Source organism: Barbus barbus, assembly GCF_936440315.1.
Source record: "Barbus barbus genome assembly, chromosome: 18".
NCBI classification, from domain to species: domain Eukaryota; kingdom Metazoa; phylum Chordata; class Actinopteri; order Cypriniformes; family Cyprinidae; genus Barbus; species Barbus barbus.
The window spans coordinates 12254967-12358092 of record NC_136746.1 but is presented as its reverse complement, the minus strand read 5'-3'; the positions used below and the strand labels follow the sequence as shown (position 1 = coordinate 12358092).

General features: G+C 37.1%; 7 protein-coding genes across 11 annotated transcripts; 3 read left to right on the top strand and 4 right to left on the bottom strand.

Annotated features, from left to right (window-relative positions):
* Window positions 1-10120: 10120 nt before the first annotated feature.
* LOC306884149 (ADP-ribosylation factor-like protein 3) lies at window positions 10121-14379 on the bottom strand. The gene is made up of 6 exons (XM_079439845.1): window positions 14203-14379; window positions 13530-13673; window positions 13252-13368; window positions 12674-12724; window positions 12208-12393; window positions 10121-12114 (listed from the first exon to the last, which is right to left on the bottom strand). Exons 1-6 carry the CDS (start codon window positions 14203-14205, stop codon window positions 12064-12066), a joined length of 552 nt encoding a protein of 183 aa, XP_079295971.1. The 5' UTR covers window positions 14206-14379; the 3' UTR covers window positions 10121-12063.
* LOC306884150 (nucleoplasmin-like protein NO29) lies at window positions 14325-17913 on the bottom strand. Its single transcript, XM_079439846.1, has 5 exons — window positions 17712-17913; window positions 17403-17488; window positions 16262-16381; window positions 16055-16148; window positions 14325-15938 (listed from the first exon to the last, which is right to left on the bottom strand). Exons 1-5 carry the CDS (start codon window positions 17782-17784, stop codon window positions 15829-15831), a joined length of 483 nt encoding a protein of 160 aa, XP_079295972.1. The 5' UTR covers window positions 17785-17913; the 3' UTR covers window positions 14325-15828.
* A 679-nt stretch (window positions 17914-18592) lies between these two features.
* On the bottom strand, window positions 18593-32003 carry LOC306884547 (protein O-GlcNAcase-like). Its single transcript, XM_079440500.1, has 16 exons — window positions 31305-32003; window positions 31047-31098; window positions 30819-30916; window positions 30594-30724; window positions 30339-30510; window positions 30128-30226; window positions 29769-30053; window positions 29034-29192; window positions 28305-28927; window positions 27423-27597; window positions 23931-24016; window positions 22857-22961; window positions 21671-21762; window positions 21376-21568; window positions 21049-21208; window positions 18593-20762 (listed from the first exon to the last, which is right to left on the bottom strand). Exons 1-16 carry the CDS (start codon window positions 31462-31464, stop codon window positions 20626-20628), a joined length of 2727 nt encoding a protein of 908 aa, XP_079296626.1. The 5' UTR covers window positions 31465-32003; the 3' UTR covers window positions 18593-20625.
* A 2027-nt stretch (window positions 32004-34030) lies between these two features.
* On the bottom strand, window positions 34031-45302 carry LOC306884546 (uncharacterized protein). Of its 2 annotated transcripts, none has more exons than XM_079440498.1 (14): window positions 45186-45302; window positions 43160-43297; window positions 42859-43011; window positions 42677-42742; window positions 40453-42202; window positions 40328-40381; window positions 39174-39234; window positions 38836-38900; window positions 37110-37767; window positions 36811-37005; window positions 36469-36544; window positions 36256-36377; window positions 36024-36175; window positions 34031-34517 (listed from the first exon to the last, which is right to left on the bottom strand). In XM_079440498.1, exons 1-14 carry the CDS (start codon window positions 45264-45266, stop codon window positions 34417-34419), a joined length of 3672 nt encoding a protein of 1223 aa, XP_079296624.1. In that variant the 5' UTR covers window positions 45267-45302; the 3' UTR covers window positions 34031-34416. The 2 variants fall into 2 exon arrangements, with proteins under 2 accessions (XP_079296624.1, XP_079296625.1); XM_079440499.1 differs by having other exon boundaries at window positions 42876-43011.
* A 5092-nt stretch (window positions 45303-50394) lies between these two features.
* LOC306884151 (guanine nucleotide-binding protein G(I)/G(S)/G(O) subunit gamma-2-like) lies at window positions 50395-63509 on the top strand. Of its 4 annotated transcripts, none has more exons than XM_079439848.1 (4): window positions 50395-50787; window positions 57563-57644; window positions 62347-62459; window positions 62556-63508. In XM_079439848.1, exons 3-4 carry the CDS (start codon window positions 62373-62375, stop codon window positions 62682-62684), a joined length of 216 nt encoding a protein of 71 aa, XP_079295974.1. In that variant the 5' UTR covers window positions 50395-50787; window positions 57563-57644; window positions 62347-62372; the 3' UTR covers window positions 62685-63508. The 4 variants fall into 4 exon arrangements, with proteins under 4 accessions (XP_079295974.1, XP_079295976.1, XP_079295973.1 ...); XM_079439847.1 differs by lacking the exon at window positions 50395-50787 and adding an exon at window positions 50883-51044 and having other exon boundaries at window positions 62556-63509; XM_079439849.1 differs by lacking the exon at window positions 50395-50787 and adding an exon at window positions 57180-57446.
* Window positions 63510-68797: 5288 nt separating this feature from the next.
* Window positions 68798-82138, top strand: LOC306884575 (gamma-aminobutyric acid receptor subunit alpha-2-like; the record flags this gene model as incomplete). Its single annotated transcript, XM_079440542.1, has 9 exons — window positions 68798-68868; window positions 70133-70248; window positions 71204-71271; window positions 77520-77740; window positions 78326-78408; window positions 78504-78647; window positions 78741-78893; window positions 80821-81023; window positions 81842-82138. The coding sequence occupies 9 exons, from the start codon at window positions 68798-68800 to the stop codon at window positions 82136-82138; spliced, it is 1356 nt and encodes a 451-aa protein (XP_079296668.1).
* A 7071-nt stretch (window positions 82139-89209) lies between these two features.
* Window positions 89210-98462, top strand: LOC306883869 (gamma-aminobutyric acid receptor subunit gamma-1-like; the record flags this gene model as incomplete). Its single annotated transcript, XM_079439359.1, has 9 exons — window positions 89210-89280; window positions 91578-91738; window positions 93174-93241; window positions 93428-93648; window positions 93928-94010; window positions 94466-94603; window positions 95050-95202; window positions 95355-95554; window positions 96330-98462. 9 exons carry the CDS (start codon window positions 89210-89212, stop codon window positions 96603-96605), a joined length of 1371 nt encoding a protein of 456 aa, XP_079295485.1. The 3' UTR covers window positions 96606-98462.
* Between the last annotated feature and the right edge of the window lie 4664 nt (window positions 98463-103126).

The window sequence follows — 103126 nt, the reverse complement described above, 5'->3', positions numbered from 1 at the left end:
TGTGGGTGCAGGGCTGGCTGGGGTAGAAAGAGGATGGGGGAAGTAATCAGGCTTGAAGAACAGCTCATCATTTATTTATAAAGTGTAACGTTCCAGCCCCTCTCCTCCCACAAACCCCACACATTCACCTTTACTGCGCTCTCAGGCCAGCACAGTCAACATTTTGTGACCAATTAGAAATCTGACTGGATTCTACCCTCTTTCCCCCCAGCTTGCTGTGGGTGGACACGCCATATGCTCGGAGAGGTCCACAATGGGTTTGTTTTTCTGAGCTCTGCCGTCCCATGATGCTAATCATGCTGGCTGCTCATGCTGGCTCATTGCAGCCCGTGGGAGGACTGTAGCCTGCCGGAAGGATCGATTGCAAAACACAACAGAGGCTGCTCGGCTCCACTCCTCTATACATGTGATCACATAGGGATGTATTTGAGGCCTGAAGTGAAAAGGAATGTAAAAATCACCCAAAACATGGGGAGTTGTCATCTTTGAGTGTGAGAATTTGAGGGTGTGGATGTGTTTGGACAAAGGCTTTGGGGTCTTCTGTGCTGCTGTTCCCTTTGAGGCCATAACAAACCGACCAGCTGTAGTCTAAAGACTCTCGTTTTTTGCAACAGCCATATTTGCTTACTCTTCCTTTGCCATCAGTTATTAAATCCTGCCCAGTTATTCAGGGAATGTCCTACGATTATGGATTTGCTGGTGTTTACCGCATTTGCGCTTCTGATTTATATTGCGCTGTTTAACATAGTTTGAGAACTTGCTTTAATTTTTTACAAAGAGGTGAAACCATAAACCATGAACCGATTCGGAAGGGACCAGAGGTGCGTTTTCTAGATGTGGATTCTGTGGTTACAGAAGGTCATGTGACATGGTTGCATGCATCACAAATGATACATATGTCTTTTGATAAAATTATTTTATAATAATTTATTGATTTATTATTATAAAGAAGTATGAATTTATAGAAGTGGCTGCTTACAACAAAACCAGTAAGTGAGCTGAGAAATCGAGACGTATTTTACCTGGCACCAGTGTTGGGGAAAGTTACTTTTAAAAGTAATGCATTACAATATTGCGTTACTCCCTAAAAAAGTAACTAATTACGTTACTTAGCTACTTTTTATGGAAAGTAATGCGTTACGTTACTTTTGCGTTACTTTTTAAATATGAGCAGGGCTTGATTGTTTTAATACAAGAAGTTCTATTTATAGCAAATGTAAAAGCCCTCACCAAAAAGTGTAATGAATAAACCTCAGGCTGAAGGAAAAATAAATTCACGTCTGTACAGTAGATCGCAGGAGAAGAAGATTCAACACTCTTCAGCAATAAAAAAAACAATGAAGCACAATTGTTAGTTTATCTAAAGCCATTTTTGCTTATTAGTATGGTTGAACTGGATCATCAAAACGTCAGCAGCAAAGACATTGGTTAATAAAATGGGATCAGATATATTTGTGTTATTTAACATTTAATTATTGCAGGTTTGCGTCATATTCTGAGTTTGCATTTCACTGTTTTAATTCATTTTTATGAATACTAAATCTGTTTTTTTGCGAGAGGGATGAATTAATGCACATTCACATTTAGTCTAGAACTACAGTAACATGTTCACACAGCGCACTGTCAGTCAATAAATGGGAAAAAAGTAACTGGCGTTACCTTTTTGAAAAAGTAACTCAGATATTTTCTTGTAAATTAAAAAGTAATACATTACTTTACTAGTTACTTGAAAAAAGTAATATTATTATGTAACTCGCGTTACTTGTAATGCGTTACCCCCAACACTGCCTGGCACTGATGTACACAGACATGATTCGGACAGGATTAGATTTTACTGAAAAACATTAAGTAATTTGCTCTGGAATTTGTACAGAGGATTTGTGAGAAAAACAGACTTGGCATATTCAGATATAAGACTAAAATTACGAAGTACATCAAAGTACAAATTTTTCTAACATTCTCTGGGAAAAGTAGCCCCGTCCGTTTGAATGTAAAATGTTAATTGCACCACATTTACACACCAAACATTCATCTTGGTGTGAACAGGCCTTGAGAGTACTGAGAGAAGATAAATATAAATGATGTATAGCAGTTTCTCAAAAAACCAAACAAACAAACAAAAAAATCCCCAGAAACCTTAAATGAATAGTTAACCTAAAAATGAAAATTTGATGCTTATCTGCTTACCCCAAGGGCTTTGGTGACATTGTTTCTTCAGTAGAACACAAATGAAGATTTTTAACTCAAACCGTTGCAGTCTGTCAGTCATATAATGGCAGTCAATGGGATCCACGGCTTTGAGAGTAAAAAAAAAACATACAGAGACAAAACCAAATTAAACCCTGCGGCTCATGGCGATACATTGAGGTCTAAAGACACGAAACAATCGGTCTGTGCAAGAAGCTGAACAGTATTTCTATAATTTTTTACCTCTGATCCACCAGACTGTCCAACTGTCCAGAGCGTGTTCACAACAGCTGCTGATGCATCTTCTTCTTCTTGCTTTACGGTGGATTGCAGACTTATAAGTGCATTACCGCCACCTATCTCTCAAATGGACCATTGACACACTATCTACAATCTCAATTAGGAGTGTCAATGGTCCATTTTAGAGATAGGCGGCGGTAATGCACTTAAAAGTCTGCGGTAAAAAGAAGTAAAAAACTATATAAATACTGTTCAGTTTCTTGCACAGACCGATCGTTTCGTGTCTTTAGACCTCAATGTATCGTCACGAGCCACAGGGTTTAATTTGGTTTTGTCTGTGTTTTTTTTTTTTTCTCAGAGCCGCGAATCGCATTGGCTGCCATTATATGACTGACAGATTGCAACGGTTTGAGTTAAAAATCTTCATTTGTGTTCTACTGAAGAAACAAAATGACCTACATCTTGGATGCCCTGGGGGTAATCAGATAAACATCAAATTTTTGGGTGAACTACCCCTTTAAGGGGGATCTGCCTGAGGAGAGTAGGCAGAAGCTGCTAACCTGCAAGTGCCACCAAACTGATTGTGCTTTTTTGATCATATGGTTTTTCCATAAAAAAGGTGAGTAGACCGTTCTTTGCTGCCGTACTGGGTGCATCAGAGTTTATGCTAAAAATTCAATGCGATCTCATGCATACCTTCAAATGCAGTTTGAGTGCTCGGATCACAAGATGTTGTAGATTCCATTTACACCTTATTTAGTGCTGACCACTTCAGCTATAAATCTGAGAGATGTTAATACCAGATGTATGCAGAGCGTTTGTCTTTTCCTGCTTCATTCTCACATTGCTTTTTACACCAATACAGTTCTAGAGTGAGAAGGAAAGATACAGAGGGGGAAGGGATAAAGTTTTCAAGAGATTTACAGAAAAAGGAAACACTGAAAGGTGAGATGAAAGAGGGATGAGGGAAGGCAGCATCTAAATTGGAATGTCTGTTGGTGCCTTACATGCTCAATAATCTATTTACCATGCAGAATTAAGATTTCTGCTATCCAGCACATTGCAGCTCCAATCCCTAAAGCTAGGACGGATAATCCAAAATCCCTTTTAGGTCCTGTGAGGCCAGCCCTGGAGCAACAGAGTCAGGAGAGCTGCAGAGGCCTCTGGGTGCTTCAGAGATCTTCTGCACTTCCATTTCAGTGTATTTGGAGGCATTTAAAATGTGTGAACTTTGTTTTAGTAATCTGAATTCTGAAGCCTGGAACTGAATCACATTCACACATTTTTATTGTTCACACATGCTGAAAAAGATAAATGGATACCAGTCACTGTGAAAAACAGAGCAGGACAGGGGTTGGGGGAAATGAACAAGAGATGTTTTCAGTTTGTTGTGCTTGGATTGGAAGAGCATGAAAAGGCAAGGAGTTGAAATGAGTAAACCAGTGTCACCAGTGTGTCAAAATAAAATTAATTTTTCAATGAACTTAAAAGGGATACATGAAAATGCTTGCATCGTTTACTCATCCTCATGCCATTCCAAACCACATGCTGCTATCGTTCCCGTGGAAACATTTTGAATGATCAATCTTCAGACTGCTTTTTTCCATACACTTCATAGTGACCAGAGGCTGTCAAACTCCACAAAGGATCCAAAAATGCCTAAAAAAGAACCATAAAAGTAATTCAGACTTTATTCCAAGTGTTCTGTAGCATGATACGGTAACTTTGTGTGAGGACGGATCGAAATTTAAGTCATTATTCTCTGATAATCTTTCCCTTTGTAGCAGCTCTCAAATCTCATACATACACTACTGTTCAAAAATATTTTTACAATTTAAGATAACTGCTTTCTATTTTAAAATATTTTATTTAAAATGTAATTTATTCCTGTGATAGCAAAGCTGAATTTTCAACTGACATGTCACATTTGGCTTCAACACATGCAAACCATTTTCCACCAATGAAATCAAATCTACTATAACCATGTCAATTTGCCCTTTTTTTCTAAATGTGAATTAGATTTCTGAGCAAACAACTTAAATTTCATTCTGTTCCACATACAAAGCTATCATACAGCTTCAGAAGACATGGATACAGCATGAGTCTGGTTTTATGGTGATTTTTTTATTGTCCTTTTTGGAGCTTGACTATGACGGCCCAGTGGTGCACAACACAACAAAATCTCCACAACACAACTCTAAATGAGTAATTTGCTAATGTGTTGTGGCTTGTTTGTGTTACGTTGTGCTAATTTTGTTGTGTTGTGGTTTGTTTCCATTGGGTTGCAACTTGTTTCCATTGCATTGTGCTAGTTTTGAAGTGAAGTGTGGCCAAGTATGGTGACCCATACTCTCTGCATTTAACCCATCCAAGTGCACACACACACACACACACACACACACCGTGAACACACACCCAGAGCAGTGGGCAGCCAATGCTGAGGTGCCCGGGGAGCAGTTGGGGGTTCGGTGCAATGCAATGCTCAAGGGTCTCACCTCAGTCGTGGTATTGAAGGAGGAGAGAGCGCTGATTATTCACTCCCCTCACCAACAATTCCTGCCAGACCTGAGACTCGAACCTGCGACCTTCGGGTTATAAGTCCGACTCTCTATCCATTAGGCCACGACTGCTTTTTGTTGTATTTATCTTGTTTCTTTTGTGTTGTGGCTCGTTTCCATTGTGTTGTGCTAATTTCATTGTGTTGCAACTTGTTTCCATTGCGTTGTGCTAATTTTGTTGTGTTGCGACTTGTTTCTGCTGTGTTGTGCTGCTGACTTTGTTGTGTTGTGGTTTGTTTTCATTGTGGTGCAACCTGTTTCCATTATGTTGTGCTAATTTTGTTGTGTTGTGGTTTGTTTCCGTTGTGTTGTGCACTACTGGGCCACTGTACTGACAGCTCCTGGTCACAATGCTGTCTTTGAATGGACAGGAGCAAACTAAAATGGTCCTTTTATGCTCCACAAAAGAAACACCATACAGGTTTGGAACGACACGAAGGGGGAATAAATGATAGAATCTTCATTTCATTACATTTAAGGCTCACACTGTTCCTTTAAGTAACTGACATTCCTATCTGTGTGTTTTGTTAATACCAAGAATTTAAAAATCCTGGTTAAATATAACACAAAACTAGGCGTATAGCAGTGTGGCTTACAGGAAACACTGTGCGTCTGTTTGGAGGCTGAATTCCCAGGCTCCAGTGTTAATAATTTGGAGATACTCAGGTAACAAAAAGAGGGCAGCCAGAGCAGCAGATTTCCCCCTCGTCTCCAGTTACTCATTACAGGAATATGAAGCCAGAGGATCTCTGTAGCATTTGCTGGCCTGACGAGCCCTGCACTGTGTGTGGATGTCTTTGATTAGGCTTTGGAATTAGAAGTGTGATGTGTCATAGAGAGGAGATGGATAAATGCGCAGGGCGTTGGGCCTGCTAATGCAAGCGGCAGCTGCACAACAGACAGGCTCCCGGTGGAGCAACAGCAGTAAAACACACCTTCAGTGAGGCCCCTACACTGAGGCATGTACACGCATATGCACACACACACACACACACACAAACGGTTGCCATGGCAACACACAGCTGTCAAGTGCATCAGACCACACCCCAGTGAACAGGCAAATTCACACCAACGAGGTGATCTACTGATGAGTTGACACTCACAACACACACTATATCTGAGTTTCTCGGTCTCTCTTACACAAACAGACATGGGCAAACTCGCCCTCGAGCTCCATATGGAAAAATGATGACACAGGGGAAGTATTAAGCTATTCAAACAGAAACAGTTAATATGATCATGTTGTGTAAATGAAAGATGTCATCATCTCATTTGATGTGGTTAGGCTAAGGATCGTGGCACAGCTCTCTCTTCCCGCTTTCCTTACTGTTACGGCTGTGTTGCAATGTTCATTTTGAAATAGCAACTTTTACTGTAAACCTCATAGATTTCTACACATACATTGGTTATGAATCATCAAGCCAGGAGGATTACTAGAAAAGACATCACCAGATAAAATGGAAATGTAATCAAAAGCAGAAGTTAGTAATTGCAAATAAAACAACTTTTAACGTCACTGGATGCTTTCTCTAGGATTCATGGTTCCTGAATAAAGCAGCACGGAACACAAAATGGTGATACTTCCCACCTGATTACTGGACATTTTTCAGAGACAAGTCAGCATGAAATGACAATGTTTCCTTCCCATTTGTAATGTATAACCACATAAAATGGCTTCCTAAAAGAAAGAGAATAGGATGAGACTTAATTTTGAAGTGAACATTATTTATAATAAACACTGGAATATTCCATAAGAATGGTCAATTTAGATTTCAAGGTGACTTTAAAAAAATGATTTCTCATGAATTTCTGTTCATTCATGTCATTCTATACCTGTAAACCTTTCTTTCTTCTGTGGAACACAAAATACATATATTTTTAAATCTAACATTTATTTATATAGCAATTAATACAACTCAAAGTTTTACAAGGCTTCTTCACATTAATAAACAGGAAAATAACAGTATTTATGTAAAATGATCAATTATGAAACAAATTCAATTTAGCAGCTCTTCAGAATGCAATAATGTCATTATTCAGCTCAGTTCAATTAAATGTTGATTCAGTTCCATTCAATAACTGTCAATGTTTATCAGTTTTAATTTCATTAGAAATTAGTTCAGTTCAGCTATGAGCAGCTCTACATAAGGCAATAATATCATGATTCGGCTCAATGCACTTCAGTTCAATAACACTGTTCCAAAGTTAGTGTCATTATCCAGTTCAATTCAGTTCAGAGTTTTTTCTCATGCAGTAGTGTCAGTGCAGTTACAGATAATATTATGTATTTATTGTTTGAAAGTCAAAAGGGTCCCGTGTTGTTTTGGACCATTGAAATTAACTATATGGATAAAAACAGTTGAATCCACCTTCTTTAAAATAATAAAATCATATAGATTTGATGATGACAGACTTTTTATCTCTTAATTTAACAAAATATTGAGATTTAAACAGGTTTGTGGCTCGAAAATATTAACTTAAATGTTTTGTGGACTCAGAAGTCTGGGTCGGCTTCACCTGCAGCGGACGCACTTCATCACCATGTCCTTCACAGCCCAGGTGGCCTCTGTGGAGAATTCCAGTTCAGTGTCGTTCAGGGGACAAACTCAAAAACAGCCCATGTCTGTTGCTCATTGATTTGTGAAGGAAGGAGCTGACAGTCCCGGTGCATTGAAGCCCATCCTGCGTCTCTTTGTTTTAAGAGTGCAGTGTTTGCTGAGTGCTTGGACTGAAGACTGGGCCAAGCAAGGAGTTGAGGATACTCTGAGGAATGAGTTCATTTGTGAAACCACACCATCTCTGAGTGCTTTGTCTGTCAATCAGGCATTGGATTTCCAAGTAAGCTTATGCATTTCAGTTACCAAGAATAAGGGATCAATATCTATGAGTTATTCCAGAGAAAAGCGGGTAGTGCCTTTATGCATTTATGAAACAGCAGGTCTCTTCACATGTAACAGTTCTGACATGACCATAAAGCAGCTGGAGCAGTTGCCATGCCAACGCAGGGTTTGATGGAGGTGTGGCATTAGCCCTGCCCTCTGAGGGGGAGGAGAACCTCAGTGAACACAAGGTCAGGGTCATACCAATTGTAAATCGCTTTGGATGAAAGCGTCTGCCAAATGACTAAATGTAAATGTAAATACCACCTGTCCACATCTGCCTCTCTCAACACAGAATGATCAATATAACAATAGATAGGAAAAGAACTACATAGACAGACAGACAGACAGACAGACAGATAGATAGATAGATAGATAGATAGATAGATAGATAGATAGATAGATAGATAGATAGATAGATAGATAGATAGATAGATAGCATTATCAATATAACAATAGATTGATAGACAGACAGACCGAAGATAGATAGAAAGATGTCAGCTTAGTTTGGAGAACAGAATTCACAAAAAAGAGTAACGTTAGTATTTCCTGTGTGAAAACTAGCCCTGTCTCCTTGTGGTTTTAAGTTTTAAGTTTAAATGCAGGTCTTTTTACATTGAGATTTTAAGATCTTTTAATCTGGACTAAATTTACATTGAATTAAGGCAGATTGATTTAAAGGTGCAATAGGTGCAGTTATCTTCAGAATTTTTTTTGTTATGCTGGTTGAAAGTCTCTTCACATCCCGATAGCAATCATACAATGTAATTTTATATTCTGTGGAAGGCATAGGACCAAAAAATGTTCTTCCAATCAAAATGTTTGTTCCGAGCATTTTCATTGACTTTCCTACCTGCCTGTCAACATGATAGGTCATCAGCACGTTCACATATGCTATGCAGGCGGAGCGAGAACGGCAGGCAAACATCAACCTGATCTTCCTTCCTGCTATACTTTTACTAACTGCACTATAAAGTTTTCTCATCGGTGAATGACACATGATGGAGTGTAGTAATGTTGTCTCTGGTCGTCTGTCTGATCTGTTTGCGTTTATGCGTTAAGGGGGCGTGGCTTTTGGCAGCGATTTGCAGGGAGGGTGGGACGTTAGCTTTTAGTGCTATCAGGCTAAAGTTAACATTTTCCAAGATCTCCTTCTGCACCTTTAAAGGGCCTATTGCAGGTTAGAGACTCCAGTGAGTCGATGTATAGAAAATACTGTAGGAACTAGATTTTCTTTAAAATACACTTTAAAATACGCTATTAAGGCTTCTGGAGTCGTTTTTGTGAGAGAATTTTACTTCCGCATCTGAAACGCGCCAAAACCGGAAGTGACTCATCAAAATGGAGAGCGGTCCATTTAAACCACAGGAAAACGGATCGCAATGACAGTTCGGACGCTGAGGGAATTTTAAATGTGTATTTATACTCGTATGACGGACCACAGATAAAATGATGAGCCTGCTATGCAGCCAAGAGAGCAGGACAGGACAGGATTAGACAGAACAACGGTCAGAGAAGACAAAATGAGTTGATGTGAGGAGAACAGCGCAGGTGTTTGGTGAGAGATCAGTGTTAGCTTACAGATATACACACGTTAGCTAATGTAATTAGGCAATAGCAATGCTAGTATTGATACTACCAGTAATAGAAACTAATAAGCGTTGATCAGGCGTGTCACACTCGTTAATATCCGACACTAACGTTACGTGATAGTGGCTTCTTATCACCGCAGGAGAGAGAGATAAACACGGTTTTGATTCATAGGTGCTTGTGTGGGAAATGCGAGGCCATCGTCACAGCTGAGGAAAGTCAGTGCTGCAGGGAGTTAGATACGTTACATACTGGGTCTTAGTGGAGAATGTGACCCCCACACTTGATATGCAGTGTCTGACTCTACACCCAGGCTTTGAGGCTTGCTGTCTGAACCCATGTGTGCTACAGATAGCCTCTATGTACTTCAGACAGGAGCATAGACCGCTCCAGGCCAGCAGACACATGTTTTAGGGCAGAAATCATTTATTACTCTATTTAGGTCATGACTACCTATAAGTAACACTTTTTGATGCCATCGGTATAACACAATCAATAATGATAGCATACAGACAAGTTGTCCGCTGGGCCTGTGGTGCATGTGTTGTGTCAGCCATTAGAAGATAGTTTACAGAGGAAGGAGGACTTTATAAAGGTTTTGAATGGCCCCATTTTGTAGACAATCAGTAAAAAATAAATAAATCACAATCAAGTGGATCTGCATTTATGGTTAATTCAATTCAGTTTTATTTATACAGCACTAAATCATAAATATTATTTCATAGCACTGTTAATACCCAACTCAAAATCCAACATTTCAACTGTTACGTAATATATGTAGATGTACCAAACATATACTACCAAAAGAAATACCATCTGACCCATTTAAAAATATTTAACAATCTTTCAGTCTGGGTATCACACTAATGCGTTGTTAAAGTGTGTTAAATCATGAAGGCTGTGCTAGAGATACACCAACAGCCTCATCATGTTGATCCTCTGACTGGAGGGATCTGGAGAGAGGAGCAGGTGTAGTGGACATGACTGGAGGGATCTGGAAACAGGAGCAGGTGTAGTGGACATGACCGGAGGGCTCTGGAAAGAGGAGCAGGTGTAGTGGACATGACTGGAGGGATCTGGAGAGAGGAGCAGGTGTAGTGGACATGACTGGAAGGATCTGGAGAGAGGAGCAGGTGTAGTGGACATGACTGGAGGGATCTGGAAAGAGGAGCAGGTGTAGTGGACATGACCGGAGGTATCTGGAGAGAGGAGCAGGTGTAGTGGACATGACTGGAGGGATCTGGAGAGAGGAGCAGGTGTAGTGGACATGACTGGAGGGATCTGGAGAGAGGAGCAGGTGTAGTGGACATGACTGGAGGGATCTGGAGAGAGGAGCAGGTGTAGTGGACATGACTGGAGGGATCTGGAAACAGGAGCAGGTGTAGTGGACATGACTGGAGGGATCTGGAAAGAGGAGCAGGTGTAGTGGACATGACCGGAGGTATCTGGAGAGAGGAGCAGGTGTAGTGGACATGACTGGAGGGATCTGGAGAGAGGAGCAGGTGTAGTGGACATGACTGGAGGGATCTGGAAAGAGGAGCAGGTGTAGTGGACATGACTGGAGGGATCTGGAGAGAGGAGCAGGTGTAGTGGACTTGACTGGAGGGATCTGGAGAGAGGAGCAGGTGTAGTGGACTTGACTGGAGGGATCTGGAGAGAGGAGCAGGTGTAGTGGACATGACTGGAGGGATCTGGAGAGAGGAGCAGGTGTAGTGGACTTGACTGGAGGGATCTGGAGAGAGGAGCAGGTGTAGTGGACTTGACTGGAGGGATCTGGAGAGAGGAGCAGGTGTAGTGGACATGACTGGAGGGATCTGGAGAGAGGAGCAGGTGTAGTGGACATGACAGAGCTGTGTTCTCCTGGAGCCTGTGGTGACCTGCAGTATTCCTCTCTCAGACGGCATATGCTGGGAGAAGCAAACACAAGTTTAGATCATATTCACTGCTGACCATGCTTTTCCACTTGGCCTCCATCACATCTGTTAAGTTACACACCACCGCGGTGTTTGAAGCAGATGCATTAGTGAAGTCCAGTCTCTTCAGCTGCACTAACGCATTGGCCCGGAAGATACCATCCTATTTCTTGTTAGGAAACCTGTGGACTCGATGTCCTGACAGGCTGGAGTTTGTGCAACCTCCACAAACACAATAATTTACCATGACAATGATAAATTGAAATAAAAATAACTACCGAAAACACACTGCCTCGCGCAATAACAGGCTATGCAAGAAATGTTGTTAAAAAATCTAGCATAGTATAAAACATCTAATAGAAATAAATCATAGAAATCCAAGATAGTGAAATAGATTCCAAGATCAAACAGACTAAATAATAATAATAATAATGCAAAAACACTTATTACACTCACTTCAGTGGTTGATTGTACATTATAAATCATGCTATTGCACAGTGTTTATGGACTGATTGTGAGTCAGACCAATGACTGAGGAATTGAGGCAGTGGCTGAGGTGGTTCAGAGGAGGAAAAAAGAAAAGCCTCTCTGAACGTCCTCATATCCCTTTAAGCTGCACGAGCTGGTAGGGAATTCACACGGTCCACAAAGTTTGCTTTTTACATTCCCTGAACGGCTGTAGAATATACACTAGGTTCACTGCTTCTTCTTTGCAGTAACGTTCTTGCAGACCCAGTTCATGCCATCCTGAAAGAAGGAAGCACTTTATGTGAAAACCAATCTCTGACGGGAAGGTCCAAAACAAACGCACAGGTAAATAAAAGAAGGCTGATGACTCACCTGAACTCCCTCTCCTGTAAGTGCAGAGCAGGACTGAATTTGCCACATGCGGTCCCGAATAGTGTGCAGCTTCAGTCCCTCTGCAATCTCAGAGGCTGGAGCAGCAGTCAACAGGTCTTGCTTATTGGCAAAGATCAAAACAGGTACGCCACTAAGTTTCTCCTCATCCAGCAGCTCAGCCAACTCCTGCACATCACATGGACCATTCAAAATAGCTCACTCAAATACCTTCAGCATGCATTTGCCTGAACAAATGCATATCAAGATCAAGTATATGCTTAAGCATTTCTTTGGAGCAATCTAATGTTTCACTTCAAATCAGTGTGAAATATCAATGCTGCATAATAAGCTGCAAAATATAACAAAACCTAAGAAAGTGTGAAGCTACTAAGAAATATCCTGCAGAGGCTTTGGATGCACACACACAAACAAGACGAGCAATAATAAACAGATGTGCTATATATACCTGCCCCGTTTCCTCAAATCGCTTCCTGTCTGCACTATCTATGACATAAATCTGAAAACCAAAAACAATGTCCAAAAAATTATAACATTAAGCAAACAAATATGGGAAATATCTCTTACACAAGAAATTTAAACACACTACTGTTCAAATGCTTGGGGTCAGTAGCATTTTTAATGAATACTTGCATTTAACTGATCAAAATGCTGTTCTGAAATCAGTACAGAAAAAAAAAAGAAATCTGTTTTCAACATTGTTAATAATAAAATTTTCTTGAGCATCAACATATCAGAATGATTTCTGAAGGATCATGTGACACTGAAGACTGAAGCATCCAACAATAAATTGCATTTTAAATACCTTAAAACAGAAAACAATTATTTAAAATTGTAATATTGCATAATAGTTTTTTCAACTATTTTTGATCTAATAAATGCACCATAGGTGAGCATAAAGACACTTCTTGCTTAAAAATCCAACCTCAAACTTTTGACCAGTAATGTATATGAGAATAAATGAACTATAAACTGACACTTTGTTCAGTGGTCTACTCATAAACAAATCTCTCAAGAAACACTCACCAGCACATGAGTATTTTCAAAGTAGTTTCTCCAGTACGGCCTTATCTTCCTCTGGCCTCCAATGTCCCAGACATTCAGTTTGAAGCCCTGAGACTGCACGCTCTTAATGTTAAAGCCCTGGCAAGGACAGAAGAATTAAGAGCAACTGGGCAAGGAAAGCAGAAGCATTTAAGAGATTACTCTGAAACAATGATAATAAACTTCCCAACTTTTTACAAGGAAATTTGTAATTTCTGCAAAAGAGAGATAATTTCTAGTAGCTCCTTTTCGTGTGTTACCTGTGTTGGGGTGATGTGACTAATATCCTCAGAGGCGAGCTGTTTGAGAAGTGTCGTCTTTCCACCATTGTCTAATCCGAGGAGCAGAATGCGTACCTCCTGCTCTGGGGCACTCTTTAGTTTTCTAAGAATTGACAACAAACCCTGGAATAAACATAATAGAACCAGAAAATTATGTCTCAATAACCAGATTTTAAAGAGACAGCAAGGGTGGGGGGCATATTACTAAAAAGACAATGTTATTCAGTTGATTATGTTAAATACAAAATAGAGCACAAAAGATGTTAGCCAGGATGACAGCCTAAGTCACCATTCACTGTCATTGTATGTAAAAAAAATAGAAAAGAGACTGAATGATGACATTTGGTCGCTTTTTTTACTGGTGTCTACAATATCATAATTGTTCATCAATACTATTGCAATATTAAATAAGTAGTTTACGTATATATATCAGTAGAAGAAGAGGCAGAAGCTCTTGTACTTATTTTATTGTAATCAACATAATGTCTAAACTGAGCCATCAGGCTTCATTCCAACAGAAAACCCGCTACCGCTGCTAATAATCCACACTAGACGCTCCAAGTTCCGATAAAAACATATTTAAGTTTAAAAAAAAAATCCAAACTCATTATCAAACACACAAAAACATGACTACAGGGAGACAACTTCTCACCATCTTTCTCCGGGTGTCTTCCGAGACGCCGACCAGGGTTACTAGGGGGAGTTAAGTGACGTCACCGGTCGTTAGCGTCATCTTAAAGGAACAGCGTTTTTAATTGTTTTTTTTTTTTTTTTAACATATGTCTGGTCATGTTTCAAAGTCACTATCTGTATCCACCTATTCTTCAACGCGGAAGTAAGCCTATGGGCGAGACTTTCGCTTCATTAGCCTCTATATAGAAATAATGAGAAGAATTACACCAAGCAGTAAACACTAAAGCTGTTTGCACTACAAACCAGTGTGTTCATAATTAATAAAATAATATGGTAAGACACACCAATTTGCAATATCTAGCAGCAAAACTACTGGTTTTGTACAGCTAAAAATAGCTGGAAGCTAATGAGACAGGAAGCTAGACCCATAGAAATTATGGCCACGTCCATTTCTAAGGGAAGAATAAGGTGGATATGTTAGTCAGGTATGACTACATTACAGCTACTGAACTTTTGCAGCATTATTGCCCAAGAAAAACACTACGCAACTCATTTTGTCACTCTATGTGGGGTAAGTTGTCACAATAGAACCTATGAAACTAGAAATTATGAAACAAAAACGATCAGAAAAGTTAACAGCAAAAATGTAAACAGTAAAGTACAAAAATAATGAATGGATGAGTTTAATTTGATAACATCTAGTTTGATTATATAGAACACTCTTTATCTGAATGTATATCTTTGTGGTTTTATTGCGATTTATCAGATTGCCCTTCTGATTATCAAATGTTCTATATAATTATACTCAAATTATTGAGAATGTTAATACTGTAGAATACCATGATAAATTTAGCTCTATGTTTTTTTCAGACGTTTGATAAAATTGTATCAAACACAGCAATTGTCATTACAGCTTTCATCATCAGTGCTACAAAACCAAATTTGCCAAAACAGTTATAAAGGGAACTTTTTAAAAAGAGCAACAAGTGCACCGATTCTACTTAAACAACATTTTATTTACAGAATCCGTAAATAAATCTGTAAAAATACAAAAACGGCAACCATGGCAAGTCCTTCTAGACTGATCTCGACATAAAATGCACCATGCAAAACTTCACTCTATCAGTCCTTCAAAAAGGGACTAAGATTTAAAAACCCTGATTGCCAAAAAAAAAGTACAACAAAATTTCAAACAACAAAACTGTAGAGTATCTAGAGGAATATCTGTAGAGAAGAATGCTGGTGTCTTCCCTAAATGCAGAAGAGTGACAGGCTGTCACTGACAATACCATGTTACAGTATGTTACAGGGATGGTACATCTGGTGCCTCACTTCAGGGCTCAGTGGGAACAGGACTGAATTCTCAGTCCCTGAACTGAGAGTGAATCTGAAGATTGGTGTTGGCAGTTACTTACGTACACAAGTAACAGTATTAACTATTAAAACATTTTCAACATGAAGTAAATGTTCATGGAGCTGGTTGTATGGAGGCTTTAACCTGTCTATTTAACATTTGCAACCAAATCTGAAAGTACAAAATTCCATTAAATTCTACTCCACTCTCCGTCACGTCTCATAGTAGAACTCATAGTAAAAGTCTAATACTGTATAAAACGTATAAAGGTCTGGGTGTAGACGTGTCTAACTAAGCTTTCTGCTTTTTCTTGGCTGGTTTGACTGAGGGCATTTCCTCCTCACTGGCATCATCGTCATCATCATCATCATCTGATAGTTCAGACTCTTCATTCTCTGTGGCTGAAGAAGAATTTATTAGCATTATTCATGTTCAAGAAAAAAGATAAAATAGCTTTAAATGCAATTTTGGGACAAAGTGCTACTGTGTGCTCGTGACAGAGTGTTTTATTCCTCACCAACTAAATGTAACCCACTGACGGTCACTGGTCCAGTTCCAGATTTCAGGCGTAGTGTGACAGGAGCCATCAATTCAAACTCCCCGAGGCTTACCTGAGGAAAAACAGATGTGAAAAACTGATTTAAAAACTTCCAATATGGAACACAATGTACAACAGCATAAAAAAATAAAATAAAATAAAAAACACAGAAATGCATAGCATTACCATAGGCAGGCAGGAAATGTTGAGATTAGCTACAGGCACTGATATTTTCTTTCCTTGGTGATTCATAGCTGTCACTTCCACCACGTTATTCTCCACTTTGGCACCATCACCCAGACAAATCTAATGGTTTGAGAGTAAGGGAAATAGTTGCATTTAAAAGCACTTCAAGCTCTCAAATTTTAAAATCATAAATGGAAGAAGCGACAGATCTTTTCTTCTATAGTGTGACATACGTCGGAAAATAAATAATGTAGGACAGGGACTTTCATCAGTTGTTCACTAGATTTTGAGATGTGGGCACCGCACTCAAATTGGTTCAGCAAATTTTCGCAAGCAAAATCCAATCATTTCAATAGTGATCCATTTAATCTGGAATTTCACATAAGAGCAAAAGATTTCCCCATGCAAATTTTGCAACAAATTCAAGTTGGTCACATGGATTCACCGCTTTCACCGGACAATGGACAATAGACAAGTAATGGACTTTCTATGGACAATGGACAATTAATATTTGCCTGCAAAATTTTTATAATCTGCCCACATCTTAAATGATTGGAGAAGTCCTGCATATGTTATCTCTGGCCACTTACACACTGCAAGTTTCAGTAGTGAGACAACCAAATGCGGAGTGAGTCCCGTAAATTATTGTTCTATGTGATGTGTGTACTGAGCAGCAGTCACTCCCGCATTTGTAACCATAGCCACATTTTGGACTCTTGTGGAAATGTATAAGAATTTAGCCCATTTTTTTGGCTAAAGACTCATTTTGTCCGTCGATTTTAACTAAACTACTGCTGATAGACGTGCTGTGTTTTGTTTATGCTCAGGAGGCTGCTTTTTAGAGAGCGCTGTCTTGCAGTGTTGCCATGTCCTCATATTTACAGGCGCTTTTAGGCATGTTTGCTCTTAGCTCATAAAGCTAGGAACTTTATGTTAGTGTCAAAAGTACTGACCGCGATACCATTCGGTACTGAAATTTGAAAAACGTCCATTTCCTGCTAAGATTTGAGCGCTGTTGAGCATTGTATTTAACCATCAGGTATTGCTTATAATGTGACCATGCAGCTTAACTATTTTTCAGTGACCCATACAGGTTTGGAAGAACATAGGCGGGCTGTTCTTGTAATAAAAGTCTACGAACCGTTCTGAGCTCCAGAAAATGTTCCACGTCGTCATCTTCATCTGCTTGAAATGTGTAAAATGGAACTTCAGAAGACAACTCACAACCTAAAGGAATCCAAAAATCACAATATTAAATAGGTGTTATATTTAATTTAAATTCACAAATGAATGGAACTACTGAAAACGACCACGTTTGAATTATATCTTGATGTACAGTGATCCAGGGTTCTTTTGATCAACGTTAAACACCATTGGCTACGATTATTGATAGAAAATGCAGACTACTGTAGTCCCACGTGTGTTAGCAGATGTACACAGTTGATCTTACTGAACACATAGCTCTCCAATCGCGAGCGCGAGTCCACTCCACTGTCTGATACTTCGTCCTCCACAAACGACATAATTGTTCACACTTTACAAATATCACTTAAATAGAGGATATAATTTTCACAGTGCAGGTCGCGTTTTCAAAACACATGTGAGGAGTGCGCCAAAACCGTCGCAGGAATTAAGACGTCATCAACATGGACACGGAAGCGGGCTAGGTTTTTTTTTATTTTTTTATATATATATATATATATTCTGAAGTCCGTGTCAGATATTACGAATAAAAAAGATGGGGTTTTGTTTTCCTTAATAGCTATACATTATTACAATACTTAGTTAATACCACAGTGATATTTGTTTTAGTCCTCGTTGATATGGCTGTTTTTTTGTTTTGAAGGTTAATATTTATTCGTTTTAGCCTAACATTTATTTATTTAGCCTTTAGTGGTTTAATTTTGAAAAATGTTGATTGAAACTTAAATGGCATAATTCTTAATTTTTTATACAGCGGTGGCCAAAATGATTAAAAAACTATTATTTTCAGCAGCTAAAAATGGGTTTAAGTCAGTTATTTCTATCTTTTGCTACAGTGTGTCAGTAGGAAATATATGTTTACATTTCCAAACATTCATTTTGCCATTAATTGTAATAATCCAGTGAGATTTTTGTTTGCACAAGGAGTCTGACAAAAACCAGTGCTCCAGAGATCTGATCATCCAGTCTGTCGGGAATGACATGAAGAAACAGAACAAACTGAGACAGACTCAATCCTGAAGTCTCCAAGATGCTTCAAGAAACCTAGCTGCAAAACTATGAGCAAGTGCACATAGGGCAAAAGCTGCTTTAAACACAAAGGATGGTCATTTGATTTAGTTAATTGATAAAGAAAATGTATTTATGACATTATTTTTGACAGCAGCATCATTTTACAGCATTTTTACACACGTAAAAACACAACTTTTCACAGCACTGTAGATTTGCGGGTAGGTTTCTTGAAGCATCTGTCTGTCTCTCCCCCAGGACTGTTAATATTCTAGCATGCAATAAAATTAGAATTTTTTTACAATTTAAACCACGTGCAAAATGTTAATAAAACATGAAAGAAATAAGAGTGTTTAGAAGGGGTAGCAACTGTGGCTCTAGAGTATTTTTCATTTAACTCACTAACCACAGATATTTTTTTCCTATTTAACATTTTAATAGCCATCTTAATTACATACAACCCTTACAGAAATTACAACTATATTACATATACATAATCATAATTACGTCAAAGTACAGAAAGGTCTTCAAAAAAAAAAATGCATTGGATATGACCTTAAAAAAAGGAAAAAGACAAAAGCCCTTTACATTGGATGATCAACCAAAATAAAATGAAGCAACAAGCTATATAGAGATAAACAATAGCCTTTTTTTTTTGCATACAAATTTCCCTTAAATGGGGTGGAAAAACTGTCAAAACTGTTGGCCCATCACATGCACAAAACTATTAACATTTTTCTTTAACTCAGGCATTTTAAACATGGGAATCTGCAGGAGCCTTTTGTGCTCATTTAGTTTTTCAGAATATAGCACAATACAGAAAAAGAATAATATGAAAAAAATCTGTAATTTGTTTAAAAAGGGTTGTAAATACAGAATAAACAGTTTCTTTTGTACCTACATTCAGGCAACCAATCCTGGCACTGACATTGCAAAGTGGACTTCAGAGAAACCCAACTTCAAACTGTAGGGATTTTTTAAATGTATTGACAGAGGCAGACTGCCATTAAAGAACAAGCAAAGTTATTCTCTTCAGGCAACAGAAAAACACAACAAACAAACATTTGAAAGATAATTCACTAATGTACCTTTATTTATTTTCAGTTTTCACTCTAATTTGGGACAGGGCATTGGTCTTGAGGTTTACGTTACAAATTGTACTTTTTTTGTTATTTTGTAAACACAGCAGCATCTCAGAATTATAATGTAACCCTGTTGTGCCTCAGAATCGTATAATTTACCACTTTAAACAAAGGAAGAAGTGTAGGAAATTACTTTTCATTACCATTAAATGCATTCCAAAGGAGGGCAAGGGCCGAAAGGCATTTTTGTACATAATGAAAAATTGTATCGTTAAAAGATACACATGCTAAAGGCTTACACAAAAGTATATCATGCAGTCTTAAAGACAACAGACTTTATGGTTTAACTGCATTTACTTCTGCCTGCTCAAAGTTCAATTTCATTTTTTTCTTTTCTAAATAATACCAGAGCAGCATCCCAAACCTTGAAGGATAGCTTTAGCCTGCTGTGTTCTCCATACGAAAGCTCACAGACACGGTCTGAACCTGGAATATGTCAGAATTAATTACAATGTCCTGGAAAGCAATAACACAAATCCAGACTATTATGATGTCCTTCTAGATTATTGCTTTGAACACTGACACTGTAAAGCACTGGAATTAACTATTAAAAACAGCAAAGTGAAGATGTCTCTTATCAAGTAATGGCAAGTTTTTAGTCTGGAGAATCTAGACGTCAACTTAAACATGCACATATGCTGAACACAAACTGCACCTCGGCCATGTGGGTTCAATGGCACTTGGCCAACTCAAGCGATCAGTCCACCAGAAAAAACTCAAATAACTTGTGCGTCCCGAATTACCCTTGCAGACTCACTTCAATTCTTTTTCCTTTTCTGAACACATCAATGTGTGCATATGTGCACACTCACTTTCGAACTTCCACCACACACTGGCAAAATGAATGAACAGCACCTAAAATTCTAGAAGTGCATTCGGCATATGATGTGAATGACATTACATTACAAAACTTGTGGTAGTTACATGAACAGGTAGCGTGTTGGGGCCAAAGCTTTGTGCAGTTTCTGGGAGGCTCCTTCTGTATGCTTTTTTCTTCTCGGCGGCTCAGATTCACAAACTCCTCCCCATCATAATAACGTCTTTTGGGAATCCCTCCATTTTGGCCACTTCAAAGCAGCCCAGTTTGCTATAAAAGTCCAACATCCTTTTGTCTATCTGCCGGACCTCACAGAATGCACCATGTGAGCCTGACAACCGAGGAGGAAAAGATGCGTTTATGAAACAAAGAATTCAAACAAATCACTGCAGCTTTTCATGTCCTCTAACATGTCGACATCTGACATTTATGAACTACAAACACTGCTTACTAAAGTCAAGTATGATGGTGGGGGATCACACGGAATTTAAAAGCAGCTTTAAATGTACAATATATTAATTAATTACTAATTACTGTGTAATAATGTTATTACTATAGCAATTAATAATGTATCATGTTAAATAAATGCACATGCCACACAACCTAACTTTACCTACCATTGGCTTTCAATGATGAGAGGAGACATCCCATCATGCTTTTGGCAACACTGGGGTCAGTAACTTTTGCGTGAATGTCCACTTTAATGAGTGACGGGAAGTTACTGAGGAACGATTCTGGTAAGCCTTCCTCCTCCTCATGGAAACTTAGCATTATTTTCTATAGGGGAAAAAAAATTATTAAACACAACATTTGATATAAGAAAGACCTCTAAATTATCAACTTGATCAAAATTTTAATTTAAATTTTTTTTTGTCTGAAAGTTCAGTAAATTGTTCCATAAAAAATAAAGTTTGATGAGTTTGATGAAGACATGACAAGCTAACCTCAGCATCTGACAGGTCCTTCTCTGTGTCTGGCTTGTTGTATTTCTCCTGCATGAATGGAATCCAACTCATCTTGCATTTCTTCACAAAAGGTTTGACATCCACAGTGCCCAGAGCATAACCACAGATACCTTCCTCATCCTCAAGCACAAAGCCATAGTCTGGGCTGTGCGTCAGGAAACCTCCTACTAACCTGCGATGAGGAAAATGATGGTACAAAGTTCACTAACTAAATATATATATATATACCCCCATAATACATTAATGTGACTAAAAGTGAAAGCTCAAACCACACCTGTCTCCAATAAGGTCCGGTGACTCGTCCGAGAAAGAGATGCCGTCACAGCCCTCAGTGAACATCTCTTTGCAGATCTTGTAGATGGCAGACTGAGGACAGAGAGTGAGAGAGATGCAGTGTGTGAAGGCATCTCACAGCTTTCATTCCACAAAGTGCGAGCCCTCTAAGGACTAACAGGTGGACCAGACTGCTGTTTCAGCAGAATGCTTCAGATGTGCTGCAAATAAACCTAAAAGCACAGCTTAAATTGGGACACCTCAGCTGGGAATTCAAGCAGCCAACAGCAACATTTTATTTAGACAGAGCATCTACAGAGTTTTCATACTAGACAGCTTGCCGTAGACAAGTCACGTCCTCAACAAAGCACAAAATTAACATCTTGGGGCTGGCTGTACAGCTGTGCGTAGGTTACAATTTAGCCTAGTTGCAATGTAAATGGGCATTAAGATACAAATTATGCACTACTAAATGAGTTTGTGTTGCACAATTAAACTTATTTGAAATAAAACATCAAATTGATTCAATTGCATCAATAATGCATTGTTCATATTTTAAGTTACTTCAATCCTTTAGAAATACATGATGATATACATTTACACTTTACATTTTAAAGAGAACATTCTGTAAATGACTCAGCTGCTCTTCAACACAAACCCAATTCTTTGTATTTAGTATGTACTGCTGCTTATTAATTTAAAGTTCAAATGTACAGTTTCTGAATTTTATTTACATTCATTACTTGCATATGTTATTTACAAAATACCTACTGTGGTATTTCATGCTTAAGCATCAGTGGAAACTTACTTATAATTATTTACGTGAAGCAAAAGGATAAACTTTAACAGCATAAATTGAAAATCAATGCATTTCAATACAACTTCTGCTTATGAATTAGAAAGTTTTTTTTTTGGATCATTGGAGGTAAATGGAAAGCTTATGTACTACTAGGTACATTCTGCCTTAACAAATAGTGCAAGCAAATTAAGTAGGCTACAGTAGGTAGTTACAAACTAGCTAGTTACTTGACCCTAGTCTGGCCTTTACATTTCAAGGAAGAACTTACAAATGGCTGATGCAAACCTTCCCTGGTGACTAGTGTTTCATAAAGTTGCATACACAGAAATTTTGCAAAAAATTAAATAAAATGGCTGATATCAGTGGCCAATGCCCAGCCAAAACCTACCTCATCTTTGGGAAAGTAAGGCCTTATGGTATAGATTTTGGAAGTTGGCATTGGTGGTGGTGGCTGGTAGAAAAGATCATTTGCCCCATCAATTGGCAACAGTCTCTGTGGAGACCAAAGCAAAAGCATTGCACAGTTTAGTATCTCTTTAGATTTGCCCATTTGACTGCACTGCTACTGAAACTTTAGCTGCCGTTTACCTGCTCCAGCTGAACCGACCTCACACAATGGAGCTGAACAAGAATGTGCCTAATATCAGCATGGGAATTAATTGCTTCACAAGTAAACTGGCTTCTCTTGTAGGTCAGTGTACAGCAAGAGCACGTAAACATCATACATAAGATACGCACCATTGAAAATCATTTCCACCTTTTTTTCTGAGAGAAACAAAAATGAAACAAAATTGCGCAGGCTTGGTCTGAGAAAGGCTTAACTGGCTAAAGGAGATGCTCCTTTCCCGCTCTTTTTCGCTGCGCAAGATCTTCCTGTAGAGAAAAGGATGAAGCTGGCGCGCAAAGCAAAACTCCATGACCAAATATTTCCAGCTTAAGACACATTTTCCTTGACAGACCATTTAAAATAGCTGAATCATTCTGAGATGTTAAGTATGCCGAGGTTATGGATTAGTAATAATTTGTTCATGGAGCTTTGAGCAGGCTCGTTGTCGCACACGCAAGCGCAGTGTTGTGGACGCATGCGCAGACAAAATATGGCAAATATTTTTGCGCTGTTTCCTGCAAAGAAACAAGATTTCATAAAATAAAACCTAACCATGCCGCGCTGTCGCAAGCGCAGGGGGAAAAGCAGCATCTCATTTGGGCAGTTGCTGAAAGAAATCCAAATTTATGCTAGGTTAGAAAACACCATCACCCCAAACACTGAATCTGACCCATTTCAGTTTACACTTCAGAAAAAAGTCCAAGTGGCTCTCAACACCCTTTCGTTTTTCTATGCAGCTGCTGACAGCTCACCTTAAACAGACCAACCCGTACCGTTTCGCAACCATACAAACATCTAAAACAAATGAAAATATATCTTCGTGTAACATTTTGCTGGTAATTCAATATTGGATACCTGGAACTCTCCTGCTAGACCGCCCCTAAAGGCCCAGGGCTCTTGGTCGCCACTTAAGAACTGTGCTGACGACTGACTACGACACCCTGTTGAGATCAGATCCAAGCGGAGAACATTATGTGAGGGGCTTTCTGGCATAATGAGGGGGAAGGGGTATAGGGTAGAGGTGTCTTTTTTCCAAATAATAAAAAAAAAAAAAAAAACGTAGATACTACAAAAATGGAACACACCTCAAGATTAACAACAGTGAAAACTGCAGATATCTTCTGCCTAGGGCTCAAGCAGCTTAAGCTTACAATGACAGAGGGCTTACACTGACTACAATGCCAGATTTGGGCACATTACTGAAATGATTCATTTTTCACATGATTCTTAGGCCTTTAGAATTAAGTGAGGTGTGTGATGGAATCTAGGATAAGGTATCAAGCACTAGCCCTTCAACTAAATAATATTACTAGTCTGTTTTGAAGAGATGAGGCATTTAAGAATTACTGGCTGGATCGGTTTTCCTACATTTTAGACAAACTGTTGTTGATGATACGTCATCAGTTCACTCGCTGGTACTAAATAAGCTTCAGCTGTTTAAGCCCTCTGAATTCTAACCTTCATCTGAAGTCACATTTAGACCTATCTGCCTTGTCACATGACTATCAAGCATTCTTCATCGGCCACCACCGTGGACAATTTCTTTGATCGATTAAAAAAAATCATATCATATAATCTTACATGATCGATGGAGCAGATCTGGACCCTTCATGGGTAAGCCACAAAATAAATACCTAATTCAAAAGTCTGCAACAACTGAATCTTTGCAGTCACTACGCCTGCTTGCTCCTGTAGCAGATAACCATGATAAAATTGGGTGATTTTCATTGCTGTTGAGCAGACACAAGCTCTATAGTGCAACTGGAAATCCAGTTGTTTCTAAACAACAGTACCAATGTGAGGGGATGAGGACTCGGCGTCATGTAACAAGACAAATGCAGCGCAGATCCAGGAGACAAAGTTCTCCTGTTTTCAATCAATTTGATCATACTTAAAACACATCCTGTGATGAAATGGCAGGACACACAACACACAGCATCTGAGGGGAATTTTACCACTTTGCTTTTTGTTTTGTTTTGTTTATCCTGAAAATTGTTCTCCTTTTAACTTAATAGTCTTACTATGGAGGTGTGTTTAGATGACTGCGGCAAGGGTATCAATTTTCCCCTAAGTTGGTGTGGTAAACCTGGTCAGAGCCATTTCAATTGGGCCTACTGATAGAAACAAAATTAATGTTAGAGCTGCCAAAGAAAATAATTGGTGGGTTAACACCTAACACTTGAGCTATCGCAGCGCAAATGTGACTTCATCCAAAACCTTTCCTTTCCTGAGACATTGAAAAAAATTATTTGGACACGTAATGAAAGAAAATATATCGATAAAACCCCGAAAAATAAAAATGATAATCGCAGCACTGTGCATAGACTGGGCACTGTCCATCCAACAGCAGTAGAAACTTGTGCTGAGGATTCTTCCATCTGTACATAACGAAGGAAAAAGACAATAAAATAGCTCATTAGTAACTGATCTCAGCACAACAGCAGTGAGCCTCTGACTGAATGCCATCTGCACTGCTTTGGACAGTGTAGAAATGCTGGCTGAAAATGCGCTGGGATTTGGACTGTCCGAGCAAACAGAGGCCAAAAAGCATATTGAGAGGGGACAGTCTGAATAAATAAATCTACAACAGTTAAATCAACATCACATTTTAACGTCTCAAATAAAGAGAAGCCTTTATGGGTGTTCTAAAAAAACTAATTTGATTCAGATTGTATAGAACACCCTCATTAGTGCAAAAGATTATATACTTTATTTTCTCTTCCATCAGTTAACGACAACTTAGATGTGGCATGCCAGTTTTGGTTGCTGCCTGCTGTGTTGCTTTGTTATAAAGCTTGACAGAAACCTGTGAATGAAATGTGGTTACCAAGGTAACCCAGGCCATGCTGGTGCTATAATTACTCAACCAACTTCCAACAAAAACCTCATTTAGAGCAGAATCCATTACTCTAACTGTACCGTAGTGATGCCCAGAAGCTATATGGATAACAAACACGGCATTCTCAGTGACAGGTCTCTCAATAAAATAATCATAAATAAAAGGGCTGGCTAATGACCCAAGCGCTTCTCAGATAAGAGACCCTTCAATTTGCTGACTGCACAACTGTATAATAGGACCGTGAGAACTGTGTACAGTTCGCTGGAATGTAGTGTGCGGACCGGCCAGACAAGACCAGACCAGCTCAGTTAGAGTAAAGCATACGCTGAGGTTGTTTGTGGAGTTTCTTCCTATAATGCTCATGATCATCATGTGTGACCCTGGACCACAAAACCAGTTTTAAGTCGCTGGGGTATATTTGCAGCAAAAGCCAAAAATACACTGTATGGGTCAAAATGATTGATTTTTCTTTTATGCCAAAAATCATTAGGATAAAGAAAAAGATCACGTTCCATGAAGATATTTTGTAAATTTCCTACCATAAATATATTAAAGCTTATTTTTTGTTTAGTAATATGCATTGCTAAGGACTTCATTTGGACAACTTTAAAAGCAATTTTGTCAATATTTAGATTTTTTTGCACCCTCAGATTCCAGATTTTCAAATAGTTGTATCCTAACAAACCATACATCAATGGAAAGCTTATGTATTCAGCTTTGATAAATCTCAATTTTGAGAAATTGACCCTTATGACTGGTTTTGTGGTCCAGGGTCACCTATATGGTAAAAGAAAATCCATCATATACAAAGTATTCATTCATGATGCACCAGAATAGCCTTACACAGCCGCCTTGCTTTCCAAGATCGCATGCGCGGCGCACTAGGGGCTTATTTTCCTCCACGATCACACCCTTGTTTGAAAGAGATTGCAACAGATGTTGCCAAGTTAATGCACAATGATACTGAATGCACAGCAAGCAGCAGGATCCACCCTGGCAACTGTGACCACAGCCGTCCATTCTATATTCATTCTATCTGATCAAGAGTGGCCTGAAGGAGAGGCACTGGCTAGCAATGAGGACAGCATCCAGTCAGTAAAAGAAAAAGAGTCTTTACACATTACGTGAAAATAAGTAAGAGAAAGCAAGTGTACACTAGACTGAATTTCCATAAATGGCAGACTTTGCCCAAGAAATATCAGTAGCGCAAGTGGAATATGTTCATACAGTGAGTTGAGAACTAAGGTCTTATAATTAAATTTACACTCAACTCTAAAAATATGCTCTGCATCTGTTAAGAATTGCATTTTGAGCACTTGAAATCTTAACAGCGTCACTATAAAATGGTGCAGTACATGAAGTGTAGATGTGTATGTTTTATTAACTGGCGACTATTGAAATGAGTGCTCATTCTTTTTTAATTCTACCGAATAACGTAACAAGTATTTCATGGGCTCAGCATGGTTAAAAAGCCTAGAGGAGCAGCAAAGAGATGTCGCCATACCTACCTAACCACTGAACAAATGATTTCACCATTGAGATGATACTCTTTATATCCCAGATATAGGGATACAGGTCATAAAGAATGGTCCTGTTGGCTGAGTTGGAGAGTCTGGTGAACATCTGGATGACGGAGCAGCACATCTCCTCAAATTTTTCCGCTCTGGATTGCCATTCAGCTACCTATGTGAAACATGAATACCACCTTTAGCATATCCACACTATCAAATGTCTCCTGCTTCAACACAGCTCAGCAACAACTGCAAAAAATGTGCAATTACCTATAAGGCGAATCATAAAGGCACCACCATGTGGTGAAAGTAATTACTGCATTTCCACCATTTTGTTACTAAAGTATACTGAGCAAACATTTTTGTTCATATTTAATTTAATATGGACAAAAACGAGGCCATAACAGATGAAAAGAGTTCATACATTTTGACCAACAACTTTCTATGACTTTTACATGTTCTCACCATTAAATCAGTCAAACCTACTCAAAATGGCAAATGAATCATTCAGATTAATTTGTGAACCAGTTAATTTGCGGACTAGACTCAAATCAACCAACTCTAAAGAATGATTATCTCACAAATCAGACAAGGATGTTTTACCCTACACAAGAGCAATGTTTAGCCTATTAAATATTTAAGTCTGAAGCAGCAATTAAAAGTACATTAAATATAGGAATTTACAGGAATTGATGAATCTTAAAATTATATTAATCTCCATGACTGTCCAGGCACAATAAACAATTTTTTTATCCATGACCATGGAAGTAGAGAATTTTTGTTCAGTTTGATGTGAAAAGATTGACACCTAGCTGTACAAAACTACTACTTATTGATCAGATTCATCAAAACCTTGTTTTTAAACATGACAATTCTCACCTTCTCTGGATCCTTTTCTTTGGAGTTTACACTAACGTAATTGCTATTGGCTCTCAACCAGTTAAATTCTTTCAACATCTGTACTGCTTTAGGACCGTGTTCGTACGGCAGGTAGAAGAGTTCAGCTAGCAGGGTCAGATCCTCCAGAGTAAGAGGCTCAGCAGTAAACAGTGGCTTCTCATTGGGTCCTGGAAGGAACACTTCCTTATTGAGCTGGTCATCAGTCTGCATCGGTGCAATGTCACTGCCTGAATCCTCTTGAATGGACATCTCTGCGGACTTGGACTCTGTCAGGCTCTCTTTGTCTGTGTCCATGGGTTTGAGATCTTCTGTCATTTTAGCCTTGACAATCTCTGTGAGGATCTGGTTGACATTTTTCGTGTCCACCTCGTCGTGTTTCTCCACGACCATCTCCATGGGTTCTTCATCGGACTCCTTCTTCTCCACTTCCACCTCCTCTTCTTTGCCAAGCACATGCGGTTCATCGCTAAGGGGCACGGTTGGACTCGTGATGGACTGTTGGAAGACTGTAGTCACTGTAGTGGAAATGCCCAGACTGGGCACAGTGAGTGCAGAAACATCTATAGAAGTGCTTTTAGCTCCACTGTGAGGAACCTGCCGACCTGCAACAAAAGACAGAAAGATTAAGAAAGAAAGGTTAAGATAGATGATACCAAATCCAGGACAACTAAGATCACGTTACATATCACACAAAGAAGAAATAGTTACTGTTGTACTGATGAGGCACTCCAAACTCGCTAAGCCATTCAGTGAGAGCCATCTTGAGCGCGATCTGCGGGCTGTAGAGGATGTCCGTTTCTAGCTCCTCATCACTGCCCTCGTTTTCCAACTTTATCTGGATGGACACAGTGCTATCTTCACTGTCCGCTAAACACAGAAATAAGAAGCTACAATCAAACAAGATTAAACACACAAATGTGATATAATGTTGATGAATTAAGTCAATTCTGATCAATAATAGGAGCAAAATGTTTCTCTTAGTAAAAAACAGCACTCTGCCATAACTTATTTGTTGAACATCAAGATTTAAGTAGAATTCATAAGGAAAAATCCATCCCGGAATATTAGCTGTTCTAGGGACATAAATCCATGTTAAAATATTAACTGCTTTGAGTCAGCATAAAGCAAAAATTGCAATTGTCTTTTCTATTGTGATGACAGCTTCTCAAATGAGAAAAAAAGTCCATTTGGATTCAATTGGATCATTGTCATTTTTATAATATTTTTGCACATATTTTGCCCTTACAATGAAAGCATATTGGAATATTATATTATGTCCAGCAAAAAAAAAAAAAAGACAGTCGTACAGGTTAGGAATGATGTGGGTGAGTAAATGATGAGCATTTTAATTTTTCCATGAACTTACCTTTTAAGCGAAAAACTTTGCTCATTTTTTTACATAAACATATTATAAAAACAATCTTTTCATAAAGACATACTTACTCATAACAACATCTTTTCTCACTCCATTCATGTTAGACTTATACCACGTGGCTAATGTGTGAATAGCCACAAAATTAGACTCAAATTCACAGTTAGGGTTGGTGAGGACTCCCTTCAACCGAGGGATGAGTTCTGTGGACCTGCCTTTATAAGGCCCCAAGAAAAGTCTCTTCTGATCGTAGTCATTAGCATGAATATTGTCCCAGATGACAGGAGCTCTCCTCAGTATCTTTGTGACTTCTTCGATAGATTCAACAGTTATGTCTTTAGAAACTACCTTGGGACCTGTCAAACACGGAAAGGCATTTTTAAAATCCACAAGAGAGCAAAATAGTCCCCTCAATGAAAACACAACTCACCTGTCCACAGCACCTCAATACCAGGAAGCAGCTTTTCACCTATTGTGCGCAGGTAAGGCGATTGTGACACATTTGGGTAACAAAATGTTCCACAATACTCTAAGGACACAGAAACATGAAATAATTATGATAAGTTATAAAATAGAAACAATACATTAGATAGCATTACACAAAGCACCATGGTTAATAATAATAATAATAATCATCTTACCTGTGGGGCAAAATAAAAATATTTCAGGCTCTCCCAAATATTGGAAGAGCTCATTGGTGATAGATACTTGAGCATGTGCAAAGGAGCTGAATACCTCCTTGTCAGCTGGACACATGTTATGATCAATGTCATCAAACAGTAAGGCAAAGGACTTGCACCCAAAATGAGAGACCTGCACAAAAGGTAGACAGAGATGTAGGTCATAAAAACACTGACACCAGTGCAGTATAAGCTTCTGAATAGGTTCATTCTCACCTGGTCTAACTTCCTTTTAAGTGTTGACACTTCCTTCTGATTTGAGAATGTAATATCCAGGCCAGGGGAAATGGCATAAATGAACTCAATCCCATGTTCTTTAGCAGCACTTATTAAAGTTGTGAGTTGGTCTTTAAAAGCAAAAGACATTAGATTAAACTTAAGCCAAATAAAGCATAACGACCGGTACCTTTTAAAAAAGCATGAAAAAAATATATATTTCACCTGCTTCCTCAACAGAATACATTTCTCTCCAAAACATTCTGTGTTTGTAGTCATCTTTTGGGGCATACAGATAGGTGTTCAAACCCCATTTCTGCTGCCTGAAACACATCAAATATAAAATACAAAAAACAGTATTAGCGATTACAATAGCATGCATAAACTTGTCTAAAAGAAAGTGAGATTTAGTGGCAAGTCGAATCAGAAAGGGGCAGGATGTTTGCACAATACCTCCTGAAAAGCTCTTTCCTTTGTTCCATAGTCCATGGCCGTCCATAGAAGCCTGTGGTGAACAAAATAAGAAAAAAACCCCAAATGTTTTTGTTTTTTTGACAAACGCAACATTCCACAAACAGATGCTACAGTCAATCAACAGCTAAGCACTATATATACAAATGTTTTCAAGCAATGCAGGCAACTAATTGGACTCACGGTTGCATATGCTTTACGTTTGACAACATTAAGTTGGATTTGTTAAAATGTGCTCACCCTCCACAACACCAGTGATGAACTTCCTGCGGCCTGTTCGCTCAACCCCGATACTGGGCTCGTCCAATGGACACTGCGTATCCGCAACAGCTTCGGTGGGAACTGGATTTGCTTCATTTTCTGACTGGGTGGACTCAATTATTTTGTCTTCCTGAACCATTTTGAATTGTACTTAATAATGTCTGCTGGAAGTATCGGTGTAGTCGTCAGCCGCAGAAACACTAACTCGATTCACCGTTACTGGGTTAGTAGGTCACGGAGTCACCGGCAGGGAGCTCAATTCTATCGGATGCAGATTATCTGCATATTTCTTCGTTAAAAAACACGACAGTCATTCACGTACAGTGCTGAAAGCTTTCTGGACTAAGTTATATCTGGACTGTCTGCTCGCGGTCGAGCAAGCGAACTGGACCCGTGTTTCAATGATGTCAGAAGCGCCAATTAGCATTACCCGATGTTTTCTCTAATAACTTTTATTGGGTCAACTTTACATCATGTGCCAATCATAAATTAATAACATTTAAGCTTACTGTACACCTGCATCGCGACTTCAAACAGATCCTATCAATGTAACGCAACGTTAGTCGACACTGTTTAATTTTGCACTCTTCTTCCTGTTTACACTTACTGCGCAGACTCAGAAAACCGGTTTGAACCAGTAAAGGACGGTTTGCGCGAGTCTGAAACCAAATCTCTAGCAAAGCTCTTAAAGGGGCAGCGGGAATATTAGCTCTAGTCCAGCCTGAATGAGAAAGGTAAAGTCGTGACGTATTGTGGATGGCAACTGTTCATTTAATTAATCTTATAATAAGGTTGGATACCTTTTCTATAAATATACGTGTAAATGTATTAGTACAAAGGAACTTTGTGTTTCTGAACAAAATCAGAGACACTGACATTATCGGAGACTCTTTGCATTAAAAAGATTATAAGTTATTTTCAAGTTGCATACAATTTTCTTTTGTATATTTAACCCAATGTCCTTTTTCTTGTTTATTAATTATTTTATTGTGTAAGGTTAGTGTTCTCTGAATAAAAAAGAGAGTAAAAAACGACCTATATTAATAAACTTTGATTATTTCTGTGAAACCGGAAGAGATTTGAGATGAACATCTCTTTCGTCCACAGTCTCTGTGCAGACGTGCGCATACTTAATGTGTGGTTATGAATAATGTTTATTAATAGTACAATAGCAAAGACATTACAATATAGAAATTACAATTATATATTTTGGGGTAAAATATTTCAGCTAGGGTATGTTTAACTATCACATTCAGCGGCCATTGAAATATCACCCCGCTATGTATCATGAATGGTTCGCTCCATTGCTTAAGCGCTACTTTCAACGCACATGTCATGAATAATCTGAGAAAGTCTCCTGACTAAATGTCATACATTTATTTATAAGAGACGCATGTCATTTGATTAAATTTAGACTAGTTAAACAGAGACAAAGCAGAAAATGTTTTCTTATTTTCTTGCATCACAGCAGTAAAAAGAGAGGGAGAAAAAAAAACTTTGATTTTCTGCTTTGTCTCGGTTTAACTACGTTAGTGCTAAATCGATCGAAACACAAAGTGAATTTACAGCTCACGTTCTGGAAAAATGTATTTCAATAGGTGTATTATTATTATTAGAGAATTATGTTTAACTCGAGCTGTAAATATTTACAGAGCTTTAAAGTAGCACGTATGTGGCCCTGGGGGGGGCTCATTTCTGATTTCTAATATAAACACAGCCCACTGTGAACACCCTTGTAATTCACTTAAACATTTTCTAACTTTCTGAATGATTATTTTAGGTTCAAGTGTGTGTAAGGATTTGCAAACAAGCAGAGAATGGCTGTTTCTAAAGCATGCATGCTGTTCAAAACTAAGCTCAGACTCGATGCATTGTCCCAGCCCTAATAGGAAATATAAGAGTTATCGCATAAGCACGTTATAAACTTCTGAAACATTGGTGTTTCATATTTTAGAGCAATCGCTGCAATTTATGAAAGAAATCAATTAAATCTGTAAGTGGGAGTGTGTGTGAAAAAATAAGATAATCTAACATTTTTATAACTAATTTAATTACACATTTTTCTTAGCAACTAATTACAATTACTTTTTTGTAATTAAATTACGTAATTCCATGTAACTAGTAGTTATGAGACAGTTGTATTAAGGTGTGTTAAAGTGCAGCATGAATCTTGTCTGAAAAATCATTAATCACTATACTAATCTATTCTTTATTTCTGTGCAGGGCACACTCTCCATCTCCAGGCCAAGAGGAAGTGGAAGAGGAGTCACAAGCCAGCGATCAAGTCAAAAGGTACTGATCAAGACTACTCCAATGCTCTGCTGACCGGCCTTCAATCCAGCGCAACTAGAAAAACAGAGATGATCCAGAACACCGCTGTGCATCCGTTTTTCAATCAACCAAAAAGCTTCTTTACCTGCTTTAGATTCATGGCTTTATTGGCCTAATAACCAGGACACAGAATCATAGAGACACCATATTCTCACGTAGCCTAACAGCAGCTCGAAAGCACTGCAAGTTCACACTCATTTAAAATTGACCTACGACATGCAATTCATCTAAATTTTCTGTAAAATGAGAACCCCATTTATTTGTACACTAATCAATATGTTGCTTATTCAGACGATATTGACACAGATGTTATGTGAATGTTGCAAAGGTCTGTTCAAGAGAGAATGACATTAATCTCAGAAGAAACAAGAAATAATTTTTATCTCAGGTTTATTTAGGTTGAAATAAAATTCAGCATTATAAACCCGTTTTCCCCAACCTAATGTTTCCATTCAGTTCATTTTAAAATGTATCCAACATTCAGAAATTCAGATTAAACAAATAAATTTAATCCTTTTAAAAAAATTCTATTTCATTCCACAGTTTCATTATATTTCATGATCATTTTTTTTAGCACTTTAGATTTTTCTTACAAATCTTCACTTCAATAGAAGGTGTAAACTTGCAGAACAAACAAAAACACAGAAAAACAAACCAAACAAAAACAACCAAAAACAGTAATTGAGAGGCAACACTGGAAGTGTGGGGCAGCATTTTGCTCCGAGGTAATCCATCTTCTCTCCTGTGGCTTGACTAATCGTTACCTTTTCAGGTTCTTCTGAGCCTGTTTGAGTAAAGTGTCGAAGTCTAGTGCATCAAATTTGCCTTTTGTAGGCTGTGGATCGTACTCCCGGTTTGAATCTGAAAGAGATCAAAAAGAGACGGTAGCATCTGGAGTCTTTGTCAGGAATGTATTCAAAGACTAAATTAGTGATGCACCAAAGTTTCAGCAACTGGAAATATGGCAGAAACTCAGCAGTGTTGACGCACTTAACTTTAACCAAAAATTATTAGGGCTGTCACGACTAGTCGATTAAAAATCGTCGACTTAATTTTGCTCGCATCGACTAACCTGCAAAATACCGGAAGTGGCGCATTTCACGGACGAGAATCCATAAAACACATTATTAGACTATTTTCCAAGGCTGCATGATATATTAAACCCGTAATTAAGCGTAATTGTGAATTTACAAACGCTATGATTTAATTAAATAATGATATGCGATGTAGTTCAGTATATGCGCTTTATTTCCATGCGTGTAGTTAAGACGTGCGTCTCACAGCGGCTCCGTTCACAGTAGCTCCACAGAAACTGATTTACATCCGTGAGCGACTCATACTCCATCTCTGCATGTTGTTGTGAATTTGTGTTTATTATAACGTTCATCTGGGAACGCAACGCACGCCATTTCATCAGATATAAATCATTTATAAATCTACACAAACTCAGGAGAATACATTGCGATTTCAAAATAAAAGCTCAACCCCTCACTCTTTCTTTACACGGTTTGATGTCCACATATTCATGTAATTACAGTGGCTGTAGCATTTCTGTCCTAAAGAAATGGCCCAATATTAAAGATTAAGTGTACATTTGAATTAAATGGTGCTTGGTCAATATTAAACAGTAATGTGTAAAAATATTCATCAGGCCGTCGGCGCCCTTTGCAGGCCTTTGTTGTGATGCGTAATCTACATTAGCTCTATTGTTTATAATACATAGTTTTTTCTTAGGTTTTCTTCAAAACAACCATATGATTTCTTGCTTTTGATACTTTATTTGAACTAATTATTACATCATTGCTATTATATATGTACTTTACGTCATTTTAAAAGCTATTGTTCACTTAAATCCATTTTTATTACCACAAAAAAAAAAAAAAAAATATACATATAGTATTTTTTCAGAAATACTGCACATTTACATTTTTCACCTAAATAAATTCTGGTAAATAATATTTCTGGTAAATACTTCTTTAAAAAGTGATTTTGATTATAATTGTATTATTATTAGACTAGAACACGTGGATATGTTGTCATTCTCACACTATAATACTGAACTGATTTCAGTGATTTGGACTGTGAGATGGACACTTGCTTCTTGCACTTTACTTTTGCTTTAAAAAAGGATTTCATAGAAATTTAGATTTCATTTGGTTCAATAAAATATTTAAAGTAAGTAAAATTGTTGATTTTTTTTGCGGGAAATTAGTCGTTTAGATTAATCGAAAAATTAGTCGTTAGATTAATCGAAATAAAAATAGTTGTTAGTGACAGTCCTAAAAATGATGCTAGAATAGCAATATGTAAAATTCCTTTCTCCCACAAAATGGATTGAAAGAAAAAAAGACATGATGCTAAGCTCACCAAGATCAGCATAACTGGTCTTGCAGAACTGTCTCCTGCCTCCAAAGCACAGGTCAAATGGAAGCTCATTCTGCTCCCTCAGCTTGCTTCCATTTTCAATAGCGTCAAATGCATCTTTCTTGTTGTAGTATGTAACGAATCCATAGTTGTCCCTGAAATAACAAGAGTGTTAGCAACATTCTTTTTTAGTGTAAACAATATACCAAATAATTAGAATTGAAAAAAGCCATACCCATTTTCTCTAAAGTGCACAGTGCACTCCTCAATCTTTCCGAAGAATGAGAAGCGTTCCTTTAGCTCTTTACGAGTCATGCTTCCACGAATTCGTCCAACATAAACAACTCTCCGCTCCTCCTACATAACATTTCAATTACGATGTTAGAAATCACCAAGGTGCTTTTGATAAAAATCTAAAAGATACACCTTTCTTGATTAAAATACTCACAATTGCTTTCTCCTTGTATCTTTTTGAATCTTCATTGGAATTTTGTGAACACCGGTAACCAGATCTCTGATTAGGGCTAGCAATAAAATTAAAACATATTAGGATTGTTATAGTTACCTAAAACATAACCATAAAAAACCTGTTATTTGAAATAAAATATAATATAAAAAAGTAAACTTGATTTCAGCTAGTTGCCAAAGTAAGTGTTCATTTTAATTTTTTAACTTGATGTATTAAGTAACTAAAATAAACATTAATGGAAAATAAAATCAAATTCAAAACATGAATAAAAACTTCAATAGCATCTCAAAGATACTATGTAACACTGAAATATGTGGCCACCTTCTATCACTTTTCCAACGCCTATACCCGATGTCAGAGGAGTGGGATCTGGATCGAGAGCGGCTGCGGCTCCAGGATCCAGAGCGTGAACTTGAATATGAATACCGTCGCTGGTGGGGCGGGGAAAATGACCTTGAGCTGGATCGGGAACGAGATGATGAACTGGATCTGCTGCTTGAGTGACGAGACCTGTATCTGTAAAATGTAAAAATACACGTTTGGCAAAATCCTCTAGAATGATGTGCTTTCAACATTCCTTTCTAATTGTTATAAATGTGTATAACCACATCAAAGCTGACCTTTTCCTAGGTGGTGAACATGATCTGGAGGAGGACTCGGAGCTGGATTCTGAGCTACTAGAGGATCGGGCTCTATATCTTCGCTTTGAGCGGCCTCTGTCCTGCTGGTATTGTCTAGAGGAACGCTCAGAGTAGTTCACAAATTTCTGCTGGTTGCATTTTGCTTCACCCAGTAAAGAGCTTTCAGAGTCAGGTCTGTTTGGAGAGGCGTCCGGAGTCTCCAAGGCGGAGCTATTTAATGTACACCTATCTGCAGAAGGTTGACTAAAGCTGAGATTTCTCTGGGTTCCCTCTGTAACTGAAGGAGTTGTTGAAGCTTTGGAGAGGTTGCTCTGGGGTGGCTTGTTGGGCGGCAGCTCAACGGTCTTGATAACAATGCTAGGCTGTTGTTTGACATTCCACCGATTGCCAACTTCATTTTGACAGGGTTCTTTTGGAGGGAGGCAGTAGTCGTGGTCAAGGGAGAAAGGCTGAGTCTGTCCAGTAGTAGTAGGGGTCTGAGGCTTGCTGCGCAGCTTATTTGAAGGTCTTGCCTCTATCTGAATGGCCTTGTTAGGAGTTGGTTTAAGGACCTCTGACTTCTTGGTTTTCCCCAGTAGAGAAACTGGTGCAATAGGCTTCCACATCTGGTGTGGGGGTGTGGCAGGAGGTGTAAGACCTATGGGAAGTGTCATTTGAATGGAGTTTACTTATATTCAAAGAAATGATAAAGGCTTAAAACTCCAATTTTGATATACAGTAGCTTCAAAATTGATTTGCATTATATAATAAGTCAAAGCATGTGCCATTTATTTTAAATGAACAAGCAATATGTACACTACCGTTAAAACTTTTGGGGAGAGCAAGATTTTTTTTGTTTTTCAAATGAATGCTGTTTTTTGAACTTTCTATTCACCAAATAATCCTCAAAAGTAAAATGTATCATGGTTTCAACAAAAATATTAAGCAGCACGACTATTTTCAACATTTGTTTTTTGACCACCAAATCAGCATATTAGAATGTTTACTGAAGAATCTTGTGACACTGAAGACTGGAGTAATGGCTGCTGAAAACTCAGCTTTGCCATCACAGGAATACTAAATTTGAAAATATATTAAAAGAAAAGTTATAAATTATAATAACATTTCATAATACTTTTTGATTGAATTAATAAAAAAATAATAATTACGAGACTTTACAAAACCATATGGAAAATCTTACAGACACCTAGTCTCAGCCCAAGACCGGACCGTTGGCTAAACGTCTGATGCATATAGCACACTTTTCTGGAAACACTTCAGGAATGTCGAAGTCGTCATCTGACTGGTTGAATTAAACCGGATTTCCGGGAGACGCGAGTGTTGCGTTTATTTTCGGTCCGCCGAAAAACAAAAAACAAAGATGCCGTGGCGCCAAACCCCCTCACGAAAGAAGAAAGCAGTCGTGTTTACAACTGTGATGACGAACGCTTATCAGAGTCAACTAAACGTTTAAAGTTCGCGGCATTGAAACTTTAAAATACATCCGAGAGTTGCACACCGGTCTGTTATCGTGGCGACTTTTCCGCGCCCTGAAACGTGACGCTAAACGAAACGAACTATGATTGGTTGTGTGACATGTCGGTCAAACGACCCCCCCCCCCCCCCCCCCCCCAAAAAAACCCATTTACCTTAAAATTGTATAAATTTTGCACAAAACATTCATTTATTTAAAAACAAACACACACGCACAATAAAAGCACCTTACCTGCTGTGCTTCCCAGGTCATGCTTGCGGGTTTTCTCCACGGCCTTAGTCTCCACCTGCTCATAACTGAATTCAAAACAAAAATACAATCTGCAGTTGCATCAAAGTCAAAAGCACTGAATTACTAATGTTGTTAAAACATTGCTAAGACTAACACAAGCTACGCTCATGTTGGTCTCCATCCACCTTCACATTCTGAAGCCATGATGAGGGACTTCATTTGTTTCGGTAGGTCTTGGTTAAAAGTGGCCTATGGCCACACACACAAACATTGAGTTTGGTGCGAGAGCAGCACAAGGGCTGTAGGGTAACTCCATCACTCCGCCTCATGATACTCACCTGGAGTTTCCTACAGCGGCTGCTCTACCACAGACCTCCGGTACACTCTGCTCTTCTTTGGCTGGAAAGAAAAAGTAAGGTTGTGAATGACCAAATACAAGAGGGTAAGATAGGACAGACCCTTAAAATAACTGAAAAAAAATCAGACTGACCAGCATCTACCAGAAATCAGCCATAAGCAGCAGAATGTATTGTGATACTCAACAAAAATGCACTGCATTTGCCCACTCAACAGCTGAGAAACAGCAGACTAAAGATGCTTAATGGATAAGCCATCAGTTTTCCGACCCTGCATATGTACAGACAAAGACAGCCAACTGGTTTTAAAATGGTTTTGTTAACAGGGCAGAATTCCAGCAGTTCAATGAGCATGAGCACATAGCAGCTGTTTTCATTGAAGCCACACCCTCTCTTAAAGGAACAGACCCCATTCTTCAGGAGTGGTGATACAAGCAGAACTGTCTATTATTTATAGCATAACTGTGTATAAAGCACAGCTCATACAGACATCACTTCATTAATCAATTATCAGTTGGTCCGCATGGCGAATTCACGAGATCAACTTGAAAATTAGCCAATTCTATGGGGAAAATTATTTGCCCTCAAGTGACACTACTGATCTTGATCACACATTTGTATTGGAATGACCAAAATTATATTCAATCTGCATAACTTTAGTAATGATATAGTTCTATATGACTTGGGCAGTTGTTGTAAAATACATATAAAACAATAACCATTCAGGTTATACAGAATATCACTGAGAAAAGGAAACAAACCTTTACCTCATTTGAACCGAACAGTATTGTTACATCAATATAAGATGATGGTTTTGTGATATGTTTAATCTAACCACTAAGTCATGTTTAATTGTGAACTTGCAATCTGTGCTTGATTTGGCAACATGGGACACAAATTTTCATCCAAGGAATGCCAACTTTTTCCAAGCTCAAAAGTTGGCCTAGTTTATTACAAACGAATGGTCTGCATTCTAAAGATGGCAGTATGGGTGTACATGTTCACTAAAAGGGCACTCGTTTCCAAAGAAAGCTCTGCTGTGCTCAGCATTAACATCCTGCACATAGTCAGCTTGACTTGTAGCATGATTTTAACAACCCTCATTGGTAACAAATACTTTCAGAGTAAGAGCTTACATTGAGACTCCTCAAACTGCTCCAGGAGGCTTGTAAGATCAGCAGCTTCAATACCTAAAAGAAGAAGTTTATTATAAACCACTCCACAGAAATTATTACCTAACAACATATGAACAAATACTCACCAATTTCACTTGTGAAAGACTCAATCAGCTCAACTGTGGTGTTCTTCGGTTTAGGAATCTCAGAGGAAGCCATCCTCATCTGCTCTGTCAGTTCAACAACTCTGGCCTGAACTTGAGCCGAGAAAAACGGCTGAGCAGCTATTGGTGCAACATGAGGCTGTGACCGTGAGGTCAGCTTTTTAGAATTAGTTGGCAGGGTGTTTTTGGCTTGATCAGACACAGGGGCCAAAACAACCTGCTCTGTCTCTCTCTTCGCAGGCAGAGCAGCACTAGGATTATGAGGGCTAGAGTTTGAGCTCTGAACTTGTGTAGTGATCATCTGAGGCCTTGAGGGAGCTTTGGATGGAGCAGCATTTGGGCTCCCATGTAAACATTCCTTATGACTCTGTGCACTGAGACCTTGAGGGACTCCAGATGTAGTAGACACTGATAATGAAACTGTCCTTTCAGGGGCCACTTCAGCCACATGCCTGATTGGGGCAGAGGTCTCGGTATGAATAGTGTTTTGTGGCATGCTGATGGGAGCAGGCGGTTTCTGGAGTGAGGGGTGGACTGATTGGGATGAACTTTTAGATGTATCAGAAGGTGGAGGGGTTGGTTTAGAAGTTGCAGGTTTCTTAGAGGAAGCCATCAGTGAAGCAGGTAGGGTGAGCAAGGCTTCAGGTGTTGGGGGAGCAGAGGGGCCTCTCGGGTGCCATGCGGGCATTATTTCAGGTGCAAGGTCTTTTTTAAGAGGAGCGTGCATGGTTTTACGTGGATCTCTGGGGTTGGGGTCTGGAAGGCAGGGTATTGGGGTTAGCTCCTTGGGTGGTTCAGGCAACTTGGGCCATTTAGTGCTGTAATCCTCCGTTTTGTCCACTGGATCTGGTTTCTTCTGCTGGCGGAGAAGACGGTATTGCTGTAAACTGAGAGGTTTGGGCTTAGTTTCATTACGCTGACAAACAGCAGGCTGTTCGCTAACAAGCTCTTTTGTGGGTGGTTCTTCCTCCACAGACTTTTCAAGAGGTTTGCTCTCTGGCTGCGAGTCAGTGATCTTTGCTTCAGCTTGAGGGGTTGTGATATATAGGGTCGTCAACTCTGTAGGATGATCAAGTTTAGAGTTTTTAGACTCTGCTGATGAGAGCACAGGTGAGAAAGTCACCTTTTTCTTCTTTTGTTCTTCCGGGCGTTTCTTCTGTGGCTCTTCTTTAACACTTGAGCTTCTCAAAATTCTCTGTTCAACCAGAGGGGCTTTGAGAAGTTTACTTTTCTTTTTCCCTTTGCGTACCTTGACAACCTCTTTCTTCTCCTCCATGGGAGATACTTCAGAAGAAGGTGCGACTTTTTCAGCACTATCTTCAGGCTTTGGTTCTGGCTTCTCAATGTTATTCTCTGGTACTCTTTGTTCACCTTCTGCGGAGTCTGCGTGAGAAAGAGGGATGCTGAGATCTGGGATTGCCAGGATGGGCTCTCCATGCTCTCCTTGATCAATCACTTCTAGTACAAGGCCTCTCTCAGGCAGAAGATGCTCTTGTCCCTCTTCTCCTTCCACACATAATGTCATGCAGTAAGGGTGCATGTGTTTTACTAAATCACTGAGAGTGACAGGCATACTCTCTCCATCCTGCTCTAAAGACACAGGAAGGCACCAGTCAAATTCATCCAGTGATGACAAATCAATATTGGCTATGGGTGTCGAAAAACTAGCATCTCCATCTTCCTCTTCTCCTTCACTGTTCTGCTGGGACACTCTTTGCATTCGTGGGAGATTCTACAAAACAAAAACATAACATGCATTACATTATACCTTTAATGTTAGGAATTGAAAGAAGTTTTGGTGGCTTATACATGTGGGAACACAACACGTCCGCCATTTTCACAAACTTATAATGAGAAGTGCTTTTAAACTGGCTGTTGTAAACAAAAGCTTTATTTCCCCGTGCATTTTTTCACCAAAATACAAGATGGTTCAACATTTCAGGAATTTCAAGTCAAGTATTTACTTATTTTGCAGTCATCTTCTTATAGTCAATGATTGTATACAATAATAAAAATTAAAACATACTTTAAATATTCTCTTTAAAAAGTATCAAGTATTTATTATTGTTGACTTTAATAATATCTCAAATTATGTAGCCCGAGTTAAATCAGTCATGCTGCCATCTAAAAATAAGTCTAATGATACATTATATATTTTGCAGTTTTTAAAAAAAATTGATGAAGATAGATTTAAGAACTTAAATACCTTTCCAGGAAATTGCTTAGCCTGAATCGTTGACTCTGGAGGAGACCGTGTGAGGAACTTTCTCAGCTAGAGTGGGGAAAAAAAGAAAATTGATATCTGAAAATTTATTGAGATGTTCTACAATATAAAAACAATAGTCTACCCAATGCATTCCTGACATGCTTAGACAGGTGAAGACTCACTGGTAAATGTTCCTGACCTTTCTGCCCTGAGAACAGGTCTGAATCCGGCAGAGTGTCAAAAGGGGACAAGTTTTCATCATCAACATTGTCAAGTATTTCAGTGAGAGCTGTGAGCAGTGTCGCTTCACTTTCCTCATCAATATTACTTTTAACCTGAAACAGAGGATCCATTTTATAAATGCCATTGGTGAGTGAAATCAAAACAAGTGATATTCAAAGGAAACATTACGCTGAAAGCAATTAACAACATAATGCAATGAACAAGTCTTCTGTTGAAGAGTCTATAAAAGGCTTTATTTACTTCTCCAGTGGGGCTGTCCTCAAAAATGGACAAAATAGAAGGATCAAGGCAGCCTTGTAAAGCCTCCAAAGCATCTCCATTGCTAAGGCCAGGATACTCCAGACAGCTGGCATTGAAGCTTTCCTGAAGCACCTCCACCTGCAAAAGAAGGAAAAACAGGTTAAAGTTGGCATGAAAAAGACGCTGTCACTGTCTTTTCTTCTTTATTGTGATGTAAATCTTAGTGAAATTACTTTTCGAATGTGGAGCGGACTTGGTTTTGTGCATTTTAAGTATTGTCCATTTTTATTTAATGTAGACTTCCAATGTTTGGTCTTCCTTGAGCCATCGGCAAACCAGACCAATCAGCAAAAACATGTAAACTTTAAACTGTAGACACCCGTTAGTTTACCGACAGCCTTGCTGATGCTATTTATATTTCAGATTAATACTTTGAAAATTATGCGCGTGTATAAATCACTGCAAGGTGGCGTATACATTAGGCGAGGCTGTAAACAAGTCCATGTTGTTGAATTTAAAAAAAAAGGACATTGCATAACTGCAAACAATGCACTCTGTCTTTGAGGCTTGTGATTGCTGGCCTGTCCTGTAGCAGCTGATGTTATGTTCATCTTTGGTGTTAATACGGTTCACAACATCATTTATTTACAGAACTCCTCAATTCCCTTTGTGAAAACAAAACAACCTAAGGCATAGGCGAGCTTTTTAAAATCGAGAAAATTATCACAGTCCTAAATTTGAAGTTGTGTTAAATAATGAAAAATACTAAATTTAAGCATATCTAGTTAATAAATGCGTTAATTTAAGTTACAACCACGTGTTGCGCACATCCTGCCGCAGTGCATTACTGGGCAAACCCAACACCGGCACCGTTCAAAACACGCCTTGCTACCACAAATCCTGCGTGTTGTTTTCCTAAAAGCGTTCAAGATTAAATCATCAGGCCAGTTTGATTATATTAAACCACTTGCATTTAAAAACCTAAACATGGGCTGAATGAAAGGCTACTGTCAGTAAATACAAACACGGCCCAACACGACTGATCCACTCATACCTGCACCACGTGCTGGACAGCGAATCAACGCTAACCAAAATGGGGCTAACTTTGCTATTCAGTCACGCCAATACAACATACGAAATTAAAAGACAATAAATGCAACCAAACAGAGCATAAATAATAGTTAGAAATGCTAGCATGATAAATAATGTGTGGCAGATCTGCCATCTGCTGAAACACCGATCGTGATGTGTCATTTTAACTTTATCAGGCCTTTAATGTAACTTACTAAAACAATTAATTGCAGTTTCTGAGTGAAGCGTTTAAGTTAAAATCTACGAGCATGCATGAATACAATTGCTGGTAGTTTCATTCTTAATATGAGTGAACCACGTGGGAGTGAGTCACTGGAATATGTAACAAACAACAATAAGAAAGCCATATCTGACCAATAAAATAATATCTGTATTAGGGAGTCACTAATAAATAATGTCAAAATACATATGCATTAAATAAAAGCCTTCTTCCTTAGATCTGAAACATTTAGACAGCCAACCATTCCTGCTTACAGATTACTCATCATCATATTAAAACCCAAAACAATGCATTTGTCTTACAAAATGCAGTACTGTAACTGTACTCTTTATTTATTTATTTTTAAAAGAGAGAGAAACGACTATGTAGTTGAATCACTGGTCTCGAGTGATAAGAGTAAGTTCATAAGAATGCAGAAGCATAGCAACATCAGCTAACAGGAGCAAACTTGTGCATTCATACCTTGACATGCGACTTCTGTATGGATACGCTAGAAATCTAACACTTGGACAGTGATAAATGGATCTTTTCCTGCTACCATTTCTTAAATAAACTCACAGGTAGCAAGGAGGACTGCAAAAGCTATCTCACCATCACCATCCACGTGTCACAAAGTCCTGCACATCATCGCGTATTTGACACTGTGATAAATGTCAACAATTTCATTCTGGCGCAGCACTAACTTATATAAGTGTCAATATGTGCTGTTCTTACCTCGTCAAGATTCACCGGTGAGAACATTTGAGTATAACAGGCTTTTAACATCTCCTCGCCTGTTCCCCACCGCGCCGCCATCTTACAACTCAACTGTGTGGAAACCCGTGAATCAATGCAGGCGCAGCAGCCGGCTACAAGCCACGTGCTATTTGCGTTCCCGGGAACTGAACGTGCTTAGCCCCGCCCCCGTCACGCGTCATCGGCCCTAGCGTTCTAATTTCTTTGGTTATACGGGGTTAGTACAACTATTTTTCTTTTCCTGTTTGTTTGTTATTTATCATCTTGTATTATATAAACGTTTGTTCAGAATAATGAAAATGCAGAAGTGTGGTTTGAATCAGTGTATTGTGTTATGTTTTATTCTGAACACAATGTTTACTCACTATATTGGGAAAATATAGGGACTCTTTTGAACCTTTTTTTAAAAACGTAAGATACCATTACTTTCAGATTTCTGAAACATAATGAAGAAATTCTTAAAACTAAATATTTATTCATACCGAAGTTACCATGTGAACCACTGACAAATTGCTTTTGCGGGTTAGCCTAGAGAAGGAAGAGACATAAAAGATAAATTAAAATATATGCAACATAGAAGAAAAATTATAGAAGTATACATATACTTATATTTAAACAACAACAAAAAAGCATTGCAGTAGAAAACACACTTCCTTAAAAACAGCTAAACTATAATCTATAAATATTATATAGATATAGGCCTATTAACGATTTTGTAATAAAGTTTGCCTTGTAATGCAATATATGTTACATATTCTGCAAAAAAAATCAGATCAGAGTATTTTTCAGAGTACTTTCCAGTGACAGAGCAGCAGATGTCCTCGGTGTGTGTTATTGTGAGCTCTTCCAAACACTGATTTTGTAAAGCAGTTTGGTCAGTTATGTTAGTATACTACAATGATTTTATCACTGTAACTTGGAAACATGGCCCATGCTTCATATTTACAGTTAACCTACATGTTTCTATTAGGTAAACACTTTAATTATAGATGTAAATATTTAAAGGTTAAGGGGATGAAGAATGAACTGAAATTATAAAACTAATTAATACATGACAAAAATAAAATTATCAAAATTTCTCTCTGTTTATTTTACTAGAATAAGACCCTCACCCTTCTTCTTCTTGTTCTTCTTTTTCTTATTTCTTATTTCTTAGCATTAGTATTAGTATTAGTTTGTTGTTTTTTTGTTGTTATTTCTGTTTTGTATTTTTTGTAATCTTTCACTGTAGATCAATAGAGTTTTGCTCAGTTAAGAAGAATCTGGGTCAGTAATTACTGTTTCTACCATCATATGTTATGGTTAAACTTTTTCTTTCTAGCTAGTAAATTAGCATTTCTTTTCCAGGTAGAAATGCAGTGGGCTCCATTTTTTGCTGTTAGCCACTAGATGGCGCCAGTAAATATTAGTTTGTCTTTGGTGTCCACTATTTAGCTTCCCCTTTAGTAAACTACCAATTTAACAAAATGCATATTTTGTTCTTGTCACTCTTTAAAGCTTCACTGTTTTTTATGTTAACGCTTATGTTATTGAAGCTGCTTCTCAAAGACCCATGTTCAGTTTTTAGACCTAACCTCCGAATTGTGAGATATAAACAGAGTATTCTTGTTTATAATTGTTTATATCTCACAGTTCTGACATTGTTAGCTGTTAGCTTTGTTAGCAATTGCGAGATATAAACTTGCAATTCTGAGAAGATGGTTTTATTGCAAGTTTGAATTGTATGTAACAAACATCCATAGTTCATAGTGCAATAAAATGCATAATATTTGGCTGGTCATGTGATCTCAATATGTCAGGCCCCATGAGGTGACTCGCTTCAGTGTAAAATAAAACAGCTTTTATTAGGCTACTGAGATGAATCAAGATCAAAATTAATATTTATTTGTAGATGTAAACCTGTTTAAATAAAGAAAGAACTAAGTACTGTAAAGTATTACAGTTATAAATTATGACTATTATTAATATGGAAAATATAATAATGCAACTTATAACTTATATATTGTTGGTTTGTCTATTCCAAAAGAGATATGACTATCAATATATGCAGTATGTCATCTTTTTCTTATGCTTTTAGTGTGCTGTGAATTTTGTTCCTCACAGACATTTAAGAGCAGGCACCAACCTAATAATGAATTGTTTCAAGAGAATGTCTGTATGAGCATTCGAAAGGTCACTGCATCATCTTGAGGGTTTTGTTTGCGTAAGCAGTGTTTGTGGGTTGCTTAAGAAAAAACCCAAACTGTTCAGCATCTTTCACCCGCAATTATACACTCTCTTAGTACAGCTGTCTGTCCCGCTGTGGGTGGATGGCAGCAATTACAATGAAGATTTTCAGGCAGAAGAAAATGTTGCTCGGTGCTGTGCTGTCCTTCTTCTATTCCTCCTTTATTCCTCGCAGCTACTCGACTGTACTGAAAATCATTCATCCACTACCACTGTTGCCATGGCAACAAGAGGGGAAATCCATTTCATCAGCCTCTTCGTCACACTCCCTCCTTCCATCCATTCTCTCTCTCTCTCTCTCTCGATCTCATTCCCTCCCTGCCATCATTTTCTTTATCTCTCTGTGCCATCTCTTGTTATTCTTCTTTCTTCCTGTCTTAGTCAGAGGGAGGACAGGCAGCAGAGGATGCAGAGCCTTCCTCAATAAACAGAGCACAGCTATATGGCATCAAGCTGTTATAATAGCTTTTATAATAATTCAAATTCTACTTTATTTTTGGTTGAATCATGCTGTGTCATCTGTATTGACCGCAGTATGATATCTTCGTGACACTTTTGTACTGTGCGTTAGTTATTAATCATGTGACAAATCTATTGCTCTTTGCACATCTGAATATTTCACAATGCAGTTTCTATTTACTTAAGGTATAATTGCAGTTTAATTACAGTGATTATGCTTTTTTGTTCTGTCTTATAACCTTTTTTTCATTATAATAGTTTATATATCTTATAATATTTTATGTGACTAAGTGGACAATCTGCAAAGAGCATATTTCACTACTATATAGATGTACAACTGACAAATAAACTTTACTTTTATTAAAAGAAACACACTCCCGTTTTGGGTCAGTAAGATTTTTTTTCTATTTAAGAAATTAATACATGAATGTAGGAAGGATGCGTTGACCAATAGACATTTATAATGTTGATAATAATAATAAATGTTTCTTGAGCAGCAAATCAGTATAATAGAATGATTGGTTACACTTTACTTGAAGGGGTGTGCTGTGTGCATAAGATTGACATGACACCTTCATAATCATGGCATGACACATGCCATGAATATGAAGGGTTTTTATGCATGTTTATGACAACTGTCAGTAAGTGTCATTCGCTTATGTAATTTTTAATGCAAAGATGATATTGTTTGAGATGTCTTTGCTATGGGCTAGGGTTAGGGGTAGGGGTAGGGTTAGGTCAAATAATGTCATTTTTGCATTAAAAATGATATAACTGAGCGAATTACACTTAATGACAGTTGTCATAAACATGCATAAAACCTCCTTCATATTCATGACATGTGTCTGGTCATGATTATGAAGGTGTCATGTCAGTCTTATGCACACCCCTTCAAGTAAAGTGTTACCGAATGATTTCTGAAGGATCATGTGACACTGAAGACTGGAGTAACGATGCTGAAAACTCAGCTTTGCCAGCACAGGAATAAATTACATTTTAAAATATATTTAAATAGAAAACAGTTATTTAATATTATTTCACGATATTTCTGTTTTTACTGTATTTTCATTCACATAAATGCGCAAAAGAGACTGCTTTCAAATAACTATGGTGGATATATCTATTTGTCCACTAGGAACATTACAAGCATTCATGTCAAATTCAGCCTTTGTTGAATGCACAAACAAAACATCTGTATAAATGATTGATTACAATCTTTGTGCAGGGAGCTTGTGTTGAGATCAGGGTGAGAGTGGCTTCACTGACATCCTCATGGTAATCCCATGGGGCAATGGGGCAGGCTACCAGCTACTGGAGACACCAGATGGCCTCAAATTAGAATTGAAATCATGCACACTCACACACATACACATATTCTCGCTCAGTCTCAAACGCATCTTAAACTCTAAATAATAATTTGTTATTTCACTGAACACAGCCTTTCGTGATGATGTTGATGGATGGGAGTATTTATGTAATTATGTTTTAGTGAGTAATCTGAAGCGTTAACTCCATGAGATGATTCCATTACTGCACATAATGAATCTCTGTAATCAGATCACTGATAAATTAATTCCATTATATTCCTCTAAAGCTGATCTGCTCACAACAGCTGAACAAAAATCACTCCACTTTTAATTGACATTTTGTTTTTATACCCATCCATCTACTGAAAATTAATCTTTCTTAAAGCATGAATCAAAATATACTGCACATCCTCACAAAATTATTAAGCAGCACAACTGTTTTCAACATTGATTATAATAAGAAATGTTTCTTGAGCAGTAAATCAGCATATCAGAATGATTTCTTAAGGATCATGTGACGCTGAAGCCTGGAGTAATGACTGCTGAAGATTCAGCTTGGCCATCAAAGGAAGAAATTACATTTTAAAATGTATTCAGACAGAATACAATAATTTTAAACTGTAATATTTCATAATATTGCCATCTTAAGAGACTTCTTTCAAAAACATTAAAAAAAACTTAATGGCTCCAAAAAAAAAAAAGGTTTAAACTAAGAAATAAATGAGTGAGATAAAAAAAAAAGTGAGATAGAGACAAATCGCAAACCCACAATTATGAAAAATAAAGTTCCAATTCAATAAATGAGATATAAAGTTGTGAGGTATGAATTTTATTTAACAAATCCAGGCGTCCATAGAAAAGAACAGCTCAGACCATGCATTTCCATCCTGGTTTAACCCAGAAAATACTGGTTTGATGCTATTCTAGCTGCAGGGCAAACATGCTCACTGCTGAATAGCTAGTTAGGATCCCTGGTGACCAGCACAGCAGCATCCCAATGCTGAAGACCAGCATCCAAAACACAACATATGATGGTGACCTGCAATGCTCAGCTTGCAATTAAAAGCCTATTGGGATCCCAAAGTGCCAAACTTAAGCTCAGTGATCTCAAGAGACACACCAGACAGAGTAACTGTTTTACTTTCCAAATATAGACTAACAACACCTTATCACCTCAACCTCCACTGCAACATGTGTGCATGTGTGTGTGTGTGTGTGTGTGTGTGTGTTTATGGAAGGGTTGCCAGTTGCAATTCCTTTTTTAATCTTCTGTTGCTCTAATATCGTGAGACTGAAGATTAAGCTTTTAATTACAGGAGCTCGGGCTATGTGTGTGTATGAGTGCACAATGACTCTAAGAGGGAGGGTTTCTCTCTCTCTTTCTTTCTTTTAGACACACATACACATGCTTTGGGGGAGGGGCAGTTGTGGATATTTATCTGTGTTCCTTGTCAGCTCGGTGCAAGAACATCTGTGCTGAACTGCACATGCATGCACAGGAGCCAAAGAGCAGAGAGCAGAAACAACACACTTCTGCACATCAGCACTGAATAAAAGCCATCGAAATGGACTGACTGGGGAGGCAGCAGGTAAATAATCTTGTTTTTCTTTTTAAACAATGGCTTTGTGAGTGTTTGGGAGCAAGAGGAAGTGGCTTTCAGCTGGCTTCCTGAGCGATTCCACTAGTTGATGGGCGGAGCAAGAGGAAGGCTGTCAGCTGGGGTGGTGTAGCAGGCGGCGAGTGTGTGTGTGTGTGTGGGTGCCAGAGTGTCAGAACAAGGAGTGTGTGTGACCTACTGTTACATACAGCTCTTGTGTCATTGAAGATTATAAACACATTGAGAAGGTGAGTGGAAAATCTTTTCATGAGCTCATTTCCATCAGAAAGACAAGGTTTGTGTAGACAGGCATGAAGATGTGTCAGTTGGGCAAGCTGTCTAAATAAAATCATATGTTACTATTTGGAAAAAATGAAAAACTGTTTTATCATATACATGTGAGTTTGCTTGTGTTTTCAGTGTATGCCTGCACTAGATTATTGTGAATTTTTGTTTCTTCTGTTGTGTGGATGGGTGTGTTTGTTCTATTTGAGTAGCCTTGCATGGACACAAGGCTTGTCCACAGCCGTTGCATGTGTGTCAGTCTAAATCAGTGTTAAATTGCTCTGGGGAGGAATATGATTGCTTGTGTTTCACCAGAGGATGTGTTTGTTAGCACGTAGTGGGGACTTGTAATTTATGTGGTGTAATGCAGAGGAGAAATGCCTTTTTTGGTCAGGTGTGCGTATGAGGAGCACTGAGCATCTGTTTGGGGTAAATGCTGCCGGAGATGGGGGGGGTGAAAGTGGAGGAGAGTATGGGGGAGGGGAGGGAGAAGATGCTGGAGAGGAAGAGAGTGATGGAGAAAAGGCAGAGAAGGAGAGAGGAGGTTGAATATTTGAGAGGAATCCCCCAGGAGTCCCCAGAGTATTGTGATGATGACTCTAGAACAGTGCTCGTTCTTGCAGAAGGTTCCGCTCAACAGTACGGCAGACTGAGCTCTGGTTAGCACTCCACATATAACTCACATACATTAAACAGTGTTCACTGCATGGGATGATTCTTATTAGAGCATATAGTCACATACCTTGTTAGATGGCACAGGATAGAGGAGATACATATTAAATGTATGTGTCATACTTGATGCTTCCTGGTTTGGTGGGTCTTTCTTTATTTTAATTTAGTTAAATTTTTAATTAATGCAATCTGGATAAACACATATTATGTAATGTTGAACCTTTATCATGAAGATATCAGTAGTTAATAAGTTAATAGTCAGGCCATTAGATTAGTAGGCTACTTGCTCTGCCCAAACTTTTTACTTGCCACACCAGAAAACATTAGCTACATATCACACACACACACACACACACACACACACACACACACACACACACTCTCTCTCTCTCGCTCTCTCCCATATGTGGCTTATGGGGACTCTCCATAGGCGTAAAGGTTTTTATACTGTATATTCTATCCCCATACCCTTACCCTAAACCTACACTTAGACCTACCACTTACAGAAAAGTATTGGCAATTTTTGAATTTCAAAAAACACTAGTATGTTTTGTAGGCTATTCAATTTAAGGGGATATAAACCATAAACCTCATAAACCATATATACCAGAAAACACATGCATGTATACACACACACACACACACACACACACACATGTTGGTTTTTGTGGTTTATGGGGACTCTCCATAGGCGTAATGGTTTTTATACTGAACAAACTGTGTGTGCTATTGCCCTACACCAACCCTACACCTAAACTTAGCCCTCACAGGAGATTTTGTTCATTTTTAGATTTTCAAAAAAACACAATTTAGTATGTTTTTTAAGCCTTTTGAATTACGGGGACATAGGCAGTGTCCTCATAAACCACCTTCATATTGTAATACCTCTGTCATACCCATGTCATTATACAAATTTGTGTCCTCATAAACCACATAAGCATGCACACACACAAACACACACCTATATATGCGTGTGCATATATGTTGTAAATTGTTAATGGTGCAAAATATGATAATTTTAAGACTAGTAAAATGTCATATTGTACATACTATACTATAATATAATTAAACTATATTAGCCTCCTTGTCTAATATATCAAGCTATATTAGCCGCATTCAAATAATCAAAATTCATGTCACACAAAACCAGTGTTTTAATTAAAACAATAATTGATTTATCCATGTATTTATTAGTATGTTTATGTGTGTGTGTGTCTGTGTGCGTGTGTGTGTGTGTATGCGAACACAAATGCAAGTGTTTTCCCTCGATAAACTGGTCCCACTTTATGTTAGGTGGCCTTAACTACTATGTACTTACATAAAAATAAGCACGATGTACTTATTGTGTTCATATTGCATTGCAAAACAATTTTGCTGCTATTGAGGCAGGAGACATGTAAGGTTAAGGACAGGTTTGGTGGTATGGGTAGGTTTAAGGGTGAGTTAAGGTGTAAGGGATGGGTCAACAGTGTAATTATAGATGCAATTACAGAAATTATTTACAATACAGATGCAGGTATTTTTACAATATAAGTACATTGTAAAAACATGTATGTACACAATAAGTGCACTGTATCCAATTATTTATTTAAATGTAAGTACATAGTGGTTAAGGCCACCTAATATAAAATGGGGGCCAATAAACTCCTAATTGCCACATATTGATAGTAAATAGTTGTTATAGTGGATAGGTATTAGGTAGGGTTAAGGGATCTAGATTATTGCCATTCTGAATTAGGCATTAACATGTGCTTTATAAATAATAATAAACAGCTAATATGCTAGTAATATGCATACTAATAAGCAACTAATTAATAGTGAATAGTGTTCCCTAATCTAAAGTTTTTTTTTTTTGTTTTATATACAACATATTCCATACATCTGTATAAATATCTTCTAAGATCTAATTATATATAACTTTTTTTAAAAGTATAGTCTCTGTACACATGATTATATTTATTCTATATTACATATATATAGAAGACATAAAAACACATGTATATGACCAAAAAAATGCAACTTAGTGACACTGACCCTGAGCCATCTTTATTGCTGAGCCTGTGTTTATGATATGTTCTTCTGAAGTATGTGTGTAATTTTGTGAAGAATAAGAATACTACTACGCGTAAGTGTTTTTGTTCAAAGAGAAAGAATAGGGGTGGAGAGGCCCTTGAATAGATGTGAATAATAAGAGCAACCCCAGCACACATCTTACAGTTCACTGTTGGGTGGATCTGGTGCTGTCTGCCGTGTGTATTGGTGCGGGTGTATGTATAAGTATAAACAGCTGTGAGAGACAAAGGTCTTTGTTAAAAGCCGAACTAAATTTTTTCCATTTATTATTTTTCCACTCTTTCCTAAGAAGCATAGCCAAACTTTCATCCTTTTACTCCATTCTAAAAGAGACAGTGGGTGAATGCGTGGACAGAGAGACAGAGAGATGAAGGAGAAAATGACTTCATGCTCTGTTTGTAGACTCAGCCTCTCTGACTAATACTCACACCAGGCATCTTTTCTCCACCTTATTTCAGACTACAACTGAAAGTTGTTCGCTGTCGTGCTTTTATATGAGTGTGTGTCTGTGTGTGCTACATTGGGGGAAAAAACCTGACAAAATCTCACTATGTGGACCTCCTTACAGGTAAAAAAAAAAAAATCATGCAAATGATTTAATTTGATATATATATTAAACATTAAAAGACAACACAAATATGTACCTTATATTAAAAATCTACACGTTTACTTTATATAAAAACTAAGAAAGTTTGTAATATGAAGTTGAAGTTTTAGTGATTAATGTGGTATGGCAAGGGAAAAGCCTTGTATTTGTTTATAAGGGGACACCAAGAACTCTGTGTGAGCACATTTTTAGTATATACACATGACATTGTTGAAAGTAGAGAATACAGCCCCGGATGTTTGGAATATTGTTAACTCTCCGGGAACTTTGGGTGTTGCTCTTGGCTAAGTGGCAGATTCTTCAGGAAGTCATTTGAACCCACTATACACACAAGCTCCTGTTTCATTAAAAACCACACATCTTGATAATCATGAATGATCTCATCCTTTATCTAAATCAATTTTAATTTAGATTTATAAAGTTTTATGACCTTTTTGAATATTGTATGACGGTTAGCCTATCGCTAAATTCATAGAGAATTGCATGAGAATTGCAAGTCATAGCATGGGAGGGGAGGCTAGTCTTATGTTTAAAAGACTGAATCTTACATGAGAACAGCCTGATAAGGCACTCGGACACCAGAGGAAACCAACTATAGAGCTTTTTTTTAACTGATATTTCTGAGTCACAGACATTTCATATTTAAAGGTGAAGGGTGGTAGCTTGTGGCACATTTACGTGGGAGGTTTTTGAGACTGTCTGCAGGATGTGCTGATCGAATCTCTAGTATGTTGCAGACGTTAGAAACAGAGTGACAGGCATGGTTTGAGTCTTGAGATCTGGTGTCAGGGTCAGTGCCTACTAGGGGACCCCTGAAGTGAAACCAGAAAAGCATTATAAATCTGTCTCTATTCACTCACACTCAGACACACACTCTCTGTACCATCTGGGGCTCAGTGGATAAATTATTAAACTGACTAGTGTCTGCTGAGGCCTGGTGAGAATGTTGCAACATAGGTTCACTGGAAAAATGGGACTCTATCTTCATTGTTGTAAAACTCCAAAAGGCAATTCACTGCAGTTTCCAGTTGAAATTAACACTAGTGGCAGAAAAACACCATGAACCTTTATTCATTTTCAGATAAAGTTTGTTTGCAGATGCAGATTATCAATTATTAAAGGCTTATTTTACTAGAATGTCATCTCAAAGCACTTTGTTAGTGCAATATTTGTAAACTAATAAATTTTGCATCACATAACCAGCTCCATATATGGCTTACCTGATGTAGTAAATGCGATCAGTAGCTCACCTGGTCTAGCTTTTGCCCTTATGATGCAGAGTACTTAAGTACAAGTACCGTAAAACACAAGTCACAATAAAAGAACGTAAAGAGCTTGTACACACGTTTCTGCAGAGAAGCACATATGTGCGATTTATCTAAATTTGGTGCAATGTCAACATGACATAAAAATTGACTTCTTAATGCAGATTCATTGGGCTTTATTGTGCTTTGTGCATTTTCCTGAACAATGTTTGTTTTTATAATCTTTCATCAAAATCACTTGTTATTTAGGCAATGCAGACTATTGGATAATGTTAAACAATACATAATATCTAAGCATTTTAAAAAAAATGCATTTATTGAAGTATCTAAATGTAAGGCCACTTTTTATAATTCAGCCAATTCACCAATTCACAATGAATAAAATCAAGGTCTGCTTTGCATTCCTTCTTGTTGAATATCCTGTTTCACAAGGAAATGTGCCACATTACAGAAGTAAAATTGCTTGTGAACACAATTAGCCTAACATTGAGAGTAATGCTGGTGGTGGGGTTGGCCAAGCAGCAGTTGAAAACATTTGAAATCTTCTTACAAAAGCCTGAGATTGTTTTCGGGTCTTATATAGTTAAGGTGGTTTTGTTGGTTTAAGATTTTCTCTCTGGCCAACAGCCAAATTAAGACAAGCAAACCAGTTTAAGATGATTTCAATTTGGCATGAAATGGAAATTCATCATACCTATTTTCTAAATGTGATTCATGTGATCTTGTAATTTTTTCCCCCCGATTATTTAGTCCACTTAAACTGCAAGCTGGCATTCAGATCTCCCTCCATCCAATCAATAACCAATGAATTTGAACCAAGTTTTTTGCTTTTGATAATTTCATTTGGATACACATCAAAGTACTGAAGAATAATTTATTTCCATTACATCATGACTCAAATATGTTTTTTTTTCAACAGGGTTATGGATAAAAATTATGCATGAGTTGAATAAGTTTAAGTATTAGCACCCAGTCATTTATGTGATATTCACCACCATTAAACATTAGAGACCAAAATCGTTCATATATTATTTTCATATGGTTATTCATTAAGATTATTATTATTTCTTTGTTGTCAAGAGACATTAGACAGCTAAACCATTTAGACAAAAGTATAAGTAGGCTCTATGCCTTTACACAAGCAGTGAGCTGGTGGCTTTGTCCTGTGAGTAGGTGGATATGTGACTGGTGTTTTATATTAAATCGTGAGGCTACTTCTCTTGTTCCTCATTCCTGCATTATCATAGTCCTTTCACCTTCAGTAAAACTATGTGGGAGAGTTTGTTCAGTTCAAAAACAAAGTATTACAGCAATAGGGTGACTCAGTTCCTACCAACTTGCGGTGGACCCTGATTTTGGTGGTGCTGTCCACCAAAGAGACCTGGAGAGATTAAATGTTGCTGGAACGTTCTGTGTGGAAGTGATTCACAATAGTGGAATTCCCTGCTGCTGCAGAGCTGCTCTAGCAAAGTAATTGGCCCATTTATCACATTGACAGAGACAGACAGAGGAAGAGAAACTAGGAAGGTGGGGTGGAAATACAGGAAGACCAAACTGTAAAGTTATTTTTTAACTCTGCTGTATCTTTACACAAAAAATCATAGCGATCAACTGAATGTGTTATCGTCACACTTAAGTCAGTTGTTCAGTTGTTTTTGTTCTGATAGTGCAGCCTGGGCTTTTGTATTGGCACATAAGATAAACTTCGGTCAGGTCTGGAATGTTTCAGTGCAAACAGTCTGGGAAAGGTATGACATTCTAAACCCCTCGACCAGCACATGCACACATGCTCACAAAAGGCCTTGAGCTGCAGCCGGGATATAGAACATATGGACTCTAACTGCATGGCTTCCTTTCTCAACAGAGGCTGAAGACACACCAGAGGAGGCCAACTCACTTTTGAAGGCCAACAAAACAGGCAGAAGGCAAAAAGAGTAAAAAATAAGGTGAGAAAATATGTAAAAAGAGAAAAGGAGAAACAAAACCACTCCTAACACCTACTGTGTGCAGTGCTAAAAATATTACTAGTCTACAAGTGTAACAGAGCATTACTTGCTATCAGACAGCTGCACTAATAAGTTTGTGGGTGGGAATGTGTGATGCATTAGTAGGTTTATCAATGATCATGCCATTTTTCAAATTTCATAGCACTGTGTTTTATTTTTGCGGTAAGGCCGAGGGCGTCCATTTTCACATGTTGCAGTTCTTCTTTAGAATGCTCCATTAAGAGGAAGCTTTTCTGCCCAGGGAGACTCGATATTACACCTTGATTATTCTTGTTGTGTTGCATTATAACAGACTCTTCAAATGGCCCCTGCAGTGGCACTTCCATTTCCCTGCTGGCCTTCCTGCCCCTGTAGAAATGTGGCAGAGTTGGGTAAATGGCACACATATGGCCCTCTCTCTGGGGATGCAGACTAAATGAGCTCCCCCTGTACGTCTTCAAATATATACATGCTGCTTTATAGACCCCTAACAGATTAACAGATCTGTCTTCTGATGGACAAATCAATAGAGATATTGAAAGAGAGTGCTTGACGTTACAAACAGTGAAGACTGGCTATTGCAGCTGGGATTGGCTCACTTAATTTTCAATGTCACGGACCACCAAATATGATGCTCCCCCTACAAGGTACTCTCTTCCTAAAATATAAAGGCAGCCATTTATAATGTGTCAATAACATTTAAACATGGTTTTATAAAGAAAAGTTGACCTATAATTATATAAATGTCTTTTATATTGTACTTGTATTATACCAAATTAACTCTTCTGTTGTTCTGAAGCAAATTATTAATATATAATTTAGAAAACATTTACCTTGTGTTAAATTGACAACAAATCTCAGTAGAGTAATATTAGATGTATAATCCTAAAATAGACATTTTTAGTCTAATTCAATTTATGGCGTTTTATAGAGAATAGAACATTTTATGGAGTTATTTTCCACCCAAAATTGTATATATTTATTTCCTGTTAAAAACTAGAGTTGTTAGTAAAATAAAATACTTGCAAATATTTCCATGATTTCTGACTTCAGACATTTAGTAATATTCAAGAATGTTAAAAGAAATCTCCAAATAATTGGAAGTTAACTTTGTTTCAGGATGCTATTAGAATTATTATTAGTTGTATAATTGAAAAACGTTTTATTTTGATTAATTATTTTCCTGATTTTTATGGACAATAGACAAATGTATTTTATTAATAAAATGCAATGCAGATATATTTATTTAGTTATTTAGATATAAAGTATGACTGTTAGCAGAATTATATAGACTTGATTTAAAGGGATATTTCACAAAAAATGAAAATGTCATTAATTACTCACTCTCATGCCGTGCCAAACCCGTAAGACCTTTGTTCATCTTCGGAACACAAATTAAGATGTTTTTGATGAAATCCGAGAACTTTCTGACCCTGCATAGACAGGAAGGGTCCTACCACGATCAAGGCACAGAAAGGTAGTAAGAGCATCGCAATATAGTCCATGTGCCATCAGTGGTTCAACCGTAATTTTATGAATTCCATTACATGTTTACTCCCTAAGACTGGTTACAGTAAAGGGTTAAATGGCGATAGATGTCTCTAGCTCATCACGTTCCACACGGACTGCATATCAGCAGGCTCCACACTCTTAAAGTTACTGGCACTATTCTCTTTCCTATCGCTGACATTCTCATTCAGTCTCCTGTGTCTTAATCACCCCTCTCTCTGACCCCCTATAAGGTAAAATTCTGAGCTCCCGGAAGACGAATGGAGACTACAATCTTAAATGGCTTTGAAACATAGACTCCTCCCTGGATTTGTGTCGATGTTCCTTGTCTAGCTGTAAATGTCTCTTTAGGCCTGATTTACAGAGGTAGGCAGTGTGCTGAAGCTGTCCCCTCTCTGAACTCTTGAGATGTATGGGGTCCCCCATATAAAGTAGCCTTTGGTGTTCTCCATCCTTGATTTTTGGAGTGGAACATTTCATTGCTGTCAGATCGCTCTGTATCTCAGTTGCCTAGCAACTGAGGTCCATTGCTAAGATGCCTGGGATGGTCACTAGGTTTAATGAAACAGTCTTTGCGACGGATTACCAGGAGCTGAGGATGAAGATGCTGCTCTTTTCAGATAAAAAAAAAACGTTTTTACTGGGTTTCTCATACAAAATGTGTCGTCTTTTAACTAAACATAATTGTATTTATTCCCTTGTTTATCTAATGATGTTATTTTCAGTGGCATACAACATGACGCATTAACTGTTGAATCATAATATAATCATATCGGGAAATAGAATTGTAGATAATATGATCAAAGTGAGGACATTATCCATAAACATTTGGATGTCAAGATACTGACTACATTTGCCAGCTTTATTGGTTTACAAGTGGAAAGTTAATAGGCCGTGATGAAGTTGTTTCCTTCAGGCCAAGTTGGAGTTTCCTCTCATTTTCACTTTCACTAATGACTAAATCTTGAATATTGAATTAGATTCACATCATAAACACTCAATGGAAGGTGTGTCTTGTGTAGTAGTAATAGAGGAGTAAATATGTGGAGTAAATAATGCTGGATGTTGTTTAAGGATAGGAAGTTTCCGGGTTGGGCTCATTACCAAGAGTGGTTAACCTAGAATGAGGGCAGTATGACAGCTGATAGTCTAGCGCCCCCTGCTGTTTGCTCTCAGCAGCAAGCCTTTGTATTTAACCTCGCTGCAGGAAAGCCGGCTGAGATGAAAAACTCTGATACACCACAGACCATTGAGCTCACAGTCATGACAGGTGTGTCACAGTGTGCTATCAATACCCATATGGCAGAGCCACATGAATATGAAAGAAGCACACACACGCATTTGCTTTTTTATGTCGTGGTGGGGACTATCTATTGATGTCTATCGGTTTTATACTAAGCTAATTATTTTCTACTTCCTACTCCTTCATATTCATAGATTACATTTAAATTAAATTACATATCGCTAACTGAACAACTGTGAGGGAAGCAAAAAAACAAACAAGCAAAAGATTTATATGGCTTTTTTTTGCTATTAACCGTGTTGTGGCCTTCTGTGAGAGACTTTAAATTATTATGTAGTTTTTAGAGTCTAAATAGGTCAAAGCAGACAATGTGGTAGGAATATGCTGTTCTCCAGCATGGGATGATAGTTTGACGGTGCCCTTGTCAACCAGATTCAGACTAGTAGCAAACCATGACTTACCAGCCTAAACATTGATCTGTCACTGTACTGCCATAATACTCTAGCAAGGATTTCTGAATCCTTGTTTTTATTCATTTATTTATTTTTGATGGTATTGACCAGCAAATACAATAATCCCCTTCTGAGGGAATCACTGTCTAAGAATATATTAAAATATGCTGTGAAAAAACATAATTTACAGTGCTTGACAACTTTATTAGACCGCCCAACGTAAGGTTTGTGCCACAGCTGCCCCAAACTGTAACAGTAGCTACTGGTGATTACCAAACACATTTTTTATGCTTCATTAATGGTTAATCCACCAATGTGTGTAAACTCTCACAGTAGTGTTTCTAATGCTAAAATATAATTGTTGTTATCCTTGAATTTCTGAATTTACAGTTATACAAGAAAGGCAGAAAAAAGCTTAATAAATGACAATTACATTTTTTGTTTTAAACACGTTTTTGATAGATTCCTGAAATTCACATACGGTGCTTAACAAATTGACTGTATTTATTGACTGTTATTGGGCATCTGAAAAAAAAAATTATATAAAACCTTTCCTGTAAAATTCATGGATAACAACAGTATTTAGATTTTAGCATTACAAATACTATTGTGACTAAAGAGCTTACACATATTGCTAGAAAATCCACTGCAGAAACATAAAACAATATTTTAGTAATCACCAATACTGTTAGTTTAGGGCAGCTGTGGCACAAACCTTTCATTTGGTGGTGGTCTGATAAATTTGTTAAGCACTGAATATGTATGAATATTAAAATTGCATTACCGTTCCAAAGATGGAGGTCAGTTTCTTTTATCAATTTATTAAATCAAAAATACAGTAACAGTAATTTTAGTAATAAAGTAACTGTAATATTGTGAAATATTATTTAAATTTAAAATAACCTTTCTATTCGTGTATATTTTAAAATGTACTTATTTAAGAAATTATTCTAATCCTCTAAAAACATTTAAGTCACAGTTATTTAAAAATTGAAATCTTTTGCAACATAAATGATTTTACAGTCGCTTTTGATAAGTTTAAAGGTTTTCTTAGAAAAAAAAAAAATCTTTCTTACCCCAATCTTTCGAATTGTAGTGTAAGTGTAATTTGTGGATGATCTTATGATTTTGAAATCAGAATGAAAAATTGCCCATTTTAACCTGATTTTATTTCATTTTTATTTATTTGTTTATTTTTTACATACAGACCCCCTAGAACCAATTTACAGAAATGACACCTAAAAAATGTTGTCTAGGCCGCTTGAGGCCCAGTTTGAAAACCCTTGCATTAGAGAGCGTTACAACTGTTTTTCTCAAATCAAATTGTTGAAAGATAATGCACACTGGCACATAACTAGTTCCTAAATTGAAGTATTTTCTTAATTTTTTAATTTCTTAATCTTTTCTCCATATATGTCACGTCAAATTTGCTGAATTTGTTCTTCCATGTGTGTTACAGTGCAGCAGACCTGAATCGGCAGCCTCATGGCCACCAACAACACTGCTAGCATTGCTCAGGCTCGCAAACAGGTGGAGCAGCTAAAGATGGAAGCCAATATTGACAGGATAAAGGTAAGAAGAATATCAACACATCATTTCATTCATTTGAAACATATTAACTTGGTTAGGAGTGAAAATGAGTGAGCATTGTTTGCGTTTCAACATCAGGTCTCCAAAGCTGCAGCAGATCTGACATCATACTGCGAAGCCCACTCTAAAGAGGATCCCCTGCTCTCCCCCGTGCCTGCGTCCGAGAACCCCTTCAGGGAGAAGAAGTTCTTTTGTGCCATCCTGTAACCAATGCTGCCCAGCCATGGACTCGCCTGCTCCCTCTGGGATACACTCATGGACATGAAACATGTTGATCTTTTACATGGGCTGGAGAGATGCAGTGGAGAACCCTTAAATTCTCTCAGCTCTCTATGAGCCCCGATTAAAGCCACTGACTCCACCTAGTGGCCTTGAGATCCAAAGCTGAGCATAGTTACAAGAATCTGTTGAAATTCGGGAGGGAGCGTAGCAAAAAACACAAGTGACTGTCATTGTAGCAGATCAGCCAGAAAGTTTTGTGAAAATATTCAAGTATTCAAAGGTTTCTATGGTTCTGATGAGACATTCAAATATTTTTCTTTATTGATTTTTAGTGGGCTGTGATCTGAACGCTGATCTTAGAACCCATGGATTACTCAAGTTGCTGTGTTATTTCTTTATTTTATTTTTAATGATCTTGTTTTGCTATATGCCTACCATTTAGGTAGCTTTCTGTAGCCATTTGTGGGTACAGCAAAAAATGTTTCTTTTTTAATTTAATGAATGACAGTTTATTAAACTTTTCTAATGAATTCACGCTTAGACAAATATTCCTAAAAATAAATACTTATCTTTTAGATGCTGATAAAATGATTTGTCTGTACAGCAAACTAAATTTCTTTCTTTTTTTGGTCTTAAGTATAGTTCTCTTTTTACTCTTTTTACAAAAATGTTAGCAAGTTGAGCTGTGTTGTGCTATATGTTTTGAATATTTGTGGTGAAATCAATAATAACTGCATGAAGCCTGACAAAGTGCTGTCTTTTTTCTTTCAAACTGTTACCACCAATCAAATTAAATACCCCCCCCCCCCCAAAAAAAAACAAAACAAAACAAAAACAAAAACTTAAAAAAACATATATTTTTCTTTAATTGATCAAATGTTTTCTTGCCCATGGAGGAGCCCTTGTTTCATAACAAATGTTATGATAAGACTGTTCTTTCTAAAAAATAATAAAAACCAAACAAATAAAAAAATTATAAATAATATTTATTTATATTATTTATATTTATATATGAATATTATTTATAATAATATTTAAATAAATAATCATATTTTTAAAATAATCCTAAAAATAAATAATAATAATAACTATATATACAGAGCTGTTAAAAAGTTTGGGATAAGTAAGAGTTTTAATTTTTTAATGGAGTCTTTTATGCTCATCAAGATTGCATTTATTTGATCAAAAAACAGTAATATTGTGAAATATTATTGCAATTTCTAACATTGGTTTCCTATTTTAATATACTTTAAAATATAATTGATTTCTGTGAGACAGCACTGAATTTTCATCAGCCATTTCTCCAGTCTTCAGTGTCACATGATCCTTCAGAAATCATTCTAATATACTGATCTATTATCAATGTTTAAACTACTATACTGCTTAATATTTTTTGATACTTTTTTCTTTGATGAATAAATAGTTATAGTCAACAGTTAAATAGTCAACATATAAACCTTTTATAACAATTATAAGTCACTTTATATGCATTTAACACATCCTTGCTGAATAAAAGTGATTTCTTTAAAAGATAAAAGTCAATAAGTAAACATTATGCAAATATATAATACACATTGAAAAAATACTTAAATAAGGACAGCATGACATAAGCACACTCAATCTGAAAATTCCCTTTATTGCTGTTCTCTGCTTTCTCTCATTAATGCATCACTCGGATGTAGGCTATATTTATCCTTGCATCAGATTAATCAGTCATCAGACACATACAGTGACAGGGTGACTCAGAGCCTGACCCAGACACCTACACAAACACATGCAAGATGCCTCATTTTTAGGGAAATAACAAACTAATGACGTCAGGTTCCTGCGAATGAGTCTCGCTCTTTGTGATGTATCACCATGGAGATGGCGCTGACGACAGTCTGCTAACACATGCAGGCATGAGAGACTCACTTCTGTTCTGCAAAAAATAAGATCAAATGTCCAGGTGCATACATAAATAGGTCTACTTGTTCTCTGTTTATCTGAATCCTCTCTTTCGCTTTTCAATAATCAGTCAAATAAATATGATTATAAAATGTTTTTACTCACATGAAACCCTAATGTAGACATTATTTATTTATTTATCTTCAGTATTAAAATGTTTTCCTTTATTAATTTACCTAATGCATGTCTTGTGACTACTGAAGAAACCCTCTTTAGAGCAGAGGTGGACAAAGTACACAACTCCATTACTTAAGTTAAAGTACAGGTACTGCTGGTCAAATATTACTCCATTACAAGTAAAAGTTGTAAAGGCAGATTTTTAGAGAAGTACTTGCTTTTAAAAGTACTTAAGTACCAATTTTTTTTTTATGTTAATGCTTTATGTAAATAATGTTTTATTATTGTTGTATGTAATACTTGCAATACCTCTGAAGCAACTTACAATACATTACACCTACTGAAAACACTGACTAGCTTGTAGTATCTTTTGAACAAAGAGCTCTTAAAATGTTAAAAACCTATGGGGAAAAAAATAAAAGATTATTTAGCACCCCTACACACTCCCACAAAAGCAGGATGATAGTGATCCCACACAGCTCTGTCCATTGTGTAGCCATTCATCCACATTTGAACAGAGTGGACAGTGAAATCCTGTAAATACAGAGTGATAAGAAAGAAAAAAAAAATCAAACCTGCTTTAAAACCCAGCAACACAACTGTAGCTGTATAACTTTACAACAGCAACACTGCCTTAACAAAAAAAGCAAAACAGAAAGACTTATTTGACATCAAAACAAAAATAAAAAAAAGCTGTCTAATCGCTCTCGCAGTACTTTGATGTCACACACAGAACTATCTTTGCAGTGTTGCTTCAAGTCCAGCACCTATTGTGTTTTATTATGAGACACACAACAGTTTTTCTGTGGCTTTATAGGTAATATTTTCACGTACACAATTTAGCAAAATCAGACAATATTGTGTCTAATATATACCACAATATTAACTTCTTATTACTGAATTGTTGTAAATAAATATCACATTTGCAACTGGTCAGTGTTCAAAAAATGCTGGGAAATCACTTCATGTAACCCTACAAGAGTGATTACTGATAAACTGTCTGAAAAAAAAAAAGTCACGTTTTAGAGAAGAAAAAAATCACGCACTGACTTTCAAAGCTGCTATATAGTATCAACTTTCTACTTCGAGGACCTTTATAGAAATGTAGTGGAGTGAAAAGTACAATATTTTTCTTTCAAATGTAGTGAAGTTAAAGTCATATGTTTCCAGAAAAAATAATAATCAGGTAAAGTACAGATACTCAAAAAGTGTACTTAAGTACAATACTCAAGTAAATGTTGCCTACTTAGTTACTGTCCGCCTCTGCTTTAGAGCTACTTTATGTGTTTAACAAAATAAATTCTGATTCTGGTTTTATTTATATTCCCACAGAAGCACATTCTGTCCTGGGCAGCAGGTGGCAGTATAATCTCACTTAAAGTTTCTTGGGTTAAGCCCGATGGAGGTCATTAACATACTTCACTCATGCAAATAATCTTTTGGTACCTAAAAAGCTGTTGTGCCTTTAAAGGGGGGAAAATAAATAAATGTATCCTATTACAAATACATATTCCCCTGTTTATCTGTGGGTGTGAAATAAACCTACTTTTTCAGTCATTCTGTGTATAAAGTTACAAATGAACACTTTAATTCTCCTCAGAGAATGTCAGTATATTGCAACCAATATTGTTTGGTCTTGAAAGATAGAACAGGCAATTATTTGTAACAATATGTTGTCTATTCTTTGGTTTAGAATATGATCTGACCAACATTGTGCTGAAGGATTTTTTCTGAGTCTTACAGTTCAGTTAGCCTATTAAAAAAAAAAAAGTTTCCCAAGAGTATTGTGAATTTAAAGCAATAGCTCAATCCAAAATTAATTGTGTGTTTTTCTGAAGATTTGCTCACCCTCAGGCCATTCAAGATGTACCCGAGTTTGTTTTGAAATGATTGTTTCTGAAGGATTTGTTTCTTACACTGCTTTTCACTTCACAACACATTAATTGATAGTCTGGAGTTGGGTTGTGGATTATTGTGATGTCTTTATCTGCTGATGGTCTCTCATTCTGATGGCACTGATTCACTGCAGAGGATCCATGGAGAGCAAGTGAAAAAATACTAAATTTCATACACATGGGATGACCTGAGTAAATTTGAAACCCAAGAGCATAGTGCTGAAAGACTACTGGGCTACAGCTCCACAGGTAACCTATTAAACATCCATCCTAAAAAGAGGATAATTTTGAGCAATATAGGAAAATGTTCATATGAGCTGAAATTTTATGAAAAGACTGAGACTAAACAATTTGGCAATAACAAAAAATGCACATTATGCTTCTCTCAGTAATCAGTGAGCTGTGTGTATGTGTTTGTCTGTATGCTGTATATATGCGTCTTATGTGTTTTGGCCCTGACATATTGCTTATGTTCCCTGTCAGTGTTTTAGCTTTCTGTACATTCTGCCCACAGAGCTTGTCTGGATTTTGGGCCATACATTTCAGAATACGGAACAAATGAAAATGTCAGAAAATGTCAACAAATGTCAACAAAATAAGCTTGAAATAGTTCCTTCTTAGAGTATTATCCATGGCAACAGACACAAATAAATGCTAAATAAATCTGTTTATGCGTGTAAACAAACAAGTAAAAAACATAGGCCTAAATTTTTCTATATCAAATTAATACCTTTAATGTATATCTTACAAGTTGGCTGTTTGTTGGTTTTCATAGACAAGAATTTCTTATTTGGTCCTGTACTTGTAAAGTCTACATTGTGAAGTGCTTTGACAGAATGTTTTTACATGATAATTTGATAAAGACTAAATGGATGCAAGAACCTTATCTTCAGAAGTGAAGTAATTGAGGGGATTATGTTGGCTTGAACCGAGACGTGATAGAGATGTCCATGTCTTCCACACTTCAAATGTGGTCTCTATACCGGTACACCTGATACCAGTGAGATTGTGATTGATTACCTGCACATATATAAAGTAAATTGTATTCAGCAAGGACACATACATTTGATCAAATATAATTTTATAATGTTTATGATGTTAAAAAAGATTTCTATTTCAAATAAATGCTTAATTTGCATGGACAAAATAAATACTGAGACATTTTTCCAAAATACTATCTTTTTTTTTAAAGAAACAAAGTAATGCAGGTCTGGAACGACATAAGGGTGAGAAATTATGACAGAATTTATTTATTACTATTATTTATTTAACCCAACAGGTGGAATAAATTAAACTGATGTGTAGTCCATATGATGTCCAAGCGCTCTCCAGTGGGCAAAAGTGTGAGCTGTGCTGGCTCTAGGACCCGGTGTGCCCTCTTGCGTCTTTTGGCTACTTGATGCTCTCCGGGCTCACGCCTAGGCTGTATGGATTTCATACAAGCCGCTTCAGCCCTCACATGAGCAGCTTAGCCGGATTGTGTGTCTTGGTGACCAGGGGACGCCTCTGGATTGTTTTAGCAAAGATTCATAGAAGAAGGCATATCTCACTTGTCAGTAAGCTCACGTGCCAGTCTATATGCCTTTGCGCGCGCCCTGATAGTTTCCGTGAATCCACGGATGAGACGCCTCTGGAAGCGTGAGCTCGAGGGGCACAACTTTTTTATTTATTTATTTATTTGTCTCAAAGGAGCTGCGCTTTGGTGAAACGAAGGTAATTTTTTGTGTATTTTACATTTTTTGTTTAGTTTTGTAAATTATCGATCAGTTTCCTGGGGCTGTGAACATTTTGAACATCTAAACATCCTAGCCGAAGGGACAGCAACAGTTTTATGCATGATTCTTCTTCTGTTTGGACAGTTTTAATTGATCTCCTTTAAAATGTAAAGACACTGTAGGTATGGCTGTTATATTTGCAACAGTTTCAAAGTGTAAAACTTTTGAAACACAAAGGCTTGCTGTTTGGCTCCAGCTTGACCATTAGCGCGCGCTCTGGAAATATGCGTGTGCGCAAACGCAAAACGCTTACAAGCAGAAATAAATGTCACTGGAAGTTTTGCCTTGATTCATTCTCATATAAATCATTTTTAAGACTGACTTGAAGACTGAAATAACTTCTTTGGCAGGGAATAGCTCAACAATGAATCAGCTATGGGGTCATTCGCATGGATTTCTAATCTACCTGTTTCTTCTGGCTTTATGGCGTGCATGGTAAGCAAAACAAAGTACTCTTCTTTTTTTTCTCAAGGGAGCGCGCAGTTTTTTCAAGATAAAGCCCTATAAACGTGTGGATATTATAACTGCTCTCTCCCTCTTTTTTCTTTCAGTGTCAGTCAAAAAAAAGCTTTTTGGTATGATCGTCTCCATTTACAATATTGCCAAAAATAAACAGTAGCATAGGTATATATTAAAATAGACATAAATAAATAGCCTAGTGTGAAGTTAATATCACATCACCCCAAAAATCTAATTCTGTCATCATTTTCTCACCCTCATTTTGTTCCAAATTTGTATGGCTTGGCTTTCTTTCTACTGTGGAATATAAAATACATTTGGAGAAATGTCGTGTATGTTTTATGTCCATACAATGGAAGTCAATGGTCACCAATAGACTACTGTTTGGTTACCAACATTTATCAAAAAATCTTCCACAGAAGAACATCAGTCATGCATGTTTGGAAGGACAGGAGGGTGAGTAAATGATGACAGAATTTTCATTTTTAGGTGAACTGTCCCTTATCTAAGGTTTTAGGTGAACTGTCCCTATCTTAACAATTAAATCACACTTTAAAGAATTGTTCAATGCAGTTAATCTTAATAGACAGCATGTTGAATTACCACCACAGATAATAATTTGGATAATATTTAAAGCACAAATCATAATTAAGGCAACTTGGAATAAAAGTAAAGAAGACTATAGGCAACCAGTGCACACAGTTTTTTCCACAAGTATATTTTATTTACTTAGAGGTTATACATAAGGCTAATGTGATAAATATGAGTTGCGTTGTGTCTTACACTAACCCTTTGAATTAATTATTTTCTGTGGTAACTGATATTGAAAATACTTGTGACTGACCTTCATTTATACTGAAAACATTTCTGTAATGCTAGTCAGTTGCAACTACATTATGACAGTATGTCAGTTTCAACTTTTTTTGTGTGTGAAAAAGTCAATATTTTCATATATACATGGTCACAAAATGAATAATTACAAAAAAAGCGAATTATACAAACTTATATGTAAACATGCACGCACCTAGAGGGAATCATTAGTAGATTGGCCGTTTGGAGACAAGTTTGCTAAGATGAGGTCTCAGGTGTTTTGGTACGGCTGTTATGTTTGTGCTTTTGCCAGATGGTCGTCCTCTCATAACTTTATGGGACAAGGTTTGTAGAGAACAGCTTTCTCTGCATGCAACTCTGTATATGTTTATGTAACAGACTTTTGAGATGCCAGATGTATCTTGTGTAGTTCTGAGACAGATGTATCCGGCTCAGATGCCTTTAAAAACAACATTACCCTCTTCACACGGATCTTGGACCGACTGCTTGATGGCTACGACAACAGGCTGAGACCTGGTCTTGGAGGTAAGAACACCTAGGGAATTAGTCACATTTCCCAAAGTTGATATTACAGTTATATGCACTTTATGATGTATTAATAAGCTAAATTACTGTGATAGTGTTATTTCTGTTTAGGAATTTCATAAATAGCACAACAAGAAAAAAAATTATGGCTGAAGTCAGTATGTGTCATTATGTGTAAAACATTTAAGTGACTCATTGTTTGTGTGCATTGTCATTTTGACCTGATTCTACCACTGATAAACTAATTATAACGAGGTGTTGATGACCGGAGAAATTTCAAGTCACGCCTGACTGAATAAGCCAGCAATCTCATCTCCACTTAACAATCAACAGGTCCTCCCTGTGTAGCCTGTCAGTGTTAATATGTGTTTATGTAGCCCTTGCTGTTGTTTGGAAGCTCTGAGCTTGGCAACATAAAAGACATTATGGATCGAGCAACGCCCACCATGAGGCAAATAGATTTCTTGTGAGCGTTTCCTTTTCGAGATTTAGAGAGACTAGCACACAAAAACACATTCATAGGAGTCAGTGGACATGCGGTCAAGCCAAGAGCCAGAATGAAGTGTTGCCATGGTTCCACTAAAGATCAGCTAAAGTAATAGTGCACTCAGATGTGAAAAAAAGTCATCTTTTTTTTCACCTCTATATCATTTGAACCTCAAATTAGTTTCCCTTCATGTGTGAAACACAAAGGAGATCTCAGGCAGAATATCTGAGCTTCCCTTTTCTATCTAGAAAAGTGGATGCTGATTTATCAAGCTTCAAAAAACACCGTCATAAGAGTACACATGACTCATCTTCTATATTCCAAGTCTTCAGCAGTTTTATGTGCGACGCAGGCTGAAATTTAAGTTGTTCACAAACATATAGCACATTATAATTGAGTAAACTTATAGACGAGGAGTTCCTGGTCGATAACATTGTCATTTGGACTTTTTTTTGCTGTGTGACATAGATCGAGTGACGGAGGTGAAGACTGATATCTATGTGACCAGTTTTGGACCAGTATCAGATACGGACATGGTAAGACATTCCCCTTTTCACGTCAGATGAATTGTGCGCTGTATAGTGAGAATCAAATAGTATTTATCAGAAATATTTGATATTTTCCTGTTGGTTATCTCATTTTCTCCTTTTATACTACATTATCTCTCTCCCTCAGTCCTTGATTTCCATCTGTTGTCTATTCATAGCATTTGGTACCTGCTGCTGGCTAAAAGCTTTTCTCAGTACTCCTCTTTTTCCCCACTTCACACTGTCTGCTCTCAAATATTTAGAATGAGAAAAAGATGGAAGAAAAGCGATTTTTCATTCATTCATTCATTCTTTATGTATAATCTTTAACTGGCCAGTGGTGTGTTTTCTAAACCCCACTGAACACTCTCACTATCCTGTACTAGAAAAATCTCTGTTTGCAAAGAGCGTATTTTGTCAGGACGATCATTACACTGGGTATTTCTGTCAGGTTGATTTTTTTTTGGGTGCTCTTGGGAAATCATGATTCTTGAATCTGCAATATATCTCCAGTTCTCCAGTCATCACCTGTGATGAGTAACCTGTCAGACTCTAGCGAGAGATTTGCATTTGCTTTGTAAATACTATCAAACACAACACTGCTCTTTCAGTGCCTCCAGGATTTTGCGATTCTGCGATCGCTGAATTTATTACAAAATCAAGCAAACTCTCACAAAAAAGCTAGCAAATTTTTGCAATTGTCACAGTTGTTCCGCAAATTTTGGGCGTAGACACGTCCTGTGACGTTATCGCAGCACGCATTCAGTCAAAGAAAGGTTGTTTCTCAGTTTGAAAAATTGAATGAACAGCCTTGTGTTCTCATCATGCCCGATTTACAAGAGCTAAATTGGACAAACGAACCGAAAGCGGAACGAATCCACGCTACTCGTTTGGGTTACATGGCGCAGACAGTTTATCTGCTCGGGCCGGAGCTGCGGGCTGCTCTCGATCACGCAACATCGTTATACACAGCGCTGGGAGATACATAAAGAAACTAAACTAAAAGTTTCATAATGTAGGAAAGCAAACACTTATTTAAAAATAAAAAGGACATTAAATTACCACTATATGGCTGCAGCTACTTGTAGGCTTACTAGCCTTTTCCAGTCCCTATATATATATATATATATATATATATATATGAAAATATATATATATTTTTTTTATTAATCAAATTATATTTAGACATTATGAATGAAAGTAATAAAAGTGTCTATTTGACATCTGACAGGAAACGTCTTAGAGACGTATTGCAGATGCGCAAACACCTTAAAAAATATGTCTTGCATATGTAAATGCACACATCAAATAGACATCTCCGAGATGTACATGTGCGATTAGGGTGAGTGCTTTACTGTCAGGTGCTGGTGCCACCTTCTGTAGAACTTAATGGCACTGGTGTCCTCAAATGTTAGTCTGGAGCCCTACAATGGTTCTTGAAGTCAGAAAAGTTATAACAATGTTAGAAGAATGTTGTCCATGGTATATTTTCACTGCAAAACAATAAGAAATGCCGCAAATATCACTGCAAATTTTGAGAAAAGCCGCAGCAAAATCAGTCATTTTAGGTCACAGAAATCAGAAAAAAGTCCTGCGAAATACAGTCTATTACTCAAAAGTGTAAGATAAGTCTCTTTACACTCATCAAGGCTGCATTTATTTGATCAAAAATATAATAGAACAGAAATATTTGTAACTATTATTACAAGTTAAAATAGCTGTTTTCTATTATTTCAATATATTTTAGAATATTTAACATATTTTTAAATGTAATTTGTTCCTATGATAGCAAAGTTAAATTTTCAGCATCATTACTCCAGTCTTCAGTGTCACATGATCCTTAAATCCGAAAATGCTGATTTGGTGCTCATGAATTTGCTGCTTATTATTATTTTTAATGTTGAAAACAGTGTCGTTTAATATTTTACATTTTTTCAGGACTCTTTGATGAATATAATGTTCAAAAGAACAGCATTAAAAATAGAAATCTTTTGTAACATTATAAATGCCTTTACTGTCACTTCTGATCTAATGTGTCCTTGCTGAATGAAAGTATTAATTTCTTTCAACAACAACAACAAAAATCTTACTTACCCCAAATTTTGAAATGGCATTGTAGATATATTTATAATTATGATTATATGATAACATATAATTATGGCATATACAGATTATACCACTACATGTTAACAACTAAAATGATTGATAGTATTACTTTATACTATACGGCTAAAAAACTGAATCCAGACTGTTTACAATGTAATGTCCAGGATAATTAGATTTCTTGACATTGATTTTAGAAGAAAGTTTGAAATAGAAAAAAACGATTGCTATATTATCAACTATGCTCTAACCAACGGTGAATTTTAAAGGTGTCATGAACTGCCTTCTTCTTTTTTTTGTACTGTTCTCTGAGGTCCACTTATAATGTTATCAAGATGTTTAGATCAAAAAACATAATTTAGAAATAATAGGCTTTTTTTCTGTCCTGATTGAACCCCCCTCATTAGAACGCTCCGTTTGAATAGGCGTGGAAGATTTTAGACTGAGGCCCTGTTTACACTAGTGCGTTTTCGTTGTAAAACGGCGTTTTAGAATGAAAACGATCCTCATTTACACTGGCGTTTCAGAAACGATCTTCGTTTACACTACACAACCGAAAGCGCATGTAACATGACCATTCATGCAGGTACAACCATAGATATGTATAGGTAGATGATGCCCTATTATTTAGATGGCGGACACGTCTGCGTGCTTGGAGCGGTCGAATGGGGAATCTACCCATACATATCTATGGGTACAACAATGAGCATGCTGTTATTGTTTACATGGTCATCAAGGATACGCAGAGCGAATGTGGGCAGCCACGCCATCGTTTTCAAAAGTCTTGGTTTTGTTCCGTTTACACTGAAACGCAACTCTTCAAACTAAAACAGGGTCTGCAGTTTTCAAAGTAGTGCAAACGTAGGTGTAACCGTAGCAAAAGTTATGCGTTTTAAAACGAAAATGCACTAGTGTAAACGGGGCCTGAAGTAAACACCCACTGGTATGATTGGCTAACAGTTGTACAAGTTTGACAATACATCCTTCATAGATGAACGCTACTGTCATTTAGATCAAAAATGCATAAATACTCATATGAAACGATCTGTAAAAAGAGACAAAGCAATAGTGACCACATAATAAAAAAATGTGTCACTTGTGTGTTGCGACATTACTGTCGGATCCAATATAGTTGGCACAGCCTCGTCTTTTAGTTTTATTCTTTCTGAAAATCCTGCATCAAATTGTGCCTTGTTTGTAAACCAATCCAGGTTAAAATTAAATGAACAAAGTTCACTGTGACGTGGTCTGGAGCTATATTAAAAATTGCCTCTCTCATCATTTACCCACTAAATGCGTGAATCGGTGGGCGGGGCTAAACAGGCGGTGATATAGAAGCAGGCGTTGGTCTTTTTCTGCGGAGGTGGTGTTTATCCACACTTTTACGTCATAAATTGGCACATTCCACAAGCTGTCGTTTTGGCAGACTGGCTTCACTATAAGCTTATTTTAGACTAACAAGAACGTTTTGAGTTCTTAAACTTACAGAAAGTTTTTATAGCACAATGACCTCTTATATGTCAAAAGATCAAGAGAATTGTGATTTCTCAGTTCATGACCCCTTTAAAGAATTAATAACATTGCTGTAACTGATCCTGATATAGTCACAGATATACTAAATCTTCAGTATTATATCTAGTGTTGTTTCACATAAATCTTGCTTTTTGCCCCCTTCCTTTTGAATCGTTTCCTTTGAGTCTTTAGTTTTAGTGTTGCACAATTTCATGTTCCTTTGAACATTGTAATGCCTTAAAATAGACACATACTATGGAGGATCACAAAAGCAGGTTATTTTTATAAGTCTTACTGTGCCACTCCCTTCAGGCCGTGTGGTTATGATATGACAGAATGGAAAGTGACAAGTATTGTCTTTTTGCTTGAGGAGTTGTGCGGGACTCCTGCATAATGGAGGGTAATGTTGCAAGACGTTAGCAACAATATCAAATGACCAGGCAAGCTTTCCTCAAAGTTTGTTCGAGATGTTTAGATTTTATAATGGTACTGGAATTAACTCAGAATGGACCCATAATCAGTTTGTTCCATACAATATGATTGTGACATTGTGAAAGCTGATGGAGGATGAATGGAAGAATGAGAAGGAAATTAAGAATTAAAGATGGGCTCTGTGAGTGCTGGCGAGCCCTGGCGCTCCAGTGACAGCATGTACTGTCACACAATATTATCTTTCCTGTATGAGTGTGGGAGTGAATAAGTATTATCTCTTACGTACATAACATTGTGTTTTTCTGTCTGTGCGCTGCCATGGAAACTGGATGCCCGCCTTCACCCCAGGGGTCGGTGCATGGCAGTGCAGTGCCCGAGGGATTGGGATATAATGCAGTGATGTGAAGCGCTTCTGACACTTTGCCACTTTCTAGTACTATAGAGAGGAAGATGAAACATTGTACACACATATTGAGTGAACTGAAAAGTTGCTGGCACTTATTGAGGGAGCCCATACAGTCTTTCTTTTAATACTTTTCTTTTAGCTGTCTTTGAAAGGTTTACAGTGACATCCAGTGTCTGAGACCACACTGAATATCTGAGATTTAAAATCTAATTTCATTTTTATTTGTACATAACAGACCTGTACACACAAATACCATCTACTGAATTGTCTGTTGTGTATATTTTCTTTAAATATTTTTTGTATATTGTTATTCCCCGTTTACTTATTCTATTTGTATTCTTTTTATTATCTGTATCTTGTCTGTCACTGTCATTCTGTTGTGTTGTGGAAGCTTCTGTCACTAAAACAAATTCCACGTATGTGTGAACATAAAGCTCTTTCTGATTCTTATTTTGATTCTGATTAAATCTAGAAATAAACGATTTTCCATTAAAGCAAAAGTAGGTCAAATAAATACTACAAGATCCTAAAATATACACTGCTATTCAAAGGTTTGGTGATTTTTTTCCTCTTATGCTCACTATTTGATCAAAAATACAGTAAAAACAGTAATATTGTGAAATATGGTTACTGTAATGGAGCCAACGAGACATGAAGCGTACGGATCCATTTGCAAGCTTTTATTCCAAAACATGGTCAAACACAGGCAGGGGCAAACATCAGTAGACAGATATGTTGAGGGCAAGACACAAGAGTATTCCAAGAGCATGCATGGGTCGTCGATCAGCGAACAATATCCAAAGGGCTTGACAATAGGGGTAATCCGATAACACGAGCAGTAATCCAAACACGGGCAAACAGAGTCCGAAAGGCAAGATGAAAGGGCAATCCAAAAACACAAGAGCAATAATCAAAACACAGGTAAACAGGCTTGGCAAAACTAAGATATAGAAACTAGGAAAGGCTCCGTAAAGTAGCTATCAGCAAAGACTGTGATAAACGCTAAACAATACTCGGCAGAGAGGAAGAGGAAGTCCATGGTTTAAGTAAAGCGTGTTATGGGAATCAGCTGTGTGATTAGTGCAATCAGCTATGTGTGTCGTCAGTGCAATGGATGATGGGAATTTTAGTCCGATGGTGAAGTGCAACAGTAATGTAGTGCAATGTGTCCATGTGTCCATGTGGTGAGCGGGTGACCTCTGGTTGTGAGTGAACGGACGTTCATAGACCAGATTCGTGACAATTACAATTTAAAATAGAATATTTCTCTTTTATATTTAAAATCATTAAAATGTTATTTATTGCTGTGATGGCAAACCTGAATTGTCAGCAGCCATTGTTTCATTATCTCATGATCCTTCAGAAATCATTCTAAAATGCAGATTTCTGCACAAAAAACATTTCTTATTATTGTGAATGTTGAAAACAACTTAATATTTTTGTGAATACGCTGATACATTTTTGTCAGGATTCTTTGATGAATAGAAAGCTAAAAAATAAAAATCATTTGTAACATAAATGTCTGTAATGTTTCATTTGATCAATTAAATGCATCGATGCTGAATGAAATCGTGGTTTTAATAAATTAAACTCAACTTTTCAAGTGGTTATCCTGATAATATATTTTTTAATAAAATATACGGTTGAAATAGACTAACAGCAGCATTTAGACTTTGGATCCCACATTGGATGAATACATATTTTCTGTGTCAGGTATATATTGTCTGATGCACACATCAGCACTGAAGAATGTCTTGCGCTCTTGCACTCTTATCTCCCCTCGTATGTCACTCTCCGTTCTCAGGAATATACAGTGGATGTGTTTTTCCGTCAGCGCTGGACAGACGAGCGGCTGAAGTTTAACGGGCCAATGAACATCCTGCGTCTTAACAACCTGATGGCCAGTAAAATCTGGACTCCAGACACTTTCTTTCACAACGGCAAGAAATCTGTGGCTCACAACATGACCATGCCTAACAAACTACTGCGGATTATGGAGAATGGCACTCTACTGTACACCATGAGGTACCCCTGTACTAGAGTTATCAAATAAATTCATCAAAATAATGACATGGTATGCTAATTAATTCACCAAACTATTCATTATTTATCACATAGCCTATATCAATATTTGATAAGAAAATTCCCCAAAATCAAGATATTTCAAAGACATTATAGCGGCAGATGAGTAAATCATTGAATAAACATTACAAAAAGTGGCTTTGGAAGACAAAATATTGTTTTATGTCCACTTCAATTAATACAAATGCCTTAAAAACATTAAAATCTTAAAATCTAAAGACCATAAACCAGCTATACACTACCATACAAATATTTGGAGTCAGTAAGATTTTTAAAAATATTTTTCAAAGACATCTGTTATGTTTATCATGGTTGAATTTATTTAATCAGAAAAAAACAAAACAATAACACTGTCAAATATTGTAATGTAACTGTCAATTAAGATGCTCTGATGGTGGGAAAATTCCTTTTTATGCAATTTATGATTTTTATAATTAAATGTATTAAATTAATGAATTAAATTGACAGCCCTAGTAAGAACACAGTTTTGAGGGGTGACTGTTTTATAATGTGTGTGTATTTGTGCAGGTTGACAGTGCAAGCTGAATGCCCAATGCATCTAGAGGACTTTCCAATGGACTTCCATTCATGTCCGCTTAAATTTGGCAGCTGTAAGCAAAAATGCCAATCATTTCTTTTATTCCCATGATGCCTAATGTCTGTTTATTCTTTGGGTTTTATGAAAAGATATTGTGTTTGTGTGTAGATGCTTACACTCTGACAGAGGTGACGTATGTTTGGACACGTGATGCCACTTTATCAGTGGAAGTAGCTCCAGATGGATCTAGACTTAACCAGTATGACTTAACGGGACATACTGTTGGCAAGGAAACCATCAAGTCAAGTACTGGTAAGACATTCGCAAGCAGTCACAAAATGATCTGGATCCATATGCTCCTATCTGTCGCTCCTCCCTCTCTCATGTTTCTTTCCTGCTGTGTAGGTGAATATACAGTGATGACTGCCCATTTCCATCTAAAGAGGAAGATTGGGTACTTTGTGATCCAGACGTACCTGCCTTGCATAATGACCGTCATCTTATCCCAAGTCTCTTTTTGGCTCAACCGAGAGTCTGTCCCCGCACGCACAGTTTTTGGTGGGTGAGCATGTGTTGTGTAATCAGAACATAATGTGGGAAGGTTTTTAATTCAGTTTACTATGGCACATTTTTATTTGTTGGCTGTGTACATCTTTTCGATGAAAAATCAATTTAGCATGCTGATTTTGTAGTTCTGATTAAATTACTGCTGCAGTCATGGATAAAGCTGATGTAGATTTGTGTACATTTTTAGATTTTCTCTGGCAATTTCAATTTCCTTCTGAACTCTAGGGATGCATTTGAAATGGCTGCGAGCAAAGGCAAACAGCTATAAAAATTGGCCTCCGTGTGTATTTCTGTGTTTGTATAGGTGAAAAATGTGCGGGAGGAAGCCTTAGCATTAATAAACACATTTAAATTAAACACAGACTCGCAGGGGGAATTCGCTAAGAATGAAACGCTGATAGCGTCTTTTATTCACACACTTTGATGTTTTAGTGGCCAATTCACTAAAGGAATTATGCAAATGAGGTAAACACTCATGAATTGCTGAACATAATTTGCACACCACAATTCTACATCTTGCATCAGTGCTCAGTTGCAGGGGGGATGCAGTAAACTACCCGTGTATGGTACACTTTACTGGGACTGTACAACATCACTCCACCACTGCGATCCAGGCACCTCCTGTAAATTGGCTCTTTAAAATGCTGCTTATATGATCATTTGGTCATCATTTGATTAGTTAATGCTGCCATGATAATAAAATTAAAAATAAAAATCACAATGGCAAAATTGAATTATGCATGGTGCAGCGCAGTACCAGCACAGATCAACCAGATTGCACTTTTATTGATTTGCAGGAAACCTGCCAAAATCACAATGGTTTAACATTTGAAAATAAAGATATTGTGTTGTGATTTTACAGTTGTACTATAAAATGAAATGATTTTTTATTAAACACTATATTTTGTTTATTTTATAGTATAGCAATATTACAATATCTCTCTCTCACTATGACTGCATTTATTTTTCTATTTTAACGTATTTTAAAATATAATTTATTAAAGGAGCCATTATCCATTTATTTGAAATAAAAATCTTACAAAACATTTGATCAATTTAATGCATCCTTGCTGAATGAATGTATTCATTTCTTAAATAAAAAAATCTTACTGACAACAAACTTTTATTTTATAGCATAATAACATTACATAATATTACATATAATTCATACAAATTATTACTATATTATAGTCATATTGAATAGGTTAAAAACAGTGGGAAGATTTTTCTTTCTTAATTTAGCACTTTATGTTTACTGAAAGAGGTTTGAGCTGGATCTTGTAATGAGTAAATTAATTTTTTTCCCCAAATCATTCTGCCATAATGGTATGCATTACATTTAAACAGATCTTCAGAGTAAAAAGTAATTTTTTATAATTATAAAAGTCAGTTTATCATTATTTTTATTTTCCTTGCAGATGCACTCCTGTATAAAATCACCCCAGTCATTCTAGAATGATTTTTTTCCCCCAAACAAAGCTATTCAAATCATTAGTGAAAATTCCTTTATCGACTTGAAAGAAATGTCTTGAGTTGATTGAAAAGATAAAAGTGAGATAAAGCATTTTTGTGCATGTTTTCTCCCTAATATTTGTTATAATGATGAATATGTTTGGATTTATTCATTTTCCCGAAGGATTCAACAATTCATTAAAATTGTTTACAAAAAACAGAAGATCATCTATATAAAATGAGGACAGGAGGTCCACTTAAGGCATATGACTGACTGCTGAAACGAACACAATTTCATTAGCCCAGGGCATTTGTGATTACACGTGTGCATCTGTGCTGTCTCTTCCACAAATGAGTGAACGGCATAAATGCTGGTAATTATCTGCAGTGAGGCATGCTGCACTAATGCGGTATATACAGCGCTCACCGAGTCTTTTTTTTTGTTTTTGTTGATATTTTTGTCTAGGTGTGACTACAGTGCTAACGATGACCACTTTGAGTATCAGCGCTCGAAACTCTTTACCAAAGGTGGCCTATGCCACAGCCATGGACTGGTTCATCGCTGTGTGCTACGCATTTGTTTTCTCTGCTCTCATCGAGTTTGCCACAGTAAACTACTTCACCAAGCGCGGCTGGGCCTGGGATGGCAAGAGCATTATCAATGATAAGGTAACCATGACGACACAGACTAGGCTTTGATTTTGGAGTGGGGCACATCTGGTAGCTTTGATTATTGTCATTGAGAAGAGGGGTTATTTAGATGAGGGAAATCAACAGTTAATTCAGCACAGTTAAAGGAAAAATTCACCCAAAATTGCAAATTTGCTGAAAATTTATTCACCCTCAGGCCGTCCAAGATGTGGATGAGATCATTCATCTCAACAGATTTGGAGAAATGTAGCATTACATCACTTGCCCACAAATAGATCCTCTGCAGTGAATGGGTGCCGTCAGAACAAGGAGAGTCCAAACAGCTGGTCCACACAACTCTTCGCTTCTGATCAAAATACACACAAGACAACCTCTTCACGGGAGAAAGCAATATTATGGACAGACTAGTTTTAACCAGAAACAGTGGTTTGAAGTTAAAGATTTACTGTATATCTTAATGATGCATTTATTACAAACGTACCTTTTCACCTCACAAGATGGAAAAACAGTGGTGGAATACTTATTGTGATGTTTTCATGACTCATTCTGGCAGCACCCATTCACTGCAGAGTATCCACTGGTGAGTAAGTGATGTAACGTTACATTTCTCCAAAGCTGTTCCGATGAAGAAATAAACTCATCTATATTTTGTATGGCTTGAGGGTGAGTACATTTTCAGCAAATTTTCTTTTTTGAGTGAACTGTACTTTTAAACTTCCATCATTTTGAACGCTGTCTGACATTGCGTGTTTCATTTTTAATACTTTTATAACATTTAGCTTAATATCATTGACTGATCATGTAGTATTGTGTTAACTAATATCTTCTGATTTCAGAAAAAGGAGACGTCCGTTATTAAAAAGAATAATGCATATGCAGTCGCTGTGGCAAACTACGCACCCCACATTGCAAAAGACTCAGCTCTGCCCACTGTCTCAAAGAGCGCCACAGTGGAGCCCAGTAAAGCACAGCCAGTGGCTAAAGAAGCACTGAAGACCTTCAACAGCGTCAGCAAGATTGACCGTATGTCCCGCATAATCTTTCCAGTGCTTTTTGGCAGTTTTAACCTGGTTTATTGGGCCACGTATCTCAACAGAGAGCCAGGTGGTAAGAACATGGAGCCCTCCCAATGAGCCAGTAGCTATTGCACATACAATCATTCCTCTACTACAAAATTATAATAGCAGCTTTTGTACAAATTCTTCAGTGTACTACTTCTGACGTGTCTGTATTGAAGCATTCTGAAATGAACGCTTTTTACAGCCTCCTTACAATCTTACCACTGCCAGGACAATTTAAAGAGCATCTTATCATACTTTAATGGGACAAATTAACTTATTTTCACAGCTTTATTTTTGTATGTCGTTGTGTGATTTCTGAGTATTTAACTGATTTTTCCTTGCCTATTTATGCAGTGTTTACTGGCATTTTCATACAGACCTCTGTTTTTTTATTTGACTACATTTGTGTATTATATATTTATAAATATCAACAAAGTATTTATGTCAATGTCAGATTTATGGCTGAATTATGAATTAAGCTCATAGGTATTGTGCATTAACAACATACTGTTTAAAATGAAAGCGCATACATACTAAATGTGATAGCTGTGTTGTTTTGTTATAACTGCACTACAGTATCTGTAAGACAGATCAATGCACCTTTATATTCACTGATGTAGCATTTCAAGTCAAATTAAATATGGCACTTTATTTTCTGATTGCGTATTAGCTTTCACGCACATCACACAGCTGTGCATCTAATTCTCAGACATAAGCAATGCACCATCAATGAAAGCGCACACCCACACATGGTTTAAAGGTAAATTATTCAATGAGTTTGTTTGAAGCACCACAGAGCTTTGTATTGTTGTGGACACTTTGATCCATGAGCACAGTCTCAAGTGGAATTAGCACTGCATTTGAGCCACTGCTGTTTCTTTGGTTCACAGTGAATGGAAAATGCTGCTGAGATTTTCCCAAATAGTTTGAGCAGAGTTACATTTTTAATTTGCTTGGGTTGAAATGAGAGCAATATGTCGGTCTTCTGTGTATGTTACTCAAACTGTGAAGCTTCTAAGGTCCAGGCCACTGATACTCGCATTAGCTTAATGTTGCAACAGTGACATGATGTTGTTTATATGGTATTTTCAATTTCAATGTCTATTGTAGCTTCATGATTAATGCAGATAATGGTTTTAATGGGCTTCTCAGTATGATATATTCGCCTAATGACGCTATGAAAATGGGAATCAAAATGTACTGTTCGCTCAATATATCATCTGTCAAACATTTTCATTACTAACATCAACAATCTGACAAGTGTAAACGCTTGAATGAACTACTGTGGGCTTACTTTTAACAGTTTTTCAATTTGCCATACTGTTCTCAGTTTTCTGCCTGGGCAAAGAGTCAGCTCCCCTGTTGACTGAAATAAAGTGTTTTCAAAGCCAACATGGCTCAGCTACTCTCCTTTTGTGTGGGTGATCGTGTTTGTGCCCACTCTTTTTGCACTGTGCACCTAAAAAATGTCAAGGTTCTTATTACTAAAAAAAATTCTCAGCTTCACAACCAAACAGCACAAACCAGTGTTATTTTAGTATCATTGAATCATTTAGTAGATTTTTTTTTTATTTTAGTTTGTTTTTATATATTCTGTTTTCATATTAAATTAAAAGTTTTAGTAATTTTCTTGTGTTATGTCATTTTTAAATAATTCAGCCAAAAATTTACATTTGCTGAAAATACACTCACTCTCAGGCCATCTGAGATGTAGATGAGTTTGTTTCTTCATCAGAACTGCAGTGCAGTGAATGATTGCCGTCAGAATGGGAGTTCAAACAACTGATAAAAACACCACAATAATCCACATGATTCAAGTCCAACCATTAATGTCTTGTGAAGTGAAAAGTTGCATGTTTGTAAGAAACAAATCCATCATCTAAGTTTTAAACCAATTTTGGACAAAATAATAGCCCATAATCCACAATAACACACCCTCCAGTGAAAAAGTCCATCACCTGTTTTCCTTTCACATCATAATCAACCAAAACATTTGTTTAGAACTGTTTTGGACTTTTTGTGCTTGTAAATGGTGCTTGATCAGTGAATATTTTTCTCCTTATTGGAACAAGACAACTTTTTCTTTGGAAAAAGCAATATGGAAAATGGATAGAGGAATTGTATTTTATCTAGAAGCAACAGTTTGAAGCTAAAAACGTCTTGATGACAGACTTGTTTTACACTTTACAAGATGTTATTTGATGGAATGAAGTCACATGGATTACTTGTGTTTTAAGGCTGATTCTGACAGCACCCATTCACTACAGAGGATCCATTTGTGACCATGTGATGCAATGCTAAATTTCTCCAAATCTGTTTTGATGAGCAAACAAACATCCACAGTACATCTTGAACTATTCTTTTAAACTAAAAACAGAAAGATTTGGCTGAAATAAAATAAGTTTAAGGGTTTTTCAGTTAACATTCATTTTAGTCAACAAAATGTAAAAAAAAAAAAAAAAAAAATACTATTCTGGTTTTAGTTTAGTTAAATATAATAACCCTGGCACAAATGGCAGTCTAAATTTCACTCAGTGGAATGGGATTTTGAGCTGACATAGCACTAGTCAATACACATTGATAAGTTTGCCGTGTGCCAGCTGCTTCTTTTATTTACCTGCACTTAAAAGTCTACATCTGGTTCAATCCACTAGACTCCCAATCCATATTGTCTTTTTGCATTTCATTGCCTTTTCATCCGTCTCTCCATTCTGTCTGAGAGCTTTTTGTGTAGCTGACTCTGCTTTGACTAACCAGCAGAATTTGAGATTAGCAGCGCTGAATGGAGAACTGGGAATCCGTGCGCATTTATCTAAGATCTTGCTTTAATAGCATAACAGCAGAGCTAGCTCATTTCTTTTGGTTATGGAATCAGTATCTTCCTGTATGAGATACAGCTATCAATGCCCACACAAGGCTAAACAGAGAAAGACAGTACTCCATTAACCTCCTCTCACTCCTTTGCACCTTCTGGAAAAGCATATCTTTGGGTACAAACAAGCATCTGTCAGAACAGATGTGTCCACTTGTGCGCACAATCATCGCACACACAGACTTGACCAGAGGGGAGATTCAAAATCTAAGCTGGATTTCATTTATTGGCCCCTTTTAAGGTGGAATTTATGCTGACTCCTTGTCAGGTGGCATTAACAAAGCGTTCCGCCTTAAGCGACGTCTGTGAGGATGTCGTGAGGGTTTATCGGATGTGAAAGATCACAGAGGCAGAGCATCCAACCAAGTGTGTGCTTGCTTGTGTCTGGTAACAGGCTGAAGCCATTTGAAGCCCTCACAAACACTGCCTAACATTTACAATGGATTCCTCAGCTAACAATGCACGTCGTGATGAAAGAGAAACAATATGAGAACAAAACAAAATCATTTATTCTTCCAAATAAAGGGAACTAATTTGGTATTTACTTCACCTCTGGCACCTGTTGAGACTGTTTGAACATGATATGTATGCAGAGCTGCTGCTCCAAATTATAATTGTTTGTTTAATGAGTGTATTTCATTGTTTCCTAATTGCATTCCTCCTCTCCAACAGACTGACAATGTCACAGCGCTTTCCTTTCAAGATTTGATTTGTTGTCACTTATGATAAATGAAAAAACAACACGGTGGAATTAATGGCCGTTCAATGGGAATATATTGCAGCTATTGTTTTCTTTAGTGCATGGACATACAGCACCTTGCTTTAACATTGTTTTCTATATTTGAAATAAAATAAAATGAAATAAAAATTTCAGTTAGTTGCAACATTTCTACATTTCAACATTTTTGTATACATTTAAAAAAAAATTCAATCAAATATTTGACTTTATTTTTATTACAGAAAACTATTTTTAATAATGGCAATTCAATGAGAATATAGTTATTGCTTTATTTAGCACATGGACATGCTCTCTTTACAGTACTTTACTGTAATCATTTACCTAAACAATTAAAAAATCTTTTGTGTTTTAAATAAAATATGTGATAAAAAAAACTTTAAAAACAAACAAAAATGTTGAAATGTAGGACTGCTGCCTTGGTCAGTTTAAGCTAAAGTACTAAAATTACTAAGGCAACTAAGGGCAAAAGGGTGTAACAAAATGACCAAAATCTGATTATCAAAATGAAAACAAAATAAAATCTAATTCAACATAAGAATAAATACTATAATGCAGTAGTAATATTAAAAGAAACACTGATATATGGCATTAAAAAATTTGTCACAAGACACTATCAAAATTAATGCATAGGAGGTTACCACAGGAGCAGACAGAAAATCAGATTTCATCTGTGCCCATATTTATGCATGCATGTTCGTGTGCGCTGAAAAAAATATGACAGAGATAAAAGGTTGCTAGATGGCAGATAAAAAATAGGGGAAAGCGGGGAGAAATGGGGTTGGGATTCCTCTACAGAAAAACCAGCCAAGCATGAATAAGGAGTTGGTTGAGTTGCCTGGCAACAAAGGGGACATGCACAGGGCTTTGATGCTTAAAAGTGTGTGACAGAACTTGACTGTTTGTTCTCTGTGTTTACGTAGTATGTGTGTATTGTGTATATATATATAGTGTTTTAGGAAACTTTGTGCATGCTATTATAGCAGATACATATAATTTATTATTGTATTAAAACTTTAACACTACAAATATTTTTTTTTTTTCAAGAAGATTGCACTAAAGATCACTAAAAACTACTTTACACATATGATATATGAGTATTTCATACATGAAAAATCCTGATTAGGTTATTGTGCTTGTAAAAGACCTCATCATACTGTTATTAAAATGTGCTTGTGTGTGTATTCCAGCAGAGAATATCTCGGGCATGTGTCAGGTCCTCATCATTTTGTCTCACGATGTTAATGGCTGACAAAATAATAAAGATTTTTTCCATTCCTTTCATTTGCGTCAGAGCATCAGAGCACATCTGAATACAAAGTACTTCACCATGATGAGAGGCTGCAACAGAGCACTGGCCTTTATACTGAAATAATTTCAGCATTTTAATGTTTTGAGAGAAATGTATAATCAAATATAAATCGAAACATATCCAACATATCATTATAGAATATTACTATGAACTGAATTCATGTGATGTTCTGATACACATCTGATATTTCGTACTTTTGAATGACTTTTTGAATGATGTTATTCAAGGAATGATGGCAAAGAGAAGAGGAAATTGTTTTGAGGATGAGGTGTCTGGAAAGTCTCTATTTATGCTCTTCTTGCTGCTTGGAGCTCTCCATGGTGCTGACAATAATGGAGTATAAAGCTGAACAGCCAGTTAGCCTATATATATATATATATATATATATATATATATATATATATATATATATATATATCGGGAGGTGAATGTCTTCCAGATCACAAAGCCATATATGGCCATGAATATTGCAAAGGTTTCTTAAAATGTAGCAGCGATGGCTATGTGCTGTAAAGGTCTGATGCTTTGAAATTTGTTCATCTGCCATGTATTGTACATCATGTGGACCTGGAGGGGCAAAATGGCATTTAGGATTTAATGGTTTTTAGTGGATTTGATCTTTATTCAATGTAATGAAATCATCTAAGAATTTGATTACAGAAATGTTGTTTCAGTCATGTTCATTTGTTCACTGTATTATGTTCGTGGAGATCTGCTTGCAACATCAAACAAACCTGAACCAGCTAATTAAGATCTTCAGGAACACTTGAAAATTACAAACAGGTGTGTTGGAGGAGGAAGGCAGATCTCTGAGAACAGGAGCGCTCCTAGGCTGCGTCTGAAAGCTGAAAAATGCTGCCTCCGCAGGTAGCATACGGAGGTCGGATGGCAACAAGGCACGTCCGCATCCAATAATCATTTTACATCCTGTCTACTGAAATACCATCATTTGATCGATTTTTTTGAAGGCAGCATAGATGTATCTTTCACTGCCTATGATATCCCACAATCCTGTGTGTTCGATTTCCTTTGACAGTTGAGGTAATAATGGCATCTGAAAGTTGTGGTTGGTGGTCAGTTTGCGTTTAAATGACCAACTTTTACCACTTTTGATGTCATTTTTGTGATTAAAAGTTTGCTTGGTGATCACCAAAGTCCTCTCTGTTGTGCTGTAGAGCATTAAACTGTCGTGCTGCCTCACAAGTCCATTCGAAATCAGTTTTGTGAAGTAGCCTACCTTTCGTGCATACACTGCCAAACAAAGCCACCGCCTGATAAGGCCGAGATGCATCAAGTCAGCTTTCAGACGCAGCTCTAAACACACATAAACGCATGTTTACCTATCAAACATTTAGACTTTTATCCATTGTTTTTATATAAATAGCCTACTACAGCCAAACCCACTCCCTAATGTACACATTTTTACAATAAGAAAACATTATATATATATTTTTATAGTTTTTTACCAATGAGCATATTCCCAAAAAGAGTTCCTGCCAGTTTTAGCTCACTTTACAAATTTGTTCTCAAAATATGGTTAAGTAGGCACAAATATATGCTCTTTCCGTACATAGGCCTAGGCTATATTTCCATCATCACTTTATCATACATTGTTAAATAATTAAAACTGTTATAGACAACAACAACAAAACCTGAGTGGACTGTTTGCCATCTTTATGATTAGTCAGCCATTCGCTTTAATAGCGAAACACACCATAGGTCTATTGGTTAAACGAAACTGACAGACCTCAAAAACAACATTGCATAAGATAAATTTGATCTTCTTTATAAATTCTATGTTTAAGTTTGGTCACAGTTGGTGCAAACCATTGCAAATGTCGCATTTGTCACTTTATTAGTCCCAAACAACAGCAAAGCTAAGGAAAGGTCTCATAAATCACAGCTTGATGTAAAGTCTCTGAGGTAGAGCAGTCAGCTCTTTTTCCACAGGAAGTTTCTAATAATTCCCGGAACATAGAGAGCGTCTCACTCAGCAGATCCCTGGATGAACGCAGCGGTGCCGCAATCAGCGAAATCCCGCATCCACCATTCACATCCACACCGCTTCTGCTGTCTGACATACACACTATAGACTCTAGCAATGTGCATTTGTCTAGACAGCAACTGACAGCATACGCTGACGCTTTCAACCACCGTGTTAAGATTCGCTCAAAGGTTTGATCGTCTTTAAGCGTCTTTAATTCATTTCGGAGATCTCGCACGATGGTTCTGCTGCATCGCCGCCGGAGAAAAGAGACGCTGGTTTGGCTGTTGCCGGGTCTGCTTGGAGTCTGGTAAGTTTTCGCTTCATGGGGGGCAAAAGAAACAAGGGGTGCAATCAATGTGACTAGTAAAATAGCCCTTGACCGAAACATACTTGGACAGTCCACGATGCGAACAGCTGGTGTGATTCTGTAAGTGCTGCTACTTTTACGTTTTTCTTTTAGAAGAATTTGATCAAATTCATCCGCCTAAACACTACCACCTATAGCTGTCAATCACGAGTGACGACACGTACTGTTGTCTGTACAGTTAAAACATTTTAGATAATAATACAGACTGTAAGCGACAGTTTTGCTCAGGGTCTTTTTAGCGTGGACGTGCAATGTCTCCAAACAAACAACCTTGAATGAATGAATGAATGAATGATGCATTTATATAGCGCTTTTATTGTGTATTGCCATACACCCAAAGCGCTTTACAATCATGTGGGGGTCTCTCCTCAACCACCACCACCAACCAACCACCACCAACAACCTTGAGGACACTAGCCAGCAATCAGCTAATTCATCAAACAGCACCAGAACTACACTGCTTACACACTATTAGGTTTTGCATCTTCACACAGGTTAGTCAGATTAGAAGGGTATTTCACAATTTCTCCAATGTAAATGTTTTGCATAAGTTGTAGTCCACATTAAAGCCTATGTTGGCTCAAATTTTTTTCTGCTCATTCAACGCTTGGCCTATGTATGCACATATGTAAATGTTTAATAGGATATATAGGCTACTTGGTTTGCAATATTTACGATTCTCTCATTTACTTACATCATGTAAATTATGTAATTGGCATTAACAATTTCTAAATATCTCATCTAAGCCCAAAAACACGTTTTTTCCTCTTATTCAGGCATTTTTTTTGTCTTCTGTGAATTAATTTTGGTTATTAGCACTTGCCTCTGAGGCCCACAAAGGTCATTCAGAGGCTACTGTTGTGTCCAGACATTATAAACTGCATTTGAGGAAAATATTCTGTCTGTATTTTCCATTGACAGCCTGATTTTCAACTGCACAGCGCTGTGCCTACGGGGATCAATAACCTACATTCTCTCCACCCACCTAGGTCTCATCCACAGGGATGCTTCATATTGATTTTTCTGTCGTTCATTATTTGCATATGTATGGGAATGTACCGTTTAGATTTCTTGTTTATAGACAAAACTAAAATATATAATCACATTTACCAATCTGTCTGGGTACTTTTTTGAAGATACCTTTTTAGACCATTCAGATGTGAACACATTTGAATGTTTTATTGTGTCAAATCAAGATAAATGACAGTACATTACATTAATTGAGCAAGTTTAATATTGCTGTAGTTGGCTGTGTCTTCTATTTAAACTTTTTTTTCTCCTCAAAATAACAGGCATTTAATATATTTGAATCTTGGGACCCACTTTATATTACTATGTACTAACATTTAAATTAATAATTTGATACAATTCACTTATTGTGTACATATTTTTTACATCATACTTACAATTAAAAATACCTGCAGGAATTTCATCTGTAATTATTTAATATCTATAATTATAGACCTACTGCTGACACTTTATTCCACCCTTAAAGTATCTCATCTCAATAACCAATAAACGTGTTTTGCAAACAGAATGAACATAATAAATACACTGTACCTGACAATTGTAGTAGATAGTGGCTAAAGACACATAATATAAAGTATTTTTTTTTGTATATTTAGCAAATTACCCAAGAGGCGGTCTTTTGCGCTGTTAGCAGCTTCATTGCGTATCACCTTCATTTCTCCAAAGCAAAAGTTGTGACATCAGAGGAGACTGAGTCTAGACTGAGTAGGAATGGCACACATTTTAGTTAGAAGTGATACCCGATATGTATTTTCCTACAGATAATGCTCCAGAGAATACATTTAGAAGCTCTTACACCATATACACTGCAAGAGAGCGAGTGTGAGAGGGAGTTGCGGGTGATAATTTAAACCCCTCACCTTCAGCTGTTCCCTCCCTCCACTGCCAGAACACATCTTCATTAATCACTGCATTCTTTTATTAGAACCTCCTCTTTGTATCTCCAGCACTGCGCTCATTTAAAGGACTCTTCTCTCCTTCTGTCAAGGCGGTCCATACATTTACAGTCACTGATGACTTCTGTTATCTGTTCTTCCTGTAAAACTCATCATACGAAAGCAGTCGCTCGCTCTTTAAAGTTTAAGCTCCTAATATAAACGGACTCCTCTTTAACTACTCTCAATTTTAAATCTAATATTGCTCTGTTATTTACCTCACTGCTGTCTGTCTACTCATATTGCCTCTGTTTATTTCTGTTTTTATGACAGCATTGCATTTGGCCCGAGCAAAGCAGAGGAGGAAGATTACGACGATGTCCCCATAAATAAAACTTGGGTTTTATCACCGAAGGTCTATGAGAGCGACGTCACCCTTATCCTAAACAAATTACTGCAAGGTTATGACAACAAACTGAGACCAGATATCGGAGGCAAGTCCAGTTTTTTGAAAAGGTTGAATGCTTACATCCAGGATCTGTGCACACAAATTGCCTGCATATATGTTTATGACCCTCAAACACAGTGTTACAGCTTATGGGTAACTGAAATATGTTAATAATTATAAGATAATGCCATCATTATTATGAAGCCGCATGAAGAGGAACACACTGTGACAATTAAACCCTCCAAGCAATTCAGGTTCTCTGTAATCATCATTTTTACTTTACCATCAGCGTTATTGCAGTGTTAAATGAAAAAGTGCTAGACTTTAGGATTTTGCTGATGTTTTTCTCTACGCCAGGTCACTTTATTCTCAGTACATCAGTGTTCTGGAAGCAACGCAGCTGACTGGAGTTCAGTTATTTAAGAGGATTTATCTCAGTGGTGTTCGGGTACAATAGACCCAAATCACTATTGATCTTCTTTCTTTATCTGTTTCATGTGTCTGAGATAGAGGGAGAGGGTGTAAGTATGAGCAGTAGTCAGTTAATCAGATCGCAGAGCAAGTGCTGAAGGATTGCAGGTCAACTTGCCGAGTTTTTGTGATTTGTCACGTCTCTGTGACTAGATTTCCTGTGACAGGAATATTTTTGAAACGGCAAGGATGAGGATTCAGGCAGCTTTAAGTAATTTGTGTGGCTGTTATGAGAAACATGAATTGGTTTGCAGCCCATTTCACTTCTGTAATGAGATGCATTTCTGAGTGAAACAGGACATTCAGTGGAAAATTTGATTGTATCTACTGATTGGGTGGTTACAAACCAGGATGGAGCCAGACTGAATGTGACTGTGAGTTTGCTAAAAATAGCTGGCTGTTGGTTTTGCTATTGGCTGACATTATTCAATAGTGAAAGCAGAGGACACTAAGTGACGCAGAAAGAGAAAGAAAAAGAAGAATAGTAAATGATTGAAGCTTATGAAAACAAACACATTTTTCTATGGAAGCCCATTTCTAACTCAGAATTATGTTATAAACTTGCATCTGCAAAATATAAATTCACAATTCTGAGAAGAAAAGTCCAAATTGTGAGATTTAATAAACTCGCAACTGCAAGAAAAAAAGTCAAAATCGGGAGATAAGATGTCTTAATTACCTTTTTAATTTTTTATTTTGTGGTGGAAACAAAAACACAGAATTATGAGACGTAAACTTAAAATTCAGAGAAAAAATGCCAGAATACCGAGATTTAATCTTGAAATTGCAAGAATTTTTGCAATATTTTCCCATGTTTTTGAAAAATGGATGCTAAATACAGGCTGTATATAATATACATTTTTAATAAATCACTTACTGTGTATTGTTGTATTACTGTTGTATTGTTTTGATATTACAACTGTATATGTATACATATTTCTTTTTTTATTTTGATTTGATTGTTACGATTAATAATTATTACAATTTGAATATTTGAAATTATATTCTAGTGAGACCGACTGTGATTGAGACGGCAGTGTACGTGAACAGCATAGGTCCAGTAGATCCCATCAATATGGTGAGCAGAAATGTACAATAACACATTATGTTCGAAGCTGTAAATAAAACACTCTAAGCAACTGTTTAGATCCATTTCACGACCATCGTATCCACTGTCACAACCAATAGCCACATCATTTCACAGTTACAGAAGCAACCGTAAGGCTTTTACGGCTAGACGTCTCATTGTTTGGTGTTGTTTTAGGAGTACACCATAGACATCTTCTTTGCTCAGACGTGGTACGACAGCAGGCTCAAATTCAACAGCTCAATGAAAGTCCTCATGCTCAACAGCAACATGGTCGGAAAAATCTGGATCCCTGACACCTTTTTCCGCAACTCGCGCAAATCTGATGCCCACTGGATCACGACACCCAATCGCCTTCTGCGGCTCTGGAGCAATGGAAGAGTGATGTATACTCTAAGGTGTGTCCAGCCAAGTGAATGTTTGTATGACAAAATTACATGTCCTCGTATTCCTGTCCCGTAGCATTTGCTTTCGTACCAAATGACACCCGCTGTCCGTTGCAGCACATGTTTAAGCCATTGCATCTGATTCACATTTATTTATGTTAGGGACTGTTAAATCAGACTGAATGTGTTCATAATACAAATATCAAAGCCTGCACAAATGCACTACCTCTTAAATGTCACAATCAACATTTTTTTGTTTGTTTTGCTATTGTCTATGATTCTTTTTGTTAGGTTGACTATTAATGCGGAATGCTACCTTAAGCTGCATAACTTTCCCATGGATGAACATTCGTGCCCTCTGGAGTTTTCAAGCTGTAGGTGTTAAATTCTTGTCAATCTGTCACTCAGCCTCAGCCCTGTACTGAACGCTGCAGGGCAGCCAATCCCCATACATTGCCTCTATCAGCCAACCATGCATTGCCAACATTGGCCAACCAAACATTAACATTGCAGAAGTCTGCATCAACTACCATCCTCTAACCTTGCAATGAGTGAGGACAGATATCATCCTTCTCCAGCTCTCTCTCCATCCCCTCTCTCCTCTTCTCAGTCTGTGTGACCCCTCCATCCGTTATTAGCATCATGCCTCAGCTTCTCATGTGTCATCATCCTCTGTGGGCACGGGAAGGGCATGCTGCACTTCAGTCTAACAGAGTGCTGCTGTGTGAAGCCTCAGTGCCATTCTGCCGTCATTGTAACTTCTTATTTACATACCGGAACAAAAGGTCCCATGTGATCTGGTGGATGTGATTTTTTTTTCCATTTGCAGATGGGTATCCAAAGAATGAGATCCAGTATAGATGGCAGCGTCGTTCGGTTGAGGTTGCAGACCAACGATACTGGAGGCTTTACCAATTTGCCTTTGTGGGTCTACGGAACACTTCTGATGTGGCACACACTCAGTCTGGTATGGAAAAAACACACATATACACAATAAATGATAATAACAGACAATAATTTCAGTAAAATAGATTTATATATAATAATCACAATAACTATAACAGTAACTGAGCAAATATTATAATTAATTGTTTTTTATTATTATGAATAATAGATTTGGACTATTTATTAAAATTACTTCTTAACATTAGTAGATTATAATAGCATAATAATAGATCACAATAAATTAGCTGTTATTGTTAATAATAATGAATAATAATAAACAGTAATTAATCATTATTGTTGTTATTATTATTACTATTTTATTGTTATTTATTAATAGTATATTTGGAGTCATTGATTATATTTTGATAATTAAGTTTATGCATTAAGTTATGCATTAGTTTAAGCATTTTGGTCATTAAGTTGCTTAGTTGTTAGTGTCTAAAATGCCCTGATGTCTGGTATTAATAGGGGAATATGTGGTTATGACCATTTTCTTTGACCTGAGCCGGAGAATGGGCTACTTCACCATCCAGACCTACATCCCCTGCAGCATGATTGTGGTTTTGTCCTGGGTCTCTTTCTGGATTAACAAGGATGCTGTGCCTGCCAGAACATCTTTAGGTATTTAAAAAGTTTCTGAATTAATACAAATCAATAGGAACAACAATAGCATTTCATTACATTATGTGAATGCATTACAGAAGAGCATGTGCTAATGAAAAGGAAATGCTTTAGTGGGGGTGCTCAGTTACTGTGCATCTTGATTGGCTTAGGTATCACAACTGTGCTCACCATGACAACCCTAAGCACCATATCGAGGAAGTCCTTGCCGAAGGTGTCGTACGTGACAGCCATGGATCTGTTTGTGTCTGTCTGCTTCATCTTCACCTTTGCTGCTCTTATGGAATACGGGACTCTGCATTATTTCACAAGCAACCGACAGAACAAGAAGAACAAATCAAGCCATGCACAGGTGAATGAACTTCATTCTGTTATTAAAGGGCCAGTTCACCTAAAAAACAAGATTCTTTCATTTACTCAGATTCATGTCATTCGAAACGAGTATAACCTTCTGTGGAAAACAAAATAAGAAATTCTGTGCTCTGTTGGATATAGGTACAGTGAATGGGAATCAGTACTTTTATGCTTCTAAAAGGATCAAATACACCATAAAATATCATAAAAACAGTCCATATGACTAGTGTGTTACATTCCAGGTTTATGAAGAGACCGAATCTATGCGATTCATAAACAAATCATACAGGCCTCTTATGAGAACTAGATGAACCAAAGACCATTCATGCTAAGGAAAGCTCAATTGTCACATAATTACCACATAATTCTGGTCTGCTTCTAACACAAAGCTATCATATCAACCACTTTTCTGACACCTGTGTTGTGTTTTTTGCTATTTACTTTCATTATATTGAAAAAATGGCCTAGATATTCTTTAAAAATATATGTACTAATTAATATAAAGTCACATGAGGATGATTAAATAATTACAAAATATTAAGCTTTATATTGCTGACAACACAGAACAAGTAAGCACCAAGCTGATCAATGATATGTAAAATGAATTTGTGTACTGCAAAACTTAATAACGTATTCACAGCTCACTTTAGAATAGGCCACATTGTACTTTTGTTTATAGTTAATTGAGTGTGATGTGAGCTCTGGCATTTGCTATTGTACTGCACACTGTTTTGGCAATGAAGTGGTAGTGACTTTGCCGTTCCTCTGTGTAGAAACCCAGCATGGTTAACATCAGACCAGGGACATCTCTGCTGCAGATGAACAATATTGCTCCCTACCACGAGGATGACGATTATGTGTATGAATGTCTGGACGGGAAAGACTGCACCAGTTTCTTCTGCTGCTTTGATGATTGTCGCTCCGGAGCTTGGCGTGAGAACAGAATGCATGTCCACGTCTCCAAAATCGACTCCTACTCCCGAATATTCTTCCCAACCGCCTTTGGCCTCTTCAACCTTGTCTACTGGATTGGATATCTATATCTTTAAAGATGTTGTGCAAGTTGGAAAGGGACTCGGTTCTAGTAATATTTGCAAATCATCTGTAAATTCTCCATCTGCTACATTTGGCAGCATAAACCTTTGAGAGAAGGGGATGTGTGAGGCTTGATTAATGTATCTTTAAATGTACCTGGTATTTAATTTATTGAAGGATCTGAATATTGGAAGGAAGATTACTATGATTCTGAATTGATGCCAAATGAATATTACCAGCGATATCTGTTTTTGAGAAGGAAATGTTTGGTTTTTCATCAGTTACGGAGGCCATATCAAATCTTGCCTAGTTTAAAATGATCTCTTAAAAACACCAAACCACCTGCATTTTTTGGAACTGCAATATTAGCATCATGTCAGCATCACTATCGCAACTATGATACAACTTCAGGCTAGTATCTCTCTGGCTGAAGCAAAGTATTATTATTTGCAAGGAAAAGTAGTTATATTAGTCAGCTTCTGATACTAATTTTCCAAGATAAAAGAAAACAGCTAGCTACATGACAGAAAATTAATATGTACATATTAATCGCTCAGAATGTTTTTTATTTCAAACTTAAAATAGCTACATTTCTGTGTGAAGTACTAAACAAACCAAAGCATAGATATCTGAAGGTTACGTGAATAGAATTTTGTTCAGCTCAAGAATTACCCAGAAGCCATTTACTTGGAATTAGCCTATACTGTGAAATGTTCTTGACTTGAACTAATAAGCTGTCTCTGCAATAGATGACACAATGAAATGCCAGTGTGCCCAAGATAAAAGGGTTCACATGTAATTTTTTATATATAAAAACAAAAGGAATAGAGCAGCCTTTACAATTCACAAATGTTCAGTGTCCTTTAGTACACATTAGAGTTTATCACTCTCTTCCGTATGCAAGACAGCATTTTGTCTCTCCTCGCAAATGGCTAGATTTTTGTCAATTGCATGACTCATCTGAGCTCCTATGGCTAATACACCCATATTTGGAAACGGGTCTGATGGACTTTCTTCAGCAGAAGAGCTCTAGACAGTCTCATCGCACACAGTCTCAAAACTACTACATCTGAAAACGAACAGTCTTCATAACAAACCATGGATGCCTTCTATATCGGTAATCGTCTAAATCAAAAGGCCATTTCATATTTATTTGCCTTAGATTAGGTTAAATCTGATCTCAGAATCCTATTCGATTTGAGAAACAGATGAACAGAGCATGCGAGCGAGAGTGCCATGTCTTGACCCGACTCTCTAAACATCTGTAGACCAAATGTACAAGTGTTTTTCTCAGTCTCCTGTTGTGCTTTCGGCTGTTGCTTGCTTTATTTCATGCGTTCATGTGGTTTGTCTTTTGCTGGTTGTTATCTTGATCATAGACTGCTCTGTCGTCTCCCTTTCTGAACATCTGTTATGTACTGTGTTGTGCCCTGTAGCTTAATATATTCTGTACTGTTATCTTTTTTAATGTCAGCCTCACAGTTTCAGACTCATGCAACAACCAGATGATTGTACAAATAAAAATATTCTTGTCATAATCTATTTATATGCAAAAATATAAATAGATCATCTTTCGATATATTTATTTAGCATCATCTGTTTCAGACCTTTAATAATACAGATCAGTGACCTTCATGTATCTGTGTGAGCGTGTGCATGTGTGTCTGTACATGAATGTGTATTCAAAGCAGACTCCGCCTCTCACCGTACATCTCTTCGCTCTGCTCTCCACTCGTTCTAGGTGTTGTTGTCGTATCTTCTGTAAGTGCTAAACTTCATGCTTTTAACGTGTTCATATGTTTTTGTAGCTCAGAACACTGTGAGTAATAAAACAGTGCCTGCAAAACATTAATAAAATTCTACGCTCTCTCAAACTCTGCTGATGATTTCACATCTTATCAAAATTCCAAAGCGCTGGATAAAAAGGATGAATGTATTTTCCCTCAGGCGGATATTCTTATAATAATGCTTTGTTAATATCGCAATTAGTTTTATAATTATTGCCACAAGTGAATGAGCAACAGCATTTTCATACACATAAATTAAATTTCAGTCATTTATGGATCTTAATTGTTATTTCACACATGAATGAGGAATATAAGATGAGTTACTCTATCTTATGCATGAATAAACACTTCATATATGATACATCTACAAAATCAAACGTTTAAAGTGATTTAAAGGAATAGTTGACCCAAAAATGAAAATGATGGCATCTTTTACTCACCCTTGTGTCTGTATGACTTTCTTTCATCTGTAAAACAAAAGGAGGAATTCAATACGTTCCACAAATGTTTCTTTGTGAGTTCTATGGAACAAAGAAATTCGTACAGAATGGCATAAGGGTGAATCAATGATGACAATCTTTTCGTTTTTGGGGGAACTATACCATTAAAGCAAAAATGAAAATGATTTATTCACCCGTAGGCCATCCAAGATGTAGATGAGTTTGTTTCTTCATCAAAACAGATTTGGAGAAATTTAACATTACATCACTTGCTCATCAATGAATCCTCTGCAGTGAATGGGTGGCGTTAGAATATGTGTCTAAACAGCTGATAAAAACATCCCAATAAAGTAATCTCCAGTCCATCATTTAATATCTTGCTAAGTGAAAAGCTGTATGTTTGTAAAAAATAAATCTATCGAGATGTTTTTAACTTCAAACTGTTGCTTCCAGCTTAAATAGCAGCCCAGGTATAAGCAACCATTGAAACAATGTTAAATAAGGCAATGTTGATGCGTCAGCGCTAGCTGCATTGAAATAATATTACAAAGTGATGTTGGTTCCATATCACTTTTGCACCCGTGATTAATGTTGAAACAAGATTGAAATTTCAGCAGAAAATCAATCAAAATGCAATCGAATCAATGTCATAAATTACTGTTGGTTCAATATCACTTTTTGCACCCGCAATTAATGTTGAAACAATGGTGAGATGAAATTGAATCTATGAAAATGTCACTGAATCAACGTTACGAAGAGATGTTGGTTTATTATCACTTTGCACCTGCAAGTAATGTTGAACAATCAACCAAAAAATAAAAATAAACTTATTACAAGGATACATTTTCTACGTGGATTTACGCTTTGATTTGAATGCAAACAGCGCATCCCTATGTCGCAGCTGACACGGAAGAGCGTACACATTTTGCATGCAGCAATACTCTCCAGAATGACACTACGGTGACGTTACGGTGCCAAATTATTGAATAAAGTTATTATTTTTGTTCTATTTCTGTACAAAAAGTATTCTCGTCGCTTCATAACATTACAGTTGAAACACTGATGGCAGATGGAGTATTCTGACGATATCTTTCATACTTTTCTGGACCTTGACAGTGTAATTTACTTGGCAGTCAATGGAAGAGTCACAAGCCTCCCGGTTTGTGTTCCGAAGACGAACAAAGCTTTTACGGGTTTGGAATGACATGGGGGTAAGTGATTAATGACAAAATTTGCATTTTGTGGTGGAGTATCCCTTTAACAAGTAAAAAAATCTAAATCAGTTTAAAGTTAAAATGCCATAATTAGGAATTTTTTTTCACTTCACAAGACATTAATCGATGGATAGGAGTCATGTTGTGGATTATTGTGATGTTTTCATCAGCTGTTTGAACTCTCTTTCTCACGGCACCCATTCACTGCAGAGGATCCACTAGTCAGCAAGTGATGTACGTATGCTACATTTCCCCAAATCTGTTCAGATGAAGAAACAAATTCATCTGCATCTTAGATGATCTGAGGGTGAGTTTTCATTCGTGGGTGAACTATTCCTTTAAATTAAGTTCTGGAGCGCATAAATATACACCTGTGATTATTTGTGAAATTTCTACTTCTCCCACATTTGCTAACATGTGTGTATTAGATCCATGACTCAAATGTCACAAAAATAGAAAGCCTTTATTTGTGGGAGACAGCCTTTTCTCTCTCCCACCCTAACTTCACTCCCTTCTTGACAGTTTAAACACTCTTTCCTTCCATTCCCAGGTAGCCATTACAGGCCTCTGTGATACTTTAGAGTGAAGACTGTTGTTTAACTGCATGTGAAAAGAATACAAGCCCACCATCTCGAGGATAGACAGTGGGCTGAAGGATGAAGAGAGAACTAAAGATCATTTTTCCTGAGCGTTTAAAACAACAGACCATTTTCAGTCAGGTCTCTTCTCTATGCTTGGCTGTGATAAGTACTATCCTTATCACTGCACTGCGAAACGGCTTTGGTTTAATAGTGTTGCTCTTCCCTGCTTGCTTAGCCTCTCTACTTATCAAATGCAGCGTTAGGACTGAATGATATGCTGCCTTGTGTACAGTACTGCAAATGACTGAAAATGAAAAGGTACACAGAACACAAATATGAGAAAAATATGCTTGAAGAAAAGAAAAATGTTGCAGCTGAGTGGGATATTTACATACGAACCTTCACAAATCAATATCTCCTTGCAGCAACAATAGTTAAAGCAGCATGAATAAACCAGCTTGAACAAGGTGTTGTTCAGTACATACTGCAGATGGTCAGGTTATGAATAAAAGGATATGCTTGTTTTTACCATACATGAGGTCATAACTGCATTCTCAATCTAAGCAAATGTTCACCAGTATTTCATGAAGAAATCACAGATGGAGAATATTTGTAGCCACGAAAACAAATAACTGTGATTGATGAAAGATAAAAAGGAATAAAAACTCAAGATTTAACCTTTAAAAAAAATCGTCACTCGTTTACTAGCACTAAAAACGTACCGAGAAGCTGGGTCACGGTAAACAACCCGGTATCATGCCAAAGTGTGTAATAGACATGCTGGTCCACTCGAGGATGCGTGTGAGTGTCACGCTTTGCCTCCAGAGGAGTGGAAATGTCACGCATGTATGAAGCTGGAGTTACCCCTGGACAACTCCACATGGACCAAAGACCAGCCATATAGTGGGTTAAAAGATGGGTTTAGATGACTTCAAAACGCATACAGGTAGGGTTTCCAGCCGTCTCGTAATATAGTTGATCGTCCCGTATTTATGAATGAAATTATTGATTTGGTATTTGCCTGTCGTGGGAAAGGGATCATTCAAAAACCCCACACATTTATGTCATGTGTAGTTAATCCCTTTTAAAAATGTATGTTTTTTTTTGGCGTGTTTATTACCATTTGTATAATCAGTTTTACTACAAATGCCATGGTTAAACTATGGTTCGTGTAGCAAAACCATGGTTAATTTGTTTAACTATAGCAACCATGATTTTTGGTTTAATTTGTAGCCATGCCCACATGAAAAAAATACTATAGTAATTTATAGTAAATACTAGTGGTTTTTAACCATACTATAGTAAAGTACTTGAAATAATTTATTTAGGTAATTCTATAGTTTCTGTGGTAATATAACAATAACAGTAATATAAACAAATTATTTTATCCAATATTGTAGGCCTACTAAATTTTCTACAACTATAGGGTATATTATACTATAATACACTACAGTTTATTGTAGTAAAAACTAAAGTATACTGCAGTATTTATTACAGTTTATCAGTTCACTCTAGTTGATACTACAGTATGCTGTAGCATTCATTAGCAAAGTGTTGTAAATACTATAATCTATACAGTATAATACACTATAGTATTTACTATAAATTACTATAGTATTTTTTCATGTGGGTAATTTTCGTAAGGGATGCACAGTAACCACAACATATACCACACTTCACCTTAAATGCAGTTTTACTGTGGTATTTGCACATATGGTAACCACAGCATTTGTCATTTTACCATAGTAACTGTTTACTATCTACTCTTTGTATTGAAAGCACAGTATAACACAGCACTTACCATGGTTTACCACAGTGACTGTATTTTTAATGTGGTATTTGTAAAGCACAGTAACCACAATGCTTTTTGTGAAGTGATTATAATTGAATATTTGTTTCTGTCTTGCAGTTATGTCAGATCACATACTCCACAACTACCTGTAATCCAACAGCTCTTTTAAGAAGCCATCTCTTGTAGTTCTCTCTCTCTCAGCTTTTTCTTTCCTATTTTTCCAAGCTGTAATGCATGATGTATTTACACAGTTTTGCTCTCTCTCTTTCTGTGGTTCATCATGGCCTATTTTTAAAACTCAGAATCTAATTCTGACCAATTCTATCAGAAGCTGCTAGAATTAACAGGGAACTTGAACTCGAAGCTCCCAGAAACTGACAAGGAGGCAGAACAAGTCCTTGTCGAACACATTTAGTTATAACCAATTTGCTTTAATGAACGCATCCTTATTTTATGTGTTAATAATAACATTCCTTATAGTCCTTCCTCTCAAATATTTTGGTCACAGATCATTTTAACACATCATGTGTATATTTCTCTTCATTTCAGCTGTAAGGGAAGACGAAAGGAAGGCCTGTCATGGGATTTGAATTTGGCCATAGTGTGCATGTACGGAGAAGACCAAAAGCTGCAAAGGCAAACACTTCCAATGGTACGTCTGTGTTGGTCTCAGCACCTTGACTGAACTGTACTGCAGTTGCATTTTGCACAGCATGTGACA

Excerpts from the sequence above, each read along its gene's own strand:
- LOC306884149 (XM_079439845.1), bottom strand. Across the intron at positions 12,394-12,673 it reads GATTTGAGGAAACGGGGCAG|GAGTTGGCTGAGCTGCTGGA; the intron begins GTATATATAGCA and ends TGTGATGTGCAG. Across the intron at positions 12,115-12,207 it reads TTACAGGAGAGGGAGTTCAG|GATGGCATGAACTGGGTCTG; the intron begins GTGAGTCATCAG and ends TCCTTCTTTCAG.
- LOC306884150 (XM_079439846.1), bottom strand. The coding sequence starts at position 17,784 with ATGTCGTTTGTGGAGGACGAAGTATCAGACAGTGGAGTGGACTCGCGC. Across the intron at positions 17,489-17,711 it reads ATTGGAGAGCTATGTGTTCA|GTTGTGAGTTGTCTTCTGAA; the intron begins GTAAGATCAACT and ends GGATTCCTTTAG. Across the intron at positions 16,382-17,402 it reads ATTTTCTGGAGCTCAGAACG|ATTTGTCTGGGTGATGGTGC; the intron begins GTTCGTAGACTT and ends TCAAACCATTAG.
- LOC306884547 (XM_079440500.1), bottom strand. The coding sequence starts at position 31,464 with ATGGTTCAGGAAGACAAAATAATTGAGTCCACCCAGTCAGAAAATGAA. Across the intron at positions 31,099-31,304 it reads CATCACTGGTGTTGTGGAGG|GCTTCTATGGACGGCCATGG; the intron begins GTGAGCACATTT and ends TGTTCACCACAG. Across the intron at positions 28,928-29,033 it reads AGTGCCTCATCAGTACAACA|GTCGGCAGGTTCCTCACAGT; the intron begins GTAACTATTTCT and ends CTTTTGTTGCAG.
- LOC306884151 (XM_079439847.1), top strand. The coding sequence starts at position 62,373 with ATGGCCACCAACAACACTGCTAGCATTGCTCAGGCTCGCAAACAGGTG. Across the intron at positions 62,460-62,555 it reads CCAATATTGACAGGATAAAG|GTCTCCAAAGCTGCAGCAGA; the intron begins GTAAGAAGAATA and ends TTTCAACATCAG.
- LOC306884546 (XM_079440498.1), bottom strand. The coding sequence starts at position 45,266 with ATGGCGGCGCGGTGGGGAACAGGCGAGGAGATGTTAAAAGCCTGTTAT. Across the intron at positions 43,298-45,185 it reads CACCGGTGAATCTTGACGAG|GTGGAGGTGCTTCAGGAAAG; the intron begins GTAAGAACAGCA and ends CTTCTTTTGCAG. Across the intron at positions 37,006-37,109 it reads TGTTCACCACCTAGGAAAAG|ATACAGGTCTCGTCACTCAA; the intron begins GTCAGCTTTGAT and ends TACATTTTACAG.